The sequence below is a fragment of the Pseudochaenichthys georgianus genome, chromosome 13, assembly GCF_902827115.2.
Source record: "Pseudochaenichthys georgianus chromosome 13, fPseGeo1.2, whole genome shotgun sequence".
NCBI classification, from domain to species: domain Eukaryota; kingdom Metazoa; phylum Chordata; class Actinopteri; order Perciformes; family Channichthyidae; genus Pseudochaenichthys; species Pseudochaenichthys georgianus.
This window is the reverse complement of record NC_047515.1, coordinates 26,857,963-26,973,011: the sequence shown is the minus strand read 5'-3', so window position 1 is coordinate 26,973,011 and position 115,049 is coordinate 26,857,963. Positions and strand designations below refer to the sequence as shown.

Below are 115,049 nucleotides of genomic sequence, written 5' to 3'. Positions count from 1 at the left end.
ACAATAGTTGTATGTGACAGTTTTGAAAGCAATCATACAATTATATGCCATCTTGATGTGGATTGCATGTGCTACAGTGGATATGCCTCAGAGAAGCCGCCGTTGAGTGCCTGATGGGGAAACCCAGGGTTACGTGCTTTGTTTGGATGATTTCGTCATTTGTAGCAAACCATTACACAGAGACACCGAAGAGCGATATTGCACTTAGCTAAGGAGAATGTTTTCTTACTCATTCCAAGCAGGAGAAATGAGCAATGAGAGCAGGTTGGAGCATTTAAGTGACAGTAATAGTTTGAGGAAAGACTCAAAATCACTGCTTGCTAGGCATTTGGCTCTCAATTACGGGGTATGCCCTGAAATGGTACATAAACACGAGAACCCTCAGAACTGCTTGTGTGAAAAAGCAAGATCAAATGCTGATCTCTTGGAAAATAGAGCAGCAAATGAAGCATGCTTATTCCTGTCCACCTTCTATCACCACGATGTAGCATGAATTTCCTTAGCCGCCCTTTCAGGAATAATTTATCTGTCAGAGTATGACTCAAGACCGTGCATCTTTGACCTGAAATAAGGAAAGTCAGTTTGAATTTGTAAAGACTCACCTGCAGGCTAACACACACCACACACACACACACACACACACACACACACACACACACACACACACACACACACACACACACACACACACACACACACACACACACACACACACACACACACACACACACACACACACACACACACACACACACACACACACACACACACACACACACACACACACACACACACACACGCACGCACGCACACACACACACACACACACACACACACACACACACACACACACACACACACACACACACACACACACACACACACACACACACACACACACACACACACACACACACATCCTGTCTTATCTTCATTTCACTCCGCTCAGGAGTAATCTGGTCCATGTGTCAATCACCAGTCCTGACTTTATTAGGGGTTAAATAGCTCTCCTCCCTTTAGAATTGACTATACATTGGCAGAGTGTATTTTTGTAATCAGGAGACTACATCATAGCCCCTGGCACACTGGGACTGTCAGTCCATGACCTCTATAAACAAGGGGGATGAGCAAGTCCATTTCAGATCAGCTATTAAGTAAATAAACTGTCTCTCGAGAACAGGTGCTCCTGCTGGGAAAGAGGAAAATGAAGTGAAGGCTATTATTCCAATAGGTCAAAAATACCTTAGCACTTGACAAAAGCCCATATGCTGTAAAAGCTCTTTTGAGAGGCAAAAGCCCCTTTTATCCTATGTCCAAGGTGAAGATATGATACAGGAGTGAAGAAGCGCTACCATTTAATAGTTGCCCTTCCTTTACTCCCCCCCCGTCCTCCCCCACTGCCAGATAGTGCCCTTGTGAACCAGTTTAGTGGGATTAGCAGGGCCCTTGACTGGACTCATTCTCTGCAGAACCCCTGGGTGAACTTCTGCTCCAGTAGGTATTGAAAGGCAGCTCACCTTCAGGCCTTACCAGGGATTAATTGCGTCCACTGAATCCGTGCCCTTTTCAAAATCCAGCAGGGTGCTGTCAGATGAGTTAAACGAACGGCAGGAGACGCTCTTGGATGTTCCAACGACTAGTTTTAGGCCCTCATCCTCTGGAGACAATAGCAACAGACGACCAAACAAAAGAGTCATTTTCAATTCCAGTCAGGTTTTGTTGTTATCCTCCTTCTGGCTTCTTTCTTTCATCAGGTGGATTCCTTCCTTCCCGATGTTGACATTAGCATTGGAGCATTATTGATCAGCACTCACCAGGAGCATGCCAGGTAGATTCAATCACCTGACCCCTGCTTGGTCTCTCTGTATCCTTTCAGGAATTTCCGACAGGTGCGCATTACCCGTCCCCATTGCCTCTGCCAAGAAGTTGTGTTTTTCTGAGATTGAGATGCAGCTAGAGCCGCGATGTAACGCTAGACCTCCCTCGCATCACCTCTGTATAACATACACACTGCAGCCACTGTTCAGAAACAGCAGGCACTCTGGTATTGAAATGAATAAATGTATTAAATACATCATGTATAACTTCTAAATGGTTCTTACATTTTTGTAACACTAGGTTTATTTTGAAAGCCTCATGTAGCAATGTTCACAATAATATTTGATTTATCTTAAAATGTTAAAGGTCACCTATTATGCAAAATCCACTCTTTCATGTATTTTATACATAAACATGTGTCCCCTCTGTGTAAAGAGGTATTGAACGTTTCAGGAAAAAAGATTAACTCAATTTTTGTCCAGATCCATTTATATAAAAACTGAGCTGATCAGATGTTGGCCACTTTATGATGTCATAATGTTTTTCTGGCTTGTGTAACTATTAGCCAATAACCAACCAAGGTAACACCCGCCCACCTTATCACCTGCATCTCCTCCTAGAGCACCAATAGCCACTTTCACACCAAGTACTTTGCCGTACTTAGTCTCCAGCACTTAGTTCCCCCATGGAACTAAAGAGCAGATCGAAGATTACGCAAATGAAGCCGCTGACGTCACTTCTTCTTCTGCTTACTGCTTTACTGGCAGGCCGCAAACAACTTCACAGCGTATACTGCCACCCGAAGTCCCCGGCCGGAAGTCCCCGGAGTTGGGGACTGAAGCCTTCCGAGTAAATCGCCAGAACGCTGACACTTCCTCATCACTCCACCGCTCCCATGTTTTTTTTGTGTTGCCATAAGTTAGTCTCTCTCCGTTGGTGCGTTGGGCTAATGCTAATGCTAATAATGCTAATGCCAGCAAATACAATGGAAGCTTCACAAAACTTTTCAGCTTTACGGGGCGTGGTTTGCAATTTGCCCAGCCAATCAGAAATTGGAACTTTTTCTCCCCAGGAAAGTACCTGCTCTCTAGCAGGGACTGAAAAGGGGGGGAAAGTTCTCATGAACTAAGTTCTCTTTTTGGTGTGAACGCAAAATCCCAGGAACTATCGGAACTAAAAGGGAAAAGTACGGGGAAAAGTACTCCGGTTTATGGCATGCTACAATGCATGATCTGTTTGGTATTTCGAGCAAAACACTTCAGAGACATGTTTTGTATATATCTGAGACCTATACTATATCGATGAAAAACAGTATAATAGGGGACCTTTAAATGCAATCAGAATAAGAGAGTTTAAGAAAAAAGTAGAATGTAATTGTGGTCAGTTGAAATCTCTGGATGCCTTAGGAAATTAGATTCTGGTCTTTTGAAGAGCTATACCTGGAACAAAATGTATTTTGCTCTCTTACATCTACACATTGAAGTTTCTTCCCTTCTTTACAATTCAGTGCTTACAAATACCGTCAATGTAAAACAAACCTGTGCAGCTTCAAAGCTCATGTTAAATGCATGCTCATGCTTAAAACATAAACCCAGCTAGCGGTGAGGCATCAGAGGACAGCTAGTTGTAATTATGGATGTGGGTTGTAAAGAATACTGCCAAAATCTGTTTATACTGTACATGCTCACCAGGAGTAATTACACAATCACAGAAGTCATGTTCGCTCCATCTAAGAAAGGAAGACTCATGATTCCTGAGTGACTCACACTTTACTGACTCAAGACTTTGGCTGTATTAGGAGATATTAAAAATAATGGAGGATGTTACAACCTCCTTTCAATATTTATGGAACAATTATATAATCTTTCAGCTTTACCAGCGTTTTTAAATCAACTGTTAGCTGTTAGAAACAGCTGCTTAAAATTGTATTGGGATGTCTGATGCCTCCATTTTCAGTGGTCATCCATAACCACATGTAGCTTTTAATTCTCCTGTAGCTCCTGTAGCTTAAACAGATGTTAAGAATGTTAATATTCTGAGACTTTTATGAGAAGATTGACACAACAACATACCAAATAAACACAAGAGATCTTCTCATCTCACGCTCAGAAGTAAAGTGAATACATGTCGAGGAGCAGCTCTTAACTTTTCAAAATAACAATGTGTTTTTCTGTCTTGTCTTCTTCCTTCTTGTGTTTAGAACAAGGTTTACAAGGATTAATTTCTCCTCCCCACCAAATCCAGCATCAGGCAGGAGCAGCGAGGCAGTCTCCATTCATCGCTGTCTCATGCTGTAACCGAGGAGCCATCACATGCCCAGAGGACAACACAAAGGAGCTGACTCCAGCCATATGTCTATCGACCCACACTTTGAACATCTCGCTTTGTGCTAATTTCTAAACTTGGTTTCCCTGTCCCTTTTTAGCCTCTGTTTTCATGTTTCCAGACCCCCACTCTCTATCCAACCAACCTGCTAGGACAGGAGCAGCAGCTGTGTACCTCGCCAGCGCTGGTCACCAAAATCAGCAAAAGCACGCCTGCCAAAAAAGAGCCATTGATTTGTGCTGTGGCTGTGAGCTACGCTAAGCTCGGTCCCAGGTCACAGCTCAACGCCTCTCTTTGGTTCTCTTTCACAGCAGACTAAACCGGGAAGCAAAATGGCAGCTGGCCCACCCCAAGCTTTTTTACCCAGATACTCCATCAAAGTATACGGTGTGGTAAGGAAACAGGGTTAATGCCAGCCACGTCACAGGTGCCTATTTATTAGGTTGATTATCAAGTGTCCCAGCAACAGCCACTGAATAGGCATGGTATCCTTTTCATTGTTTGGCATACATGACTCGGTGCTCTTTCAGCAGCACAGATTTTAGCATATTCCTCCCATTTGAACGAGGCAGTTCATTCATCTCTCAGCTCCGGCTTAACACAACCGCTCTCTCTCCACATCTCGCGGGGCTCATTGTTGTGTTTGGGACAGTGATTACTCCGGAGAGGCCGTGGATTAATCAGACTGTGGAGAGCGCATTGATCTTCAGTCTGATCCATCAGATATTGGCACCCTGCTCCATGGAGGGGGAGAAGTGCAGCATGAAAATCAATCCCATAAGGTCAGGGGTACCAGTTTGGGAAACAGGTTATAATTGAGGAGATTGTGATACAATCATCACATGGCCTTTGAGAAAGACATGCATTTGACAGTTTGACAGACTTTGAATTAAATACGGTTTTGATTTAAACACTTTAAATACTTGACGTGTATTATAACATTTCCTTTACGTAAATGTTTACATCAAAGCAGGGAGAGAAAGACACATTTTTCACACTTTCTCTTCTTCCCTTCCTTAAAAATAATATAGCCAAAGCCATACATCACCATCATAATAGTTTATTTATTATAATCCAAATTCTCCTTTTTAGCAGCAGTGCAATTTATTCTCTTCTAGATGTATTTTCCCCACAGTTTGTAATATAATAGTCTTTGACAAGCTGAACTAAACAGTCATTTATTGCATTGGAAAACAACCCCACTGTGACTCGGGTAGTAAAGCTACTCATATGCCATGGAGGATATAACTAATTATATTGTTGTGTGATTTGAGATTGACCTCCCACATTCCTGCTGATCCCACTTGTGATTGTCCGTATATTGGCCCGAACAGCAGCTCAGGATGCTGCACATGAGCATCTCAGTGCAAACACACGGCTGAATATTGATGAACATTGCACCCCAGCAAGAAGAGGCAGACTGAATAGAGACTGTGAGGATGCAGTCGAATAGTCCAAAGATCAGCTCCTAAATTCTAACCCTATCGTCTATTCCTTGACCTCTGATGCGGCTTTCACACCAGCGCTTTTCAGTTTCTAGCTCCGAGCGGGAGCTTTTCTGGTTCAGCTCCGGTTTCCCTTTTCAGCTTCCGCTCTGTTCACACCGCCCACTGGCGCCCCAGAGCTGCGTCATGACGTCACCGTTTACATCACTGATTTGCTCCCCAACGGCAGCCATTACGGCGCTCACAACAACAACAACAACAACAACAACAACAACAACAACAACAACGGGGAACTGCGTCGGGTCGATGATCGTCCATCCATCCATCCATCTTCTCCCGCTTATCCGTGGTCGGGTCGCGGGGGTAGCAGTTCCAGCAGAGAGCCCCAAACTTTCTTTTCCCTGGCGACATCAACCAGCTCTGACTGGGGGATCCCAAGGCACTCCCAGGCCAGCGAAGAGATATAATCCCTCCACCTGGTCCTAGGTCTACCCCTTGGTCCCTTCCCAGCTGGACGTGCCTGGAACACCTCCCTAGGGAGGCGCCCAGGTGGCATCCTAACTAGGTGCCCGAACCACCTCAACTGGCTTCTTTCGACGCGAAGGAGGAGCGGCTCAACTCCGAGTCCCTCCCTGATGACCGAACTTCTCACCTTATCTCTAAGGGAGACACCAGCAACCCGGCGGAGGAAACCCATCTCGGCCGCTTGTATCCGCGATCTCGTTATTTCGGTCATGACCCATCCTTCATGACCATAGGTGAGGGTAGGAACGAAAATGGCCCGGTAGACAGAGAGCTTTGCCTTCTGGCTCAGCTCCCTTTTCGTCACAACGGTGCGGTAAAGCGACTGCAATACCGCTCCCGCCGCTCCGATTCTCCGGCCCATCTCACGCTCCATTGTTCCCTCACTCGAGAACAAGACCCCGAGATACTTGAACTCCTTCACTTGGGGTAAGGACTCATTCCCTACTTGGAGTGGACAGTCCATCGGTTTCCTGCTGAGAACCATGGCCTCAGATTTGGAGGTGCTGATCCTCATCCCAGCCGCTTCACACTCGGTTGCGAACCGATCCAGTGAGTGCTGAAGGTCGCAGACCGATGAAGCCATCAGAACCACATCAGAACCACATCATCTGCAAAAAGCAGTGGTCCACCGAACTGCAGACCCCCCCCCCCCCACGACTACGCCTCAAAATCCGATCCATGTATATTACAAACAGGATTGGTGACAAAGCGCAGCCCTGGCGGAGGCCAACCCTCACCGGAAATGGGTCCGACTTACTGCCGAGGACCCGGACACAGCTCTTGCTTTGGGAGTACAGAGATTGGATGGCCCTGAGTAGAGACCCCCTCACCCCATACTCCCACAGCACCTCCCACAGTAACTCCCTGGGAACCCGGTCATACGCCTTCTCCAAGTCTACAAAACACATGTAGACCGGATAAGCGTACTCCCAGGCCCCCTCCAGGATCCTTGCGAGAGTAAAAAGCTGATCTACGCCCATCTACTTCCGGTCCATGGGACCCCGGAAGCGAAAAATTATACATTGAATTCAATGGAGAGAGAAAACGTATCCTTTGATCCCGTTTGAATTGTGCCACAAATGACACATATGATGTTTGTCAATCTTAAACAATCATTTCCATGTAAAAAAAGTCACAGTTTGTCATAAAACTGTTGAGATATAAGACTATGAAAAATACGCAACTAGAAAGACTACAAATCCCAAATCCCATTCTGGGTCGCGTAAGTGATGTCATAGGCTATAATGCTCCAAGACTGGTTGCGACTCGCAATTAAAGCAAAGAAGAAGAAGAAGATCTCATAACTGATGTATTCCCTCCGATAAATATAAGAGATTGCTCCAATAAATTCACTTTTACAAGATGCCTGTGTGCTTTGTACCAGGTTGGAATCACAAAAGTGATCATACCACTTGCTCGTTCTATCGCTTCCCGTCTGATGAAAGGACCAGGAGTCGTTGGACCAAACATATCAGGTAATATACATGTTTTGCATGGAACGTAGTCAAGTTAGCTACATAGCTAGTAGCGAGCACGTTAGTTAGCATCACATTACTTAGCCTTGTCATTTGTATTAGCCTTAACATGAAGTAAACCCAAATGTTAAACAGTAAGAGTAGTCATGATGGTAAGTATTTTGTGAAACATTTGAAGAGCAGCCTATCGCCCCCTCCACCAGGTGCTAAGGGGGCGGGAGGTAGGCTAACGTCACATTAGCATCGGCGATCTTTTCTACTTAATGCTATCTGCTCAAATGGTTAACATTGAACATTAAAAGATCAGGCCGTTCAGGGAGAGTCGAAGGAAGGCAGGCAGGCAGCTTTGCATGACATTCTTCTGAACGTGTTTCATTGTGATGATAGTGAGTCAATCTGTTTGTTGGAAAGACAGTAGTTGAGTGATTACTGATAGAAAATTATTAAAAGAGATAATTATTCAAAGTGTTGTTACTTTAAAGTGTTGTTACTGACCTTTTTCTCTTTTATTTTCTTTACCTCACCTGTAACTGCTGAGACCCTGAGGAACATGCACACTGACCTGCTCTGGCAACCTGACTTCCACTGTACGTAATAGTATTTAGGTTATGGTATATTATTTATATACATCAAAGGCACAATGCACCCCCCAGAGACACACATGTATTGAGTGTGATATTTTGCATAGGTCATGTGAAATCATCTTTACATACTAGAAAACTGTAGGAGCGGCAACTTGTTTTGAAATTGAATTTTTAATATCCGATAATAAAGTTGATCTGTTTTCTTTATTCTTCTCTCTTCCCAGCTCCATCCATCACCACTCTCTGTTCCTGCAGGTCCTGCTTGCTAATCAATGCTCATATGTTTTTACACACTTACAAATAAAGTCAATATATTGTATGACATGAAGTTGTGCTTCATTCTGAGTCAATAATAAATTCATTCTGCCTTCAACTGCACAATGACTGTGGACTGCACCGACATCCATGTAGCTGCCCCCCAGTAAGATGAACCAAGCAAAGAGGGTCACCATCATGCCCAAGGACATCCAGCTGGCCCGCCGCATCCGCGGAGAGAGGGCTTAGACTGACACGAGACCAGCACACCCAAACACAACGACTCTTTTAAGAGCCACCTACAGTTTCAAAGAGTTGCAATCCTACGTTATTATAATGATTAAACTGGTTCATGTGTTACTTAGTTTACTGAACCGTGATGAATGAAAGAAATTAGTGAGGTAGTGGTTTACTGAAGTTACAAAGACATTAATATATGAGTAACAGGTCAGTGTAAACACAAGCTTCTGTCAATTATGGATCATTCAAACTATATACAAATAATATGTAATAAAGTTCTAAAATAAGTATTCGGTATATTCCTTGATAGCTTTTGGAGAAGGTTGTTTTTAAGTTTACTAAAATCTATCGTTTCAACTGTTTCACTTTATAAAAAGGAACAGGTGAGTAGAGCATCATTGAGTTTCTTATTCTGTCAGTAGATTATCCAAATGAAATGTTTATCATTATTATATTCAACCCTAAACAAATTGATTGTACCTTTTTAATAATGACCTTACATGGTCGGCAAAGTTAAATTAACTTCAGAAAATCAAATCTGTTCTGAGAAAAAACTAATAAATGTTTAAAGATAGGAACTTGCCATCCCACTGAAAAACAGTCCGTAGGGATTTCAAGGCGTAGTTGTAGTTCAGTCCAACGTTTCATTTGGATTCATTTCTCCAACAGTCAACTATTTTCATAAAGAATATATATATTTTTCAAAGTCAACTTTATTGTCAATCTTACTTTGTGTTTATAGACAGAGAGATCAAAAAGACTTTTAAATCAAATAAAATTATACAATTTACAGATATGTATACAAATATATATATATATATATATATATATATATATCCTATATACACCATCATGTATAATGATGGTGGACACTTCACCTCCAGCAGGGCAGATGGCTGCACAAGTCCATCGGGGGATGCTCCCAAAACACCGACTCACTCAAAGAGACCAGACTCGAACACTGTCACCTGATAGGCCTGCACAAAAGCCTTCACCCCTTCGGCCTCATTTACAACCCCCCAGTTGACAGCCATGACTCCGTCCAAGTTGTACCCCCCGAGCACCCTCTTCACGAGGGACGCGCATGGAGTGGATGAAATTCCCGACCGCAGCACAGCACCAAACTTGCTGGCTGTCAACCTGCCCCGCCTGTGTAACTGCCACTTTGTCCGCTGTCCTCCGGTGGCTGTCTGGATGGCAGCTTGCTGGTCTCTGCTCAGTCGCATTGAGGCAAGAATTGCCTCAAGCCCCCGAGCCCCATGCCCCTTCACCAGCTCCGGCACGGTGACAATGGCCTGATGTTGAGGCCGCGGCTCTGGCTCAGGTGACAAAAGCCATGCTATGCCACACTGTGCGCCCCTCAGTGCAGACCTGAACCAGTCTACATCCTGAGTGGCGATGTCTCTGGCCAGTGGGTTGTATGTCTCCTCTCACTGTTGGTAAAGTTGAGACACCGGCTGGACTACTTTGGAAGTGCCAGGCTTCCTCCACTGGCACTCAACATCTGTGGAGCTGATCTGCCACATGGTACATATTGCCAATGCTGCAGCATGGCTGCATTTGTACATCCCCCGTGCACAATCACAGACAGCGCTCTGCATCGCGCCATCGTCTCCCATGCAGATCTGTACAAATAAAGTAAGTACCATGTTTGTTAGCATGCTATAATAGATTGAATGAGCAATAATACAAGGATGGTCCGGATCTGGGGGTGGGAGGGGTTATTTTTCCATAGTTTTGTCCTCTTGTCTGATTGTTGTTATTGTTTGTTTTTTCTGTATTTTTTGTATTTTGTGTTGTACTGGTTGTGATTGTACATTGTATTTTTCTAAATGTGTATGAATACATTTTTGAAAAACATTTGATCAACAATAAAAAAGGATTTGGTCAGGATCTAGACTCAGTGTGTAGTTAATTAATTAATCAATGCTCTCTACATTAGGAAAACACATACCAGTGTACCCGAGGGAGTCACACACAGCTGTGCCTAGATAACCAAACAAATTGACAAGATAACCAAAACCCTTGAATCTACACACAGCAAATAAACTCAAATGACACAACGAGATGTAAAAGGAGATCACACATACAGTATAGTCGATATAAAACTGGCCGCTTCAATCTGAAGAGCAACTAAAACAAAACACGGGAGTTTACCTTGTTCTTGTGAACACTAATGTTATCCACAGCATACACACAGACCACGAAGTTCTTAAGGAGAACACTAGTTACTGAAACAAAACACGTTAGTGTACCTTGTTAGCTAATGTTAGCTAGCTGACATTAACGTTACACATTGCAATCATATTACTCACCAACATCTTGTAAAGCCGGTCCCGCTGCTCTTACAGAACCGACTAACTCCCCTTTCGTGTACAGCTCTCAACGTGTCCAGACTTGTAGTGATGTTCACCTCGTTTTATACTTTTATTCTCATTCTGCAAGAAACAGGTGAAATTTGCTAACGTGACGGCCGTCTTTGTGATGGTGACGCGTATTGTGCGAGACCAGAGACCTGTAGTTCACTCAGCGGTTTCACACAAAAAAATGTGTAACTTCACAGTTTTACGACACATTTTGATTTTTTTGACTTGCAAAATATTCTTTTAAATTGACAAACATCATATGTGTCATTCGTGGCACAATTCAAACGGGATCAAAAGATAACCTTTCTCTCTCCATTGACTTCAATGTATAATTTTACGCTTCCGGGGTCCCATGGAGGCTCCCGGAAAGGGAGGGACTTCGCCTCTCGCCAGCCAATCAAACACGTTTATGCAAATCTGACAGTAGAAGCGCTAGCCAATCAAACCGCGTGTAAGCAGGGAGAACCAGACCGCAGTTCATTTCCTCATATTCCAAACGAGAAATTACGGTAACAAATCACCCGGTTCTTTACGACCAGAACTATTAACAGGATACAAACAGGAGGAACCAGGCATGGAGGGAGGTGGCAGAGACAGTGGGTGAAACTGGTAGGTTTTCGCCTGTTTGGGGAGTTTATATATATATATATATTGCTCGCATAAAATCCCCGGGGTTTTTTGCTTTGTATGTCGGGGGCGGGAGATTCATGTGATAGGTTGTTGGTCGCATTGCTCGCAAAAAATCCCCAAGCTGTCAGACACGCCCAGCTCCAAGATTTTCAAGATTTTTGAAAAGCTGCTGTGTGCTCAACTCCGAGTCCCTCCCTGATGACCGAACTTCTCACCTTATCCCTAAGGGAGACACCAGCCACCCTGCGGAGAAAACCCATCTCGGCCGCTTGTATCCGCGATCTCGTTCTTTCGGTCATGACCCATCCTTCATGACCATAGGTGAGGGTAGGAACGAAAATGGCCCGGTAGACAGAGAGCTTTGCCTTCTGGCTCAGCTCCCTTTTCGTCACAACGGTGTGGTAAAGCGACTGCAGTACCGCTCCCGCTGCTCCGATTCTCCGACCCATCTCACGCTCCATTGTTCCCTCACTCGAGAACAAGACCCCGAGATACTTGAACTCCTTCACTTGGGGTAAGGACTCATTCCCTACTTGGAGTGGACAGTCCATCGGTTTCCTGCTGAGAACCATGGCCTCAGATTTGGAGGTGCTGATCCTCATCCCAGCCGCTTCACACTCGGTTGCGAACCGATCCAGTGAGTGCTGAAGGTCGCAGACCGATGAAGCCATCAGAACCACATCAGAACCACATCATCTGCAAAAAGCAGTGGTGCAATCCTTAGTCCACCGAACTGCAGACCCCCTCCCCCACGACTACGCCTCGAAATCCGATCCATGTATATTACAAACAGGATTGGTGACAAAGCGCAGCCCTGGCGGAGGCCAACCCTCACCGGAAATGGGTCCGACTGAGCGCCCACACTACAGCTTAACAAAAAGCGTGGAGCTGGGCGTGTCTGGAGCTTGGGGATTTTATTCAAGCAATGCGACCAACAACCAATCACATGAATCTCCCGCCCCCGACATACAAAGCAAAAACCCCCGGGGATTTTATGGGAGCAATATATATATAAACTCCCCAAACAGGTGAAAACCTACCAGTTTCACCCACTGTCTCTGCTACTTCCCTCCATGCCTGGTTCCTCCGGTGTGTATCCCGGTAGGTGAAGAGGGTCTGGTCATACAAAACCGGGTGATTTGCTACAGCAATAATTAGTTTCTCCTCCAACTTTTTTTGAAATATAGAAATGAACGGCGGGATATCTCTCCCAGCTTAGACACGGTTTGATTGGCTACGGCTTGAGCTGTCAGATTTTCCGAAACGGGATTTGATTGGCTGGCGCTGGCTACTCTGGCGTCAGAAGTTGAACATTGTTCAACTTCTGACGCCGGAGACGCCGGAGACGGACCGCTCTGCTACCCACAATTCAGTTCGGCGAAAAAGCGAGGCAACGTGACGTCACCCCATTCAAAGTGAATGGGCAGATTGGAGTTGTCGACGCTGTCGACACTGTAGTGTGGACGGGCCGACTGCCGAGGACCCGGACACAGCTCTCGCTTTGGGAGTACAGAGATTGGATGGCCCTGAGCAGAGGCGGATTTAGGATTGTAGGAGATCCGGGGCTTAGCCCAGGAGTTGTTGGGGGGGGGGGGTGCAGGGGTAAAGTGCTATTTTTTTTACAAGTGGGGGGTGGACCAAACATCCTTTAGGGAGGTCGTCGCCTCCTCTAGGAGGGTCCGGGGGCATGCTCCCCCCGGGAAGAATTTTTTTTAAATATTTAAGTTAAAAGCATCAATCTGGTGCACTTTGAGAGCAACATTAACCCTACCTTAATAATACCTTAAAGGGGACATATCATGCTATATTTGAACAATATATTGTAGGGCCATACCTATATAAAGTATATAAATAGTTTTTATTTCAAAATACCAAACAGATCCTGCATTTTAGCCATGCCTCATTTCGCTCTATTTGCTCTTTCCAGCGCTGTTTTTGCAGGGGGCTGATTCTGTGAGCTGCACCACGCCCCCCTGCAGGAGAGGGGCGCGTGCTCTGAGATCAGCTGCTGGGCTGCAGCGGGGAGAAGAGGGGGAGAAAAAGAGATCTCCGTCCTCCGTGTTTTATTCTTATATTATTATATAGAGTCGTTATTCATTTGTTTTAAAGCTCAATAAATAACAAAGAAGACCTTTGACCGGCACTTTTCTAATTTTGTCCGGAAGATTTAAACTTTAACGGACATGTTGACCGGCGAAATAGAAATCTAACTGAAACTCTGCCGCACGGTCCCCTCGTTCCTTGGAAGAGCCGGAGAGGAGGGTGTTTGTCATTTGCTGGTGGACTAACCGGAGAGAATTACAGCGAGGGAGGGATTGCATTGAATTACAGCAGCGGGAGCAAACGCTTGCCTCGGGGAGGGAGAAAAAGAGCCAGAGCAGAGTATAAACAGAAGGGCAACCATGCGCGGGAAGTCTTCTTCGCTGCTTTTGTGGCAGACTACAGCGCCACTTACAGGCCTGGCATATGTACTACAGCGTCTCCAGCGCAATGGCCGGCCGTGGCCCAACCCCACATTCCCCTGATAGGTGGAGAATTGACCAATAAGCGGAGCACCACTTCTGTGATGTAGAAAATAATTCAAGATCAGTCTGTATCAGATCCGTTGCAGCCCCGTTTTTAGAGATTTGGGTATGGAGTAAAAGAGAGAGGGTTGTGTTTTCTGACACTTGGTGAGTTCCCTGGAACACCGGGGACTAGGGGTGTAACGGTTCACATAAGTCACGGTTCGGTTCGTACCTCGGTTTGGGGGTCACGGTTTGGTACGGTTCGGTACAACAAGAAAAAGCAAAATAAAGTCCCAAATGCATAATTCCAGGTTTGTTGTTATTTACTTTTGAACAGTAGTGCAAGTTTCAGTTTAAAAATAAGGAACTCTGACATTTTGAATAATTAACTGTATTAAACAGTTAAAAACAAACCACAAACAGTACCACACACACTCAGATGGCCATAGTATCTATAATGGCTGATGTCAAACAAAAAGGTTTCATCAAGCTGTAAAACTAAAAAGAATGTCTTGAAAATGTTACATCATAAATAATAAGAAAGTGTTTCAAGTCGTTGAAAAAATATGCCAAAAGCTACCGTTATTTATTTGGGTCTCTCGGCTTTCATGTCTATTGGCTTCTTAAAAACAGCGGGGATCAGCTGTTGAACTGCTGTCTTCAACTGTCTTTTGCCGGGCTCCGGTGATTGGCAAATCTGGGTGATGCCTTCTGATGTGATTTAGCATGTTTGGCGTGTGTTCCATTAGCATACCGCACCGCTATCGAACAACGCCGACACACCGTCCTCTTCCGATCCACTGCGCATTGCTTATCGTTTTATAGATCTATTCTCATCCACCATCTTTGTTTGTGACGTAAAGAGTGTAAGAGTCACGTTTCTGAATCGGGCACTCTGAGTGGATGCAGTCACAGCCAATCGGATTCGGTGTTGCCTGTCAGTTCCGTTGCTATGGTTCCGTTGTTATGTGTACTGAAACGAGAGCCGGTATAATTCCACACGCGAAAACAAAATAAAAATTGGAATACGTTATTTTAGTGTCTTAAAAGTAGACTGAGGTATGAAGGGTTAACGTTACATCTTAGAATAATTTTTAGTCATGTTCTGTATACATACTAACATATAAGGGTATTGACTTGGTGTGGTTTATCTTGTTGTCGCTGCTTTTAATTTAAACTGAGCTGTTGTGTTCATCAGTAAAGTGGAACTTCTGTGTGAACTATTCATATCTTAAACCGCACTGTAACTTTTTATTCATGTATTTTTTCTTTTAATGTTTCTTTTATTATCTTTTACTGTTTTTAAATGCCTCTGTCTGAATGTCTTTCATTTTTGTAAAGCACCTTGAATTGCCTTGTGTTGAAAGGTGCTATATAAATAAACTTGCCTTGCCTTGGTTACTCCATGTTTACTAGCTATAAGATTAACGTTACAGTACATCACTCTTTTTCACTTCTTACTCAGTCAGCCAGAGTGCAGATATCACCATTAGATTCACAAACCTGAAACATCATCCATTTCTTCACTGCTGGGGATGACATTGTTGTCAGCTGCTGATACTGCTGCTGCTGCTGCTGCTGCTGCAGCTTGTGGCGCCTGCTTCGATGAAAATAACTTTCTAATATCCATAACTTTATAGGCTATTAGCTTAAAACTCGTCAGGCACTAGGAAGGATCACTTCTTCTTCAGGGCAGGGAAGGCTACGCAGTACGCAGGCTAATGTCCCGCAGCGGCTGCCTCTCTGGTGGACTCCGGTACTGCACATTACTCCTGAGACATTTTCAGTGAAACATCCGGGGCTTGAGCCCAAGTAGCCAACCCCTAGCGCCGCCTCTGGCCCTGAGTAAATGTAACTTTTTGCATGGAAAAAACCCTCAACTTAACTGATGTGTGATCTAGTATTTAGTATTGTTTAATGGAATACATATCAGTGTATTCAAGTCAATACTTCATTTATTTAAACCAATATCTTTCTTGATTCTTTGTACAGTAGAGGGGGGGGGGGGGTGGAGACGCACAGGCTGCAGTGGAGACACTGCGCACAGCTGATCGACAGCTGGAACACAAACCACCAAATACAAAAACATAATTCAAATCCAGTCGTCATGACTCCACTCCGGAGGGATTCCCCAATCATTTCTTACAGTTTCTCATCAAGGGGGGGGGGGGGTGTCTTGTCCCCGGTACAAACACACTGCCCGAGGAAGGCTATGTGTATTGTTTTTGTCATCCGACCTCCATGCTGCTACTCTGGTTCAAACTGCATCCACCAAACAATATGATTTATCTCGACCTCCCGAAAATAACCAAAATCTGACACGGTGTGAGATGTCTTTTTTACAACCTGATCTCACCAGAATACGTGACTCCACCACGACTTCTTAACACCACAATGCGTGGTGGAGTCACGAACTTTGTTACATTTACGTGTCGGCACCACGCAAACAACCCCAATGTAAAGTGAATGAGGCTCCTTTGTCGTGGTGCACACACGCATTTCAGCGTCCCGCAGTGAGCTTTTATTCTATACAACTTTTTTTTATTGGAAGCAATTACACCAACAAAACAACAGAGCAGTGTCACACTGACAGATAACTTCCGTTCATCCATTTTCCCCCGTCGTTTTATCCCTCCCACAATCCCACCCAAAGGAGAACACTTCTCAGTACACAAAATGAAAACAGTACAAAATACATATAACAAATACATAAGTATGGAAATAATTTTTTTTTAAAAAGGGGGGGGGGGGGGGTGGCTCAGTCGTCACAGTCAGGCAGGGATGTCAGAGATTCAATATGATTTAAGAAAGGTCTCCACGTTTTTTCAAAAGAACTTAAGGAACAGTTGAGGGAAAACTTAAGCTTTTCGAGTTTAATGGACAGTAACATTTCTTTTACCCACCTGCCATGAGATGGAGGTTGAGCGTGTTTCTAATTGAGGAGTATAAGTCGCCTGGCTAACAGGGTGGCAAAGGCTAGAACGATCTGAATAACTTTAGAGGTAACAGGCTGCAGGGGGGCACCAAACAAGACCAAGAGAGGATCTGAAAGGATTGTAGTATTATATGCTGTGCTAAGAGTTTTGAAGACATCGGACCAGAATGTGGTGAGCCAAGGGCAGGGACAGAACATATGGGAATGATTGGCTGGGGATTGTTTGCACCTATTACAAGAGTCAGTTACATTGGGGTAAATCCGAGAAAGCCTCAAGTTAGTGTAGTGAACTTTGTGCACCACTTTACACTGTAGGAGGCCGTGCCTTGCACAGATTGAAGAGGAGTGAACCAACCGTAAAACTTGTTGCCAATAATCATCGGGCAGTGTGATTCCAAGCTCCTGCTCCCAAGAATCCCTGGGGCCGGTCGCTGGGCTGTCAATAGCAGAACTGATAAGGCTGTAAATGCTAGAAATTAGCCGCTTTTGTTCTGGATCAAGCGCCACTAACAAGTCAACCAGGGTTTCTGGGGGACGACTAGGGAATTTGGGGTTCTGATTCTGGACAAAATGCCTCGTCTGAAAAAAACGAAATAGGTGGGTTCTAGGCAGGTCGAATTTCTTCGAGAGCTCCGGGAAGGACATAAAAGTCCCCTGGTTGTAGAGGTCCCTAAATTTGGTTAACCCTTTGTCAAACCAAGTCCGAAAGGCCATATCGGTGCAAGAGGGCAGGAATAGGTGATTATTTACAATGGGGGAGAGATCTGAGGCCCTATGGAGGCCTAGGCTCTTCCTAAATTGAATCCAAATTCTAATGGTGTTAGTTACCACTGGATTTGAGGTGAAGTTGGAGATAGACAGAGGGAGTTGGGAGCAAACCAGGGAGTGAAGAGAGAGTTTAGATGATGCAAGTTCCATATCCACCCACGTAGGGCGTAAGCCGTCTGCAGCATTGTTAAACCAGTATAAAAGTTTATGAATATTACAGGACCAGTAATAGTGTAGGAGATTGGGCAATGCCAAGCCTCCAAGAGCCCTTGGGAGCTGTAGCACTGATCTTCTGATGCGTGGAGGAAAGAGCTTATTAGTTGATCGAGCAATTTGAAAAAAGACTTCTTAATAAGGATGGGGATATGTGAGAAAAGATATAGAAACTTGGGTAAAACAACCATTTTAACCAAATTAACGCGACCCACTAGGGATAATGGGAGTGCAGACCATCTGACAAAGTCCAGTTTACACCTCTCAAGGAGAGGAGAGACATTTTTGGAGAAAAGGCGATCAATTGAGTCAGTAATATGCACCCCCAAATATTTAAACCCGTCTGTAGAATATTTGAAAGGGAAAAAAGCTGGGGGTATACTTTTAGCTGTAGAATTGATGGGGAAAACTTCGCTCTTGTGGAGGTTAAGTTTATAGCCTGAATAGGACCCAAATTTGTCGAGGATGTCTAGAACCACGGGAAGAGAGGCAGCTGGATTAGACATGTATAAAAGGAGGTCGTCGGCGTATAACGATAATTTATGAACTTTCCCAGCTCTGGTGATATCCTCAAATCCACCCTCCTGACGCAGCCAGATTGCTAAAGGCTCGATAGCTATGGCAAATAAGAGGGGGGAGAGAGGGCAGCCCTGTCTGGTACCTCGATAAAGGGGAAATGGGGCAGACTGGAGACCGTTTGTGTGGACTGAGGCAACTGGGCAGGCATAAAGCAATTTGACCCAAGATATAAATTCTGAATTGAAACCAAATTTCTGCAACACAAAAAAAAGGAAGCTCCATTCCACCCTGTCGAAAGCCTTCTCCGCATCTAGTGAAATAATCAATTCCGGACTGCATGAACTAGATAAGCCAATGATATTCAAGAGCCTCCTTGTGTTATGAAACGAGTGTCTTCCAAGCATGAAACCTGTTTGGTCGGTAGATATTATACTTGGTAGGACCTGTTGTAGGCGTTGGGCTAGGATCTTTGACAGGATCTTTAGGTCAACATTTAAGAGGGAGATGGGCCTATAGCTACCACACATAAGAGGGTCTTTATCACTCTTAAGCAGAAGAGAAATGGAGGCCTCCGACAGGGTGGGAGGCAGGCGGCCCTCAGCAAAAGACTCATTATACATTCTCTGGAGGGCTGGTGCAATTATGCCAGGGAGTAACTTAAAAAATTCAACAGAGAACCCGTCAGGGCCTGGAGTTTTACCGTTCTGAAGTGACATAATTGCCTCCTGTACTTCCTTGATAGAGATTGGACTTCCCAGCTCCTTACACAAATCCTCATTTATTTTGGGGAAAACTGTCCTATCTAGAGGATTATCTCCATCCCAAACATCCGGAGGACATTGGGAGGAATAGAGGTTAGTGTAGAAAGAACAAAATATCTTATTGATCTCTGTCGGGTCCGAGGAAACTTCACCTAAAGTAGATTTGATCTTGGGGATCAATCTGGATAGTGTAGCTGCACGCGCCTGGTGTGCTAATAGTCTTCCCGCTTTGTCCCCAGTCTCAAAGAAACGTTGTCTAGTTGTCTGAGTCTTACATGTGGACATTAAATCAAATTTGGACTGAAGTTGAAGGCGTTCCTTATAAAGAGCAGGGGTAAGAGCTGAAGCATACAACTGATCAATTCTAAATACCTCCTTAGTGAGCGCCTCCGACTCTCGCCTTTCTGCCTTCCTTAGGTTTGAGACATAGGAGATGATTTGGCCACGCATAAACGCCTTGCATGCTTCCCATAGCGTGCGTCTAGAGATCTCTGGAGAATCATTAGTATCAAAGAACAAGGAGATCTGCGTATGGAGGAATTCTTTAAAGGAAGTGTGGGCTAGTAGGGAGGAGTTAAGTTTCCATTGTCTGGATGAGGGGACCCGACTAGGAAAGCTAATATCAATAGATACGGGGGCATGATCTGAGTTAACAATGCTATGGTAATCACATGAGTGGACCTCTGATCGAAAGTAATTATCCAAGAGAAAAAAATCTATCCGAGAGTACGAATGATGGACGTGTGAAAAAAATGAAGAGGCTTCGACTGAATGGGATGTAGCTCTCCATGGGTCGAATAAACCTAAACTAGATTTATATGTCTCAAGGACTTTAGCTGACTTGGATAACGCCAGGGGCTTAGAGGAAGACATGTCTAGGGAGGGGTTTTGAGTTAAATTGAAATCACCGCCGATAATTAAGTAGTGGTCATCAACTTTAGGGAGTGAGGAGAAAAAATGTTTAATAAATGTATCATCATCCCATGTTGGAGCATAAGCACAGGCCATAACCACCGGCATACTACACAGTCTACCAGAAATAATTACAAATCGACCATTTGGGTCCTCAATGGAGTTTGATAACTCAAATGGGACATTCTTGTGTATAAGGATAGCCGCACCTCTTGCCCTAACTGGGAATTTAGAGTGAAATACATCCCTTATCCAAGGTCGCTTGAGAAGGCCAATCTCTGAGGAACAAAGGTGGGTTTCTTGTAAAAAGAAAATATCACCCCTAAGTTGCTTTAAATGAGTCATTACCTTATTACGTTTGATGGGCTGATTGGCACCCTTCAGGTTCCAAGAGATAAAGCGAAGATTCTTACCCTGAGTCGTCATATCATAAGGAGACGAGGGGCACTAACTCTCCCATGGCTGACGTGACTCCCGAGCCAAAGGAAAAGGGGAAAAAGCAAAACAAAAACAAGAAAAACACACATACAAAAAATAAATAAAATAAAAACAACAATAATCAACAACCCTCCCACACCCCATTCCCTTATACAAACCAAGCGCGACCACATCTTCACTCCCAACAGGGTATCCCTTTCTGCTTCCATAACCTACTCTTACTCAGAGGTCAACCAGTTAAACAATATGAAAAAAAAAAATGAAAAAAAAATATCCCACATTTTAAAGAACATATATGATTACAGTGAAGCAACATTAGTCCTCAACTTTAAACAAGCCGTCAATAAGTTTGCCTAAACAATTACCTCAAAAACACAAAAACATCCCACTTAAGAAACTCTACTGCAGGATAGCATATGGCAAGAGATAAAGGCAAACAAAAAGAGGTAATAATAGCAATAATTAAATAAAGTGCCTGATATAGGATAGGCTAACCGTCTCATTGGAACAAACATAACATGTTTACCGTCGTAATCAGAACAGAAGAAAAATGCTGATAAAATCACATGCGGCGACCACACCATGCAATTGGAAGTAAACAAAGTCCCCATCATAACAAAGAAAAATACATGGAGTCTATACACGTCGCTCCCGGAACATACTGAGAGTAAACACAACTCACGCGCCGACCCGTTTCCATGGTCACCACGGCGCTCGTGCGGTGACCGCATAGCAGTGAGTACACGGGGCAGCATGCAGTAGCAGGAGCAGACGGCTTACGGTGCGTCCACACTACAGCTCCAAAAATAGCTTGGAGCTGGGCGTGTCTGGAACTTGGGGATTTTATTCAAGCAACACGACCAACAACCAATCACATGAATCTCCCGCCCCCGACATACAAAGCAAAAAACCCCGGGGATTTTATGCGAGCAATATATATATAAACACCCCAAACAGGCGAAAACCTACCAGTTTCCCCCACTGTCTCTGCCACCTCCCTCCATGCCTGGTTCCTCCGGTTTGTATCCCGGTAGGTGAAGAGGGTCTGGTCATACAAAACCGGGTGATTTGCTACGGCGATAGTTAGTTTCTCCTCCGACTTTTTTTGAAATATAGAAATGAACGGCGGGATATCTCTCCCAGTTTAGACGCGGTTTGATTGGCTACGGCTTCAGCTGTCAGATTTTGGGAAACGGGATTTGATTGGCTGGCGCTGGCTACTCCGGCGTCTCAGGCGACAGAAGTTGAACATTGTTCAACTTCTGTCGCCTGAGACGCCTGAGACGGACCGCTCTGCTACCCACAATTCAGTTCGGCGAAAAAGCGCGGCTACGTGACGTCACCCCATTGAAAGTGAATGGGCAGATTGGAGCAGATTGGAGCTTTCGACGCTGTCGACGCTGTAGTGTAGACGGGCCGTTAGTCCAAGCAGACGGAGGAATACAGTCTTTTGGGGAAACCCTCAGTAGAGGGTGGCCGCCAGGAACACCATACTGCCCCCTACTCTTTGCCCATCACCCGCTCGTTGTAGAATGCGTGCGCGTCCTCCGGAGTCTCAAAAGTGAACGTTCCATCCTCAAACGAGACTTGCAAGCGAGCGGGGAAGAGAAGCCTGAATTTCACTCCTTTCTGGTAGAGGGCTTGCTTGATTTTGTTGAAAGCAGCTCGTTTCTTTGCAGTGATGGCGCTGACGTCTGGGTACACTCGCAGCGTTGTGTCGCGGTACTTAAGCTCGTGTTGTCTGGTCCAGCGAAGCACCTTCTCCCCCTCTTGAAAACGATGAAAGCATATCACAAAAGGCCTGGGTCTACCTCCCGGTCCAGATCTGGGAGCTAGTGTGCGATGTGCTCTCTCGAGCTCCGGGGGTTTGGAGAGGACATCGGGGCCAAGGCTTCCCATCAGCAGGTCGGATATGAACTCGGTCGGGTCCCGGCCTTTTTCACTGCCCTCGGGTATATTTATTATCCGGAGGTTGACTCTGCGGGACCGGTTTTCCATGTCGTCGAGGCGATTTAGAAGAGACTTATTCTGGGTCAGTAGTGTTTCCACTGTTTTTTCCGTGCTTGTTATGCGCTCAAAGTTATCCCCTGCCAGGGTCTCTGCAGCAACGAGGCGTTTATTAAATTGATTCACCCTCTCGCGGAGCGCGTCCACCGAGCTCTGCAAAGGTTTGACAGATTCCTGGATTAACTCAGACATGTCTTTCCGGAGCGAGGTCCGTTAATTCTCCAATTCAGAAACCAGCTGGCTCATTGAAAAGGTGTCCGGTGTGTCGCTAGCGCCGGAGCTAGCTGCCGCCATTTTAGCAATTTTGCTAGCTACAGGAGTTGCACCGTCACGAGCTGCAGGGCAGTTCGGCGTATTGCTCGCTTTAGATTTAGAACCAGTCATTTCACGACTGACTTGAAGTTATAACTGTAATCCGTCACTTTCCCGAATGAATTGTGGTATTTACACTGATATATTAAAGTTAAAGTTGAAGTGCAACCGGGAGACCTCCTCCGTGCGACTTTCTCCTACAACATCACTACCGGAAGTCCTAAAACGTTTTTTAAATCTACTTTATAGCTTGTAGTAACTCACGGGAGGCTTCTTTTATGTTATTTGTATTCATAATAATTTTTATTTTTCATCAGAATGTAAAAATTACATTAGTTACGAATTTGTGTTCTCAAAAAACAGTGCATTGTGTGTAATACAACTGTGATTTTTATTAAATTAGTTAGTTTTTAAGGAAGGCCAGAGCTTCAGCTGTGTCAAATAGATTGTTCCCTTTAGTTAACGTTATTTAAAAGATAATGATCATGTCCCCTGTATTGTATTACGAGCGTCCATTCCCATTGGATAACGGAGAATTTTACACCCGGAAGTAAGTATTCTCCTATTCTCCTCGATTGATTTTACAGTGATATCTGCACTACTCATCGACTAAAAAACACCAGCTTATCCTTGTTAATTACACAACATTGATTGGTTTGAATTGTGTACAATGCTTTTGTATTTTCCCCCTTCAATTCGGAGAAACAAAGATTTTTACGGAGTTTTTGGATGGCAGAAGACACTACACTACCCAGAATCCTCAGCTATCGTTTTGGACTACACCATGTGCTTAGCTTGACAAACCCCGTGATCAGTCCTCAAGCTCTTTGATTGGTTGACCTCCAACTGCATTCCATAAGGTTTCGTAAAAAGAGAAAATCATACTTTATTCAGCAGTGCTTGCTTTACTCTTTGAAAGTCATCACATGAATGCATTGTAATAAATGGTTTGGCTGCATTAAATATTACACATCTGTCGTAGTTCTTTATTTATCTACAGAGATCGGGCTCAGAATAGACCGGAAACTATTCTTTTACCGTTCTGTTTTAATTTCACAATAAAGTTAGTTGTAATAATCTGTTTTGATATTATTGTTTTTTATTAACTACTAGACCTCTGGGTCATGTTAAGACCATATTTGCTGTGTTGCTGTGGGGTTTTTCCATCGCTTTTGTGTTACAAATATCAAAACAATAACAAAATAATATTCGTCGTAAACTAAACCAGAAACAGCAGTATATTTTATATTGTTAACACTGTAAACTTTACAGCTTTTTAACCCAAACCACCTGAAGCAATTGAAGCACGCTATTGCACGTTTAGAGTAATTGCAATGCAGGAAGATTGTGTTGCTTTTAACGACTGTTTAAAATGCCTTTTTCTTAATGTCTTTCATTTTTGTAAAGCACTTATGAATGTGTTATATGTTATGAAAACATTTAAATATTAAGAGTACATACAAAATAGTGGGAAAGTAGAAGGTCAATGATATAAATATAGAATAGAAAATATCAAGAAGATACTCAAATGATATCTAGAATAAAACAGTTTAGTGCCTGATAGGAGGATGTGCTAACTAATAAGGCTTTATTTAAACATTAAAGAATACTTTAGGTTAAGGTCTTCTTTTAAATAGGAAAAAAACTTTGGGGGTATCTATCTACAGATAAATATTAAGCCTGACAAAGTCTAAATTGCATGGTTTGTTTTGGAACTTGACAATCAACTTTCCTGCAATGTTAACTATGTTGAAGCACTTATTTTAACTGATATTATACACATTAATTATAATCTTATGTATGTAGATAGTATAAGAAATGTGCAGAATACGACAGTGTAATGGTAGAAGTATACACACATATTGATAGATGTCTTGTAATGCACTGTTGAGGAACCTGTGACCCAAGTTTTTCATTCATTGCATAACTACACCGTAGTTGTGTATATGATATGTCAATAAACCTTAGAAAATCTTGAAATCTTGAAAGGGATGTGCAAAATAGCAATTATAGGCCTATACAGTCTTTAATTAAATATTAGAGAATAACGAGTAATGAATATGCTTTAAAAGGATCTGCAGATAAATATTTAGTCTTCTCAAGCACCAACTATCAAATATCTCGCCTGATTGTTGGTACTTGACAATCACCTTCACTGAATTTCACTCGGGTGTAACTAAAGTCTGATTTAATGGTTGTTTATATTTCACATCATTAACCCAAATCTGTAAAGTCACTAAAATAAATGTAGTGGAGTAAAAATACCAGGTTAACCTTAAAGAAAGCCCTCAGGATTATAAAAGACCCCCATCACCCCAGCCACAAACTGTTCTGTCTGCTGCCGTCTGGCAGGCGGTACCGCAGCATCCGGACTAAAACCACCAGACACAGAGACAGCTTCATCCCACAGGCTGCTATACGATTATTAAACACCTGAACTTAGAAACAACATCCATAACATTCATCTGGCTGCTACTTAGAAATTATTTATCTAATATATCGTATTCCTATCACTTGTAGACTCTTATTGCACTATTTCACTATTTTCTCTGTGTAGGCCTATCTGTTTTATTGCGTAGCACTGTTGGAGGAGCCTGTGACCTAAGGGGGGGGGGGTGTAGGACACGTTCGATTCCTGTTTTGGATAGTGTGCCGTCGATGGGTTTCATTCCATTTCAAAGTCCTTTTTGATGCTCTGTGTAAACTTCGCACACTGCCACTCCAACATCCAATCACAGAGGTTGAGGACTGATCACGGGTTTGTCAAGCTAAGCACATGGTGTAGTCCCAAACGATAGCTGAGGATTCTGGGTAGTGTAGTGTCTTCGGCCATCCTAAAACTCCGAAAAAACATTTGTTTCTCCGAATCGAAGGGGGAAAATACAAAAGCATTGCACACAATTCAAACCAATCAATGTTGTGTAATTAACAAGGATAATCTGGTGTTTTTTAGTCAATGAGTAGTGCAGATATCACTGTAAAATCAATCGACAGTAAGGAGAATACAATTCCGGGTGTACAATTCTCCGTTATCCAATGGGAATGGACGCTCGTAATACAATACAGGGGACATGACCATTATCTTTTAAATAACGTTAACTAAAGGGAACAATCTATTTGACACAGCTGAAGCTCTGGCCTTCCTTAAAAACTAACTAATTTAATAAAAATCACAGTTGCATTACACACAATGCACTGTTTTTTGAGAACACAAATTCGTAATTAATGTAATTTTTACATTCTGATGAAAAATAAAAATTATTATGAATACAAATAACATAAAAGAAGCCTCCCGTGAGTTACTACAAGCTATAAAGTAGATTTAAAAAAACGTTTTATAGAATAAAAGCTCACTGCGGGACGTTGTAGAAATGCGTGTGTGCACCACGATAAAGGAGCCTCATTCACTTTAGATTGGGGTTGGCGTGGTGCCGACACGTAAATGTAACAAAGTTCGTGACTCCACCACGCATTGTGGTGTTAAGAAGTCGTGGTGGAGTCACGCATTCTGGTGAGATCAGGTTGCTTTTTTAGCTGTTCTGTCGTCATTTCCTGCGATTTTCTTCATAAAGTCAGTCAGTCAGAATGAATGGGCGTTTCTTTGACTATTTATAGGCAAATATGGGCGTTACGAGAAGCCCGCAAAAGCTGCACCGCATTTCGAGTCGGTTGTGATTTATAAAGGGAAACCGGCGTAGGAAGTGCTGTACGCACTTTCCTCGCCGGTGCGCAATGTTTGGTGAATCGGAAAATGTCGGAACATTTCTGTACCTATTTTTTGGATTTCTACTACGTAAGCAACCTTCCCACGGGAATCCTACGCACGGCGTTATAATCGAGGCCCCAGAACCAGGTTACTGACAACATGCTTTTATTCAGTCACTGATTACCTGATTCCGATCAGCTGTCTGGCCTCCGGCCGACGCACTCCCTTCACTCCAGCAGCCGGCGCCCTAACCACACCCCGCTGCCACAGAGACGAAACCCATACTGTGCATTATTTGCTGAGTGACACTTTTTAACACTGAATACATCTCTATGTTACAACAGCACCAGTCATGCAGTAGCAAAGGCATTTCAATGCCTTAGAGTCGTGCATTGGCTGCAAATAGACAGGCTGGGGTGTACATATATAACGCCTGAAACATCAGCATGCATTATCATATTGATTGGAAATTATTTTGGGGCAGATACAGGCACACATATGTGTATGTTCTCCAGAGTTTATAGCTTGCAGAGCTGTTTTGGGAGATTCTCCTTGTTTGTTTCCTGTCACAGGTTAATTATTTAGTTAAGCATCCATATCTTTGATTTAATCCCCATGCCAACAAACGTAATGATGCGCTCCACCATAATCACCCGTGACTCTTTTCGTGGGACACAGTAGCAGGTAAACACATCCAATCTTCTTGATTTTCAGCATTTAATATGTAGTCAACATGTATGCAAATCAGTATCTGAAAACATGTGGGTGAACCTTTTTTGTTCTTTCTCAATACTATATTTAAAGGATGACACAACATTTTGGGTGAAAAACAACAATGACATTATTGGCTTTTGATTAATTTTCCTGACTGACTCACAGCACTGTTGCATAGCAGAGGGAGGAGGAGGAGGAGAGAAGCTCATCTCATCGGAGCATGACACACACTGCCCTCCTGAAGGGCTCCGATGTGACTGACACCTCTCTCATCTTTGCCACTCCAATTAGCTCGGTGACAGGGGCATGTGACAAAAAGAAGAGACAATTATTTAATGTCCCCTCTCCTGCCTCTGTCCTCTCACCATCCTCCCTGTATCTTTATCCCACCCTCTGCTACCTATATTTTCCTCCTAATTGTTCAACTCTTCTTCCTCTCCCCCCCTCCCCATTTTCCATTCATAGCTTGACAGGCATTGACATTGTCTCCTCAAAGCATACCCCCTCTCTCTCTCTCTGTCTCCTTATCCATCCCCTCTTTCTCTGTTTCGCTGCAGCATGCCTACAGTTGGGGATGAAGGGGAGAGGAAAGGAGGGAACATGTCACTCAGACTGTGAGGCGTCCTCCTGCTTTCCACTCAGACCCACTGAGCAAAATCACTGTCAGGCATACCTCTGATGTAACTCCACTATTATAGTAAGCCTCGACAATCCACAAAACATGTCCTCTGTGGGATGCTTGACCACACCTTTGTTGAATTACGGAGGCAAACTGGATGAATTCTCCATTTATTAGTCACTAGAGTTAAAGGTTTTGCGTACTTAATATGCACCCTGGGTTATTTAAAACACTGATGTCACCGCAGGTTTCGGAGTGGGTCTGCCTGACTGGATGTTTAACGGTGAAAGTTTGCCACCTGCTGGTTATGATCATCACCTTCTCTGATGTCCTTCATCAAAGCTCTCTCTGAAGATTCCCCTAGGAAAATAGTCTCCCGCTCCTGACATTTAGTGAGGCCAAATGTACACAATAAGCATTTTAGTCCGTTAAGGTCAAAAGGAAATTCTCGACAGACTAAATGGATCACATTTAAATGCCCATGCTGTCCAGAAACAGTTTACATTTTGAAACGGCTTCAGGCATAAAGATGCTTGACATCCTCTGTGTCATTCAGTTTTTGGTCACTGACATAGAATAGGTCGTCTTTCAAATGCCTTAAGTTCAAGCCATGTATTCATTAACAACACAATGAATATCTGCCAACTGCAATGCAACACACAGTTACTTACATTACTGACTAATACTCCTAAATATCTACTAATTCACTTGCAAATAGTAGTCAACAAAACATGGTAGAGATTGCAATTTTAGCATATAGCGAAGGGAGTGTGGTACGTTTAAAAAACAAGACAATGAAATACTAAAGACACCTCAGCATTAGCATTGTTATTATCTGGACCCTGAGTCTGTAATAAAGTTTTCATTCATTGGATACAACAGCAGATTTGACAGGGAAAGTTAAGAAGCCTTATTAGAGACTTAAGACAACATGTTAATTCATCTTTTAATTACAGCATTGTTTTTGTCTGGTTGACAGCTGTTTTCTGTGGGAATGAACCCGCTGTACTCTTACTGCAGAGTACTGAACAGCAGACAAAGTTGGCCACGAAAAGCTAACAGCTGGTAAACAGAATAGTGCTGCAGTTTGAAGCTTAAAAGCCAGATGTGTCCCTCATAGTTAACAGTTAGTGGAGCCCAAAACACAGACTTATAATAGTAAATATACTATACTTATTCCTGTTTGCAAACATGGTTCCCGTAAGGTTTTTCTTACTTTTTTTCCTGCGACACAGAAGTAGCTAAATTAATCCCTTCCTGCAGGTTTAAATATAAAGCTTTTAGACAAGGCAGGTAATTACATAGCTATTTTAAGCTTAATGAATGAATTGCGACCTATGACACCCTGTAAAAAGTGATTATATTAGGAGAAATTGCAAACATTAAATCTTACGTGAGGATATATGGAGGTCACATCTCATCAAAGCATAACAAAGACACGATGAGATAAATCTGAGAAAACGTATGCCATGCGATACAGTTAACGACAATACATCAGCACATACGACCAGCGGACATAGTTAAGTTTTATTATACCGCTATACATCAATGCCTCTGATCAACAGGAACTATAACTCAGCCAGGAGAAGTAGACTTTATAAGACACTTGCTGATCCATCATGACCAATGCTCAAGTGTCCTTGATCTTTATCTTCGTATTTTAAGTAAAGAAAAAATGGTCATTAATCATTTCTCCATTGCTGAAACTGTCATTCAATAATAGCTGTACAAGTAAAATGTTTTATTGACCATCACTTTGGCGAGGGCGGAAAGAAAGCGTAAAGGGCAGAAAGAGTGTTTTAGCACTTTCTCCACTGGAAGGAAACCCTCGAGAGACCCCCAAAGGGCACTTTGACCAGTTGGGGGCACCGGGGTGTGGTTGCCCTTGCCAACTACCATAAGTCAACCAGTGCTGTAGAAGCCTGACAATGTGATCACTTTATAGGTTTAAAAGAAAATGTCCCCCCAAAAAACTGGTTAGATTTTTCTTTTTGAATGTGTCATGGCACCATTTATTTATTAAAGTTATGCATAACCTTCCAACTTGATCATTGTACATATGTTGAACTTCATGACATTATTAGAATATCAGGCAGTCAGATCAGCAATGCCAACAGCAGCGGAAAGAAGCAGCATTTCTGTCAGGAGCCGATACAGAAGGAGCAGGAGCGCTCACTGTAGAAGAAGGGGAACGGGGCAAACATACCCAAATTGAGGAAGCATGACATATAGAGTGTGGGAGGGGATGAATAAGCACGAAAGCTACTGGGCCGGGAGGAAAAACAAAGGAGAAGGATGACACCCATAAGTGTATACAGGGAAAAGAAGAGGGAGAATCACACGCAGAGGAGAAGAGGAGCAGATGAGAGGCAAAGTACCCCTCACAGTGAGGAGGAAGGAGGCAGCACGAAAATGCAACAGGACCAGATCAGAGCCTTCAGACTCTTCATTCTAGTTAACACCAACTAGAATGTATCTGAAATTCTAGATTATAACACAATTCAAGAGGTTTTTTTTAACACAATGGGATCTATCCATCACCAGTGCAACTCTGGCCTCTATCAGTCTGAATATATTCCCGCCACTTCATCAGGGTACGCTCGGCTACTAGGCTAGCGTGCTTGTATGCTAGCGTGCACCCAACACTCACACTAACCCTGTATGACTGAAGCAGGAAAAGCAGCCAAAAAGGTAACACCATGGCCAAAAGCATGCAAGCAATGTGGGAAACACTTTAAAAAAATGAAAAGAAAGAAAATAAATACATCTTGGGATAAAAAAAATCTTAATACATTATCTTAAAATTTTCCTTTTCTTGTTTTGTGTTTCATATATATATATTCTAAACACACATCTTTGTACATTTTGGTATCAGTTCTGTTTCTTGCAGGGAGGTCCGGGGGAAATGGGTGTTAGGTGGTGGAAGGGTGAGGTTTTTGGGGGCAATTCCACTTTCCTGATTGCCTTGTGCTGATGGAGGGGGGGGGGGCAGCATCACAAAAAGATGACTCCACCCTTCAAGCGTTTCTGCTCACACTCAGTCTCTCATTCTCTGTGGCATCCGTTGGCGACGGAAAAAAAACTCAGCAGTGAGAGGACAAGCTTATAGGATGTCCAGAAAAGTCCAGGACACAAGAAGTAGCGGTACTTTCTCTTTGGGACCAAAGCCAAAAGCTGTGGTACGGACATCAACTATCTCTTATCTGGGGGGAAAGAAATTAGGCGTAGGATCAGAAAAAGGATGGAAACAGGGAGTTATCCACATATTCAAATCTATTTATTCACATGTTGCCACTCAGCACAAAGTGATATACCTTTGTTTCCATCCATGTCTGCTGCTGCTGACCTCTCTGGCCTTTGGCGTATTACATTATTGTATTTGGCCTCAACGTCCTGGAAGAGAAACCATTCACGGTGAGATCAGGCAATTAAAATCACCACAATGTGGAGTGGATTTATAGGATCATGTGCTGGTGAGTCAGTGACTGTTAAATACCTTCAGATAATTGAGGTTGGCCTGAAGGTTTCTAAGGTGAGACAAGACCTGTCTGCTGAAAGAGGAGAGGCTGCCGGCCTGTGACGCTGAAGAAAACCTCAGGTTGATACCCGAGTCGGCGGCGCAGCCCTGTGAGGATCTCAGCTGCTTCCCTGTGTTTGATGCCAGGATGTCATCGTCTGTGCTGCTCTCCCCTGGGCCGCCGTACCCCTCCAGGACTAAATACCCTGCTGAGAGATTTCAAAGAAGCCTTTTATTACTAATGCTGTAAAAGGCTCAGGGAAAGAGTACTGAGAAAGCTGCACCTCACAAACGTTGGTGCGTTCAAAACAAACGTGCTTGGTTTGTTCAATGGCAGTACTGTACAGGGATACAACACACTACAGACTCTCTTGCAGAATGATTGCATCAGCTGGGACGCCATATTGACAATAATGCACATTCTATGTGCATTATTGCACTAATGTACATTCTCAAATATTGAAGTGACTGTTATTTTGTATATATTGATTGTTGTATTTTTTTATTTAGGTCTTATTTAGATTCTGTGTATATATATATATATACATACATATACATATACATATTTGTATATACATTTGTTTTTATATTCGGGATTGTGGGAAACGGTACTTCGATCTCTCCGTCTGTACACACAAACTGGAAGATTGCCAATAAAGTTGACTTTGATATTGGGCCATTGGGATTAAGTGTTAGCCATACTCTAGGACTACAGGTTTAAAAACATGCACATGTTACTTTACTCCTGCTTTTTGTTTGGCTATATTTGCACCAATAATGTGAGGTGAGGATCCAGGGTATATGCAGGAATCCTGAAGTCAGATGTAATACCTTTTAAGACATTTTTTAAGACCCTTTTCATACATTTTAAGACCTCATCACCACTTGGAGTTTTAACCGGTTACATTGGCGACACTTTACCTCACGTGTACTATATACTGTATTGAATGTCCTTAATCCTTATCTTTCAACCATTTGGACGCAGACTTGCATTTCCCCATAACGACAATGTTTAACAACCGGCGTAAACGGACCTTCGCGCGCTATCAGTCAGTGAGCGTGCGATGTCCTGTTCAGATGACGTCAAATCCAACGGGATGCCATAAATAAACTACACAGAATCACACTACACACCTACGCACTGATTACATTCAGGCACACTGTAGAATACAACCTCTTTGGACAAGTTATATACTTATTGAAAACAAGCTACAAAATGTAATACCTTGGAAAATGCCGTTTAATACGCTAAATTGATTTATCAACTTTTAATACTTTTTAAGGCTCCGAGGACACCATGGAATCTGCTTCTTCAGTCCATTTAAACCTAGAGCGTACGGATAATGACAAATCATTACCCGCTGTCCAGGCTCACCATAATCTTCAGGAGAATCAAAGAAGCCCGTGTCTCCAGAGCCCAGGTCCTGAGCGGGGTCCTCTGTCTGGGAGCTGTTCTTTTCTGAGCCGTTGTGGACCATCACCCGCGCTCGGCTGTCCACGGGGGTCCGCAGCGAGGTGGTCCTGAGGAGACGAGCCCCCGTGGAGCGTTTGGTTTGCTCCAAGGCCTCCTGGGACATCAGCTGGGTCACCAACACCTGCTTTAATGCTGCCACTGCGGCAGGTGAGGACAGAGGTTTATGATTTTTATTTTTTAAATAACTTACAATATCACTTTATTTTGACTGACTGTGTGCTTACATGTTTTCAGTGCTTCATCTGCTCTGGAGGGAAACATGTTAAACGAGTCTCCTTCTTTGACATTTTCAGCCACTCGGTAAGGAAGCTCTGGGTCCACAAAACCTTCCTCCTCCTCTTCCTCCCCTGCCTTTACTCCCTCAAATGGATTATTGCCTGGTAGAGAACTCGTCACGCTTCTAGGGGCTGGACTGCTCTCTTTATCTGAGGGGGTTTAATAGGAGAAGGATTATCTACACAGTTGAGTAGAGTGGAATATTTAAAGTAATGCAGAGGGAGAGACATGTTTCCGCAGCTACCTGTGGACTGGGTGCTGCCGGTGGACGTGCGGTCTGCATCTCGACTCAGCCTGGAAACCCCCGCTGTGATGATCTCCACTCCATCCCTCTCCCCACTGGCACACAACAACATCTTATGTAACAAACAAGCTTTGGTCCTGCGTATCATCTGATCAAATTAGAAAGACAACATACTCAGTCTGAGGTAATGGTATGACGCTGTGAGGTTTGACTTTCATGGCATCAGCTCTCTGGGTGATTAGACGCTGCCACCTTGTTCAAGGGGAAAATAATAGAGTTATTAGCCCATTCAACCACTAGAGCAGTACAACTATAAGATATCAATATAAAAAGGTACTCATGCTTACGTTTTCTGATCTGAGACTGTGGGCGCCATCAGCTCATAGATCTGGGCTCCGTTTTCTGACATGGACAGGACGAAGAAGGACTTGTGGTCTGGCAACAAAGAGTGTGGATAAGACTTTCTTTAAACCATGTGTACAAAGTACAATACACTCAAAGAGAGCAACAGTAAAAGGAAATACAGGAGGAAAACAAATACAAATCAGCAAACTAATTATGAGAGGTACAATTATCAACTTGCATAGTGAATAGGGAGTGATAATAGATGCATCTAATTTAGCCTAATATCCTCAGGCAGTTTGTTCCACAGTAATATATGCCCAAAAAGAATTGGATGTTGTATAGTGAGGGGTTATTGATCGTTTTTTCTGATCAGTGCATATCAACTAATTGTTTTGCCAATTTTTAAGTTGTAAAACAGAAAGTAGGCTGGTGTGAACTGACCTGTTGCCACGGAGCGCACCAGCACAGTGTTGAGTTTGATGATGGGGCTGAAGATGTGTTTGGTGTCTGCCGTGCCGGCCAGGTTTTTACTGTGACACTTCAGGATCAGCCGCTCATCTTGTTTCTGTAGCAGGACCAGAATGTCCTGCAGGAGGAGTGTGTACAACTCTGAAAGGAAACACAGAGGATACTTGGATTTAGTACTTGGCAGAAGTATCTAAATTAAAGTAAATGAATCTCTTATAATGTGCTGATTACAAACCGATAGTTTTGTCCTTGTTCACTTTCCATGACAGCGGTCCCTCATGCACCATGGTTCTCTTGGTTAAATCCAAATTCTGAAGAGGGCAGGACGATAAAGAGTTAAGCTTATCCATGAGGCCATTTCCACATTGCACTCCCTTTGTGCCAAGCGTATATTTCAAACAGCGAGCGTGGGTGTACACCAAGTGAGTGTGCTTAAACTGAAGCTGAGAGGGTCCTGTATATAACTCACCTTTAGCTCAAGGATCATGGGGTTATCTGTCTGCTTCAGAGAGGAGAGGTCCAATCTTCTCTGATAGTCCTCCAACTTCTAGAGGACAGACGGAGAGAAATAGGAAAGAGGATAAGAAAGCGCTCCTTAAAAAGGGAGCCACTGCCTGGGGAGCAGTACAAAAATAAATTGTGGTGGAGTGGAAAAAAAAAAAGGGAGGACTTAGGATGAGACTGAAGGGGGAGGAAGAGAAAAGTTGAGGGCCTGGTGTGAAAGGGAAAGGAGATTTAAAAAAACATCCTACCTGCTTGTCCTCAGATTCCTTCACAGCCTGGTTGACGTGATTGAGGATCTTTCTGCAGCAGTCTACCGCCTGCTTCACTTTGTCCTTCTCCACTGTGTTGTCTGAATGACATTCAAAAAAGACGTAAGGCCTCAGTTCTGTGGGGGGCTGTCCGGCAAATTGATATTTCCTCTGTCCATTAACACACCATTGTTCCCAAGAAATATGATAAAGCAGGGGGAATTAATATCCCATAATAGCTGGTTATAGATTATCATTAGTGCATTCTCTCCGTGTGAGAACTAAACCCGGCCAAGACTAAAACGATGGACCAAATAATGGGAGACATTCCCAAAACGAGCACTGCTCGAGGACCATTAAAATGCAAATCTTGCCATTTGTCTCTGTATTTCACTAATAGCTGGCACGTGGCCACAAAGACTCAAGACTTCATTTTTATTCATTTTCTTCCATCTCGAAAGTTCAAATTGTATCTTTTGCTTTTTATAGCAATCAGAATAGGAAAGGCAAACTCGGTATTAATCCGTTATTACCCGTTTCCATGGTTACTCCAAGATGAGTCAAATAGTTTCCATATTGAAAACATTGACTCACAGAATGTAATTGACTTTAGGATCACAGAAAAAAGAGCTGGAAGAAATAATAGAAATCTTCCCAAGCAGGCGGGTTGCAGCAGTGCAGACAAAGTCCAAAACACTAGGCAATAGAAGATGGAATGGAGAGAATAATAATAGTGGTTTGCAAATGCGATTTTTAAAAGTAGATCACAATGTCTCTCCTTGTGACAGGTTCAGTAATTTACTACGTATTTGTGACTTAGTGGAACAGACTTTGAAGTTTTTGAAAAGTGGTTTGTATGAATGCACACATTCCTCCTGCAGGCCTGATGACGTCAGTAAGGCTTCATGCGCTTCATGAGCCAGAATAAGGGTCTTATCTGGCAGGTGCTACACTGAATTCATTTATAGTCTATAATGAAGCTGCAGACTTAGTCCAACGTCAGAAAATTAAATAACAATTACGTAATTGCTTAGGCATCAATTCACGGCTTTCGACTTGTGAATATTGACTTGTTTTTCCACTCTTCAGGGAGTCATTTAAACATTGGACTCTGGGAACTTGTAATGACAAATGTTATTCTAAACCACAAACAATAAATCAAGAAAATTGGTAAACTTAAAAATAATAATCGTGAAAAGAAACCAATCCTACCATTACTTAAAATGCCAAATTTCCCCATGCCATATTTTTGGTCTATTCAAGAGTTGTGTTTTTAATCCCCGTTACATCAAAGACAGTCCGACACAGTTTGAGTGTGGATTCGATAGTGCATAATAATCGTCACTGCAAGCTGTTGTGAAGGAACTCAGATTAGTAAGGCAACATTTCAGCACCTGTGTACTTGGCGATGTTTTCTAGCAGCAGGGGGTACTTGGTGAGCCGCTGCATCTCCACAGGAATGATGTCTTTAAGCTGCAGTCGGCGACACTGTCTGTTACTCTCTGCCTCCTGCAAAGCAACAATACAAATAAAAAAGAGTTTATGTGAAGTTCAGCTGTCACTTAACAAGATATATCGTTTAACAAGTATACATGGAGAATACGTAAATGTAGCAACAATTTTGAAAGCCTGTAGTCGGTACCTGGACGAAGGAAGTAAAGCGCGAGTCCTTCTTCTGCTTGGTTTTGATGATTTCCAGAGCAAAAGGCTGGTTGCTGCAGAACGTCCCCACTGCCTTCTTGATCTTCTCCTCCTCTCCCCCGCCGAACTGTGACAACCCAACACAAGACCCAGCACAGGACAGAGACGGTGATCAGTCGATGTGGGTAAGGGTTAGTTGTCATGGAAATGTCTAGTATTTAACCACTACAATGAGAAGAAACTCCCAGAAGGGGGCCAGGCTTACGACCTCGTAGCAGAGACAGCTTAAGTTTGAATGGAGACTAGATCATTGCTCGGACCCTCAGAGGACCGTTTAACCTACTTATCCCCCATTGAGAGATTTTAGACAAGGCTGCCAGCTGATATGCAGCAACTCACATCTAATGCATCACACATGATGTAGAGATGTCAGCTAAATCTGGGGCATGCGCTGACATTACCATTTACTGAGAAACAGGCTTCAATTTCACTCGCTTGCTTCCGCTGTAATTGCTCTGCAGTGTTTTTTTGCAGCATTTTATGCTAACTCCTTCTCTAGTATATATAAACTGTACATAAATGTTTTCAGGTGCACATGATTTTTTTTTTAAATGAGCACAATTTAGGCTGAAGAAAGCAATCTATTACCATTCATGTTTTCTTTCTTGCTATGAAGCAATTTTGTGCAAAATGTATTTTTTCACATCACATCAGTCATCTTGAAAATGTATTCAATATAAGAAGATGTTTGAAAGGGGAAATACAATTTCAGCCAGAGAATTGTACTCACCCAGGAGAGCAAGTCGTCTCCTATCTGATCAATTACTGAAGACTCATTTCTCTTCCGAACAGCTGCCATTTGCTCCAGTATTGAAGCTGAAATTCAAAGGAGAGCACCAAATTGACAGTCACTGCGTGTTTGTGAGTCTGCACGTGTGTATATAAGATAACAAAGATGAAGAATACAACATGAAATCGTGAGTACTGTGTGTAATGCTGCCTGTTTGTTTTAAAATTCATATTCATATTAAAGGCCTATATTCTTTGATAGATGTCAGGGTGTGTGTGTACCATGCAGCTGTAGAATCTCATCCAGGTTAGTGAAGATGTTCTTGATGTCTGCAGGAGGCAGGATGGCCTCTTTGGAGAGCTTCTGGTAGAAAACATGGTCCAAAACTCTCAGCATCCTCACATGCGCACGCTCTGTATAGAACAGCTCTGTAGACACAAGGCAAGATGTTAATCCAAGATGGCAGAGCATTTGCACGGCTCAACATGATGAACTATTTGACAGCAACTTGGGTCTGATCCCAACAGCTGCCCCCGCTGAATATCTCCGTCTCCTCCCTTTTACTCATTTTGTATCCTTTGAAAATATATTTGGCTTTAATGAATTGTCAAACAATGTGAAGAGCTAAGCCATGTCCTCACCATTGATGACTTCCTGTCTCTTGATTTCCTGAGGCCTGAGACCTGCTAGGACCTCTCGCCCCACCAGCTGCTGCCAATTGGGAGGGTCGTGCTCTGAGTCCGTTCCCTGGTCGTCCTCGCTCTGAACGTCAGCTGCAAGCAGTCCCTCAAGCCTAGGGCAAGACGGAAAGTCAGCTTTTCATCTGGCTTCTAAAATACCACCACTGCTTATTTTATTAGATATTCATTTTCAAATAGACAGGTGTCCTCACCTTCTTATGGCCTTTGGTGTTCCCTCATGGGCCCTACAACAAATATTAACGGTAAAATCAATGTTAAACATAAATATATTCAATGTAAGGAAGCAGAGGTGTAAATGAGCCTGTAAATGCACCTGTCACTTTCTCTGTCATCCTCTTGCAGCGGGTCATGGCTGTAAAGGTCAAAGTGCGAGGCAGGGTACGCCAGCCCATCAAGAGGGTCCGTCTGAAGGCCGTCACTCAGCCTGGAGGGGCCTGAGGTCGGAGTCCCGCCTGAGAAACAAGTAACAAGTTAGAAACCATCACTTCCTGACTGTTTATTTTATTCAGTTCAACTGTTCAGTAACTCACCCATATCAGCATCTCTGCTCGTGTCTGAGCTGTAGGTGGCGCTGTTTGGGGACGAGGTGTTGACAGACATTGAGTGTGTGAGTTCCGAACCTTCACTCGATTGGCTGCCTCGCAGACGGCCAGTTTCCATGTGATCAGCTGCCCCAAATGAAGGCTGAGATAACTGTTTCTGCGGCCGGGGGCGACCTTCCAACGCTTTTCCCACTGAAAAAGAGAAAGGCGGAATCACATTTGATAAAGATTTTAAATCGTATCATAGTTTCTATTCAATTCCTTAAAAGTCCTAACTCACCTGATGTTGTTTCAACACGGCTGGGCCGACGCTGAGGTCCAAGGATACTGGGAAATCTGGGTTTCTTCACCTTCTCTTCTCCCTCCTTTTCTGTCTTGATGCTTTTCTGTGTTTTATTAAAACAAGGGAAGTTTCAGGTAGTTGACAAAGAGATGGATAGAGAAAGGCAGAGGCGTATTGTGATAGAAATGTATTGTGACGTTATATTACCTTGATCTTGGGAAGAAAGTTGATCCTGACCCGTTTGGACTCCAGACTGCGAGGTTCCTTGACCCTCACACCAAGGAGCTTCATGTATGTATAGATGACATACTGCATTGTAGTGCTAAATGAAAAACAAGTTTAGTTGCTACAATTTCAATACAAACCGACAAAACAACAGGATACAGAAATTCGAAGTGCCCATATTGTGACTTGCACCATATGTCATGCCAGTCCTTCTCGTCAGTTTTCTACACAAACCATCTGGGTTGTGCTGTGACCATATGGTGTTTCATACAAGAATTTTCAATCAGTCACACTTTTAAATTATTTAATACAAACACACTGCATAAATTACATGTTTTTTTAAGAGACTGCCTCGGTGTTTAATTTGTAAACTGTAGGGAATGTAGAATGGGGCCTGGATGATACCAATATGTTGTGTGTTCTTGGCGGGAACATCAAAGGCTTTACTTAAAAAATGACTACCATTGACATATATTATTCATTTAACTCAAGATGTTTTAAATAATACATTCAAAGAAGTCTAATGAACTAATAAATAAGTTATTTAAGACACATTACAGACTGTAAATGCAATGACAACACAGATAGTTTGAAGGGCCATGAAAGCCCCTGAAGTCCTGAGTGATCCCCATCATATGCTTTGAGGTATTATCTCCATATCAATAAACAAAATGCTCCACAATATAGGTGTGCTTACCATCTCTCCTCCTCTGTTGTGTGAGTAGTTAACCTATAAACAATACACAGAAGAAAAGTCTTAATGGCTGAAAATGGTTAAAAACATGAAATATGTGTAAACACTTATCACAGCACAAGTCTATATGTGTGTTATGAAACTGTGTGTCATGCTACTTACAGGATATCCTCTATCTTGGTGATGATGTTCTCTGCGTATGAACGCTCTCGCTCCAGAGTGACCCGGTCTCTGATTCCCTCTTGGTCCAGTCGGGACAGCTCCACTTCAGCCACGGTGAGGCCCATACTGCGCTTCTGCCTGCATGTGCCAACACGTGAAATACTGGGGTTAGGTGCATAATCCCCTTTTTAACATTTGCTCAATGAGTGAACCACATTCTCAACTGCAGAACCTACCCAGCATAGAAAATAAAAACTTTACCTGAAATCCTCAAGGTTCTTCTGTATTTCAGGGAGCAGAGAGTCCTGCAGCGTTTGAACGTGTTGTCTGTTTATTTCCTCAGGGATCAGTTCTGTCCGCCGCCGGTCTACACACACACACACACACACACACACACACACACACACACACACACACACACACACACACACACACACACACACACACACACACACACACACACACACACACACACACACACACACACACACACACACACACACACACACACACACACACACACACACACACACACACACACACACACACACACACACACACACACACACACACACACTAAACTATACTGTACTGCCAAGTCTAAAGGGATTATTTCAAGTGCACACTTAATATGCGCGGTTAAAGTTAAGCAATAGTTTCCAAACCATCAGAGCATTTGATTTCTTAACACCTTAGTTGGGAGTGTGCATGGCTCACAGGACTGTGTAATGAGGATGGCCTCAGATGTACAAAAGCTAAACTCGGTAAATTGCCTATTGAAAATGACAGTGAGCAGACAACCAAATGAAGCACAGCATGAAATACTAACCGAGATCCATCGAGATGGATTCAGGAACAGCGACTTTCAGATTCTGTAAAATAAATAAATAATAATGTTTTATACTTCAAGAACAAACTGGATTTAATGTCAATGTCAGTAGAGACAATATATCAAAGCACTCAAGATCACCTATAAATGTAATTATTGAAAATGAAAACACCCTTTTTGAACCTGTACATTTGGTTTTTGATCCTGTGTTCTGACAAAATGTGGTGAAATGCATTTCATGTGTTCTTGTCAAAATGGAATCAGTGATAACATTTATAGATTATGGATAGAGATATATTTCCCTGTGCAGAACAAAGAGTGTACCAGTGTTGTAGTCAAGTCACCCTCGAGTCCCCACTTTGAGTCCGAGTCCAAGTCACCTACGGAGTGTCCGAGTCGAGTCATCATTACCTGTGTTCGAGTCCGAGTCCGAGTCCAAGTCCGAGTCACCCAAGGAGTGTCCGAGTCGAGTCCGAGTCATCATTACCTGTGTTCGTGTTCGAGTCCGAGTCACCCAAGATGAGTCCAAGTCAAGTCTGAGTCACAGTCTTCATGTGTTGAAATGCAGCTATAGCTCCTCTACATTGCTTTCATCCTGTCATGTTATACTAATCCGTCTATTGAACTGCTGTGAAGCCAGTTTGGTTACAATTATTGTAATAGGTGCTATACAAATATAAAGCTTATTACTAATATTAATATTTATATTATTGTAAATGACTTTTAATATGTCTAACTATATTTAAAATGAGTTACCTTTTAGAGAAGTGATTATATTTGTATGCTAATATTTTCTTATCGTAAAGTTTTTGTCTTGCACTTTTATTTTGATAGTTATAAGATCGGGACTCTTATTTTGAAGGAATTTTACCGGAAGTCAATGGACAACAAAGCAGTGTAAACACACATGTATAATGAAGGATAAATGACGACTAAATTAACATATACTAAATAGTTACATTGGGTTTTTAGCACCTGGCTGATAAGGGCACAAGTTCTTCTGTTGGTAATGATTGTATAAAAGCAAGGGTGTGCAATAAACAGATACCATCAGTTGGAGAGTCTGGCCATCATTCAGCCGGGAGCTACAATTATTATAGTGAATGTTTCAATTCTATCAATAAAGATTAAGCCCCAGAAAGCACATGGCTACTTCTTGTTATCGGCTGAATCTTTATTTATTGATTAGATCACATTACTTGGATGATAGTGTTCAAGACATATGTCTGAACTTGATCCTTCTCTTCAATCCTTTTTCCACATAACGAGCATTTTGCGCTGCTCTTTCCCAATGTGGAAGCAGAATGTGTGAAAGCATACAGCACGATGTGGGGTGTGTCTCTGGACATCTCTAGACTGGAATAGCTGGGCCCAGTAGGTGAACTCGCCTCGCAGGATAGAGGACATCAGACTCCAGAGAAAACTTGCTCGAGTCCAAGTCGGAGCGTCAATGTACAAGTCGAGTCCGAGTCATCGTGGGGGAAACATTCACGAGTTCGAGTCCAAGTCACCGTACACGAGAATTCACGAGTCCAAGTCCGAGTCGCGTCAATCCGTGCGCGAGTCCGAGTCGAGACACGAGTCCCAAAAATCGGCACTCGAGTCCGAGTCCAGGAGTGTACTCACTGCTCCACCGGCAATGAAGAAGTTGTGGAAGTCCATGAACACCCGTCTGGTTTCTTTGGAGTTGGTCTGCTTGTAGAAGTCAGCATAGAGGTAGCACAGCTGAGGATATAAGATAACAAATAAATAAGTGAGCTGTAGTGTCTGTCAGGGTGCATGAGAACAGGAGGATAACACAGAAAATATTGTGACAGGAGAGGGTCTTACCACAGGAGCAGGGTCGAACTGAGAGAAGACGTGGTGAAGGAACGCTGCGAGGTGGGCGGGACGAGACTTGAGCTGCTCGATGTTGTTAAAGCTGTTACACTGGCCATTCGTCTGAAACAAAATCAATTTAAATCAAACAGTTTGCACTCTGGTTATCTTTGCTGACTTCACATAGGACACAAGTTTGAAAAAATTGTTATTTGCCAAGAAAAGTTTATATTAATTTTAAATACATGAATATGCCAGCCATTACAGTATTATGATTGACAGATATTTAGATTGCTCTGTCGTAGAGTACCTGCTCCTGGTCTGAATCAAAATAGTCGTCCTCAGCTCCAATGATTTGCGAGACAAGGCGAGCGGAAGTGGGACTGCTGACTGTGGTAGGAGACAGAGAGTCCTAGGGAAAAGACGGCGCACATTTAGAACTACTGTTTTCAAAAGAAAACATTTCCATTTAAACATTGATAACCCAACTAAATGTGGGGTTTAGTAGCTCTAAGATAAATTATTAATCAACATAAAATAATAGCCCTATAATACACGCTGAAAAAAATGCAAATAACACATTTACACCAGTAGAGAGAGTGAAAAAGTGAATTTCTTACACAGAATTTGCACTAGGTCAATTAGTATATTTACCAAGTCAGTGGTGTCCTCGGCATCCGGGGAGTGGCAGGAGTTGAAGCTGTTCCTGGCGGTGCTCTTGGGGCTGGGGCAGGATGACCCTCTTTGGTAGAGACTTTCTGGAGATCCAGGCCCGAAAATGCGAGATATCTGAGGAGGGATGTAACACAGCATTAGATTCTGAATCAATGTAAAATGATCAAAACGATTCTCCTAAAAACTACAATACAAAAAAGTATCATAACCGAAGCTAAGCAGGGCTAGTTAAGACTGATTCATCTAAATTAGCATGAGGACATTAATGTATTGCCCTAAAGCAGGGATGGGCAAATGGCGGCCTGCGGGCCGCATGCGGCCCCCACCTCCTCTTTTTGCGGCCCTCAGATTAATTTATAAACAACGTAACGGCCCGTCCACACAGCGTTGAAGCTTCCAACGCTTCTGACCATTCACTTTGAATGGGGTGACGTCACTTTTAGCCGAACTGCATCGTGGCTCGCTGCAAAAGTTGAGCAATGTTCAACTTTTGACGCCTCGGCAGAAGCGTCAGCCAATCGAATCATATGCCAGTACAAGCTCTAGCCAATCAAACCGCTGCTTGTGTGTCAGGGGCGGGAGATTCATGTGATTGGTTGTTGGTCGAGTGTCAGACACGCCCGCCGGCAAGCGTCAACGCACGTTGCTGTGTGGACGGGCCGTAATTAACAACATTTTTTTTTTTTTTTTTTTTACTTGTAGTACTGATACCGTCCACTAGACTCATAGTTACGTCGCGAGCTGCGTAGATGATTTCAAATACCGCGAAATAATCTGTGACGCATTTGTGTGTATTGTGTTTGTTTCCCGGGGAAACCCTCACAAGAAACACCGGCTGTTGTTATGCCTGCTGTGACGTTAAGTTGCCTCTTGTAATTATGCCTTTACAAGCTTAAAAGTTGTTTTTATCATCTGAATTTGGCGAAACAAGTTTAATATTCTTAAAACCAAGACTTTGTTTATTTGAAATCAGATGAAAACAAACTGTCATGGACCCTGCCGTTATCTATGATTACTACGCTTTTCATTCATAATTTCAGCGGGAGGGAGGGGGAGTGGTGCTGAGGAACAGCAGTCTGACAGGTGTCTGTGTTGACATTCCCCTTATTGTGGAATAAGGGGAATGCAGAGACTGGCTACAAGTGTTTTAGGTTCAAGTTAGACAACTAATGTCTGGGTTCATGACTTCATGTGTATGTCATCTAATGGTTAATCTCAATACACACACATTTTCCGTGCTTTCCAATAGTTTAAAATAGTTTTATTCCACTGTTTAATAACCTGTTCAATACAAACATGCCACTTGTAAAAATGAAATAAAATGTCTGAACTGATATTTGTTTAGTGAGCTTATTAGAGGATGTTCCCATTTTTTGGGGATGTTCCCTTTGATTGTAAAATGTCAATGAAGATATCAGACTTAGTATATTTATTAATAATTACATACAACACATGGAATTTTTGTGTGTGTGTTCCAAGTGAATCTGCGGCCCCCTGGTCAATGATGTGGCCCCCACCACCATCAAAGTTGCCCATCCCTGCCCTAAAGCTACCTAGTCTCTGAACAAAGGTTTCATGATAAGTTCAGTGATACATTTAAATGATGTTGGATAGTAGTGGTGACTACGGCTGCACTATTATCTAAATGTTAACAAAATTGGAAAATGGAGTACTGTGGTGCTGCAGATAAGTCCCGGTCTACAATATTCTACAGGCTTTTGGTGCAGATCCTCTAAAAAATTAATAGTACGTTTTCAATGATATTGAGAATTAGGACGCGGCTCTGATTAACCCCTTAAATATTGTGAATAATATCGCAATTTCAATAGCAGTCATAATGATTGCAGTTAGTTATTTTTCCTAATAGTACAGCCCTGGTGCTGACGACTTACAGGAGAGTTTCTCCAGGACAGCTCTGTGCTGTAGTCTCCCTTAGAGGCGGGAGTGTGCTCCCTCTCATCGTCTGCATCACCACCTGGAACAGCCTCCTACGGATTTGTGTAAACACAGAATGTGTTATTTATTATGAACAACCTTATTACACACAACATGGCTACATTCGTAATAAGTACTGAATGTTTTAAATGTATGAGTAATTTGTGGTAATCTCATAAAACGTAAATAAAATGGTGGGAGCAGACTCATATGTTGACATGCATAACACAAGGTTTACTATAAATAAAATAAGCTGTCACACAGACACAAAAGAGTGGCTTCCCACTAATCCTCTGAAAAGATTAGGATTATTGATTGTCTGGAGCCAACCCTACCCTACCCTACCCTAAATTATACTGCCTAGATGTTGCTGGTTAATCACTGTCCCCAACTCCTCTTTTCTGTATGCAGGTAAATGGAGGAAGGTAGTTAGAGCGGGGGGGTATTGGCTTTACCTGTGATGCCCCACTGGCCTTGAGGATCTGCCCCTGCAGCTGAGGAATGTGCTTCTTAACTTCCTGGATGTCTTTCAGTAGTTTGGGGGAGGGGTTCCTGCTGTACTCCTCCTTCATGGCCTTTACAACAAGATGATGGAAATCAACAAGCCATCAGGACCAGAAGTATCTCATTATTTGTAAACAATCAGGTTGGTAAACATATGCCATATATGGTCTCTGGTCATAAACGTGGGATGTTTTGGAAAACACTGCCTCAATTCTCAGTCCACCGCATGAATACAGCGGTCTTATCACACACACTGCTTGTCTCCTACCCGAAGCAATGTTCTATTTAAAGATGGATGAGAGCAGAGCCTTTCATTTTCAACACAGATAATAACAGACAGCATTCCTCAATAGGTGTTAGATATGAAAGGATGAAAATCACCTTGCTGTTGCAAACACCTACCAAGAAAAACAGTGTTACAAATTAGAAAGCCAGTAAGTGGCAGTGATTGTTATGCTAACCTGCAGCTCCTGCTGCTCTTTGGAGAGCATCCTTTGCAGCATGTCAACCTTCTGGTTGCAGACGCTGCTATTTTCATCCTTTGGGGAAAAAACAAAAAAAGGAAAGTTAAAAGCATTTGGAAGAACTGTGCAATTAGAATAGGTATCCAAGCAATTTTTTTATATAGGTAATCCGATTGCATTTAAAAAACATTTGAAAGAAAGGATGAGTTATAGAGATTCACTGGAAGAAAGAGAAATATAACCCAGGTGAAAATCCCCAAGATGAAGGAGGATGAAGAAGGGTTACCCATGGTGACTGGGTGGAGGAGAGGCGGTCCAGAGGACTGTAGGGGCGTTCTGTTGCTGGGGAGTTTGGAGAAGAAATACTAACGCCCAACATTTCAGACTCTGCTTCAGACAAGGGGATCTGGGCGAGCCCCGGAGGACGCCCCAATACTGTGAGGGCCACATAGGAGCCGGCTAGGATGAAGAAATCAAAGCAAAGTGTCAGTTTTACTTAAAGGTTTATTTGTGGCTAAATGTGGCTTTCGCTGAAAGACAGACAAAGATACTTACATTTGATTAGCTTAACCACCTCTATGTGATTAGAATGTGTAACAAGGGTCCCGTTAACCTGGAAGACAGCAATGGTACCATCAGGAGAATTAAAAAAACGAATTTCAAAACATTATGATTTCACTTTGACATCAGATTACATCCAGAGTGTATACACTGAGAGACCAGCGGGTGGCAGTCTAGAGCCTCTGCATTGGCCTTGTACAGTCACTTTAGCAGTTTAAAGACATTGAGGCAGAGAACACAATACCTTGATGATCCTGTCTCCTGTCTGAACACCGGCCCGCATAGCAGCCCCATCTGGCAAGCACAGGAGAAAGAGTGTTAAGGAGAAGATGGGTAGTAAATAGAACCATTAAAAGAATGAAATGGATATAGGGGATAACACACAAGACACACAGGATAATAATGCTTCATGATGTAACTGTTGATATTTCTGCACAGTGAATACATCATACAGCACTGACAGGGCAGATGTCGCAAAGTGACTATTTGAGTGCTATTTTGAAAGACCATAACAGTGGTTATATTATGAGAAGGACCTGTTTCACAGCTCCACCCAAAACAAAGGGATTTACGCACGAGACAGGTTATTATGAGATCAACGTCTGACTCTGTAGTCAGCAGCACACAGCTGAGTTATACTAATACACTACTTACACTGAACAAAAATATAAACGCAACACTTTTGTTTTTGCTCCCATTTTTCATGAGATGAACTCAAAGATCTAAAACATTTTCTATATACACAAAATAACCATTTCTCTCAAATATTGTTCACAAATCTGAAAAAATCTGTGAAAGTGAGCACTTCTCCTTTGCCGAGATAATGCCACACCTCACAGGTGTGGCATATCAAGATGCTGATTAGACAGCATGATTATTGCACAGGTGTGCCTTAGAATGGCCACAATAAAAGGCCATTCTGAAACGTGCATTTTTGCTTTATTGGGGGGGTCTGGGGGGGTCCGAAAACCAGTCAGTATCTGGTGTGAGGGGTAGGATTAGGGTTAGGGTAAAGTTGTGAATCGAGTGGCCTGTGTTCGTCGTCCATAACATACGCCTGCCCATACCATAACCCCACCACCACCATGGGCCACTCGATTCACAACATTACCCTAACCTTACCCCTCACACCAGATACCGACTGGTTTTCGGACCCCCCCCCCCCCCCCCCCCCAATAAAGCAAAAATGCACATTTCAGAGTGGCCTTTTATTGTGGCCAGCCTAAGGCACACCTGTGCAATAATCATGCTGTCTAATCAGCATCTTGATATGCCACACCTGTGAGGTGGGATGGATTATCTCGGCAAAGGAGCAGTGCTCACTATCACAGATTTTTTCAGATTTGTGAACAATATTTGAGAGAAATGGTTATTTTGTGTATATAGAAAATGTTTTAGATCTTTGAGTTCATCTCATGAAAAATGGGAGCAAAAACAAAAGTGTTGCGTTTATATTTTTGTTCAGTGTATAATGTGCATTTTGGGCCCTCAGTGTTATCAATTGTTTTAACTGGTGTCACTAAAATAAGGGAAATTATCTAGTTTGATCACTTGGACTAAAAGTAAAAGTATTAACTGGAGCAGCTGCAGCAAGTACTACAGATATTTGGTTTACTTTGTTGGTATAAATTATTCAGATGAAACTAAGTAGACTGCTCTTTGTGTTGAGTCAGTGACAAAAGCACAAATGGGGAGCCGTACAGGGATAGTCTAACACTGCCAAGCATGGATGACTGTGCAACAAAGGTCCTCGATCAGCTCCTTCCTCTTCTCTCTCCCACTACATTGGGTGTAATGTTTTTTGTGACCTGATAACAGCCCTCATCACCCTCTGCAGACAGTTAAAGACTGCTGGGGCCCACATAAGTATCCTGCCAACGTCTTCTCTTTAGAAGACAACATGATAACGCTTCAGCTACTGTGAAACTACCGAGGAGGAAATACACAGGGAATGGCTTCACTTCTCTAAGTAAGTGCCAGAGTGGGGATGGTTGCCGAGTCCCAATTACCCCTCACAGCTGTGAGTTCAGAGCCAACTACCATGACAGTTTGATGTCAGTGCATGAAGGTGGAGTCCACATCTCTATTGCGAGCACTTAGACCAGAAGTAGTCGTTGTAACAACATATTTTTCTTCGTCCTTTTAAGTTCGGACCTAACCTTACCTTCTTTGACAAGCTGCACAAACACTGGGTTGTCACCGCTGACAGTGAGCCCAAAGCCATTTTCATCTTTCTGGATGATTACACATCGCTGGACCAGACCTGCAAGTGAGACAGAAAGACATAACAGTGTTTTAAAAGGATCAGGAAGTCACAAAAGGAAATGTACTTCACTCACTGGCACCAGTATATCAAATAAAACTAAACTTTAGCTTACATTCCCAACAGTTGTTTTAAAGAAACATTTATTGTAAAACAATTCCATATTCTGTATATTCTGAGGTGGTTTAAGTGCTAGATCTCTCAAAGGATAGATTCAAACTTTCTAAAGTCTATTCAAAAACAATACGCACATGCCTGTGTGTACTTCAATATAATTATTGATCTCTATTTGTTGTTCCTTCTGTCCTACTGACCTTCAATATATGTTTCACTTGTACTGAATTTGTTTTAGGAAGAGATCTTTTTGCAGCCAGTAAGGAATGAGGAACATTTGAGGAACAAGATGAGGAACATTTACAGCGCCCCATGATGCATTCAATGTACGTGCATATGGTCATGAGAGTATTGTTTTAAGGGTGAACATGTGAAAAATGTCCTGTAACATATCAGCACATGACCCATCTTGTGTTTAGGATTCTTGTCAGGATAGCATGACAACATCGTCCCACGATTTGAGCATGTGCATCAAATAAAACTTGTTGATTTAAACGGCAACATTTCTCAGGGAGCCTTTAGGTATTTTGGACACATTTAAAAAGAGTTTCTCATTCTTTACTGCCTCATTTTGGAACATGACACCAAAAATAATAATGATGATGGGCCTTCTGTGTGAAGATATGTTTTGGTTGTAGTCTCACAGGCCAGAAGGAGGAACGTTACTTTTCAGGTTTTGTTATGAGGTGTAGCGAAAACAGGTTAGAGCTTATCTAATGTCTGGCTGACACTGACTAGACTTAGAAAACAGTACAGACAAAGGACCACACAATCCATAGAAGGCAAATCCTGAAAAATACTTTGTCTCATGATCTCATGAACAAGTAGTAAGAACACTTTGCAATAAGAGCAAGTCATCTTTAAACCTCTATACAAAGCAGGATTTACAAGTAACCCACAATGAGTGAGGTGACCCTTGAACTGGTTTCTTGTGCAGAATCAAGCAGAGAGGTGAGTCGATCGATAAGGCAGTGCTGGGGTGGGGGTTGGAGAGTGGAAGGAACGGGAGCTAATACATGGAGGTTAGGGGAGGCAAGGCCCCAGGCTGGGGGGAGGGGTGTGGAGAGAGGGTTAGGTAGAGCTGAGGGAGCAGGGGGAAGGGAAAGGGGGAGAGGGCAGGGGTGTCAGGGAAACAGATGAAGACATATGGGTTAAAGAGCTTATGTGAATGTGCCTCTCGATGTTGATCTTTGCCTCTATTCTAACAGTATTTCAGAGGTCTTTGGGTGGTGTTTATAAACCAGGAGCAGTGCTGACAGATCTCTGATCATGATAATCCATCAAAGGTAATGCATTATTCAGCAGTTTGACTGATCTGTAATCGCACCACCAGCTGAATAGGAAATGTACTCGAGAGAATACACTGACCTTTAAAAGTTATAGCTTCCTTCTTCTTGTGTTTGAGGGGCTTAAGATTTTCTAAGTTGTAAGAATATCGCACACAAAGGTCAGAGTTATTTCCTCAAAGTTAAAAGTCTGCTTAAAGACATTTCAGAGGTTAAAGTGCCGAACCCAAAAGAGATAACTGGTTCAAACAGAGAACTATTATCCTTTGTTGAGTATGAAACTAAAGAGTTATCTTGATAAACTGTGTACTAGACAGAAATGAGACATCAGCGGAAACAGGTCCTTCCCGAAAGCTCCCTTCAGATTTGCAGGCACCTGATTAAAGTAGTTCTGTTGGGAACCAATTCAAACGAAATAAATTATCAATATCTGTCTCTATCTTAGGACAGTTGTTGTGAAAATGTTGGCACGTAAGCTAACACCCGAGCTTCTAGTGTGATGAGGCTCCGTAATGATCCTGTTGAGGTGGATTATTTTCAGGGGCCGCTTTGATGTACTCTAGAAAGCAAGTCCCTGTAAGCTTGAAAGTATTATTTTCTGTGTGATCTTAACTTCTAATCCTATTTGCATGATCACTTAACTGACATTTTACATCAATATTAGGACATGGCTCAAGTATGGGATTATGGTTTATCGTAAACTATGTATCCTAGTAATCCAAAATCTTTGCTTTTAAGTAGTGAAAGTGACCTTTTCTCACGGTGGAAATAGGTACTAAAAATCATTTGATTGAGGTACAAATTGTATTTAAGATGTATTTTGGCAAAATATATACAAATAATTGATTAAACTCATGAATGTACAGTGGAATTAAAGTGGTTTTGATAGTAGAAAAAAAACAAGGAGGACTAGACACTATGAATGCCTCACACTGGCTTTAGCCAATGTAATCTGGAGAATGATGCTTTTCCATGCAAAAGATTATCAAAAGAAATCTAGATTTTTTTAAAGGCATGATGCTAAATATTCCCTTCTTACAGCTTCTTAATATGTATGATGAACTGCTTTTCTTTATCTTGAATGATAGTGAACTATTTAATTACAGTTGATGAAGTGTGAATAAACAAAGACACTACATTTAAGATGCCACATTGCCACAAAATGTAACAGGATTTACGAAACCATTGTCTACTATCCGATTATATATACCATATATTATATATACCAAACAAGTGGCAGATGGACTGATAATGTAAATAATTGTTAGTTACGGCAGTCAAACGACATTCCATAAGGTGTGAGCTGCCAGAGAAGTGAAGAAAACCTCTCATGTCAGTTTCCAGAAACAGTCTGGTAGATTACTCCATGATAAACTGTGTATTTCCCCGTTTATACAATATATGCATCTATCCGTTAAGATGATCTCTCATCACTAATTTTGTGACCAACTTAGAGGACCATTCAAGACAGACCTTTGAGCATGCACTTAAGTATTATAATGAATAAACATATATGAAATAAAAGAAACTACTTATATTTCATTGTGATTTAAACAAAACATCTAGTGGCAATTTCACAGCACGATCTGAAGCATGTTTAGATGCAGCTGTCACAGCAGCCAATCCAACAGGAGCATCTTACCACAGGACTCAGGCTTCCCTTCTGCTAGCACACTGCTGCTGCCACTCTTCTGCACCACCAGAGCTTCTGCTCACAGCCCCCACCACGCAGACCACAGCGCAGACAGCACAGCAGCAAACAAACACATACATACACACAAACAGAACGAGAACCAACACAAGGAAAGGAAACACAAAACAGGAAAGAGAAAATTATGAGGGAGAAACAATCATGGGAGAAGAAAAATTAAACAAACAAAAAGGTAGTTTAATAAAACATAATGATCTAGACAGGCAGGAGTGCAGACACTAGAAATAAACTAGCTTGTTTTTTGTTGAAAGTACCATTTTTTAAATACCTCCCCTCCTATAGGGGTCACTCTAACAATCTATTGCGGCTACAATTACAGGGTCCACAATTTTATCCAACTTTGTATCCTGCATTAAAATAATGATCTTGATTGGTTTAAGTGAATACATTTTAAATTGCAACAGAACCTTTAAATAAAATAAACATTTTCAGTCCTTGATATCTGAACATATTATAATAATACTTATATGAATGGAATTGAGTCTTTGATTAAGGGCACCATTATGGTCAAACAGCAATGTCTTTAAGTAAGAAGAAGACAGTGGAATTGCATTTTTCTGGTCTGTCAACAACAACAAAAGGTTATATTACAAGTTGTGTCAACAGAGCTGATGATAAAAATAAACTAAATAAAGTTGCAGCTTATAATAAAAAGGAAGGATCTTTTTAGTATATGTATTGCCTTTTCAAAAGGTAATAAATAACCTAATTACTGCACATGATTCCTTTGTAAACAAGGGAATCTCAAGAGTCAGCGTAAACATCAGTTTCCGCAGCATCTCACTACTCCTGCCCATCCCTAATAAACTCAAACCGTCTTGAAAGGATGACAGAGAGAGCAGTGCATTCAGGAGAAAATCTGCAAAAAAGACAGTGAAAGAGTTCGTCCAGAAAACTAGAAGGGAAAGAGAGTAGCACCATGCAGGCATGCAAAAGGCAAGAAATCATAATCTAAGGGTGCGTTCACACCTGCCTTGTATAGTCCGGTTGAATCGAACCCTGGTGCGTTTAGCCGCTTGGTGCGGTTCATTTGGGTCGGTGTGAACGCAGTCCGAGACCTCTTAAGTGAACTAAACAACCGGACTCTGGTCCGCTAAAATAGGTGGTCTCGGAGCGCTTGCTTGCGAACTCTGGAGCGGTTCATTGCTGGTGTGAACGCAGTCCGCACCAAAACATAGGAAGCGCAGTATGTACGTGTCACAAGAACGCGGATATCTTCAAAAATCTTTAGCGAAAGAGTCTTTCAAGACATCCGCGGTTGTTTAGTTAAAGAGTAAAGCAGAATTAAGTGTTGAACAGTGTCGTGTAAAGTAAACATTCTCCGTCAGCTACATAAAAGTAAGAACACCTGTCGTCGGTGAAACACCCCTCCTCTGCAGAACGTCTCTCATGGATAAGCAGGAAAAGAACACCGACAGGCTGATCAGGAGCCCGACGTGAAGCGGAGGGATCTAGATCGGCATGAAGGTGTTCTTTTCCCCATAATGACCGCGCTGCTGCACATTATGCCGCTTATTACATGGCCACATTCTCAACAAAGTAACGACATGACTCCCAATATTAATTGAAATGCTTTTGTGGATTTAGAAAATTATTTTATTGATTTAAAAAATAGTTGTATGTATTTAAATGTACATGCATCCGCTAAGAAAAATAGTCCGTTGTTACTGTTTGAACTAACGTAGCAACGGCAGGAACTGCTTCGATAGCGTTTTTGAGGAGCTTTTTGATTACAGATTTGAAAATCGTTGCTTGCTTTAAAAGTAGCACAATTCATTATGTCAAACCTTGGGAAGTATCTAGATATCCCTGCCCTAATGCCAAAGTAACTGGCAACTGAATATGTGTCGCCGTCTGACCTATGTCTGGACCGCTGCGTAAAAAGGAGGGTTTCTGCCCGTTACTTCTCCGCTGTTTTCTTGTCAGTTAGTTTCAGCCAAACTGTATACAGTTAAATCGAACGGACTTCTTTGTGCAGATGTGAGCATCCTTAACAACGGTCAATACATCCTTGACAGCGGTCTGTCTGTTCTGGATTAAAACGTGTCACGTGTTTTGAAGTGACCAATCAGAATCGAGTATTCAACAAAGCCATGTAATAATGTTTTTTAACGGACGTTGTTTGATTATATAATCATGTCTGTTGATCTCCAGACTAACAGCAGCATGAGAATAACCTGCCGAAAGTGCCGATGCTCCATGGCGGAGGCTCCGCTAGAAATTGCCGGGATTTGCGTTTGTACCCCCTTAATGTCTGACCAATGGTTGAACAGCATTTCCGTGCACATGACTTGTGTTTAAAGTTTATAGTCCCTTTGAGTTTTTGCCCGTGTGAACGCAAACCGAACCTTCTGAAAAATGAAACAATGTAACAAACTGTGGTCTGGTGCGCACCAGAGAGCGGACTATTAGGTGTGAACACACCCTAAGAAGCACGTAAAGATTTAGGTTTCAGTTAAATGAAGATTTCTATGTTTTTACTTAAAACTTGAACAGTTTAATAACTGCATCAGTCCAAACATAGACACAACCATCAGAAATAGGTGGAAAGCATATTTTAGTGCGAGGCTACACATAGACAGGCCAAACGTGCATGTATTGTGTAACCACTGAAAGAGCACATCTTGTCTATGTTGCGTTGCATCACACAGAGATAAGCCACCATGTGGCGCAGAGCATTTTCGATTTGGTTGGATTACAGAAGCTTCAGTCATATCTCAAATCAAACTGCCCTGATTGCTGACAAACACCACAGGGATTGTCCCCATATCAAACCAGTCCGTTTCTGAACCCTGAAGATCTCACCCTGCAATAAACTCAGAGTCCGAGTGCATAGCAGGCTTAGTGGCTTTTGTGTGCCCTTCAAGAATGCTTTGAGACCACCCAACTTTGAACATATAAAACCCTCAGTGCACTGCATTATGTAGAACTACAAAAATCCACGAGGACTTTAACATGCAGCTGTAGATTTGTAGGTCCCATTATCAAACATGGCTTTGATTATTGGTTTAAAATCCACAGCATGTAATGCCAGAGTGAACTGGGATAATGCAGTGTAATGAGGATTTCATCATGAAAACATAGTATAGTGTCCATTAGTTGAATCAACACACAAAGAAAGACAATATCAAATAATGATTTCAAATCAGACCACTCAAGTCACATTTTTAAAGAGAGCACAAGGCATAGAGCAAGACCACACACACACACACACACACACACACACACACACACACACACACACACACACACACACACACACACACACACACACACACACACACACACACACACACACACACACACACACACACACACACACACACACACACACACACACACACAATCATCAGCACAATTGTTGTCAGAGACTTGGTTTGTATGTGTGTTTATAAAGAGAGGGATAGCAAAAGAGAGATATGTGTGAGAGGAAGAGAAAGAAGATAATGTGTCAGATAAAGTGATGCATAGAGATAGAGGAACAGGATGGAGTGAGTGAGAAAGAGTGAATTAGAAAAACAGAAGAGCAGTGTGAGCCTGAAACATAAAGTGGGATGTTACCTGTAGGGTCAAACTCATTGGAGGGAAGTGAGGTTTTGTCACTTTTGGGTTTCTTGTCCGGGGGGTGGTCTTTACTGAGAATGCTGCTGGATCTAGAGGGAGAGAAAACCCATGAGAAACGGGTGCTAACATGTTGGCTTTTACCCAGTGTGTGTATTGTCACTGCATCTTGCTGTACTGCGGCCCTGCATGTGCCTAAGATGAAGGCAAGTGAAGGTTCAGGAGGAATGACAGAAACAGCAATTGTTCTCTTCAGCATTTTGAATAATGTGGCAAGAGGAACTCCTAGTGTATGAATCGTGGCAAGTGTGTCTACTGTATAATGTGACAGCCAGAGAGGACGTGGAGCCGCTCCGCTGAGTGCCCAGGGAGCAAGGCCAGAGAAAGGACGCTCCTCAGAGGAGGCGCTACAAAACCAGACTCCGGCTGAACCTCAGGAGGCTCTGTATGGCTGCCTCTGCCTATAGCGGCCCCAACTGTGAAAGGCCACTGTTCTGTTCACAGTGAAAGGCAGTGATGGACCGCCCTCAGAAGAGGGACCCCTTTGTCCCTCACTCTCCGTGTGTTTGTGTGTGTGAGTGTGTACATGAGTGAGAGGGGGGGGGGTAGAGAGAGGGTATGTTTGGTCCAAGCTCTGAAGACTTCTGTGTTGCAGCACAGCAGTTCCTAGTAAAAACCTGCCTAATTTCCTTCATCTGGAGCTCTGTGCCTGAACTTCTGGTGTATACGTGCGTTCGTGCGTGTGTGTGTGGCCACAGGACTACCTTTCCATAAACATGCATACATATTTGTAATACAAAATAAATACTCTTACCTGTTTGCTTTCTTGGGAAACCTATAAGATAAAAGAGAAAGTTCATCAGTATCTAAAAGAAAGGAACTTATAATACAACACACTTTATAAAGCAAAGAAAAGCTGAGCTCTTCATGCCTATATGAAGGATGAAAAACAAGATGTCAAGCCGACAGCTTCCGCTCAGACGCATATAGTGGTAAACATGATAATCCTGATCAAACACCAGAGTTCTTCGGCTGCAGATTAAAGCCTTTTCCAGGTCAAATGTTCGCTGCCTCTCAGATCTCAGTTGTGTGTGTGTGTGTGTGTGTGTGTGTGTGTGTGTGTGTGTGTGTGTGTGTGTGTGTGTGTGTGTGTGTGTGTGTGTGTGTGTGTGTGTGTGTGTGTGTCATGATTGACTTCCTCACAGACATCATGACTTGAGTGTAATAATCCTATAGTCACATCCATGGCCTGTTTCCCTTCGAGGCAGCTCGCCCGGAGACCGATTACTGCCTCAGAGTGATGCACTGATGAAATCATTTACAGACACTGTCAGCACCATATTGGAAAAGAACATGTTTTCCAGGAGGCTAGTGATTTTTTTCATTGATTTGCTGTTAGGCAGGAGCAAATAGAGAACACAGATTTACAATTTAGATTGAAGGAGATACTGCACTGTTAATTAATTTAGAGTCTTAAGGCAGTACAGACAGGAATAATCAATTCTACATTCATGAGTTAAAGCCTCCATCCTCTCTTTTGGGCTGGACAGAGTATTAGCATGTGTGGGTGTACGCTTCTTACAAAACTGACCCATCTGTAAATAGATATTCATACACACGACCATATTTAACTCCAGTACTCCATTAAGGTTAATATGGAGGTTAAATAAGGGCACACGCCAAACTAGAAATTTACAAAACGACCCTTTATGTTTTACAATCCCTGTAAACCATTGAGATTATCTATGGCATAGCTATTTAAAAAGGCACATTTCATACATCTTATTTGTAATGCACTATAAAATGAATGGAAAAACTCCTGAATACTTATGGATTTGGTCCTTCAGCTCAACATAATTCCCGTTGGGGTCTGCACAGTGAGCACAGCGTAGAGAGAGCCCATATTTAAGTTAAATTAACATAAACACCGATTTAGACATTGTTTCATTTGTTTTTTTTATTGTGATGAAGTCTTGAGCATGGAAAAGAAGGATGTCTCAGACAGGAAATAAATAACTCAATATATATTTTAAGCTTAAATGATTTATTTAGGGCATATTAGATATTAGTCAAGTAAGGTTTGACATTTTTCATAATGCTTAAAGAAATGTAATAGGACAAAGGGAATACAAAATCAGATACAACTTTGAACTGCGCTGGTATTCTTCAAAATGTAAATGCACACTGTATTATAATAGAAAACAGTAACAGGAATCACTACAGCAGTCTTCAGTAATAGGGAGGACTAACTAGCCCACATTAACTCTCTTTCTCCTGGCGACAGTGTGTCCCATTCAGAGCTAGCTGAATGGCCCGTTTATGAACATGCCTCAGACTGTAATAAGTTCCAGAGCCTCCAGCAGAAAAAAAAACTAGCTTTAAGTAGCCCACTCCCTAAGAAACCTCTGAATTGGAGAGATGGAAAAGTCAGCACATAAACACACACTGAGCTGGGACATGCCTACGTACAAGCTATGGGACGGCAAAACTGAGTAGGCACATGTTGGTTTTGGTTCAACATTAAGGAACAAATGAAAATGTTCACAGGCAAACTAAGGGGCTGGGTGATGCAGCATGCCGTCTATAATGGCTTTGAGAAATAATGTTGTGCACAACTACAGGATGATTTATTTAAGGTTAAAACGGTTTGAATTGAAATGTAAAATAACTTTGTTAGAATTGGTTGGTATCTATATCTCAAATAACCATGAATACATGACTAAAGTTCTAAAACGTATTGACCCGTCTAAGGTTTATTTGAGAGCGTCAGAGAAGGAAAAGGGAGGTCATGGAGAAAGATCACAGCAATGGACAGTAAGAAGAGAACAGAGGGAACTAGAACCCCTGAGAAATGTTGAGGAGGCATCAGGAGTACTGGAACACAAGAGAAAAAAAATGGGCTGATTAAAAGAGAAAGGGGCTTCAAATAGAAAAAAGTATAAACCAATGGAATGGCTTGGAAGTCAAAGGCCCCTTGTTTCCCCTGGCAACCAAATCGGAATCCTTGTAAACTGTTAAGGTTGTGAACAACTTTTACAATGTTAGTTTTGAAAACAAGACTTTCTGCCTTATGTTCTCCTACCTCCATCAACTAGCCGTTTGTAACATAATATGAATTGAAGACTTTTTGAGGGATTCAATAAAAAGCATTAAGTGTATTTTCTGGTAAAATAGATTGTGTGATGTATGATTCCTGTGAATACTTTCCAGTGAGAAACATGGAAGAAGCTCAATGCCATTAATATCAATGCGCTGCAGGTAGACTAAATGGGGAACCACCTGTCTGGTTGTCATCAAGGAAGAGAAGGTAAAGACTCAGAGGGTCGTGAACCATTTCTACCGGTTTGCCTAAATGCTGCACTCTCTCATCTGCTCTCCTCCCTGTACGCCAACTCAACTCTCTAGCTCCTGAAGTTGGCGGATAACTTCAACCACCTCAGAGGATGTACTTCCTGCATCAGCTGACAAGGTCAACCTGGCAGAGACAATGATGGTGCACTTTTACACCGCCATCATTGAGTCCATCCTCACGTCCTCCATCACTAGCTAGGAATGCTCTTACAGTTGTGAATAGGGGCGACCGCAGTGTATCATTCGCTCTGCTGAGAAGTGCAATCTGCTGTCCATCCAGGAACTGTACAGTTCTAAAACCCTTACGCAGGTATGATAGCTGACCCCAAACAGCTGGGAACAAGCTTTTTGAATAACTCTCCTCTTGTAGGAGGCTACAGTCCATCAGGACTTAAACCTCACACTCAGTGTTTCCGCCAGACCAGGGCTGAGAGGGCGTCCACCCAGAGAGACGTCACGTCGTGTCACGTGACTTGAATTGAGCTGTCCCTTAAGTTATAGATACCATCTCTTTACGTAATATTAGTGATGGGAATTCCGGCTCTTTTAAGTGAGCTGGATCATTTGGCTCGGCTCACTAAGAAGAGCCGGTTCTTTCGGCTCCTAAACGGCTCTTCATGTTACCACAGTTTACCACGGAGCCTCAGTTTCGCCGCTGCGAGGCTCCGGCGCTCGCAGTTCACGCGCATGCTCCACTAGCACCCCCCGTCAAGGCTTGCTGGCAGTACACTTTCCGTCACAGGAACATGCTTTGCTGGCGGCGAAAATAAGCCCACCAGACTCCTTTGTCCCTCCAACAGAGGGATGTCCTTGTCCTTTTTCATTTTCGCCATTTCAATCGATAAAAACTCGATCTTCTCTCTAATTATTTATTTTTTTGGAATTTCAAATGACGGCAAGACGCAGCCCTGGCAGAAACGCTGCTCACACCTAAAAAAGAGATTCTTCCTGACTGCACTGAGCCTCATCCCCCACTGACATTTCTGATTCTGAAATTGGATGGGACACATCACTCAAACACATCTGTAACCAGGAAGCACAGAATATATTTTGATATTCACCACAGTTCAGATGGATACCAACGATACCTGATTTACCTTTTGGATATCAAACGTCATCACTTTATCGTGCTAGGTGTCAACATTAGCATACAGTTTCTTGGGACTTTGACCTTTAAGAATCCAATGCTAGCCAGCTCAAACATAAATCCACATGGATATTTGTGGCAAATTTGATTAAAATATCCCTCTTGGCATCAATGAGATATAACTCTCACGATAATGGGATAGACGGACAATTAGAAAACATAACTTCAGACATTGCTGAGACCAGTATTGAAGCAAAAAAGAAGGTAGACTAAAATACAACATTTTGAAGGAAATTAGAGTGCTGCTATCACATTGATTTTCAATCTATCACAGGGAAATGGTGTGTGGAAAAGAAAATTGAAAAACCAATAAAATGACAACCTACCAGCATCACAGCGTAGCTACACAACACAACATTATTGATTATAGATTTTGAGCACTATTGAACCTTTTCGAAAGAGATGGAGAACCTTGATCACAAATGAAGTGGAAAAGAAGACGTCAGTCACAGTGCTTTCTACCGGTACAAGCTTAACTTCAGAGTGTACGATTGTTGAAGGATGATGACATCAGCTGTGTGATGTGCACATTGACATCTGTGTTTGTGCTTAAACACAGAAGAGTCTTTATCGTGTCCTCATAATTCAACACACACAGATGATTTCTGAAGTGATTGTACAATGAGTCTTCACTTACAAACTATAAAATATTATGTCCTATCGGCTCTTATATCCAAATACCAGAGATGGAGTACTCGAGTCCTGGATTCGGACTCGAGTGCCGATTTTCGGGACTCGTGACTTGACTCGGACTCGCGCACTGATTGACGCTACTCGGACTCGGACTCGTGAATTCTCACGCATGATGACTTGGACTTGGACTTGGACTCGGACACAGGTAATGATGACTCGTACTCGGACTCGGCTCGGACACTCCTTGGATGACTCGGACTTGGACTCGGACTCGAGCAAGTTTTCTCTGGAGTCTGATGTCCTTTCGTTTCCATATTTGGAAAGAGCAGCACAAAATGCACATTATGTGGACAGAAGATAGAAGAGAAGACTGGGACAACGTCGAATTTCAATCGACACCTTTCACGGCGGCACCCAGAAAAGTAAGTAGAAATGCTATTGTTAGCTTGCTAACCCACGTTAACGTTAGCCACTAAATTGACTCCACAAAGGTTTTAAGATGTCGGGTTAGATGGAGGTAGGGGTTGATATCACATCCTAGGGACCAAGTGCAGTTTTATTGTCTAGATAGATACTGTTAAAAAACTATACATGTCCTTGGTGATACTGCAGATGATGAGTAGCCTAGCCCTAGCCTACAATGAACGTGAAAATTAGAGACTGAAAATGATCTCCGTCACGGAGGCTCCATAACACATTACTCTAAGGATGGAGTTCATATATATATATATATATATATAGCAGGGTTTCCGTTAGCCGGTAATTACCGGTTTTTAGCTGGTAAAATTTATAAAAAAACGGTAAATTCAAAACCTGACGGTCAAAATGTCTGGTAATAATTAGGGAGGCTCCGATAGATCGGCCGCCGGTCATTATCGGCCGATATTCACTCTTAATAGTTTGATCGGTGCTCTCTATAAAGGCCGATCAGGAGAGCTGGATCTGATCGATATGGACATAAACGCGAGTGAAGTTTAACCGGACGCGAGAGAGAGATCAGATCAGCTGCTGAGTCTGACCGAGACACGCAGCTCTGCAGGATCACCTGAAGCCCCGCCCTCTGTTTAGCAGCTGCAGGAGCTGCATGAGAAACTGACGTGCTGTCAGGAGAGAGGAAAAGAGAGGATCCGTTTCTCCCGTGTTATTATTCAAAGTTGATGTAAACTTCTGAATAATGTACGTTATCTACTACAAGTAGTTTGTTTGAATGTAATAATTATGTTGTTTGTTGTTTGTGGAATAATTTATTGAAAAATTAATCTGAATTGTTTCGATCTGTTACGATTATAAACTGAAGCAATATAAAAATGAGCCCGTGAACTGAGTTTTAAACATCAGCAATGCATATCTCCTCATAGTCCGGTAAATGACCTGCTTACGGAAACTCTGCTACACAACTCTTATTATTATTATTGAAATATGACCGGTAAGTTTCAAATTTGTCCGGTAAAATAAATTCTGCCCGGACATTTGACCGGCGAGAAAAAATCCTAGCGGAAACCCTGATATATAGATATAGATATATATAGATATATAGGTAGGCTGTATTGAACACTATCATCAGAGTAATGTGATCAAATCAATAAGTAAAGATTCAGCCGATAACATGAAAGCACATGGCTACTTAACATGCAGAATGTCTCATTGTGCATGCTAAGTAGCAATGTGCTTTCTGGGGCTTAATCTTTATTGATATAATTTAAACGTTCACTTATTGGTTGTTGGACATTGTGATATTATATTTATTTATCGCTTTGTGTTGTGATGTTTTGCAGACTGTGTTGAAATAAATTAACAAAATATTCGTTCATTGCAACACATTTAGAATCATATTACATATTTACATTTGACACATTTTATTGTTTTAAGTGTTCATTGATGTGCATTGTCCCTGCTAAATAAACGATTAAATATCCCTTTTTACCATTAGTGGCTTGCTTGGTTTGTGTAACATTCAATTTTTTAAGGCTCAGGATTATGGTTTTGTATTTCACTGTTATATAGCACACTGATAACAATGTTACTTTTAACATTGTTTCTCAATCCTTGAACTCCATACCAAACCATATTTGGATGGTCCAAAAATGTATTTAAATTATTATCATAAACATGCCACAACTAGTTTGCAATGGTTGAGGATTAGTAGTTGGGGTAGCCCTATTTTTAACCATACAATTTATTTAGCAATAAGAAAGATTTTTTGAAATGATTTGGCATCAAGAAGCTAAAGTGTGTATTCTTTCTTCCCCTAGGCACCAACAATACCGTGCATCACTTTCCTCCGATGTGACATCGGCTGCTGGGTCTAGTAGTCAGAGTATAACGTCATTTTTCAGTGAAGGACAGCGAAGGATCTATGACCCCAGTCATCCTCGTCAGAAATCCACAGGTGATGCTGTTGTGAAAGACCTTATCATTAAAAATGTTACTTATATTGCGTAGAAAGCCATGTATGCTTTCTCATGTTCTATTGTTCTTAATAATGTATTTTCAGTTTCTGAGGGTTTTCAAACCATTAAATAAGTTCAATTGTGACATTGTGTCACTGTGTTTAATGTATACCATTTTCATTTGTAAAGCAGCTCTTTGAAGATGCCAGAACGGAGCGCTGGAGGCAATATTGGAACTGGACTCAACCTTGATGATGATAATAATAATAATAATTATTATTAGTAATAAGCTTTATATTTGTAGAGCACCTTTTTTAATACAACAATTGTAGCCACACTCGGTTCACAGCAGTTCAATAGACACATTAACAGGGTTGGGTTGTAACTAGAGATGTCCCGATCCGATCACGTGATCGGGGATCGGAGCCGATCACGTGATTTTCAAAAAATTGGGGATCGGATTTTTTTTTTTAGGATTTTTTTATTATTATTTAATGTTACAAAACAAAAATGACCATGTTCACGTCTTAAAGTCATCCTGAGGACTTAGTTTTGGTTTAAAATTACACAACATCATGTATGTGTTGCTTTCTTTGGGCTTGTTTTCATAGACCTGGTTGCTTATTTCTCTGAAATCTGGCAACAGAGTGGGCGCAGTGTCTAGTAGTAGCAGTAAGCTAACGAGAGGCTACGTTCAGCTGGTGACTCGGGAGTCGGGACAGAGAAAATGTCAGGAGTTTGGAAGTATTATAAAATTGAAAGCGAAGGCAGTGTAACAGCCAGATGCAATGTTTGCAAGGCAGAGGTTCCGCGTGGTGGAAAGAACAGAGCTACGTTCAACACGACCAATCTAATACGCTACCTGAGAAACAAACACCAACAACAACACGGCGAGTACACAGCGGCCACTCAGGTAACGGCACTGAAACAACCAACACTTTCAGAGACTTTTAAAAGGAAAGAGAAACTGCCCCAGAACAGTGAAAAGGCCAACACAATAACAGCCATGATAGCTGAATTCATCGCGTTGGATGACAAGCCGTTATCTGTTACCTTTTTTTTCTCTTAATGCATTGCATAAAGATCGGATCGGGAAAAATCGGTATCGGCAGATTGTCAAAATCAAATGATCGGAATCGGATCGGAAGCAAAAAAAGGTGATCGGGACATCCCTAGTTGTAACGGAATACATGTAACGGCATTACGTAATCAGAATACAAAAATCAAGTAACTGTATAGTTAGATTACAGTTACTTTCGTAAACCTGAAGTGAATACATTTTGGATTACTTATTGGAATTCATGGTGGAAAGATTTCCTCTCAACATGTAATATTCATTACTAGTAGGTACAGCCGATTCGAATCATCAGAGCCGCCGCAGATGGACCAAAAAAGCGTTTGAAAAAAAATCGCGGGTCCGCTCGCTCAGTGAAACAATAACAACGAAACATGGAGGAACAAAAGTCTGCGTTTAGATCGCGTGTGTGTGTGTATATTAGGGCTGTACCCGAATATTCGACTATTCGTTCGTTGGTCAACGATTCGGGTTTTAATTTCATTATTCGGATATTTGTTTTTTTATTTATTTTCAATTCAAATTTTTTCCTAAATGTATGCTATCAATAAAGGCGAATTTCCATATTCTTATACTATATTTATACTTTTGAATTGCACTGTTAAAATGCGGAAATATATACAATCTCAGCCTGTGCTCCTGACATCGCGTTCACTCACAGTCACGAAACCAAACGGCACGCTTCACCTCGCTTCACCTCGTTTCCGAATATCCGAAACACACCTGAACACAAAATGCCGAAGACTTCAGCTGTGTGGGACCATTTTAAATTGGATGATGGTAAGAAGAAGGCAGTGTGCCAAATATGCGACAAGAAACTGGCCTACCACGGTGGCACAACAACTCTGAAAAGTCACCGGATGCTGTAAGTACTAGCCTAGCTTAGCTTAGTTTAGCTGTTGTCAAGTTGCCATGATGAAGCTGCTTTATCCGCCGTTTAAACAGTAACGTTACACATGATAAAATCGTGCACTTACTTTGCTTGGAAAATAGTTGCAAGCAAGCAACCGAATTGTTTTTTTATATTACTTTTTCAATTTGATCCGAATAGTGAAAATAATAGGAGCAATGTGAGAACATCTGGGACTAAGGCAATTATTGGCATACAGTTTGTTCATTTATTTGTCGTTCTTCATTTATTTAAATACTGTTTACTGTATCGGTAACAAGTATTACACTGTTAGGCCTACTGTTACGGCTATGTTATTAAAAGCATTGTTGTTATAACATAAATATGTGTTTTGTATCTTCAGGTTGTAAAACGTAATTTGGAACCAGATTTGGTCCCCAGGCGCTGCACTGCGGCTCGGTTACATGCAGAGGACACATTTAGTTTTAATGTATCCGAGTACTGAGACAATAAATAAATATAAATCGTAATAGTATGCTCTTTCTGCACTTCTGCTTAACAGCATGTTGTCAAGGTGTCTCGGAGCGTGTTATGAATTTTTTTTGGCCGAAATGTCCTTAAAATGAAGTCCGAGTTCGACATTTTAATTCATGTCCTGCCAACACTGGCAGGTCAGAAGGCGACACGCCCGTTCTAAGCCGTGTCCTTCACTCCTCACATCCCAAGCTGCATCCCCAAAAAGTGTATTATGTTGTTACATCGTTTCAGATGTTATGTTTCAGTTGTGCTGAACACATTCAGTTTCCTTTTGCTTTTTGTGTCTCCTGTTCACCAAAACATACCCATCTGTGATGGAAAAAGAAAGTAATCCAAAAGTAATCTAAAAGTAATCTGATTACGTTACTTTTTTAAGACACGTAACTGTAACTATATTCGGATTACTTTCAGAGCCATGTAATCAGTAATCAGTAACTGATTACATTTACAAAGTAACCCTCCCAACCCTGTTAGTATACCATGACAGGATAAAAGCAATGTAGAGGAGCTACAGCTACATTTCAACACATATATCCACTAAGATTAATACATGAAGACTTGTGACTCGGACTTGACTTGGACTCTTCTTGGGTGACTCAGACTTGGACTCGGACACAGGTAATTGTGACTCGGACTCGACTCGGACACTCCATGGGTGACTCGGACATGGACTCGACTACGACTCTCCCTAGGTGACTCGGACTTGGACTCGACTATGACTCTCCCTAGGTGACTCGGACTCGAAGAGTGGGGACTCGAGAGTGACTTGGACTCGTGAATTGGTGACTTGACTACAACACTGCCAAATACTAAACAGTTGCTGTTCAAGAAGCCCTGTATCTTCATGGATACATGCTCAAGTGATTGCAAAACCATCTTGTCTTTTAAAAAGGGCCTTTAAAGTATATACTGAAACAGTCATAGCAAAGATATCTTTACATTGTATCTTTAGTAAACAATATCAAAAGATCCACATAACAGTGAATGTCCAAAAGACAACAGCAGTGTATTGTTGTGTGCCCTGAATATACTATACCGTTTACTACTGTTTTACAGAACAACACTGCATTTCTTTGTTCATTTGTACCATTGCCTGAAAGGTGATGAATATTTGCAGCCTTAGATACACACTTTGCAATACATTGTGGCACTCGTGGTTTAAAATGCATGTCTGACAATTTATCTTATTGTCATGGGATTTAATAAATAGTATCACTCACGCATTGGATTAAGAACTTAATAATTGTATGCGTCAAGTTCGACCAATGAACAGCCCATAGAAGCTTTGCTCTGCTGCAGCACTTACAAGGGTTTTTCTTGTAAATCTTTCTACAAGAATAACACCAATAATTGCAGCTGTTCTTCTTGTGTGGATTAAGGTTTCAGCTTTTTGAGATCATACATACAAACTCTGACAAAAAAAAATGCTAAAGCTAGAGCTTTTTAACTGATTACCAACAGACAACATTTAAGTATACATCTCACTCAGCTCATTCAATGCTTCAGATTCAGCAATAAAAGCCTTCAGGCTAGGACTCTTCCTGGATGAGGCCATTACATGCGCAGGGAGTGAGAGAGGGATAAGGCAGGCAGAGTCAGAACAGGGTGGGATAGGAGGGAGGGGCAGCACTGGAGCGGGCCTGGGCTTGAATGCTCCATTGAGGTTTGGTGTTTTGATGGAAAACTGTGGCAGAGCTGGGCCAACTCCAGCTACAGTGGCAGTAAGAGAGGCCAGGACCAGACCAGACCACGAGAAAGAGACAAACAGTAAAGGAGGGAGGGACGGACAGCCCTGAGGGAGCAAGACTCTGACACAGAGACATTGCTGTGAAAGGGTCTCCTAAACTAAAGAGGAAGGAAAACGGTGAACAATAAGGAACTAGATCAACGCATGCAAGATTCAGGGGAAACACTTCAGGCTATTCTCAGTTCCTGAAACAGAGAAAGGCAGATATATATATATATAGAAATGTAGCTAAAAGTTGAATTATAAGTAGCTTATTCAACATTTTAAAAGAGGCAGCATAAAAAACGACATACTGATCTTGAGGACACGAGTTTGCAGGATAAACTGGCTTTACCAAAGTTGTTTTAGATACTTGATAAAGTAAGCTTTACTCTGACTTTTTCCTTGTCAGACAATGCTGCTGTTGTGGTTTGTGTTATATGGAGTTGCTGCAGCAAACTAGAGTTTCTAACCAAAAGCCGAGCAACACAGGTCACAGCACAGGTGTTGTTGAGGCAGTAAGAGGTGGGGCCTCTCTGAAACTGGGAGAGGATTGGACCGCTTTGGGAGTTGCCTGCAGCCCGCAGAGATCAGACAGAGGTGCGTTTCATTCTAGTAGATGAAATACAACATAACCTTGCAAAAAATCCTTAGATGTTAGATTACTCAGGGAAGCTTTGTAGAGCTGGAGTGTAACTCTTTGGTGACAGTGCAATGTCCTCAGCTGGGTTTTTTGCTGAGTCATGCCACTGGCCTGCCACGTATCCTATGGAGCTGGCAATATCTCCCGCTCAGCCTGCCATCCATTCATCCCACGTCTTTAAAACTGCTCTGTGATTCTATCTCAATGGTGTAATGATACAGTCTCTCCAAGAGCCTGATTCATGCTTGCAGCCTGCCAAAGTGAGAGAACACACACACACCGCTTATAATCTAATCTATATACCTGAGTCACACAATGTGGTGCACACACAAACACGCAGACAGTATTACGTCACTACTTTCCACTCCCTGCCACTGAAAAGGAAGTAGTCTACTACACCCACATATACCCCTTTCCAACCAAACTAGTTCCCGTTTAGGCTCCGTGCTTTTCTGGTTCCGAACCAGTTCTTCTTTTTAGCCCTGGTTGTGTTTCCACTGCCCACAGCCCGACTGGTGCTGCGTCATGACATCACCGTTTACGTCGCTGATTTTCTCAGCAACGCCGGTCATAACAACAACAACAACAACAATGGGTTACTGTGTTGGGCCGATGCTCATGTTGCTATTAATCATACGAAGCCAGATAAAACATGATACTCTTTCCCAGAGTGCAGTGGTTCATTGTTTATTAATGTGGTTCAGCGGCATATACTGACTGCTGCTCGTCCACCGGCGTTTAGTCTACCGTTAACTCACGGCAGCGTCTGCTGGAAAGCAGTAATTCACTTTTTTACTGTCACACAAGCAACTAATGCATATCCCCTAACCCCATTAGTGAATGTGTTTTAGTCTGAATTAACGCTTTTTGGCATCACAACACCATTATTAAAGTTTCTCTCTCTGGTATTAGTCAGGTGATGTTAGCATAGCCACTGAAGCTCATCTGACTATCTTGACTGTTTGTTGTTATCATATTTTGGCCAAGGCGTTTTCTACAGGCATATTTTACTTTATGATTTTACTTGTGTAGCCCATGTACTGATTCAACCCGATAGCTGCTATAATAAAAAACAACACGAAAACGTATGAGGCAGTGTGCTGGTCTTCAAAACGTGAAATAACTGTGAAACGGGTGGTCATTAAAAGCATGGTAAAAACAAAAAGCATCACACTATGCCTGGTTAGTGTTTCCTCACTTTATATAAGTGTGTTTTTTACAAGTGTGTTGTTGTCACATTGTAGTCACTTTGCTCACTGCGGTGGAAACAGGAAGAACTGGTGCTTAATCGGGCTCTAGCTCCGAACTGGCCCTGGAACTGCTTTGGTGGGAAAGGGGCAAGAGTGATACTCCTTCTTTGAACCCCATTCTGTATTACAGAGTAGTTTAATATCAAACACACTGATGCCACCCTTAACGTGTGACCTGAGTGTAATGACGTACTATTGTTTATCTTGGCTTTAGAAAATTAAGTGAGTGTCTCAGACAGTCACACACAGAGAGAGAGAGAGAGAGAGAGAGAGAGAGAGAGAGAGAGAAAGAGAGAGAGAGAGGAGAGAGAGAAAGAGAGAGAGAGAGAGAGGGGGGGGGGGGGGGGGGAGAGAGAGTGACAAGAGCAATAGCAATGGTGCTCAAGCTACAGCCTCAGGGGGAAAACAGTGCCCTTTCTGCCCCAATAAACCTCATCAGGATTCCTGACAGGAGGGCCGGGGATAGACATTTCTTCACGCTATGCTGTCTGCTGTCCTCCAGCACTGGGAAGGGAGAAGAGGTGGTTTAACATGCAACACCGTCAACAATGCTGCTGGGCCTGAGCTCTGTCACGAAAACCTGTCACTTTTAAGTTTACTAAAGTACAGGGTATGTTAAAGTGTCTGCAAGCAAAACATGAACACCTGGAACGGCATACTTTGTAAGCAGGATCTGTTATTCTGCTGTAAAATAAGTATTTGTGTCTGTTTGAAGCTGACCTATGATGACATTGTAGCTGACACAACATGTAGTAAAGGCACATTATTGTCTCATTCTCTCCACAGCTTTACAATGATCCATCTATTACATAACACTCAATAAACATAACAAGCGTAGTGAATGCAATGTTATAGTAGAATAAGTTATTGATCACTTAGAGAAAACATCAAGAAGTTCATGGAGCATCAAGAATATCTTAAAATTAATATCAACATATGTATAATGATTTAAAAGACATCATCCCATTCCCTACACATGTTATCCCTAACCTTTTTCTATCTTGGCTCTCTAAAATAATTGGACGTTTTTCAGAAAGCTGAGTCCTCACTCTGCCTGCAGGTTGGTGATAGAACCTGTGTTCTGACACTGGTTCTTGTAGAGAAAGTGTAGGGGTGTGTTATTTTGTCTAGTCACCCCTGAATCAGCAGAAACAGGCAGATTAATCACAGACAGTGCTGCTGGTCTTTCTCTACAATACAGACTCTCCTAACACACAGAGACGACATTCATACAGAGCATCCCCTCTCTGAGAGACAGGGACACAAACAGGCCACAGAAATGACAACCAATCAAATACTGATGCTTCTTAACGTCAACCATTCATTTGTTCCTGTAGACAAAGATCCCCCAGACATACAGTAACAAAAGAAACAAATCTGTATTGTATGAATCAATGTAGCGTGAAATAAGGTACTTAACAGCACGGAATCTAAGATAAGTCCCCAGCATCACTTGGGGCAGTCTGCAGAATAGCGTGGCTTTCCAAGTGTCACAGTTAGCTTGGAGGCACTAGCCTAGTTCATGGTTACAAAACCCTTAATTGGACATGTGAAGACATGGCACTTGGGCAAGACAGCTCTTTACCCGTGTCCCCTTTTTCTCCATTGTAGTGATTCTGTCTTTTGTGAAGTGAAAGTAATGTTTGGGCCCTGAAGCTCTATTGGCGAACGGGGCCGGATTGTAGAGGGTGTCCACAAGCATCAGCATCACAGGGCTCGGTGATAGACCCCAACTCCTCCAGCACTCAGAGCCACGGCTAATGCTTAGACTTTACCCACAATCCAACATCACTACCCCTGGGGCATCGCCTGTTTCTTTCTCCCTCTCCTTTGATATTTCAGAGTCCTGTTTTCCTTTTAAACTAGGGTTGTTGCGACTAAAACCACTAAAAGAAAAATCATGAATACGATACAAACAAGACAAAAAGGCCCTTATTAAACCACAAATGGACAACCCAATCCCACTTTTCATTTGTACTTGCTTATTTGTGAAGGCATATTTGTTGCAAGAGTAAATGCTCTATATACAGTAATGAAAAAAATGATGCAATCATTTGAAGAAAGGGGCAGATTAAAGAAAATAAAGGAATAACTGATGGATGTGATTGCAATAATGAGTGAAAAGGGCTGAAATGGGGCCTGACAAGAATTAACAGAGTATGGTGAGAGTTGGTGTGTGTCTGCAAAAGTGACATCCAGGTGTGAGCATAGTCTTCCTCAGTTCCTCATTTACATTCTACAAATAAACAAATCTAGTCTCTCATTCGGGGCTGAATTCTGGTAGATACTAAGTTGCAATACAAGCAATTCAGGTAGTTGTTGAAATAATCATCTTTGAACGCAGCTTCTCACCTAACTCGCATGATATTGCAGCGGTGTTGCGGCATAGAGAATATAAAGCCACCCACCTTAAATTGTGTGAGTCTGGTCAATAACAACTAGGGATGCACGATATTGGTTTTTTGAAACCGATACCGATAACTTCCTGCTTCTCAAGACCGATACCGATAACCGATAATAATATTATATATATTAAATGTACCTGTAGTTTTTGCACACCTGGTGGTAAAAAAAAAGACTAGTAGTGAGCAAATGACATGAGCATTACTACTATGAACAAAACAAAGCCAAGAACAGTTTTGACTCTTCAAAGTGAATATATTTATTTTCCCAAATAAAGTTCTTGCCTTTTTCAAAAGCCTCGTCGATAGGTAAAAGCCCCGGTGCCTTTGCAGCTGGCTTTGGATTCGCCGCTAGTTTAGCAGCTCAGGCGTCTTCGTACGCTTTTAACACACCTGGCAATGTTTCAGGTGACTAATCAGGTTGGAAGTATTATAGCTCGTTGCCTTTTTCCCACTTCTGCACTGCATTTGTTAATACAAATAGCAAGCGAACTATCTAACTCTGAAACTTTGAAATAGTCCCATACTACCGACGACATGTTTGTTTACTGTCCTGGCTTCACGGCCGCACACCATTTACGTCACAGCCAGGCATGAGTTAGGGAGCGCTGGATTTGTGAAAAACTCCCCTCTTCCTAAACCACTAATACCACAGTACTGGCAAAACGGGAGGAGCTGAGTGAAAAACAAGCGCCCCTCATCCCAATCCACCCACACCGCAGTATTTTTTTCTTTTTTTTTTACCCAAAAAATATATTGTATATTATCGGGGCTATTAATACTGTTATCGGGTTTATCGGGATGACGTCATAATTCCTAATATCGGACCGATAATGATCGTGCACCACTAATAACAACATCTATTTCCAGAGCCCTGTGTCAAATCGCATCACTGACAACTGTAATTTCAATGTTAGCATAATTCCAGGTTGGCAACAGGATAAATGACAACATAGCAATATGATGGACCACTTAATTAGTACTGGCATTTAAAACCATAATTCACATCAGATGGGCTAAAGACGCCCATTACAGGAGTAAGGGACTAACGGTAAGGACTAAGGAGTCAAAGTGCCACTGTTATGGATCAATACGTTTCTCCTTTCAAGATTTCAAGATTTAAAAATGGAAAGGCTTTATCATCATATGCACAACAGTTACAGTGCAGTTGTTTTCATTGAACACTTCATGCCAGGCTTCTCCAACAGTGGACGATACAATATACTTATGATATAAAGAAATACAAAAAGTGAAATAGTGCATCAAATTGAACTGTTGATTAATGAAGGTGTCTGTATGTGTTGTTGTGATGGCAGATGTAACCATGAAGATAACAGAGTCGGTGTACTTAAACGCGGTAAATAATTTTATTTTCTTCTCAAATATATCCAAGTCTTGGACACATCATGTCACCAACAACCATGATATTTTCAAATTATTTTTGAATGTGGCAAACACCCAGTCTCCACATAAGATCTTATATAAGCTGTTGAAATAATTTTAAATCAATGATCCACTTTGCATCCAACTGCTTTTCACCTGTCCGCTGTGCATATATTTCAAATTTAATTTCAAACCTTTATTTATACAGATAAAATCCCATTGAGATCATTGATCTCTTTTCCAAGGGAGACCTGCTCAAGTAGTTCCACATGAAACATAAATAGAACAACAAAAGGACATCATACAGCATCATTTACAAAATTATCCACATAAATGGAGGTCCTGCATCCATTATGTATAGAAACCATAACACAGCAAGATACATTTTTGCTTTCAAAACAAACGCAGGTGGTTGTTAGATCTTGAGCCAAGAAATATTTAAAATGCATCAGCTTGCTTTGACCTTAAAATGCTGTGACAAACATTTGTAATGAGGAGAAAGGCCTTCAGGCTACAACAAGTGAGCTTAATGTATAGTTCTCAATTATTGAGAGGATTTTTTCTCTGCTCCTGATTTTAATGTTAGGGAGAGAGCGCTTTTTTTATGATCTTGAAAATCCCATTATTTTAATTGATATCTAGCTTGAATTATATGCTCTGTTCCATTTAATATGTGCTGATTCAATAATTGAAGAAATTGCCTATAACTTGAACTAGAGTAGAATTTCTGCAAGTCTGCAAAAGTTGCATTGTATTCTCTCAGTTTTGGCAAACATGTATAGATAATAATTCTCCTTGGCATGCTGAGCAGGAGCCTGTGCACTTCTGATCAGAGCTTAGACTGAACTCTGGATAGTCATCTTAATGCACAGTGAAGAGCAGCTGACACAGCTTCCCTAGTATCCGTGCTGACTACATGGAGTTGAAGCATACTGCATTATAAGGGCGGAATGCCAAATACAGCAGACGCATTCAGGCAGACCCAGCTGTCAGAACCCCTCCTTAAAGGATGCATACTACAGTAAGGCACATTTCAACTCCAGTTCCACATTATCATCACTTAGCTATGACAAAATTAGTTTATTATTCAAATCATATCTTTTGATTAAAAAAAATAACGATTTCAATTATAGATCTTATTTGATGTATTTATCCATTTTATGGATGCAGAATTGCAAATGTGTCTTTTCTTTCTGTTTCATTTTATTGTAATGGTCTCGTCAAAACCAACAATCTGAAGACATCATCATTGCCACAAAAAGGCCGAAGGAGTGATCGCCCAATCATTGACATTATCAACAGTTATGTAAGAGTCGTCAATGATAATAAATGAATAACAAACTGTTAGATGCAACTCTTTTCATACAATGCACACATAACACACTTTTCCTCCAACAGGTTAACAATGAGGACAAACTCGGACCAGCCTCCCTGGATGTACCTGACCTACACTGGTACTCTGGACAGCCAGTTTGCTCCCACTAAAAGCTATTGTTTACTATTAGTGATGTCACTAGCACCAGTTCCCGGGAGGGCCTCAGGGGGGGTGGGAAAAACGTGGAGATCAGCAGAACTCTATGACAAAGAGCTAGCAGCACACTAAACTGACCCATCGGCTGGCAGCCCAACCCCAATGGATGTTGGATGCATACTCCCACCACAGCCAACAGAGCGAAAACAAACTGCACAACACCACACATAGTGGAGGGACAGCCAGGGACGAGACATATAGATGGACTTAAGAAGAGAGATAAATACAGACAACACCATAAATCAATAAAGTCATTATCAAGCACTGTGGGAAGCACCCTCCAGAAACTGCTGCAGTCCAAAACATATTTTGTGCAGAGTAACAGAGTTTTCACACAATTCTAGTGTGGATTTTATGACAGTTTTTGAAAACAAAACAAATATATCAACCAATGATCCCTCCAAAGATATCAACCCCCATACTTCGACTAAAGGGAAGATACTTATACTACCAATGTGTGTAACACAGCCTCAAGATTTCACATGCAGCATGCCTGCAGCAAATCGGAAATGACCAAATATGATGTATGATATAGTTACACTGTCTCATAGCAACCTAACCCTGGGTGCTTCATGTTATCGGGAGGATCTCTGTGATTTATATGGCAATCACCCACAGTTTACATTTCAACACTGGTGTGATTGGAAAGCACTGATTTGTTCATGAAAGCACCCAGAGACATCACAGTTCCTCCAGTTGTCTAGACTCTAGTTAATACTGCCATTCACAGAATTAAGGTCATATTATAAAAAGAAAATAGCAATACAATAGCATTTGGTGCCATCCTGGCAGTGGGGGAGGGGGGTCATATAAAATGGGGTTGGGCTTTTAGCCTCCAGCTCATGCCCTAGCCAGAAGGGTATCTCAAATCCCAACCTGTGCAATAAAGCTTCCCTCCGCTCTAAATCTACAACCACATTCCACTGTATTGGCCTGCTCTCCTTGCAGGTATGTGGGATTCAGGTGGGAAGGCTGGATACAAAGCAACAGCTTCACTTCTGTTACACTGCAGCGTGCATCCAATGTGGAATAGAAACCTTGTTATTCTTACAGGTAGAACAAGATAGAGGGATACATTTTCTTGTAAAAATACATTGAGAGAATATTGACCATTTATATCAACATGAGTTATTATGGAATAGATTGGTCCTTCTATCATTTAGTGTGTTTTTTGTGCAAAATACATATACAGATGAGACAGGGTGATAAGCTGGGTAGATTGGGTTGTTGTGTAAATCCATAGATTGTTTTAATAGGTGTAGCAAAAGCTTTAAAGGCTTAGAAGTAATAGGGATGTTAAAGGTGTGCAGGATCACAGACGATTATTCTCGGGCACACAATCATTGGCAGGCCTTCTCAATCCTTGGACAAGTACTACTTTACTGTCTGCAGAAAGCCCCATTACCCATGCTGAGTTCAGCAGAGTTTCCATCAAGATCTAATGTCCTTCCTTAGTAATTAGATTGTATAACATAGTTATTACAGAGCACATCACCACAAAGAAGTGCTTTATTTGGGACCATGAAAAACATATTTTCATCAGACTGAGAGTTGGGTTACAGATAAATATCATCAAAACAAATCAATAAACTGTAACAGAATACCATGTGATATTACTGTGAAGATGCAGTGAGTGCATGTGGGGAGCAGAAAGGGCATTAAAAGAGTATAAAGATGTGTGTAGACTGTACCTGTCAGTGAAGCTGGACTGTGTGTCACTCATTGGGCTTCCGGTTCTAGATTTGCAGCAAATTATATCCGATTAACATTTTCCAGAGTGTGATGAGGCGATTTCCTGGAGCGTCCTTCTCTTGCATTCGTGTGAAGTAGGCAAGGGTTTTCAGAATGGTGTTGATAATAGATTACTTGTAGGACACTGTTGGCTGTTTGCAAGGCACGTCCAAACACTTGAGAAAACACAAATACTACCTAAACGTTATTTGTCAAAAAACTGAATAGCGAGGAATTACAGTGCAGACCTTAAAAAATGTATCGGGGCCTCTGTCGTATTTGCTGTGCAGTCGGATGGTATCCTTCCTCGGCTAAAAACAATATGTTGGCCACAAGAAAGAATATACTGCGTCAGTTGGCACAAGTTGTGGTGCATGTATAAACTCCTTGTATGAATTATGTGCATTCACATCCCAGTGTTCCGTCGATACGAAATGTGTAAACAATATGTACTCCAATATATCAGACCCCTTGGCCCTGCGGTGTAGTCCGTCTGCCACCACCCCAGCTCGGCTGAAGATTGGTTCCTAAATTATCTTTGAAGATGATGGAAATTCCTCCAGTCCCATTTGGTATTCCCTGCACCAAGAAATGCCTGTCTGTGGCTGTGGGGAAGACTCTCCCGTGACCATGAGAATCGCTCAATACCGAGTTTAAACGACCCGTGTTACAAATTAGCAACAACTGCAGCTAATGTTACATCGGTCTTAAACGTTAGATTCAAAAAGAAAATGTGTAGGATGGTATATAGAACAAAAAACAGGATGGCTTTTTAAGAAAACTGTTTCTCACTGAAAGCTGGCTGGCGTTGAATCTCGCCAGCTACCAGCTAACAAAACAGATGAGCTCTTTCAGCAAAAAAAACTTTGCCTCGTACGCTCTTGTCTCGAGTGCAAACTAAGCAAACTCCCGTTCACAACAATGAGCCGGCTAACGACCGAAAACTATATATAAACAGCACGGCATGAATATTTACTGGTTGCGAAATGTCTCTGTATTGTGTCCTTCAAAAAGTCTCCTTGAGCAAAGAAAGTCCAGTGAAGTCGTTAGCACATCGCAGCGGTCCTTGACTCCATGTTTCCAGAATTCAGTCGTTTCTCGGCAGAATTCCCGTGGATGGAAGAAGGCTAGCTATGTGGCCAGCTAACGGGACATAAAGTCACACCAGTCCTTCGTAAATAACGACAAAAACCCAACGAGGCGGTTAAAACTTTCAGCGAACATCAAACGCTGCTTTTTCCAACGCAAGGGGTTATTTGTAAAAGATAATAACTTTTGCAAAGGTACCAAAAATCCCACTTTCTGCCGCTAGCAACGCCCTAGCCAGCTAGCTGTTGGAGTCCAGTAGCGCTTCACTAACCACTTCCGCCGGGAGATGGGAAAACTCATTTTGTTTCAGCATAATGTTGGGGAAGACTGCTGAAAGACAACACGAACATAACACAACACTAACTATGATGCCAATACTTATACTTATTATATCGTTATAACTACACTTGGTAGTAGTAATAGTAAATTATAGTATTCATGTATTTGTATTTGATTTGTATAGTAGTGAATATTAGATTATGGGAAGAAGAAGGAAGAAAAATGTAGCCTATGTGACCTTCTTTGGAACTGCACCACCAAGTCGATGACAAAAAAACACAATTAGCAAAAAATAACAATTGAATAATTCTCAACGGTTTTTTTATAGAGAAATGTTGATTATTTTATAGACCAATAATTACTGACTAGTTATGCCATCTGTATGTAATATTCATTACAACTGTATTTGTGTATTGAACACTGCACCTTAATTGTATATGCTCCAAAATATGCACATTATCTAAAGAAATGTATTCATATGTATAAATCATGTATTTACATTACTACAACACTATTTATGTAAATGTGATGTAACCTCATGCACTTTCCTACTTTTTGCACTTTCTAGTTGGATGCAAACTGCATTTCGTTTGACTCTGTGCAAGGACAATAGAGTTGAACTAATCCAAATACAGCTATCCATTAAACTGGTACATTTGTTAAATATAAAAAACACACTGAGGGAGAGGGAAATAGATTATATTTCTATTATTCAATACAATGATAAATTGATAGACCCGTTACAGTCCCGGTTGTCTTTTTTTTTTTTTTGCATAACAACAAAAAAGAAGATACTTTTTCCTTTGGTGGTTGATTCTCTTGATGATTATATGTGTTGTTGTATTTTTTCAAGGTTTTCATGACTCTGTCTGCATGTGGTTGTTGTGGGACAGGGAGAACAGTCATTATGTTCATTATTTACAGCTTACAGCCCAGTCCTTTGTCCATCATCAACAAGAAGGCACTGCTATTCTGATGAAAGTGTCTTCATTCATCCAGATAGAAAGCTTGTCAACTGGCAAACTACTGCAGAGCATTTCAAGACTAAGATCCATATTCATTGCAATCAATATTAGTTGATGTAATTTGCATTCATACAATTGTTTAACTTACTTTAAATGTGCATTTTTGTTATTTTACTCAAGCTGAGAAAAGGTGCATTTAAGAACACCATGTTGTCAATGTTATAATGAAGGATATGTGTTTATTGTGGGTTTTCCGAATAAATTATTTGTACTACCGCAATGAAACTGTCCAAATCCTCTTTACCTTTAAACAGCCGCTGTTGTGAGTGAAACATGTTCAGTTGTAGGCTACTTCTCTACCTTCTCTTGATCTGTTATTTGTTTTGTGTGACCCATTGAAATACATATATGAGCTAGTGCACTGGCTACAATCATATTCGCTTTGTTTTGGATTGCTATGCTTTTTTTTATTATTGTTTCTGACAACTGACACTTTACCATATCATTTTACAATAAGCACTTCACTGTGTAACAGTATCATACACCGTATTTTAGTTTGCTTTAGGCTTGATATATTTAATACACAGAGATTTAAAACAGTTGAATTTATGCAAAAAATGTAAACTAGAAAATGATGACAAAGTAGTATTTGACACTTTTGTGTCTAATACTACTACAGAAAATGATGACAACGTAGTATTTGACACTTTTCTCCTACATGTCAGAACGACTGATCATGTCTCCTGATCATCATTCTTCATATACCATTGATCTGACACCACCATGTGGACAGTTCAGGTAACTGCAGTCTCAGTCATAAATGAACAAATGCAGCTGGTCCTTCAATTATAGTTGAAATGTGTTTGTTTACATTTTATTTCAAGGCATACAAACAGTCTGTCACATTTGTATATCCGACTTCACAAAGGCAAATCATTTAACCCCAAACTCAAAATGGTCCTTCATTACTGCTATGTAGATTTTGGAGGGTTACATGTGCAGCATAGAACAAACAGTAACAAACATTTAGAAAGGTATAGATAACTAAGGCACACACCAGTTCGATTTTTTGTTTCTTTGATAGAATGGTGATGCTCACATGATTCTGCCACAAAATCAGCAAATCTCAATAAAACATAAAGAGAACAAATAAATAAATGGCAAGCCTTTTAGCACACTACTGCAGAAATCCATGTGCACTGATAATAATGATGATAATCATATACAAATATGGTCATAATAATAAGAAAACAGATCCAAGCTCAAAGATAAATCCAGGTAGTTTGGTAGCTTTATCGGCATGGAGCAAATGCAGTCATGGAGTAAGATAAATCGTATCCCATAATGCACTTGTGTGTTCTTTCTGGACAATATAATATCACAATCACTATTGAGATGAATATTTTTCTGATAATTACCATCACAGTATAGCAATCATCATATCACATTAAATAAACATGAAATACTTAAACTCATAACTCTCCAAACAGGTAGTAGGTCAAATAAATACTTTTTGATGTGTTAAGAGTGAGTGGAACAGAACTTTGCAAAAAAATAACCTGATATGAGCAATTCATCTCGATATGATTTTGCACGCTGTACAGATTGCTGACTATACATTTAATTGAATTATCGTGTCTAACAAGATCTCTGTGAGACTGAAATGTGACTCTACAAAATGAAATTAACTGAGAGCTATCAGAACAGACAACGTATCCTTTGTAATCGCACATCTCAAATAACGACCAACCATTTCCACATATTCAAAGTCAACATAAATATCCAAATGGACTGCAAAACAATAGCATTACCAGCGCAGAGTTCTATTTATGAGAAGGGTCTCTTGATTTATCCGTGGAAAGTTAAATGAATGTTTTATGGGCAGGATCTTGAACCAAGATTTTAGAAAGCAGGAAAAGGGTAAAGTTGTTGCTATAAACTAAGTAATCAAACATATCACATACATTTATCTGGAATCCATCCCACTCTTCATCTCCCTGAGTACACCTTTCACATCTGCTCGCAGTTTCCCATATGCCAAAAACCTATTGAAATTATGAAAAATGTTTCACAAAGAGGAAAGGCATAACATGTAAACTGTCTCTTTCCTAACATTGCGCTTTCCTTTGCAAGCAATTCCACAACATGTTACTAGGGCACGGTTCATTGCAACTGAAAGCAACATCTGTTCATGTGTTTGCAGAAAGTGCTTTAGTTTTCAGTGTCTTAACCTACATCCGTGTTGTTTCTTAACTGCACATTTTACACAACAATCAAATATGTGTTCGGCTGAATTAGCTGGATAAAAGTCCAGAAAATGTTAGACCTAACAGAAAGATGTCAAAGGAGGGTTCTCGATTTGAATGATCCATTTTGAAATGTCAGTTTTACATACAAAAAGTTGATTTTCTTTGTAATTTCCCTTGGTAATGGTAAAAAAAACAGACTGACTTTGGAAAGCCAATCAGTCATTCTTTCCTTCATGACCATTAGCTGCCACTGTTTCTTGTTGGTCTCTCCTCTGTTTTCGCCAGCTCTTGCTCTTCTTTATGCAAAATCGAACAATGTCCACCATGAACACCCAGGACAGAGCATACATAGCCACTCCCCCACACTTGATAAAGAATCTTGGGTTGGGTGAGATCAGCTCACAGTACAGCATTGTGCCTCCCACGAACACTCGCATCACCACAAACAGCAGCACGAACAGGACGTCCACAATGTCCCCCAGCCGTGTCCCGTAATGTCCAGTCTGTTTGATGAACCAGCGTGCCTGCAGGAGGGGGTTAGTGATTTCACTGCCAAAGAGCACCGCGCAGGCTTCGATGCCAGACTCCCCCAACCACAAGGTCAACAGGATTCCCAGGATGCTCATGGTGTGGTGGGCCAACATAACGGGGCCCTCTGTGCGGAAGTACACACACCAGGCCATGTCGAAAATAAAGTAGCCGAGGCTCACCAACATGGCACTTATTTGCAGAGGACTGTTCTTAGTACCTAGCAACAGAACAATTGTTTTTAGTTAGCATGTATTTTAAATACCAGTCATAGAATACAGAAGTAATAACTGAGACAGGAGCACATCATTATCAATATCAACATGTAGCATCAAAACTTTTGATAATATACTTTGTAAAATACCCCAAAAAGACAGGAGAGGTACAATTATTTGGTCATTGCTGAATGGTTTACTCCCACTTTGAATATGTTTTCCTTTTGGTAGTTTAAATAAAAGTCTGCATGATAATAGCTGTTTCAAAAACCATTTTCCACAACATGCTTAGCATTATAGAGATGAAACAATTAGGCAATCAATACATAACTGTATATGCAACCATTTTGCAACCAAGTCATTTAGTCCCTTTTCAAGCAAAAGGGTTGATAATTTGAATCCTAAGTAGTAGGTGTCCTACCTGGATTAGTGAAAGGCCAGGGTCCATCGACATAGCCTATGTATCCTGTGATGCAGACTGCCAGGATGCCATGTACCAGGGTGACGAGGCGACAGTTCCACTCGTAGCTCCTGGACCCGTTGACGTTGCACAAGATAAAGTAGAGAGAGACCCAACAAGACAGGCACAGGAGTGTACCAACCACAACCAGTGACATCTTCTCCACTACAGAAAAAACAAACAAGTTTAAAAACACTAAACCCACTTGCAGTTTCTCCAAAGACCTGCCTCTCAGCCGTCATCAAGCCAGTTTTGTATCAGAAAGAGAAAAAAGCAAACAGGCACATATTGTGCAGTTATATCGCTCACAGTAGAAAGAGACAGCATTACCGTCCAGAGACTTGGACTGTGCAATCCTTTGTCAAGGACCAACAATTAGCCTTTGCTTGAACTATAATAGCACCACAGTTGGATGGCATTGGGTCCAGTGGGGTGAGGGGGACGTCTCTTCTTCTGCTGTGACGTTTGTACTAGGAGGTGAGCCCATTCACAGAGTCAGGCCCACCTTAACTGGGGTGGAACAACACTTGAATCTCAAAGAATAAACAAAGTATTTTTTTTAATTAGACAAGAGGTTACTGGGTAATGGGCCTCAGACAATCTCATGAGAGAAAGACTGTGTTTCTGGTATGGAATTGTTTAATATGGCCCTTTAGGTCTAGTCATCAGTCATCTTCTCTCACTAACCTGTCTGATGCAGGCAAATGGCCTTGGAGCTTTAAACATTTGTTCCCTACAGCTGTGTGGTGGTGTGACCCTGATAGTTTATTGGGTTTGCCCAAAACATTCATAAAACATCTCTTTAACAGGACAAACCTGGAGCAGTGTCAGAGAGCAGTAAGGACACCCAGGAGTCCATCTTAACAGGTGATCAGATGGATGGCTTCCTCGAGCCAACCACTCCCAGCTAGGAGCAGAGCTTGCTTTGACTCATTTTCAAATGTAAATGATTAGTTTAGGAATAGTTAAATATTGAGGAGTGAGCGAGAGAACTGGTTTGGCAGGGTTTGTGTCACTGCTGTGTCTCAGCAAATGTCAAATTATTGTTAGACAATTGTGAAAAATGCCTATTAAAGCCCAATGTGATTATCTCCTAAACAATCTACAGGTAACACACTTGTCCCAACACAACACACATAAACAAAGATGAAAACTAAAATATAAGTGCAATACAAATAAAATATTGCCTGGACCATAACAAATAAAGACAAAAATACATCCATAAACAAAAAAACGAGGTAAATAACATTATCTCCGGTTTTCTAGCATTGCATTGCAACCAGAGGTGGAAAAAGTACTCAGATCTTTAAGTAAAAGTAGAAGTACCAGAGTGTAAGAATACTCTGTTACTGTATACAATTATTAGCGTAAACATACTTAAAGTACCAAAAGTAACAGCACTCATTATGCTGATTGGTCCATTTCACAACTATATATCATATGTTTTTATAATAAATATTGACGCATTAAAGTGTATCAAAGCTGGTAAAGTTGGGGCTAATTTTAATTACTTTGTATACTGCAGGGTAGCTTGTGAATTTACTCCAGGGTTAAATAAAGTCTTATTTAAGAGTTGTTTATATTTTACATCATTAATCCAAATATGCAAAGTAACTAAAGGTATTAAATAAATGTAGTGGACTAAAAGTACACAACTTACCTCAGACTGGTAGTTATGTAGAAGTACAAGTAGCTACAAATTGTACAAATAAATAAAAAGTACAATACTTCAGTAACTCTTCCTAGTTACTTTACACCAACACCACTGTAGATAAACAATATACACTCCATCATTTAGTAATTCAATATATCGATCTCTTTTATATCGTTTGTAACTTCTGTTTTGTATTGTATGCTGCAGTTTTAGCAAGGACACTCGTGATAAACAAATGTTATACATGAAGTTATAAATACACAGTTGAAATGCTAGGACTGGCAAATACTGTTTTTAGAGCTTATCCCTGGATGTAAAATGATGCTCTCACACCGGCTAACTACCCAGCAAAGTAGCGAGCTAACGACGGCTAACAAAGCGTTTTCTGTTTGACGTTAACACACGCAGTGAAATAGCATTACCTTGATGGAGCACATGTGGCCGTCTCTTCGTTTACATCCTGCGTGTTTTTGTCCTGTGGAGTGGATATATGTTTCTGAAGGAGACTGTCAAAGGGTTGTTAGCCAACACAGTGGCTGCTATTTGTTATCTTTAACGTGAGCTCCGCCCGGTGGCAACAACAGCCTCCTTCAGCATCCCTTCACTCCCCTTTCACCTCATTACTAGCTGTGCATGCAAATGTACCAACTGGTAGCATAACAGAGAATTGAGCCTTGGTTGTATAATCTCATACTAAACCGTAGTTTAGAGATTACGGCAGGCGTGGTTAATATTTACATAAACATGTTTTCCATCGTTCTGGACATTTTCCCAAAGCGATTGGAAGTGGGGCGATCAGTTTTGAGCAGTGGCGACCCCCTGCGGACAATATTATACATTACACCTGTTCTCCTCAGATTGGCGACAAAATGGAAGATCTACATTATTTATTAACTCATTAGAACTACATTAATTTGTATTTTATTCTTACATGTGTCATATGGGACTGCACACTGGTACAGACAATATTTCATCCCATTGTGAAAACTCCTACCAAAGTAAGTGTCAATGCAGTCCCACACCTTGGTGCTTGTGAGTGGGTCATTAAACAGATATTTTTCCACACCAGCACATTAACGTTTAAAATTATCATTAACATCTAACTTCCAAAGGGGCGTAAGGGTGCTCTTTATGTAGTCACACCATTCCCAGTTTAAATCCAGCATTATTTCCCATCAGCCCTCTACCGTTTAATGTCCAATAAAGTCATAACATGTCCCCAAATAAAAACAAAAACGTGCAAATGTATAAACAGTGCAAAGTAAGACTTTATTGAAACTCAACTCTCAAATGGCACGTTACCTAAATGCTTAATTTTCTTCTTATGGCAACTTTTTTACAACATGTTTTAAAACTCTTTCATAGAAAAAATATGTTTACAAACGTAATCTACAATTACATAGCAAAGATATCAGTGGAAATGTTAAGGCACTTGATAACCAGTTAAGGCCACATATGTTTCACTCATTTGGTTCATTAGTTAGCAGGATATTCCAACACACAGAACAGAAACTTTTTTTTCATATAGCGGTAAAGAATGAAATGAAGGAGGAGGTAAGAAAACCCAAAATAGTATCAACCTTTTGCTCTGGAGAACAGACAGATACAATTAAATTTGGTCCTACAAGTTAAATCGCTTTCATTGAATGGCATGAGTTATGCTTAGGGACTTGAGTTGCATAAATTATAGACATTTAACTGTTGACATGAACAAAACTGAAAACCATGAAAAGCATTTTGGCATTGGGAAACAACGAGAAATATACTGTTTTGCCAGAAGGTGGCAGTATAGATTATTTAAAAGGCCACATTGCAGGTTCAGCGAATCCTTGAAAAACGCCACAGTGAAGAGTATGTTGCTAGAAAGTGAAACTTTAAACTCTTCTTTTACTTCTTTCGTATATCCATTCACTTTGGTTTATTTGAGCTAAAGGACATTATAATGTGAGTGCCCCCCCCAGGTCTTGATGGAGAAGAGCTGAAGTACAACAGTCTCCAATAAAGAAGATAATAAACCTGTTTTAACAAGTATTATGACATAAGGATCATACTTGAAACAACATCCAAAATCCAAGAGGTTAAACGGTTCTAAAATGTGTTTGAAATAGTTATCGTTTCTAACAACCTTTTGTTTAGACATGTGACTTTTACCACTTGCTTAAGGCAAAAATATATATAAAAAATAGTCCTCAATAATTTCACTTTGCAACTAAAATAAATAAAGCCAGCATTGAAGAAGCATTTCTTGTGTCAGCCATCTTTAGTTTAGCTGGCTATTTTCACAAAGCTTCATGAAATAGATTAGTCCAAAAACATACACCTTTCCATATAGTGGAAGATTATCTATATCCAGTATCTTCCTTTGATCAGAGTTGGACTGTGTTGTTCCTCTGTTGGTGTTTGACTGAACTGGCATGCACTTTCCAGCTTTGTGCATACTGGGAGGTTATTGTTGTTGGCATCTTCTGCTCCAATCATTTCTCCAAAAAAAAGGCACAAAAGGGACAGCTTATTGGCAAAGTCACATTATCGTTTTACAAAAAAATATGTAAATTTTTCCAGAAAAGGCCAAAAGTGAGTGGTTTCTCTTAGAAACACACGCTGCATTTCTGCTTCCTGTAATGGTTTTGGTCTCATTTTGAACCTGAATTCATTTATATTTCAGCTTGAACATCTGGATCCCACCACTCCCCACCTGAGACAGTTTCACTAAACATCACATAAACCGAGGTCCAGTGTTTGCTTTGAATAGCCTGGGTGGGGAAGCATTGGCTTGGCTAGGGGAAAAAAAGTATTTATCTTTTCTTAACGATCCAGAATAAAATGCTAGGTCTCCTCGTCCCATAGGCACATCTGTTTTTGGGGAACATAGTATGTGAAATGGTAGCCCTTGCTGCAGCTCTTGATGCCACACTTGTAGGTGGAGCCTTTGCCTGTGGTGTCCCGACTGCGGCAGTACTTCAGCAAACATGGGTACCACTCCAGACGCAGGCTGTATGTGCAGAGACAGGGCTGCCACAAGTCTTTAGTAGAGTGACAGGCCTTAAAGCTGGGCGCCTCTGTTGTTTGAGGCAGGACCTCGAATATGGAGCCATCCACTCCTATAACACAGACACATGAGAGGCTTTATTATCAGAGCTATGGTGTTAAAAACAAAAGCAAGCTATCGCAGAGTTGTGTGAATCTTTCTCTTTCGGATTTCACTCAATTAAACGCTGTATTGAAATGAAGGGGGCAAACAAAGTGGCTCAAAGGAGGGGAGATGGTGCAGTAAAAGGGGAGCTTTGTTATGCAAAGGAGACGCTACTGAGATTCCCTTCACTGATAATGGTGCAGAGTGCTTACTGAACCATGACCATCAACATTGTTTCCTCTGTAACAGTGCTGTCAGTGGACAAAAGTGCTGTCATAAGGATTCTCCTCAGCCTGGATAATTTGGACTTCATCACTATTAAGATACAAGATCCCACTGCTAAAGGGCCTTTTAAAACAAATAGTTAATGAAATGTTGTGTGAGGATTGTACAATCAGATCAGAATTCCTTTATATGTCATGCAAATCATGTCAAATATTACTTATCGGACTGTTTTGAGAGGTTTCAAAGATTTGTTTTTAAAGTTAAAAGTAGGAGGTATTATCAGGAATGTCAAGAGACAGACACACAAAGATAGCATGAGCAGTAATAGAGCCTTATCAACAAAAAGCCAGAGATAACAACTGCAGTAGTATCACTAAAAGTAAGTGGAAAGAGGTGTTTGCCTGATAGAAACAGGAAAGATTGAGAGTTTCCGGGAGATAAAGAGTGTCATTTAAAGAGATATATGCTGTGGGGGTATAGGAGCGACAGAGAGAGATAGGAAAAGAGACAATCATTTTGCTTCCGCTACTTTCAATGATAAACAAACTGAAGAGGACACTGACCTTTGTCCAGCCAGTGTTTGACATCGGACTCCCTGGTGTAAATGGCCTCCCGGGCCTCGCTGCACATATTGTGAATGTGGGAGCTGAGTTGAGAGGCCTGACTTAAATTAACCGCGGCGCTCATCGTCAGCTGCTCCAGTCCTCTCCGCTCTTCCGCCAATCTGATGGCATGAGGATTTTTCTGAACAGGCAAAAAACATTATAAATATCCACATCTTCAGATACTCCGGACATGAAATTGCTCTTTTTAAAGCAGAAATGGAAATGTTAATTATAAAACATCAATTTTGCTTGATGCCCTGACGTAATACCTGTCTGAGACGGGCCATTGACTCGCTCGGGATGATCTCATTGCGGCTAAGGCGAGAGATGAAGCACACGGCCTGGTACTGGTTCTGTCCTCTTTCCAGCTCGCCCAGGATCAGCGCTCTGAATATCTTCACATCCTGCAAGACATAAGGGATGAGAGATGACTTGCTCAACGGATAAACAGACGATTCCCAGAAGACATCGGGAAATGATGCATGAAACTAGGTTATAATTACTTAGTGTTTATATGTGCCAGTTCAGACAGATTACAACAAATATTCCTTCCATCCCCGTACTTAATGTAGCACTTTTACAGACACTCAAAGTACTTCAATATGTGGAGTTCAAAGATGTTTCAAACAACTGTCTGCTAAAACTAAAGAGGGGTTTATGTTAGCTACGCCCATAGAGCTTCATCTGACAGTTTGTTGATACTTTTTATATTGTCTGTAGGCCTGTGCAACATTGCTGCAGTCAAGCTCTGGTTATTTGAACTGTCAAATTAAGGCTTAGGATCTGTTTTTAGAGAAAATTATCATACTTTCTCACATGTTGTAAAAGTCAGGAACATTTTACCACGTTGTTTTATGAGGAACTTTAGAAGTAGGAAAATACTGATAGTGGAGAATTCCCAAAAAAAGCTTGTTTCTGTTGGCAAGTGTGTGTGAGAGATATGGCGCAAAACCCAAGGCCATAAAGAGTTCTGTGCGGGGCATGCAATGCATGATGGGAAGCTCCGACTGTGGAGAGCAGAGCAGCAGACCTGTCCTCCCATTCATCAGACACCCCCCCTACCGGCTTCAGCCTGGAGACACACAGTTCCAAACACCCCTCCTCCGCTTTTCACACAGCCTTCTGAAGCAAACAGGCTGCGGTTTGAAGGCTTCCACTCCCTGAGCAGGAGGCACTCTGGGATAGATAAATAGCCCACAGACAACCCCATTGAGTTCTCCTTAAGCTCCTCTGTCCCACTTCCTATATGCAGAAGTGTACATACTGGCAAGACAGCAATAGAACCTGCCTTAAAGTGTTTAGGTCTGTAGTTCTTTGAAGACTACGTTGCATGATCACAGGTTCCTCATTCTAACACCCACTTTTTCTGGGAAAAGAGTTTCTGGCAGGCGTACAATACAAGCATGGGTATGACACAAGACAATTATGCGATAGTGTTTGACCTTTGGAAAGCAAATGACTGAGCAAACATTGATTCACAGGCTTTATACGATATTAACTTCAGATGTTTGCCTCACATATCTCTGTGAGATGCTCAGTGTATTAAAGCTTAGGCTACAGTTGCAATGAAATACTGTATGTTGCCATGCTGACATACTATGATAATAACCAAGTACACCTTTTTAAAAAAACAAAGTCTAAATGATTAAAGAGAATGTCAAGACTACAGAAGGCATGATTATTACACCTCGAACACAGTGAGATGCAATGAAGGCGGAGTACAATGTCGATAGAGAGAAGGCTAAGGCTGCGGCCACACGAGGACGAAAACGGTCGTTTGCGTTACTGTTTAGAGTTATATAGACTGTTCGGCCACACGAGGACGACCGAATACGGCACTAAACGACTGAGGAAACGATAACGGGTCCCAAGGTGGATAGAACGGCATACGCAACGCTCTGGGGGGGTCCAACGGCTCCGTGTGTACGCCCTATACGATCATTTTCTGATAATGATGAGGCTATAGCCCCGCCTCTCCCCACCTCTGCTGCTCACCCCCGCGTCAAAGTAAACTGCACACTGAATTCAGATTATTTATCTTTCTCTCGATATGGACCTAAACGCGAGTGAAGTCTAATCTGACAGAACGGAGACACGCAGCTCTGCTCACCTGCAGCTCCTCCCGCTGCAGCAAAACACACACTTCAAGTCAGATCATCACCCGTAGCTATTTTTATTACCTCTCAAACTCCCTAAACTAGTTATAAATATGTTTATTTTTACTGTCGGCCGTGTCGCTCATTACTGGATCAGCTGCTGCATGAGACAGACACTGACGCTGTCCGAAGAGAGGGAGGAAAAAGAGAGGCTCCGTGTATTTTATTATTATATTATAGAGTCGTTATTCATTTGTTTTAAAGCTCAATAAATAACAAAGAAGACCTGACCGGCACTTTTATAATTTTGTCCGGAAGATTTAAACTTTAATACACATTGACTGGCGAAAAACTCTGCCCGGTTCCCTCGGCCCCCACCGCGGAGAATAAACAGAAGGGCCATGACAACCATGCTTCTTCGCTGCTTTTGTGGAGGATGTTACAGCGCCACGTACAGGCTCCTGCATATGTACTGCAGCTTCTCCAGCGGTTGGAGCTAAACGGAGCGGTCTCGTGTGGACAGACACTATCCGGATAACTATTGCGTGTGGACGGAAGCTTGTTTGTGATTGCGTTTGCGTTAATCCTATGCGTTTAGCCGTTTTCGTCCTCGTGTGGCCGCAGCCAAGAGGGCCATTTCTCCTCAAGTGTAGGGAGAAGCAGAGGCCACAACTTCAGGACCTCCCATATTGCATACACATGGCGCTACGCTGGGACACTGAGTGTACATGCGTTTGTGTGTAGGCAGAGAGAGAGAAGACAGAGGGAAGGCATTTGTGTCAGCCACATAGATTTGCCCCAGGGCTCTCTGGGTAATTATAGAGAAACAGAGTAGCTCCACCAACTCTGCTTCTTTGAATGTTACTCAATGGAAAAGTGTAGGCGCTGAGATCTCCTCCTCCTCTGTTGTCATTATGTGTCCATATTAATGATTGTCTTTCTCTACTGCCCTATTCTAGGATTTTGGCCAAAAAGGGCAAAGGGAGAGCAAAAGTGCTTTCTGTGGCAACAACGTTTTTGTAATGCAACTATGTTGACATCTGTAACTGAAAATATTAAGACATTTATTTTGGAAATGCACTTACTTGTACTATTTGATCACTCAAGTCTGTTAGCTTAATATAAAGCCAAAGCCAGCAGTCCACTAGCTTAGCATAAAGAACGCTAACAACAAGCTAGCCCTGCTCTGTCCAAAATTAACTACATCTGCCTACGATTGCCTCTAAGCTCACACATTGGGATATCATATCTTGTTTGTTTGATTTTGAATTAGAAAACTCTGATTGCAAATATGACAATTTGGGGTTTCAATCTTCCCATATATCACTTTGGATACTCAAACTACTCCGTTAATTATAAGGGTAGTACTGAATAAAAGTCCAAATATAATATTTGTCTCTAGCCATTTGTTAGAAATGTAGTGTAACCGTAGACTTTAAATGGTGATAACAAACCAGTGTTGATATCTTAGCGGTTTAGTGCTGCCGAGATAATAATCAGCATGGCTTCTAAAAGCAAAAAGAGTAATAACAATGACATCATCTCCACATCTCCATCCAGACAGAAGCTGCTGGATTCAACTGTTTGTTTGGACAAGACTGGCCTCACTTCTGCCTGCCTGAAACCAGCACTGGCACATGCACACACTGACTCACTTGTGCAGACAGATTTAAAAGAAAAGTGATTTTTTTTTGTGTGCAGTGGTGTGATAAAAAAAAGGGTTCTAACCAGTTGTGATGTGATGGCAGGAAGCATTTTAACACCAAGAAAGAATGAGTATGGAACTGACAACAGGTGGCTCTTTAAAAATCTGCCAAGTAAGTCAGGGAATAATGCAAACTGCTGATGGGGGAATATACTGGTACCTTTTGACTGACAGAAGATATGACACATATGAGAGGCAAGTGTGAAGCTCCTGTGGGATATCAGTAGGGGTAACATATGGTATCCAGAGCCTGCTTCATCTCTAGTATGGGTATACATAAATAATCTATCAAATGTTGCTCAAAAGTCTCATATTACAAAACAGGAGACACTAAAATGTTGGTGACACATCTGAATAGGAAAATACACGTTGGCCTGCTAGTGCTTGAAACTGAGTAAGGCCACTAAAATGTAACCACTCCTTTAAGAAGTGAAGCCTATACCAGGCCAACATAAAATGTAAGGTTTGCAGACCAACATTTAGAGAAAATCACCAGGTGCGGACATTGAGAATTAAAAGGCGTGACATTTCCCCATCCTGAAAAACGCGGGTAATGCCATAATCAAAAAAGGACAGCAAAGCCTTGAGTTTTCTACCAACCAAAGCCGTGTAAATGTCAGCATGGCTATAAATAATCCACACAAGTACAGATTCCTAAGCATTGCTCCTTGACACCCGGGACTTAGTCCATTTGCAGACAAACTACCACTGGCTGTAAGCCAAACACAAGTCTGTATTCATGCAAGCTTACTAGTGGGTCATACTAAGACCTGTTAAAACAGGAGAGAGGTGGGGAGCTGTTTCATTGGTGGTTACCTTTGGTAGGCAAGGTGATTTAAGAGGTGCACAAAAGCCTATTCAGACACTGAAAGGATGCCATTTACAGTGAACATTCTCAGTCACTGTAGCAGTAACCCAGCAAGCCTAAAACGTTCTCTTCACAGAGGACAAACCTGGTTAACTTGCTGTGAAAATGACAGCTTTGTAAAGCCTTAAACATAAAAAATGTTTTCTATGAATGCTCTGTAGCTAAGAGCAGTTTATCCCAGTAAAAGGACTACTGCAAGACATGTAAATCTCACTTTGAGAGTAAACTAACTGTGCCAACTTACACTTGCACACACGGATGGACATTCAAACACACACACAAACATTAACAGTGTGCCAGTAGCTATTCCCCTGTGCAGAAGGCCCTTCCTGTTTTCCAATCCCCTCTAAGACCCTGTCTGTTGATAAGGCTGATGGCTGGCTGGGGTGGACTGTTGGTCAGCCACGCTCTGATGAGTCATTTGGGATCACTGTGGGTATATGTGTGGCTATTTAAGTTGGTCTTGTTCCAAGCAAAATGTAAGAGCAGGCAGCAAAAACCTCACATTTAAAAAAAAGATTGCTTAAAACTAGATTTTTCTTTTAAGACTTTTTCTTAGTCAACAGCTACAAACCTTGCAGAATAAATCTAGAATGTTAATATTAAAAGGCCCTGACACACCAACCCGATGTTGGGAGTCAGAGGCCGTCAGAGGCTGTCGGGCATTCGCGGTTGGTGTGTCCCGCACCGTCGACCGTGACACGCCTTATTTGGACTGCCAGACCCGATGCATGGCCGATTCAACATGTTGAATCGGCCATGCATCGGGTCTGGCAGTCGGACCAAATAATCACTCTGATTGGCTGTTCAGCTAGCAAATCAGTGCATGAGAAGCGAAGCGGAAGTGAGGGACGTAAACAAACGATTTAAGAAGGCACACACAGACTGCTATTCATTTTCATCTCATCATGGTGATCTGGAATGATGCAAACGAAGACCTGCTCATCACCTTGATCCAGGAGAGGCCAGCTCTGTATGATATTACGGAGAAAAGATACTCTTCTTCTTCTTCTTCTTCTTCTTCTTCTCTGTCTTCCGGTTGTTGCCTCTTTTGAATGACGAATACACACTACCGCCGCCTGCTGGTAAGGAGAGTTATTGCCACTCACGCACTGAAGTCGGTGCGGTGTGTTCCCGTGCGACACATGGCCAAAACGCAGGAGAACACGGCCAGGCAACAGCCGACTTCAGCGTCGGCTAGTCCTCTGCTGACTGCTTGGTGTGTCAGGGCCTTTAAGCATACCTTTTCAGCATGAATCTGGCTTCCAGTATTCTCTATGGTCCATATGTGTAGAGACACAAGTGTTGAAATGTTGTGTTTACTTTTAGGAACCATAACCTGCCTAAATGGCTCTAACTCTTCTTTAAAAACAATTTACGGATTTACCATTTAAGGTGATGGGGAGGATATTTTTCTTTGTGCATGAGGGGAGGCCTGTCACACAGGTGTAGGCAGGGATTAAAGCTCATGTTTGGAGACACAGAGAGAGCGGGTGAGACGGACTCACACAGACAAAAGGAGTTGAGAAAAGCCGCTGAAGTAAGAAATGCTTGAGTTGAAGCTAATTACATAGGCTCCAAAGGCAGGAATGTGGAGTCACATTTGGGGCTGGTCACACCTGGCTGACCAAAAAGCAAACCAATTAGAAAACAGTGTCAGTGAATGGACCATATAAACACTGGAGGACACGGAAAGAAAGGTGTTCCCCTTGGTCATCCTGACAGCAATGGAAGGTAACTTACTACAGCCAGAAACACTCCAACAGCCTCTAATCTGTAAAAGTCTGCAAACCTGTGCAAAGTACAGTATACAGAGCGAACTATTCATTTACACAGTATCTGGTTACAATTATCCAGACAAACTGTTTATGGCGACTGTGCATTCAGGAAACGCGAGGGACACAAACAGTGAGTGCTAACAGGGAAGGAAATGAGGCAGATAGATAAGGCATAAACAATAGAGAGGACTACAGCTCTATTCAGCATCTAACCATTGTCCCACAGCTTGCATATCCTGTTGCAGGGGACACATCAGCTAAGTAATGAGAAGCCTCATTAGTTGCATTTAAAAAAAGGCAAATATTCAATTCATTTGGTATTTTTTTAAGTTTATGCTATATGCTTTAACAAACCCAACAAAACCCCAATTAAAATGTTATTCTTACATTTAAATTGTCGGAAAAAACCAGCGGGTCTGTTTTGTAGACACTATGTGACCTTTTTTTCTTACATGAAAACAAAGCACCCTGATGCTGATTGCTATAGTATCCTTTAAAATCCTTTGATCCCTTTCTTTTCTAATGTTTTTGGCTCTTTTTCATAACTATAACAGAAAGTGTGTATTATGACTGGACAAGTAACACAAGAGCAGTTTATATTACAAGAAAAGGGATGATGTAACACCACCATGAGTAAGACTATCCCAGGTGTAGACCCTTATACATTGAGCACCAGAATAGACTGACACAAGGGTTGCATAGTGAAGTCAAACAATAAATCAGTCTAAAACTCACAAGGCCAAGACAGCCAAAAGGTCACAGCCATGGATTTGACAAAAGGACATTTCAGGACACTGGAAACAGAACAGAAGCGTTGGCAGGGGAAACCCTTTGTTGGCTTTTTCATTGCCAACTGTAATCTTAAAACCTCTGAGGTAGCTTGAAATTATCTCAACTATGCACAGTGCAGGCCACAACTATCGACTCATTGCTGTTGCCAAAGCACCATGCAGTCAACTGTCCTTCTTGAAAAATAAAAAAAGAGGTTGATGCTACGTCCTCCATCTCTGCTTCTCTGTGGGAATTGGATGTTTTTTTCTTTATCAGCAGCATTTCAGACAAACATCTGGCCTGCTGGCGGGAGGAGGATAAAGGATAAAGACATCAACAGTGGCAGAGAGGGGCCAAGAGAGGCCAAAGGGGGCCCATGCTGGGCCTTGAAGGGCCATTGCCAGGCTACAGAAGAAGCCATTTTCCTGGGATTCAGAGTCAACGGGGAACCAAGGTGGCTAGGAGAAAGAAGTGTTTTTTTTTTAAAAAATGGTCCACTTAAAGAAACAGAAATGGTATAAAAAAGCTAATAAAAAAACCTTTATGTACTCAAATTTCAAGTAACATGTCAAGAAAGTAAAATTAACAAACAGTGCGATTTTTGAGTTACACAATCTTCCACAATAAAAAGAACTGTTGCTTGTAAAAGGAAAATTATGAGTTTTGGGCTCTATGGTACATTGAGAGTTGAAAACAAACGTAATATCTGAGCATTACTTGGAATAAAACTGAAATCTATTTTGAGTTGCGTTTCATTTTCTCACCAAGATGATAACAGTGCTTGTTGGTGACTCACAGTGACCTTTCACAACCTTATATAGCCGAGTGTAAAATTAATGTTCTCCTATGCTGTGTCCTCAATGGTGTTTGGAGCAACAACATATCCTGAAAGAGGTGACACTTATCTGTAAAAAACATACAAGTTATTGCAAGTGACAGAGTGGGTTGGTGTTTCAGAGTTGAGTGAGACCCAAGGTGCGGCAGCAAAAAAGAACCAAAACAAAGTAAGGCATAATGTGGTGACTTCCCTGCACCAAATTGTAAATGATGTACAGTACTTGTCATCAGGGAATAACAACCAGCAGTTGCTTCAATTGGCAAACCCCTGCATTTCCCACACTAACACAAATTAACAAGATGGATTGCCAGCAAGCCTCCCACACAGGAGAGTTTGCGTAATAGCTAACAAAGGCAAATAAAATGTGAACAATTTCAACATGTGGAGGCTGTGAAAGAACGGACATCTAACAAAATGGATCACAGACACTGTACTGCATATCCCAAAGGTAGGGCACAAAGAAAGACCAAACAACCTGCCTCCCACCCTCAAATCTACTCCTGTGTTTGACATAGCGCACGAGGGTGTGAGAAGAATCTCTAGTTCATTCTTCCAGTTGGGCGTATCCATAAAGCCTCTGTGCTTTGAAGACAATCAGAATATAATATACACAAGAGCAAACTGACCTGAGGGTAAATTGGCCCCTGGTTGAAACACAGCCTTGATTGTAAGGCTGAAATTAAGTGAGAATCAGGAAACTGCTGGCAAGCTTGTTTTCACCAAGGTGCCATTGTTTACAAAACCCAGACTCATTCATCATGATGGTGTGAGATAGTGAGTGTCAAGGGGCCTCCAATATGTCTTGCTCCCATGACCCATCAGCATATAAGGGATCACTGATGCCATACACTGATATGGATGCATTTAGAACTACAGCCATGAAAGTACTCACCAAAGAGGTTTGATGTTGCATTATGGAAAGCAATAACAAAGCTTTGGAAAACTTTGGTCTTACATTAAGTTGTAAAGCTTTAGTGGCTTATGCACCCCATTTACAAGACTGTTTGAACATGAACTGAATACACTTGTGTTGATGGGACATGTTCCAAATTCAAACAGCTTTTTCAAATTATTCTGCAAAAGATTAATTAAATATTTACAGGTTTATTTGTATTTACATGAATTAAAACAGATTAAAAATATTAAAGCTGTTTTATTATAGAGCCAAGGTGCATGTAACTAGATGCACAAGGATGTGCATCATTGCTTCCCAGAGACTAAACCTTTTTCAAGTCTTACACAGCCGAGAGGCCAGTGAAGTCACTCACATTCCTGCATTGATCAAACCCACTAGTTAGACATGAAAGCAAGACACACGAGTACACGCTGATTAGACTCTCTAAAAAGTGTCTACATCTGGAAAGACCAAAAACAGCCTCTCAAAAAATGCGAGACATTTCCCTTGGATTAAACTCCAAGACAGGGTTTATGTTCAGCTCAAGGTCTGAGACTGTGTTGGACCATAAATTGTAGAAGTGGTTGCTGAAAAAAATAAATCTGTACTGAATCAGCAAACTTCAGAGGAACTGTCTATTCAAGCCTTCAACAGCACTTCTGATTGTCCTCATGTTAAAAAAAGCGTGGACACTGACATTGAGCATGTCATCAGGATATCACTGAACTGCAAACATCTTGCTGCAATTTAAATAATTTAGAGTAGAGTTGGCTGTAAAAACTTCACTGATACCAGGGATATACTAGGGATGAAATACAGAAATCACTAACATGTCCCTAAAGATTTAAACAAGTTTAGCAACCTACACATGCAGAATACATGATAAACTCCTTCCCATGATGCTTTCTCTTGCAAATCAATTAGAAAATCACTGTCCTTTAGTGGTTTGAATTTAATAGACAACGTTATCTACATGTTGTGATTTCTCAACATGAAGGAGGTGGGATGAGCACAAACCGCTAAACCACATAACCTTTTCCATATGTCTGCATGCCTTCAGAGCAAATGTAACCCTACTAAAATCACAGTGCGGCTGATTCCCATTGTGATTCATTGCTTGGATAAGGTTGATTAAACTTCCTTCTCACATCCAGGAGAAAAAGCCCGGCAGTGTCTAATTACTCTAGCATTTACCATCCCATCCTAGATGATTATTCAAAAAGCAGAAAGGAAGAAGACGGCTGCTGTCTGATCATTGTTTATAGTTTTTTTGTATTAACTAGAACTAAATCCTGGATGATGACCTCATAGCATCTCAGTTTAAGAAGGTAAATAAAAAGTAACAGAAATAATTCATAAACCTGTACAGTACCTATCCGCCATTGACTGTAAAGTTCATTATGAATCTCCAGTGTTTAACATCCCTGTCAAAATGCTCTTCTTGCCATATGTGCTCATCTGGACTATATATTCATGGCAGCTGGAAGTGACAGCTCGTCCAACTTTCCATAAATCTTGAAGATACTGCACAAGAGCTGAATGAAAACCATATGAATACGAATTTGAGGAGAGAGCAGGAAGAAGTGAGCAAGAGACAGAGACGGGAACAGGCGGACCAAGAGACAGAAAGGGGGGCAGGGGGGGAGGCCAACCTACAACTGGAACAGATAAATCAGACAGCGGAAAAGTAAAGTGATCCAAGAGGTTTAATACAATAAACAAAACCATATGTGCAGATGTATGTGGGACTGTGTGTGTGCATGCGTGAAGGGACTCAGCATCACGGGGTGCCTCCACCACCGAGAAAACGCTCTCTGCTCACAGATCAGTGTATGTCTCTTTATATTGGTGTGTCACCAATGATTGGGGGTGACGGCCTCTTCTCTTTCAACTCTAAATTAGCTGTTTTGGTTCGTGAACCAGACTTGCAGATCAAAAAGGTCAGACATGCCCATTTAATCCTGGTAAATCTCCCCCTTCACATCTCGCCAGCCTGTCAGCTTCTGTGTGACAGCAACCATCACAGACACAAGCCTTTGCTCTGGCCTCCGTGAATCTCCCCCACCCTCGCTCACAGCAGTTGTAGTTTTTCTTTCAGGACTGACATTTATGTGTCCCAGATTAGTCATTTTCAACAGTGAAACAGTGTCATCTTTCCAAAAATCGTGGATGTAGTGCTGGTCAGGGAGAGACACTTGATCTGATCGTCTACTTTTAAGAATGCTAAATACAGTCACTGATTATCAGCTCGCGGCTGGACTCGTCAGCAGCAGGGGTTTTAAGGTCACTTGGGAGTTTGGACGTCTACATCTGAGGAGCAGCAGCTGTCTTGACCTCTGTGAAACTCAAGCTGAGATGGAAAAATATGAATTTAACTACTAGTAAGTTCTACTTAAGTCTGTGTACAAGTGATAGTGTATGCTCCAGGCAGGTTAGGATTTCAGGATGTTTTTCATCAAGCTTCAGATTTGGACCCACATTATTCCCTAGAGGCAACCATTTAGCTTGACCCAAGAGGCCATTGTCGTTACCTTATTTGTCAGCCTTGATGGGATATAGATTTATTGCCGATTTCTTAGATAACCAAAATAAATCATAAGGTGTCAAGGAAAAGCTCATATACTCCTCCCTTTCACACTTTTTGGGGGGATAGACCAGATTTTCGAGTCTCAATTAGGTGAAATTGTTTCATGAATCAAATTAAAACAGTGCTTCCCAAAGTGAATGACCACAAACCATTCTTGAGGTCTTGAGGATTTCCCCAAGTCCCCAAAAAACGGGTCATGTCATCTTGGAGTTTGCCTTATTTTAAGGATGATCAAGAATGGCTCTAACAATGAACAAGTGACTTAAAAGTATAACTTCCCTAATTTCGTTTTTTGATAGAAAATGTAAAGCCCAAGAAGCACTAATGTGTCCCATGCTTCATTTGGGTTAATAAGAATTGGGCTCAGTTTGAATAAGTTCTGGGTCTATCTAAAAAGGATAGTTTAACAGTCATTGAAGACTTTTAAATAACTTATTTAAACCCTCTGATCACCGGGGTCTCACAAATAATATAGAACACGTATCAAGGCACAACAGCGTTTATTTTGAGTTGTAAACAGGACCACCTCTCACCTGTTTGAAGTCCGCCACAAAAGTGATGAGTGCCCCGTCTCCCTGCTTGAATTCGACTGATATTAAATCTCTCTCAATGTCCGCCTCCAAAACCTCCTCGGTCACCAGTCCGTCAGCGAGCCGGACCCGGACCCTCAGCTCGGAGCACAGTCCAACCGCCACCAGCAGCACCAGGGCGCAGACCCGGGTCAGTATCCGAACTGAAGCCACTGAGACGCAACTCGCAAACATACCCAAAATACGCAAAACTGAACACGACAGATGAAAAAACCGCGGCGAAATCCAAAGATCTGCGTTCATACCCCCTAACTATTTTCTTTGATTTTTATTTAAAGTCGTTTCTTTCATTTTCAAACTATAGATCGCATGTCGCACTTCCATATGGTCCGCTGTTTGCAAGTTGTTTCCAGTATCACAAGTACGCTCATGAAAATGAATAGGTTCTTAACTAAAATCTCTGCTTCTCACTTCTGGGATCCCAGGTCACTTCCATTGAAAGTCTCTCGCTCCAGCCTTGTTGATAAGATCATGCGCATTTCAGTTTGCTATCCGTACTACAGCCGATGATCGCACACGTTGCTTCTCTTTCGGCTTTGTGTTGATATTCCCGTCACCGCTTTTTCCTACTTCTGCAATTCATGCAGTCCCGTCACTTCCTATCCGTCGGTATCCCACTGCTCGCTTGGCCTCCAAACTTTCTGTTGTGTGAGAGAGTGAGCGCAGGGATGGTAGTAAACTCTTAAAGCCATACCACCCTCTGAAAACGTTGCCCATCCCCCTAAGGCCTCATGTGATCCTCCTGCTCTCCAACAAGCAGGCTTAACTAATAACACCCCCAACAATTATAACAAAGGTGTTGTTGGGATTTGTAAATCATAGCTCTGTGGATGTTGTTCTTGTCATGTAGGGATACATAAAAGGCTGGGCAAACTACCTGCTGCTCATTGTAAACAAACAATAGTAGCTTAAACATTATTATAAACATATTTGTAGGTTATACAATTTTTTAAGTTCACAAACCCTTTCATATCAATATAAATAGGTCGTTTTACGGAGGAAAACTTTGATTAAACACATCTTTGTTGCATATCATATTTTGTGGTTATTTGCTAAACAGAATTTGAGGCGGTACTACAGTTTACCATCTTCAGGATTGATTATCTTAATTTCAATAGAATAATAACAAGTTTGAGAACAAAAGTTGAATATAAATAAAGAAATTGTCTTTGACCTCGATCTCTCTGAAAATGTTTTTGGTTATGACTTTGGTTGCGACACCCTCTGAAATAAATCTATCAGGTAATAATTATCCCCTTTCATGACAACATAAGATTGATTCACAGGTTACAGCCACAAGAAAGAAACAGTCACGCCTTAATTTTCCTCAAATTTTATTTAGTTTTATGGTATCTGCAAGGGAAAGTTTAACAAACCTGAGGTGTGAGTTGGCAAACAGAGAAAGCTGCCTATCTGAAGGTAAATCTCAGAGCCACATCAAATGGTTAATTACCGTTGTGTTTGTGTTGCAAAAAGGTAAGGTGACATCCCTGCAATAAACCACATGAACAGTTGTGTTATCTCTGACGCACTGCATTCTGGGTGGGCCGAGCCCTGGGCGGGTGACCCCAAATGTGGCAGGACTTGAGTGCTGCTCAGACCAAGAGGTGGTCGCTCCAGTCAAGGGGAAAGCAAACAGAGAGGCTGTAAAGCCGAACAAACATTGTTAGCCAGGCCTGGCAAACCAAACGGGGGCCCTGATAGACTGAAGGATGTCAGGCAAACACACCCCATTGTGATAGAGTTTAGTGTCAGGCTACATCTTAGTTAAATAATTTAAATAGGCCTAGCTGCTGTTTTAGGTGCTGTGATGCACGTCGTCATCCATCACTGTCATCATATTGTGTAAATGTACAATCACTTCTTTGTTATGATCATGTGGAACAAAGATTCGGAGGATTCATTTAAAAACCAAGTGTTTGCTTGATGCGCTTGCTTCACTCTGGATATTTATGCTGTATCCTCCCACACAGGAGTCCAAAGTTCAGCAGCTCTGTGAGGCAAGCTACAGTGTACAGAGAGTGTTTATGATTAACTAGCAATAGTGTTGTCCCACTTTAATTACGAACACAATGAGCAGTGTACAGTAAACCACGTCAGTGCATTTCCTCACTGGACTTTTGTAAAACAGCCGGCGAGAGATGAGAACAGTCTGTTTTGTTGTTTTGTTAAGAGGAAGCGGAAATGAAAATCAAACAAACAGCCTATGCCTTATATCTGTATGACATCTATTATTAAGTGTTGATTCAATATAATTTGAATGTCATCATTTCCCTTTCACCTTACACATGATTTTCTCAATTTCGCAATGCCCTGGAATATTCTCATGAGGTTCCCGGTGAAATGCAGAGAAGCTGTTTGCATTCCTAAAGGCAAAACCTGTGAAATAGACACCACAGTCCTGTCTGGTCAGACTCTTGTGTTTTTGCTTTTTCACCCTCACACAGCTGCAGACATGTCTACATTGAACACATCCTCCTGAAGTTGTGAAATATTGAAACCAATGTATACCTTTTAGTATTTTAAAGGACTGCTTTGGTTCCATACACGACTGTAGGTACAAAAAAGAGGTTTAACGTCTGTTTTGACATCATTTATTTCTTTTATCAGGACATTGAGTGATCGCACGCGCGCACGCACACGCACGCGCACTGTGATGTGTTTTTTTTCGAGGGACATTTGTGCCTGTTTGTGAGATACTCGGCTTTGAGAACAGCCAGGGTGCCATGCATTCCAGTTGTGTGTTTTGATGTGCACATGTGCATTGTCTTGCACAAAGTTAGCTTAAAGTTTAGCTTAGGGATAGTGGTGGTCTAATGGATAGTGAGGTGGGCTGAAGATCGGAAGGTTGTGAGTTCAAAATCCCGCCAGGATCATCACCACTGGCGTGCCCTTGAGTAAGGCACTTGGCCCTTAGTTACTCCAGGGAGAATGTCCCTGTAATTGTAAATCGTTTTGGATAAAAGCGTCAGCTATATTAAATGTAATGTAAAGTGGTTGTGTTTGACATAGGACTCGTGCCACCCAGCTACAGTTTTCAATTGTTGCCGTTGAACTGAACAACAATCATCTGCCTCTCATCAGGTTTGTCATGTTTTCAAAAAATAGTAGCACAGATTAACAGCATATTCCCAAACTGGATTTCTTTGCATTCACAGGGACTGGAAACTCCAGATAGTAAAAGACAATATTTGCATTGTTGGTTGATCGCCTTCACATGCAGCTGAACAGTAATAGCCTACCCATAATACTCTGTGAAAAGGGCTAATATTTTCCTTCATAATAGTTTGCTTGAAGAAAGTATTCAGAGGGAATCAGCAAGCCTCCAGAACCAACAAGCTGATGATGTTTCACCTCTGCAGCGCTGCCTAGTGAGAACAGTCGGGCAGCGCCAAACTCTGTGGTGGAGCCAGTTGATCTCACCTCCAGATAGAGGCTGAATGTGTGTGTGTGTGTGTGTGTGTGTGTGTGTGTGTGTGTGTGTGTGTGTGTGTGTGTGTGTGTGTGTGTGTGTGTGTGTGTGTGTGTGTGTGCGTGCGTGTGCGTGTGTGTATGTGTATGTGTGGGTGCGCAGTATTTACATAGGGATTGCAGGAGCTGAAATTAAGCTGCTTTCCAGTCCTGTGATGATATTTTGATATATTTGCTCGCTTATTTCCTTTCCTCGGACTGCTTTGCCTTACAGTGTGCTGGGGCAGCAGCCAGTTGCTCAGTGAGCTTCCTGCTGAACGCTGCCTGTCTGAGATATCCCCTTACACATGTGGGGCTCTGGTCACAGCAACCCCTTTGGAGCGCAGGCTCGCATGGAGGAAAAGACAGAAGGAGAGAGAAAAGCTGTATGATGGTGGGTACAGCAAAGGCGTTTAAAACTGTTAAACCACGACAAACCCAATGCTTATACACATTATGGCCTCAGTTTAAATATTACAATTGTATTACTATCAGCCTTTCTTTTATCAAAGTACAACACTCACTCACGAAGCATTGATGCAGTATGAGTACTTTTTTAAACATACTTTAAATGCAATTTGTTGACAATTCTAAAAGACTCGGTAACTGACATTTTCAACAAGTCCTCCAACTCATACGACCAAATGGGTCGATTGTTTAAGCCCTTATTACGACCAAATATGTCGTTTGTTCAAGCGCTTAATACGACCTATAATTACGTTTTAAAATTGTCGGCCTCTAGTGCTCCCGTTCAATGCAAACGTTACAGAGGGTTGTTTATTCACAAATAACCCTCTCTGTAAAATCCTAAATTGTAGGATAGTTTGGCCATTAAAACGCTTTATGATTAGATTTCTAGCGAGAAGTATATATTGTACTTTTAGAATCCACGTCCAGTCGATATGTAGGATCTATAGTTTGATAGATATTACGAAGATGATTTGAGGTTTCGTCAGGAGAACGTGTATATGCGGCAGCTTCCATGTAAAGATACGGGTTGAAAACAGTATTTCCGGTCTCGCCGTTTTCATAATAAAACCAATGATCAAATGATTTAACAGTGATATCTGCACTACTCATCCACTAAAAAACATCAGTTTATCCTAGTTAATTATACGACAATAATTGGTTTAAATTGTGTACAATGCTTTTGTGTTTTTCCCATAGGTTTTTCTCTTTCGATTCTGAGAGACACATTTCTGTTTTCAGAGGTTTTGATAGGCTAAAAACACGCCGCAATGCACGTCGGGATATGGTGTTTATGTGATATGAAATCGGAAAACATTAAAAAAATAATAATAATACTTTATTCCGAGTGTTCTTGCTTTTCTCTTTGAAAGTCATCACATAACGGCATTGCAATACACGGTTCGGCTGCATTAAATATTACATATCTGCCCTAGATATGTATTTATAGAGCCCTGATCAGAAGACCTTTTGACAAACTGGAAGAGATGCCGCCAAAACTGAATACGTGACGTGGACCATAAATATATCAACAATTAAACAACATCTTCCATTTCTTTTCACACAATACGTCTCCTTGCAGTATCAACACTAATTCGGCTGACTTTTATATTTGATCCAATTAGTAGATAGTCTGTATTTACACCATAACGGTGCACAGCTGATAGAAAGGGACTTTTTTGTAGTTTTTAAAGATATTACTGATTTTCTGAACTACCTTTCCAACTCCTCATGCAGTTGACTGTTACAGGTCTATACAAGTTCATGGTACAATGCATAAACTTCACACCGAGAGACTGAAACTGTATTTTCCTTTAACGTTCTGTTTTAATTTCACAATAAAGTTTATAGTCATATTATGTATGATATTATTATGTTTTATTAACTAGACCACTGGTCTAAACTGCACCTCCTAGTGGTTAAAGCACGTTATTGAATTTAGTTGTTGAATAAGTTATATTTGATGAAAACATTTAAATATTAAGAGTAGCCTACATACAAAATAGGGGTCAATGATAGAAATATAGAATGGAAAATATCAAGAAGATACTGTAGTGATCTCTACAATAAAACAGTTTAGTGCAGGATGTCCAAAGATATTAACAGGAGGAAACAGACAAACTGATAAGGCTGAATTTTACTCAGGTGTAACTAAAGTCTGATTTAAGGGTTGTTTATATTTCACATCATTAATCAGAATCTGCAAAGTAACAAACATAAATGTAGTAGAGTAAAAATACCAGGTTAACCTCTGAATTGTAGTGGAGTAGAACAAAGTAGTACATGCTGCTGTAACAAAAACATTTCCCAACTTGGGATCAATAAAGTATCTTAACTTAAGATGATCGATGGCTACTGCCATATTTGCTAAATGTGCATCTGAACCTTGACAAGTGCATGTTTCAGGCTTATCAATTAACAACAGGAGGGGTCACAGACATAAGACCAGCTGTTAAATAAAGCTCTTCTGGCCTTAGCTGTCATGTGGTATTAATGCTGCCCATTATGGACACAAGCAATTTTCACCCATGTATTAATTATATGTTTTAAATTAGATAACACCAATGTGTTTCGTATCCCCTAAACCTCCAGGGATGTATACAGTTTAATACTGGCAACTTCTAATTGTGGGAAATACGAAAACGTCTTTTAAAACTACATTTCCCAGTAGAGACGTGCCATAGAACATGTTGCGAAACACACAATAGCCAGCAAGTGTAATTCTGGGGGGGGGGAGGGCTGGGCTGGACCCGTCCAAGTCCAGTTTTGGATAGTCTGGCGTGGTTCCATTCCATTTCAAAGAGCTGTTTGACAGCGTAACCTTGTCGCACTGCCACTCCAATATCTAATCACAGAGCTTGAGGGCTAATCACGGGGTTTGTAAAGCAAGGCGGATGTTGTAGTCCCAAACGATAGCTGGGGATTCTGGATAGTGTAGTGTCTTCGGAAACTCTGTAGTGTCTAAACTCCGAAAAAACCATTTGTTTCTCCGAATCGAAGGTTAAAAACACAAAAGCATTGTACACAATTTAAACCAATCAATATTGTGTAATTAACAAGGATAAACTGATGTTTTTTAGTGGATGAGTAATGGAGATATCACTGTGTAATCATTTGACGGTGTGGGGAATACTTCCGGTTTTATTATGAAAACTTCGAGACCGGAAATACTGTTTTCACCCACGCTAACTTTACATGGAAGTTGCCCCATATACGGTACACGTTCTCCTGGCGAGACCTCAAATCATCTTCGTATATCTATCAAACTGTAGATCCTACACATCCACTGGACGTAGATTATAAAAGTACAATATACACTTCTCGCTAGAAATCTAATAAAAAAGCATTTTAATGGCCAAACTATTCCACAATTTAGGATTTTCCAGAGAGGGTTATTTGTGAATAAACGACCCTCCGGGGCGTTTGCAATCAACAGGAGCATGTTGTTTCTTACACGACCACTAGAGGTGCTACACTTTAAAACGTGACTCTGGGTCGTATTTAGCTGCTGAACAATCGACCTATATGGTCGTTTTTTGTAGGAGGACAGGCTGGACATTTTCAATGCAGGACTTAATGGAGTTTTGAAGTTGACACTTTCAGTAAAGGATCCCAATAGTACGGTGGCCCTGAAGTGCAAGACACCACAGCATTTCAGAAAACACCACAGCATTTCACAAAACACTACAGCATTTCAGAAAACACCACAGCATTTCACAAAACGCCACAGCATTTCACAAAACACTACAGCATTTCACAAAACACCACAGCATTTCAGAAAACACCACAGTATTTCAGAAAACGCCACAGCATTTCACAAAACACTACAGCATTTCACAAAACACCACAGCATTTCACAAAACGCCGCAGCATTTCAGAAAACACCGCAGCATTTCAGAAAACACCACAGCATTTCACATTGGACGGAAAGGGTATTCCTTTAGGGAGAACACTTCTTGTTTGTGATTGGACAGAGCCAGCCAGAGAAGCACTGCTGTGATTGGTTGTTTTTGCTGCCAGTCAAGAAATGACGCTTCGTGATTGGTCAACACCCGACAGCGAAATATGTCCCAACCATGGTCCCACAACGTATGGTCCCAACACATCAGCCGTTAGCACACACTCAGATCTCACAGCTCCTCATATCTGTTCAGAAACTGGACAAAAGTTAAACATGTACAAACCACAGACTGTCTATGTCATGGCGAATACAGTCGCTGCTTTATTTATGTCTGTATGATGTTGTTGTGTGGACGGAGCAGCTACAGGTTAGTTTAGCCTGATGAATCCGATTCAGAAAACACGCATTTTAAAAGCTTTTCGCCTGTCGTCTTGTCTGCAGACTTGTCAAAGCGTTAATTCATGGTTTTTACTAACTGCTATCAAGTTACTTCGGCATCACTTTGAAACGTGTATTACAATTAAATCACGGTCAAATATGTTCATTTTGTTGTAGGATTTACATGGAGATACGCCCCGTCACCTCTCCAGCGCCTCTTGTTTGAATGACAGCATTGACAGGAGCAAACACAGCTGACAGCCGCGGTGAAACTCGAGCGATTAGAGCGATGCGAATATTGGGTGGTCTACCATAGTATTTACATGGAGATAAGCCCCTTACAAACCATGAGTTAATAAAGCATTAATTCTGTATTTACTCCTGTCATTCAAACAAGACGCTGGAGAGGGGGCGGGCCGTATCTCCATGTAAATCCTATCGGAATCGGATCCATCAGGCTAAACTAACCTGTAGCTGCTCCGTCCACGCTCACAACAACGTCATATAGACATAAATAAAGCAGCGACTGTATTCACCATGACATAGACAGTCTGTGGTTTGTACATGTTTAACTTTTGTCCCGTTTCTGAACAGATATGAGGAGCTGTGAGCTCTGAGTGTGTGCTAACAGCTGAGCTAACGGCTGATGTGTTGGGCTAATCACAAGCGTCATTTCTTGACTGGCAGCAAAAACAACCAATCACAGCAGTGCTTCTCTGGCTGGCTCTGTCCAATCACAAACAAGAAGTGTTCTCCCTAAAGGAATACCCTTTCCGTCCAATGTGAAATGCTGTGGTGTTTTCTGAAATGCTGTGGTGTTTTCTGAAATGCTGCGGCATTTTCTGAAATGCTGTGGTGTTTTGTGAAATGCTGTAGTGTTTTGTGAAATGCTGTAGTGTTTTGTGAAATGCTGTGGTGTTTTGTGAAATGCTGTGGTGTTTTGTGAAATGCTGTAGTGTTTTCTGAAATGCTGTAGTGTTTTGTGAAATGCTGTGGTGTTTTCTGAAATGCTGTGGTGTCTTGCACTTCAGGGCCACCGTACAATAGTTCCTCAAAATTAGAATAGTTTTCCAGAAAGTTTGTTTTATTTCTTTGATTTACATAATCTCAAATCCACAACTATTTGACTGCAGCTCAATGATTCCACATTACTCAGTGCCTTACTCACTGCCAGAGTGGCATCCAGATGTTCCGGTGCCCTCACTAGCTGCACATTTCAAAGGAAATACAAGGTGAAATAATAGTGGAAGGATTAAACTCTGCCTCTCTAAGAAAAGCATCCCATACAATCACTCATATAATAGAATTCCACGGGAATTCCCATAAAGTTAATGACAGAGAGAGAGAGGGGGGGGGGGGGGAGGAAGAGTGGGAGAGAGAAGGGGAAAAACAGGTTCTTTTGAATTGTAAAAATAAATAAACATGTTTGGGCTTATAGCTGGGAGCATTAAACCCCACAGTGAGAATCTTTCCTGGCAGACTCCCAGCACGAGATGAAAGGCAATCCCACTATAAACACTGGCGTAGGAACGTATCATTTATCTTTCCCCATTATGGGAGGTCAAAGCTGTTATGATCTAATAGCTGAGGTGAGGCTACCTTATCTTCTTTCTAGAAATTTCAAATAAAGATATGTCGAGCAACTCTACACTTAATTATAGAACACAAGAAGCCTGTTGCATACTGCCTGTTGTTCACATCTGGCAAACCTTAATGTCCCTTTTACAAACAGTAATGCATTCATCTTAAGGGCCCTTAATGGGAATGTAAGCTTTAACCTGAGTATATTATCGGTGGGAAAATGTGGAGTTTCAAGGTATTACTTGGGCAGGAATCGCCCGCAAGTCTCACTTCTTCAGATGGCATTGATTAAAGCCTTGATCCTGAAGAAGCACATGACTCAGAAAACATCTGTTTAGGATACAGGGAAGATCACCTCGGTATTTCATTAATGAAATTCTTAGCCTGCTGCAGTTAAAGTGGAAATTACTGCAGATGCTCTGTATGGGGCATTTAATAAGGTTGTTGGGAGTCATTTGGAGGTGAATCGTGAAAACCAGTTAGTTAGGATTACACCTCCTTTTAAGCATGTAGCCTACAGGTAATAAGTAAAAAAATCCCCTAGTAAGTTATTTAGCCTCATACCTTCAGGATTAATTTGTGGTAGGTCTTCTGTTTATTGCAGCTTCCCGGTGAAGGGATCTAGGGCGATAGGCACATAATAAAGCAGTCTTATAATCCTAGTTGTTGGAGACCAAAACAGAAACACAACTTTATGCTATGTTCTTACACATGAGATTACTGATGGAAGACTTTAAAATACTTTGTGCTTGTTGCCTTTTTTCTGTAATTGCCCTCCATATATCCATCCGTCATTAGGCCTGCTATTCATACAGATAAGAGGCCAGTGTAATTGCCGTGTAGCCCAGCAGTCACGGCACGGCCGCTGATGTTCTGCCAGCACACAATCAAGATGCCTGCTTCAGATTATCACGCTGTAAACAAACTGGTGCAGCCTCTCCCTCAGTGAACTGTCAGACTTCTTTCATGTGCTGGGATTAGCATTTCCAACTGTCAGCTGCCAGACTGGGCTCACTGCTTCTCTCTTGACATACTGAGTGAATGTCTGGAACAAAAGAATCAGATAAACAAATATACAAATGCTAGCCAATCAATGCTATATGATTACCTCTTTGATCTGATTGTGTTGTTGAATCCACATCATTCACGTTTGTTCTTTCTTGCTCTATTTGACTGGGGGAACTGTTAATTTAACTGCTTCTCCATAAGACAGCATACCAGTAAAATGTCTATTTGGAACACTGTAACTATAAATGAGGGCAACCATTAGGGCGTTTTTTTGTGTGCAGAGTTGAATTAAACTAAAGAAACTCTGTAAAATAAGATAATTGTTTCTGTTTCAACACATACACACAGTTACAGTATGAAGACATTGCCACAGGGACTGAGACTGCAATATTTTGTTGTGAAAAGTTAAATTGGATAAATATGTTCCACACGTTTCATAACAGCCATGGCATCTTGTGGAAAACAACTATCTGTCTCTTTTTTGCGTTTCTATTATTTGCCTAATTGTCTCCCAAAAAAGAGAATTATAAAACATCTGCTATAAAGTTCAGATTCTTCCATAATACTGACTGAAAATCATTCATTTTAGGACAAATGCAGACAACCAAAACATGTGGGCTGAAACCATCCGCTGACATACCACAGAGCAGAAGTAACTAACATCAGGGTCAAGCATTGATGGATACTAAATGATGCTGGTATGCAGGAAATGAATACTTGTATATACTTGAGTTTGTTTAGCCACTATGTGCACAGCTCTTTGGAAATCAGATCTTTCAATATTTACTGAAGCCTTTGATAGTCATACCCTGCAGTTACCTAAACGAAAACAATGTGAAGCTGTGTTGATACGTGATGTGGTGGTTGCTGTACAGCATTGTATTGATTTCCCCATATTGTTTGTATTTGGACTTTCTGATGTATAATGAGGGCGTTATTGCACGTGCACTGATCATTGTTGCCATTACATGCTGTAATGAAAGCATTGTTCGGATGAAAGTGTAGATGAAGTATGAAAACCAATGTAAAAAACATGTTTCCAAACCTGAAAAAAGCCATGGTAGGCTTCAACTTCTCACTTAAATGATTCATATTATGCTGATGACTCTTCATGGAAACATTTAATTTAAAAGCTGTTTTATCAGGATGTAGTGCAGATGTCTCAGAGCCCTGTGTGTGAGGTCTTCCTACCTTGTAAAAAGGTTAGCTGTTAAAAAGACTTGTGACTTTTTGGATCAAGTTACTCTGATAACTACACCAAATATGAGTTTCTTTTAAAAAGGGCCAATCATTTGCAAAGTCACTGCCACAGTGAATGTGTTTTCTAAGCAGCCAAGCTTGTTTACAGATTTACAGCATGTGGCACAGCTCTTTGTTTTCCACTGCCACTACACAGCAGTTGCTGACACAAAAATGCACATTCACGATTTAGGGTTAACTCTCCCTTCTGACCTTTGACTTCTTGCCATTCTTGTCAGGGATGTAACTGTCTTCAGTCAATCTAGCTTATATCCTTGTGTCTTCAGAGTCCAACCAAGGAGCTCGACATTCTTTTGAATGTGGGAGTCATCCCTGAGGATTTAACTGTTTCTCTCCCACAAGCATGACATTGTCTGCATGCGTGTTTGCTCACATTAAACAGGCCTAGGCTTTGCTGTTGTCTCGTCAGCAGAGAACACACTGTGCCTGACTCATTCCCCTGACCAACGCCACAGTCTAATCTGCGGCCCGATAAAAGATAAAATGCAAAGTTGCATGAGTTTACAAAGACTTTGGAGGGAATCCTACTGCTTACACATTCAGTTCATTCAGATTTCTCTAAAAAGCTGGGAGAACATAATAAAGAACAGATAAATGGACTGTGAGGTAGTAAAACAACTAGGTAGTAGTACAGTCAGGGTTTATTCCACACCATGTGTTTCGTATTTAACCCAGTTTCACATGAAACTAGGCCATGGATCATCTCCAGCTTCCTGCTGCAAGACTTCAATTTTGAAAAGCCACGTGTGTACACACACACACACACACACACACACACACACACACACACACACACACACACACACACACACACACACACACACAACACACACACACACACACACACACACACACACACACACACACACACACACACACACACACACACACACACACACACACACACACACACACACACACACACACACACACACCGAGACACACTCTCATGAGCCTGTGTTCTTTCATCTTGACCCCTGAATGACCACATGCTGGGAAGAATTCCCGGTGCATTATGACTGGTGAAAGTAGCTAGTTTAAAAGAAGAAAATATAAGAGCAAAGGCGGAAATAGAGAATGACATGTTTTGCTACTTATGGCCAGTCTTAATTACTCTTTAGATGAGACATCTGCAGAAGACACATTCATCGATGAAGCTTTTCCAATCGGCATTTTGAAGGACTGTAAGCACTAACCATTTCTGTTTTCATTAATGTAACATATGACTGCCTTCAGAGACCGAGTCATAACAGGCTCTTTGTAGAGCACAAATATTTACAGAGGAATAACACTGCAGGCACAACATATGTGGATGTTTTTCACTGCTTTGTAACACTGAATATTCATATATATGTGTGTCTCACCTGCTTTAATTTCATAGGGTTTGATTAAACTAGATTGAAAGACTAAAGTTTGATAAACTCACATCAAAGTATTTCCTAAGTTCTCCTGCCTTAGAATCAGGATTTATTAGACCACCAGTGCAGATCTGTGATCTGTGGTTTAGAGATTAGTTAAAGCTGTGGACAATTGATATGTGCATCAATTCAAATGACAATTGACTTTGAAAATGTGTATACGAACATAATGAATTGCATATCATTGTTTATTGTTAGCAATTGGTTTAAAGAAACACACATAATGACTTTTTGAATTCAATCTGTGGCAAATTAATCTGAAGGATTTGAACACTTTCAACTTTGTCGCCCTCAAGTGGAAGGGTCAAAAAATACCCTAACATTTTGTTTTAATGGTAAAAATGTCCCTTTGTTGGCTGTAAAAAATGTATCTTCACTTTTTCAATTTGTGTACTATAATAGCATAATAAAACTGTGAATAATTTGACTCAGTTTGAATGGATCATTGCACACACCTTCCTTTGCATGGGTTCAATATCGTGCAAGAACAAAGAAAAGTGTAACCCTTGCTCATTAAACTGTCATCAAGAGGCTTTTGTAATAGATGAAATATCCACTCTCACGTTAACAATCAGACCCATTGAAGTATTGTGGCACTTAAACATGTTGAGACAGCCTGAAGGCAACACAAATGACAAAAGGGTTGAAATATTAGTATAACTCATGACACATCTAACAGTCTACTAAAGATTAAAGCCTGGCTGGATGTTAACTCTGAGCAATTCATCTTTTGATAAACTGAAATTTGAGGAGATCATACGGGTTGGGGGCACTCAAAAGAGAATCTGCAGTGAACCATGTTGTCACCAATTTATAGAGAAGATAAAATTAATACAAAAAAACGTTATCTTACATTTTCGCTTAGAAACTCTTTTAATTATTATTGGCTTTAATCATTGGCATGTCAATTTTAATCAGAGCATTCCTGCAGGTGAATGTCAATACACTCTGTCACGCTATATGTGGAAAGAAATTAGTAATGCATTACTCAAAACAACAATCACTCTCTACTAATTCTCTCATCTTAGCAACACAAACTATGTGGTCTACTGTTTTTTTTTTGTATTGCTTTGAGATCATCATCAACTCACAAGTATTGCAGCAGTATGCACACAAACCAAACAATCATGCTAATTTAAAAATAACCAATCAGACCACCAACATGTGAATACTTAGTGAGATGTATCACATTAAGCTACAGACTAGAAAAGTGAAGGATAACAAACTGATTATTTATCATAATTTAATCAGAGCGTTGTGGGTGGTATTCAGTGTATGTGAGGGGAGACCAACAGGTGAGGTAATAACCGCTCATGAGTTATTGGCAACATGTTGCCAAAGAAAAGTAGTAAAATCACTGAGGAGTAGCTGGAGGAAAACCACCCAGATCTGTTATTGCTCGAAGGGAAGCTGCAAAGAGAGGGGGACGTGGGGCAGGCTGAGATAAGTGGCACCTGTGGGTGTTATAGACCTGGATAATTAGTCATATTTCAACACGTTTCTTGCCCTCAAGTCTTAAATGTGGCAATCAAAATGTATATTCCAATCATGATGATAGGGCAGAAAAAGAAACTGGAATGCTGCACAGATGTTATTACTCATTAACTAAATGGAAAAATCGAAAGTGAAATGTTACCACTTATGTCTAAATGGGCTCTTGGTTTGTTCTGTTATAGCTTCTGTGCAATAACACGTGTTTCAGTAATCAACATATACAAAAAGCAGTCTTAACTCAAGGTTCATCTGCAAGCTTTTTCCAGATCTTTTTATCACACGGTCCTCATCAGCAATTGCAGTACGCTCTGTTGTAATGGTGATGGATCCGATGACAAGCTGGCATTGAGCGTTTAAAATGGATGAAAAGTGCAATGGATGAAATCATAACAGCTGCTGAGATTGCATGGCAACAGATCAATCCCCATGACAACTGAGCAATCTTTATCTGCGGATGAAGATCATGTTACGGCTGAAATCTCAAGAGACTGTCCGGATTATTTT

At 41.5% G+C, this 115,049-nt stretch overlaps 3 protein-coding genes across 5 annotated transcripts; all 3 read right to left on the bottom strand.

The window, feature by feature from the left end:
• Nucleotides 1–29,613: 29,613 nt before the first annotated feature.
• Nucleotides 29,614–77,926, bottom strand: arhgef12a (Rho guanine nucleotide exchange factor (GEF) 12a). Of its 2 annotated transcripts, XM_034097048.2 has the most exons (41): nt 76,519–77,926; nt 56,724–56,744; nt 55,910–56,001; nt 52,280–52,345; nt 49,139–49,237; nt 47,219–47,268; nt 46,969–47,026; nt 46,700–46,872; nt 46,411–46,488; nt 45,901–46,020; nt 45,403–45,498; nt 43,490–43,624; nt 43,146–43,247; nt 42,848–42,958; nt 42,644–42,742; nt 41,018–41,060; nt 40,450–40,555; nt 40,189–40,326; nt 40,030–40,062; nt 39,315–39,429; nt 39,105–39,210; nt 38,813–39,016; nt 38,596–38,734; nt 38,474–38,506; nt 38,223–38,374; nt 37,863–38,009; nt 37,582–37,667; nt 36,793–36,918; nt 36,545–36,659; nt 35,151–35,251; nt 34,868–34,945; nt 34,634–34,709; nt 34,372–34,539; nt 33,933–34,020; nt 33,760–33,837; nt 33,586–33,680; nt 33,290–33,490; nt 32,967–33,203; nt 31,571–31,800; nt 31,389–31,467; nt 29,614–31,277 (listed from the first exon to the last, which is right to left on the bottom strand). In XM_034097048.2, exons 1-41 carry the CDS (start codon nt 76,548–76,550, stop codon nt 31,267–31,269), a joined length of 4,317 nt encoding a protein of 1,438 aa, XP_033952939.1. In that variant the 5' UTR covers nt 76,551–77,926; the 3' UTR covers nt 29,614–31,266. The 2 variants fall into 2 exon arrangements, with proteins under 2 accessions (XP_033952939.1, XP_033952940.1); XM_034097049.2 differs by lacking the exon at nt 52,280–52,345 and having other exon boundaries at nt 76,519–77,925.
• A 1,817-nt stretch (nt 77,927–79,743) lies between these two features.
• On the bottom strand, nt 79,744–84,769 carry tlcd5a (TLC domain containing 5a). 2 transcript variants are annotated; one of them, XM_034098035.2, is made up of 3 exons: nt 84,420–84,769; nt 82,305–84,036; nt 79,744–81,888 (listed from the first exon to the last, which is right to left on the bottom strand). In XM_034098035.2, the coding sequence occupies exons 2-3, from the start codon at nt 82,498–82,500 to the stop codon at nt 81,356–81,358; spliced, it is 729 nt and encodes a 242-aa protein (XP_033953926.1). In that variant the 5' UTR covers nt 82,501–84,036; nt 84,420–84,769; the 3' UTR covers nt 79,744–81,355. The 2 variants fall into 2 exon arrangements, with proteins under 2 accessions (XP_033953926.1, XP_033953925.1); XM_034098034.2 differs by having other exon boundaries at nt 82,305–82,508.
• Nucleotides 84,770–85,247: 478 nt separating this feature from the next.
• On the bottom strand, nt 85,248–100,753 carry oafa (OAF homolog a (Drosophila)). Its single transcript, XM_034097125.1, has 4 exons — nt 100,032–100,753; nt 88,230–88,364; nt 87,919–88,099; nt 85,248–87,098 (listed from the first exon to the last, which is right to left on the bottom strand). The coding sequence occupies exons 1-4, from the start codon at nt 100,329–100,331 to the stop codon at nt 86,824–86,826; spliced, it is 891 nt and encodes a 296-aa protein (XP_033953016.1). The 5' UTR covers nt 100,332–100,753; the 3' UTR covers nt 85,248–86,823.
• Between the last annotated feature and the right edge of the window lie 14,296 nt (nt 100,754–115,049).

Excerpts from the sequence above, each read along its gene's own strand:
- oafa (XM_034097125.1), bottom strand. The coding sequence starts at position 100,331 with ATGAACGCAGATCTTTGGATTTCGCCGCGGTTTTTTCATCTGTCGTGT. Across the intron at positions 88,100-88,229 it reads CAATGGCCCGTCTCAGACAG|AAAAATCCTCATGCCATCAG; the intron begins GTATTACGTCAG and ends TTGCCTGTTCAG. Across the intron at positions 87,099-87,918 it reads CAAACACTGGCTGGACAAAG|GAGTGGATGGCTCCATATTC; the intron begins GTCAGTGTCCTC and ends TCTGTGTTATAG.
- tlcd5a (XM_034098035.2), bottom strand. The coding sequence starts at position 82,500 with ATGTCACTGGTTGTGGTTGGTACACTCCTGTGCCTGTCTTGTTGGGTC. Across the intron at positions 81,889-82,304 it reads CTGGCCTTTCACTAATCCAG|GTACTAAGAACAGTCCTCTG; the intron begins GTAGGACACCTA and ends TTCTGTTGCTAG.
- arhgef12a (XM_034097048.2), bottom strand. The coding sequence starts at position 76,550 with ATGAGTGACACACAGTCCAGCTTCACTGACAG. Across the intron at positions 38,375-38,473 it reads ACACCAAAGGCCATAAGAAG|GCTTGAGGGACTGCTTGCAG; the intron begins GTGAGGACACCT and ends GTCTTGCCCTAG. Across the intron at positions 34,021-34,371 it reads GGTGCGCTCCGTGGCAACAG|ACCACAAGTCCTTCTTCGTC; the intron begins GTCAGTTCACAC and ends CTTTGTTGCCAG.